Raw genomic sequence first — 141,750 nt, 5'->3', positions numbered from 1 at the left:
GAAACGCCTCAGTAAGTATAACTTACGTCTATATATACTGTGATAACTGATTTTATCTATTCAAAAATGCAAAAAGTTGCACAAAAACATCATGAACATAGCATGAATTAAAATTTGTTTTCGAAACAAAATTCGATTACAAATGCCTTTGATCCGTTAATCACTGTGTTGTATAGAGTGGGAACCAAATTTGTTTTCGAAACAAAATTCGTTTATAAATGCATTTAAACCGTTAATCACTGTGTTGTACATAGTGGGAAACAAAATTTGTTTTTGAAACAAAATTCGATTACAAATGCCGTTGATCCATTAATCACTGTGTTGTAATACCATTAGTCCGACACAAATATGTTGTTCATAGTGGAAACAGAATCTGTAATTTGTGTGTGAAGTTCAAAGTCACTTGATTTAAAAATGTCAAAAAATTTTTCGACCACCATCGCAGGCGGTCTCTCAAAATCAATTATTTCCGCCGAACCTTAGCCACCATAGTCTCAAACATGCGTTTTCGTTCAGCAACAAAATTCTAAAGGACATAGGCCAGTTTCATTTTCACTGCTCGACTTGCACTGGCATCTAGTATTTGTGTGCAAAATTTCAAGTCGCTGGATACAAAAATGTTCAAATTGCAGGCGGGCAACTGTCAATTTGAGTAAATTTCGACGAACCTTAGCCACCATGGTGTCAAACATGCGTTTTCGGTCGCGAATAAAAAACTAAAAGACATAGGCCAATTTGGTTTTCTTGCTCGTTTTGTACTGGCATCTAGTATTTGTGTACAAAATTTCAAGTCGCTTGATATAAAAATGTTCAAATTGCAGGCGGGCAACTGTCAATTTGAGTAAATTTCGCCGAACCTTAGTCACCATAGTGTCAAACATGCGTTTTCGGTCGCGAATATAAAACTAAAAGACATAGGCCAATTTGGTTTTTCTTGTTCGTTTTGTACTGGCATCTAGTATTTATGTGCAAAATTTCAAGTCGCTTGATATAAAAATGTTCAAATTGCAGGCGGGCAACTGTCAATTTGAGTTAATTTCGACGAACCTTAGCCACCATGGTGTCAAACATGCGTTTTCGGTCGCGAATAAAAAACTAAAAGACATAGGCCAATTTGGTTTTCTTGTTCGTTTTGTACTGGCATCTAGTATTTGTGTACAAAATTTCAAGTCGCTTGATATAAAAATGTTCAAATTGCAGGCGGTCAAGTGTCAATTTGAGTAAATTTCGCCGAACCTTAGCCACCATAGTGTCAAACATGCGTTTTCGGTCGCGAATATAAAACTAAAAGACATAGGCCAATTTGGTTTTTCTTGTTCGTTTTGCACTGGCATATAGTATTTATGTGCAAAATTTCAAGTCGCTTGATATAAAAATGTTCAAATTGCAGGCGGGCAACTCTTAATTTGAGTTAATTTCGCCGATCCTTGGCAACCATAGTGCCAAACATGCGTTTTCGGTCGCGAATAAAAAACTAAAGGATATAGGCCAATTTGGTTTGCTCTGCTCGTTTTGTACTGGCATCTAGTATATGTGTGCAAAATTTCAAGTCGCTTGATATAAAAATGTTCAAATTGCAAGCGGGCAACTGTCAATTTGAGTTAATTTCGACGAACCTTAGCCACCATAGAGTCAAACATGCGTTTTCGGTCGCGAATAAAAAACTAAAGGACATAGGCCAATTTGGTTTTCACTGCTCGTTTTGTACTGGCATCTAGTATATGTGTGCAAAATTTCAAGTCGCTTGATATAAAAATGTTCCAATTGCAAGCGGGCAACTGTCAATTTGAGTTAATTTCGACGAACCTTAGCCACCATAGAGTAAAACATGCGTTTTCGGTCGCGAATAAAAAACTAAAGGACATAGGCCAATTTGGTTTTCACTGCTCGTTTTGTACTGGCATCTAGTATTTGTGTGCAAAATTTCAAGTCGCTTGATATAAAAATGTTCAAATTGCAAGCGGGCAACTGTCAATTTGAGTTAATTTCGCCGATCCTTAGCCACCATAGAGTCAAACATGCGTTTTCGGTCGCGAATAAAAAACTAAAGGACATAGGCCAATTTGGTTTTCATTGCTCGTTTTGTACTGGCATCTATTATTTGTGTGCAAAATTTCAAGTGGCTTGATATAAAAATGTTCAAATTGCAAGCGGGCAACTGTCAATTTGAGTTAATTTCGCCGATCCTTAGCCACCATAGTGTCAAACATGCGTTTTCGGTCGCGAATAAAAAACTAAAAGACATAGGCCAATTTGGTTTTCACTGCTCGTTTTGTACTGGCATCTAGTATTTGTGTGCAAAATTTCAAGTCGCTTGATATAAAAATGTTCAAATTGCAAGCGGGCAACTGTCAATTTGAGTTAATTTCGACGAACCTTAGCCACCATAGAGTAAAACATGCGTTTTCGGTCGCGAATAAAAAACTAAAGGACATAGGCCAATTTGGTTTTCACTGCTCGTTTTGTACTGGCATCTAGTATTTGTGTGCAAAATTTCAAGTCGCTTGATATAAAAATGTTCAAATTGCAAGCGGGCAACTGTCAATTTGAGTTAATTTCGACGAACCTTAGCCACCATAGAGTCAAACATGCGTTTTCGGTCGCGAATAAAAAACTAAAGGACATAGGCCAATTTGGTTTTCACTGCTCGTTTTGTACTGGCATCTAGTATTTGTGTGCAAAATTTCAAGTCGCTTGATATAAAAATGTTCAAATTGCAAGCGGGCAACTGTCAATTTGAGTTAATTTCGCCGATCCTTAGCCACCATAGAGTCAAACATGCGTTTTCGGTCGCGAATAAAAAACTAAAGGACATAGGCCAATTTGGTTTTCACTGCTCGTTTTGTACTGGCATCTAGTATTTGTGTGCAAAATTTCAAGTCGCTGGATACAAAAATGTTCAAATTGCAGTCGGGCAACTGTCAATTTGAGTAAATTTCGACGAACCTTAGCCACCATGGTGTCAAACATGCGTTTTCGGTCGCGAATAAAAAACTAAAAGACATAGGCCAATTTGGTTTTTCTTGTTCGTTTTGCACTGGCATCTAGTATTTATGTGCAAAATTTCAAGTCGCTTGATATAAAAATGTTCAAATTGCAGGCGGGCAACTGTCAATTTGAGTAAATTTCGACGAACCTTAGCCACCATGGTGTCAAACATGCGTTTTCGGTCGCGAATAAAAAACTAAAAGACATAGGCCAATTTGGTTTTCTTGTTCGTTTTGTACTGGCATCTAGTATTTGTGTACAAAATTTCAAGTCGCTTGATATAAAAATGTTCAAATTGCAGGCGGGCAACTGTCAATTTGAGTAAATTTCGACGAACCTTAGCCACCATGGTGTCAAACATGCGTTTTCGGTCGCGAATAAAAAACTAAAAGACATAGGCCAATTTGGTTTTCTTGTTCGTTTTGTACTGGCATCTAGTATTTGTGTACAAAATTTCAAGTCGCTTGATATAAAAATGTTCAAATTGCAGGCGGTCAACTGTCAATTTGAGTAAATTTCGCCGAACCTTAGCCACCATAGTGTCAAACATGCGTTTTCGGTCGCGAATAAAAAACTAAAGGACATAGGCCAATTTGGTTTTCACTGCTCGTTTTGTACTGGCATCTAGTATTTGTGTGCAAAATTTCAAGTCGCTTGATATAAAAATGTTCAAATTGCAAGCGGGCAACTGTCAATTTGAGTTAATTTCGCCGATCCTTAGCCACCATAGTGTCAAACATGCGTTTTCGGTCGCGAATAAAAAACTAAAAGACATAGGCCAATTTGGTTTTCACTGCTCGTTTTGTACTGGCATCTAGTATATGTGTGCAAAATTTCAAGTCGCTTGATATAAAAATGTTCAAATTGCAAGCGGGCAACTGTCAATTTGAGTTAATTTCGACGAACCTTAGCCACCATAGTGTCAAACATGCGTTTTCGGTCGCGAATAAAAAACTAAAGGACATAGGCCAATTTGGTTTTCACTGCTCGTTTTGTACTGGCATCTAGTATTTGTGTGCAAAATTTCAAGTCGCTTGATATAAAAATGTTCAAATTGCAAGCGGGCAACTGTCAATTTGAGTTAATTTCGCCGATCCTTAGCCACCATAGAGTCAAACATGCGTTTTCGGTCGCGAACAAAAAACTAAAAGACGTAGGCCAATTTGGTTTTCACTGCTCGTTTTGTACTGGCATCTAGTATTTGAGTGCAAAATTTCAAGTCGCTTGATATAAAAATGTTCAAATTGCAGGCGGTCAAGTGTCAATTTGAGTAAATTTCGCCCATCCTTAGCCACCATAGTGTCAAACATGCGTTTTCGGTCGCGAATAAAAAACTAAAGGACATAGGCCAATTTGGTTTTCACTGCTCGTTTTGTACTGGCATCTAGTATATGTGTGCAAAATTTCAAGTCGCTTGATATAAAAATGTTCAAATTGCAAGCGGGCAACTGTCAATTTGAGTTAATTTCGACGAACCTTAGCCACCATAGAGTCAAACATGCGTTTTCGGTCGCGAATAAAAAACTAAAGGACATAGGCCAATTTGGTTTTCACTGCTCGTTTTGTACTGGCATCTAGTATATGTGTGCAAAATTTCAAGTCGCTTGATATAAAAATGTTCAAATTGCAAGCGGGCAACTGTCAATTTGAGTTAATTTCGCTGAAACTTAGCAACCATAGTGCCAAATATGCGTTTTCGGTCGCGAATAAAATACTAAAGGACATAGGCCAATTTGGTTTTCACTGCTTGTTTTGTACTGTTATTTAGTATTTGTGTGCAAAATTTCAAGTCGCTTGATATAAAAATGTTCAAATTGCAGGCGGTCAACTGTCAATTTGAGTTAATTTCGACGAACCTTAGCCACCATAGTGTGAAACATGCGTTTTCGGTCGCGAAAAAAAAACTAAAGGATATAGGCCAATTTGGTTTGCTCTGCTCGTTTTGTACTGGCATCTAGTATATGTGTGCAAAATTTCAAGTCGCTTGATATAAAAATGTTCAAATTGCAAGCGGGCAACTGTCAATTTGAGTTAATTTCGACGAACCTTAGCCACCATAGAGTCAAACATGCGTTTTCGGTCGCGAATAAAAAACTAAAGGACATAGGCCAATTTGGTTTTCACTGCTCGTTTTGTACTGGCATCTAGTATATGTGTGCAAAATTTCAAGTCGCTTGATATAAAAATGTTCAAATTGCAAGCGGGCAACTGTCAATTTGAGTTAATTTCGACGAACCTTAGCCACCATAGAGTAAAACATGCGTTTTCGGTCGCGAATAAAAAACTAAAGGACATAGGCCAATTTGGTTTTCACTGCTCGTTTTGTACTGGCATCTATTATTTGTGTGCAAAATTTCAAGTCGCTTGATATAAAAATGTTCAAATTGCAAGCGGGCAACTGTCAATTTGAGTTAATTTCGCCGATCCTTAGCCACCATAGTGTCAAACATGCGTTTTCGGTCGCGAATAAAAAACTAAAAGACATAGGCCAATTTGGTTTTCACTGCTCGTTTTGTACTGGCATCTAGTATTTGTGTGCAAAATTTCAAGTCGCTTGATATAAAAATGTTCAAATTGCAAGCGGGCAACTGTCAATTTGAGTTAATTTCGACGAACCTTAGCCACCATAGAGTCAAACATGCGTTTTCGGTCGCGAATAAAAAACCAAAGGACATAGGCCAATTTGGTTTTCACTGCTCGTTTTGTACTGGCATCTAGTATATGTGTGCAAAATTTCAAGTCGCTTGATATAAAAATGTTCAAATTGCAAGCGGGCAACTGTCAATTTGAGTTAATTTCGACGAACCTTAGCCACCATAGAGTCAAACATGCGTTTTCGGTCGCGAATAAAAAACTAAAGGACATAGGCCAATTTGGTTTTCACTGCTCGTTTTGTACTGGCATCTAGTATATGTGTGCAAAATTTCAAGTCGCTTGATATAAAAATGTTCAAATTGCAAGCGGGCAACTGTCAATTTGAGTTAATTTCGACGAACCTTAGCCACCATAGAGTAAAACATGCGTTTTCGGTCGCGAATAAAAAACTAAAGGACATAGGCCAATTTGGTTTTCACTGCTCGTTTTGTACTGGCATCTAGTATTTGTGTGCAAAATTTCAAGTCGCTTGATATAAAAATGTTCAAATTGCAAGCGGGCAACTGTCAATTTGAGTTAATTTCGCCGATCCTTAGCCACCATAGAGTCAAACATGCGTTTTCGGTCGCGAATAAAAAACTAAAGGACATAGGCCAATTTGGTTTTCACTGCTCGTTTTGTACTGGCATCTAGTATTTGTGTGCAAAATTTCAAGTCGCTTGATATAAAAATGTTCAAATTGCAAGCGGGCAACTGTCAATTTGAGTTAATTTCGCCGATCCTTAGCCACCATAGTGTCAAACATGCGTTTTCGGTCGCGAATAAAAAACTAAAAGACATAGGCCAATTTGGTTTTCACTGCTCGTTTTGTACTGGCATCTAGTATATGTGTGCAAAATTTCAAGTCGCTTGATATAAAAATGTTCAAATTGCAAGCGGGCAACTGTCAATTTGAGTTAATTTCGCCGATCCTTAGCCACCATAGAGTCAAACATGCGTTTTCGGTCGCGAATAAAAAACTAAAGGACATAGGCCAATTTGGTTTTCACTGCTCGTTTTGTACTGGCATCTAGTATTTGTGTGCAAAATTTCAAGTCGCTTGATATAAAAATGTTCAAATTGCAAGCGGGCAACTGTCAATTTGAGTTAATTTCGCCGATCCTTAGCCACCATAGTGTCAAACATGCGTTTTCGGTCGCGAATAAAAAACTAAAAGACATAGGCCAATTTGGTTTTCACTGCTCGTTTTGTACTGGCATCTAGTATTTGTGTGCAAAATTTCAAGTCGCTTGATATAAAAATGTTCAAATTGCAAGCGGGCAACTGTCAATTTGAGTTAATTTCGACGAACCTTAGCCACCATAGAGTCAAACATGCGTTTTCGGTCGCGAATAAAAAACTAAAGGACATAGGCCAATTTGGTTTTCACTGCTCGTTTTGTACTGGCATCTAGTATATGTGTGCAAAATTTCAAGTCGCTTGATATAAAAATGTTCAAATTGCAAGCGGGCAACTGTCAATTTGAGTTAATTTCGACGAACCTTAGCCACCATAGAGTCAAACATGCGTTTTCGGTCGCGAATAAAAAACTAAAGGACATAGGCCAATTTGGTTTTCATTGCTCGTTTTGTACTGGCATCTAGTATATGTGTGCAAAATTTCAAGTCGCTTGATATAAAAATGTTCAAATTGCAAGCGGGCAACTGTCAATTTGAGTTAATTTCGACGAACCTTAGCCACCATAGAGTAAAACATGCGTTTTCGGTCGCGAATAAAAAACTAAAGGACATAGGCCAATTTGGTTTTCACTGCTCGTTTTGTACTGGCATCTAGTATTTGTGTGCAAAATTTCAAGTCGCTTGATATAAAAATGTTCAAATTGCAAGCGGGCAACTGTCAATTTGAGTTAATTTCGCCGATCCTTAGCCACCATAGTGTCAAACATGCGTTTTCGGTCGCGAATAAAAAACTAAAAGACATAGGCCAATTTGGTTTTCACTGCTCGTTTTGTACTGGCATCTAGTATATGTGTGCAAAATTTCAAGTCGCTTGATATAAAAATGTTCAAATTGCAAGCGGGCAACTGTCAATTTGAGTTAATTTCGCCGATTCTTAGCCACCATAGAGTCAAACATGCGTTTTCGGTCGCGAACAAAAAACTAAAAGACATAGGCCAATTTGGTTTTCACTGCTCGTTTTGTACTGGCATCTAGTATTTGAGTGCAATATTTCAAGTCGCTTGATATAAAAATGTTCAAATTGCAAGCGGGCAACTGTCAATTTGAGTTAATTTCGCCGATCCTTAGCCACCATAGTGTCAAACGTGCGTTTTCGGTCGCGAATAAAAAACTAAAGGACATAGGCCAATTTGGTTTTCACTGCTCGTTTTGTACTGGCATCTAGTATATGTGTGCAAAATTTCAAGTCGCTTGATATAAAAATGTTCAAATTGCAAGCGGGCAACTGTCAATTTGAGTTAATTTCGACGAACCTTAGCCACCATAGAGTCAAACATGCGTTTTCGGTCGCGAATAAAAAACTAAAGGACATAGGCCAATTTGGTTTTCACTGCTCGTTTTGTACTGGCATCTAGTATATGTGTGCAAAATTTCAAGTCGCTTGATATAAAAATGTTCAAATTGCAAGCGGGCAACTGTCAATTTGAGTTAATTTCGCTGAAACTTAGCAACCATAGTGCCAAATATGCGTTTTCGGTCGCGAATAAAATACTAAAGGACATAGGCCAATTTGGTTTTCACTGCTTGTTTTGTACTGTCATCTAGTATATGTGTGCAAAATTTCAAGTCGCTTGATATAAAAATGTTCAAATTGCAAGCGGGCAACTGTCAATTTGAGTTAATTTCGCTGAAACTTAGCAACCATAGTGCCAAATATGCGTTTTCGGTCGCGAATAAAATACTAAAGGACATAGGCCAATTTGGTTTTCACTGCTTGTTTTGTACTGTTATTTAGTATTTGTGTGCAAAATTTCAAGTCGCTTGATATAAAAATGTTCACATTGCAGGCGGTCAACTGTCAATTTGAGTTAATTTCGACGAACCTTAGCCACCATAGTGTGAAACATGCGTTTTCGGTCGCGAAAAAAAAACTAAAGGACATAGGCCAATTTGGTTTTCACTGCTCGTTTTGTACTGGCATCTAGTATTTGTGTGCAAATTTTCAAGTCGCTTGACAAAAAAATGTTCAAATTGCAGGCAGGCAACTGTCAATTTGTGTTAATTTCGCCGATCCTTAGCCACCATAGTGTCAAACATGCGATTTCGGTCGCGAATAAAAAACTAAAGGACATAGGCCAATTTGGTTTTTCACTGCTCGTTTTGTACTGACATCTAGTATTTGTGTGCAAAATTTCAAGTCGCTTGATATAAAAATGTTCAAATTGCAAGCGGGCAACTGTCAATTTGAGTAAATTTCGCCGAACCTTAGCCACCATAGCGTCAAACATGCGTTTTCCTTCGCGAATAAAAAACCAAAAGATATAGGCCAATTTGGTTTTCACTGCTCGTTTTGTATACTGGCATCTAGTATTTGTGTGCAAAATTTCAAGTCGCTTGATATAAAAATGTTCAAATTGCAGGCGGGCAGCTGTCAATTTGAGTTATTTTCGCCGATCCTTAGCCACATAGTTTCGAACATACGTTTTCGTTCACCAATAAAATTCTAAAGGACACAAATACTAGATGCCATTACAAAGTGAGCGGTGGAAACCAAATTAGCCTATGTCCTTTGGAAATTTGTTGGTGAACAACAACGCATGCTCAAACTATGATGCTGGCTAAGGTTCGGCGGAATTAATTGATTTGGAGATCTTCCCGCCTTCGATTTGAACATTTTTATATCAAGCGACTTGAAATTTTGCACACAAATACTAGATGCCAGTACAAAACAAGCAGTGAAAACCAAATTGGCCTATGTCCTTTAGTTTTTTGTTCGTGAAGGAAAACGCATGTTTGACACTATGGTGGCTAAGGTTCGGCGGATCTAACTAATTTTGACAGTTGACCGCCTATGATTTCAACATTTTTCCATCAAGCGATTTGAAGTTTTGCACACAAATATTAGATGCCAGTACAAAACGAACAATCAAAACCAAATTGGCCTATGTCCTTTAGTTTTTTATTCGCGAACGAAAACGCATGTTTGGCACTACGGTGGCTAAGGTTCGGCGGAATTATGTAATTTTGAGAGTTGCCCGCCTGTGATTTGAACATTTTAATATCAGGGGACTTGAAGTTTTGCACTCAAATACTAGATGCCAGAACAAAACGAGCAGTGAAAACTGCTAAGGCATGATGGCTACTGTCAAATTCTGATGGTTGGCCGCCTACCTTTGCTATATTTTGAAGTCAATTGACGTGAAGTTTTAAACACAAATACAAATTTGGTTTCCCACTATGGTCACTATAGTGAGTAACGGATCAAAATCCTTTGAAAACGAATTTTGTTTCGAAAACAAATTATGTTTCCCACTATGTACAACATGGTGAGTAACGGATCAAAGTCATTTGAAAACGAATTTTGTTTCGAAAACAAATTATGTTTCCCACTATGTGCAACATGGTGAGTAACGAACCAAAGCATTTGTAAACGAAATTAATTTCGAAAACGAATTTTTGTTTCCCGGTATAGACATCATGGTGAGTAACGAACCAAAGGCATTTGTAAACGAATTTTGTTTCGAAAACAAATTATGTTTCCCACTATGTGCAACATGGTGAGTAACGAACCAAAGCATTTGTAAACGAAATTAATTTCGAAAACGAATTTTTGTTTCCCGGTATAGACATCATGGTGAGTAACGAACCAAAGGCATTTGTAAACGAATTTTGTTTCGAAAACAAATTATGTTTCCCACTATGTACAACATGGTGAGTAACGAACCAAAGGCATTTGTAAACGAATTTTGTTTCGAAAACAAATTATGTTTCCCACTATGTACAACATGGTGAGTAACGGATCAAAGTCATTTGAAAACGAATTTTGTTTCGAAAACAAATTATGTTTCCTGCTATGGGCAACATAGATAGTAACGATCCAAAGGCATTTGTAAACGAATTTTGTTTCGAAAACGAATTTTGTTTCCCGCTATGGGCAACATAGATAGCAACGATCCAAAGGCATTTGTAAACAAATTTTGTTTCGAAAACGAATTTTGTTTCCCGCTATGGGCAACATAGATAGTAACGATCCAAAGGCATTTGTAAACGAATTTTGTTTCCCGCTATGGGCAACATAGATAGTAACGAAACAAAGGCATTTGTAAACGAATTTTGTTTCGAAAACGAATTTTGTTTCCCGCTATGGGCAACATAGATAGTAACGATCCAAAGGCATTTGTAAACGAATTTTGTTTCGAAAACGAATTTTGTTTCCCGCTATGGGCAACATTGATAGTAACGATCCAAAGGCATTTGTAAACGAATTTTGTTTCGAAAACAAATTTTGTTTCCCGCTATGGGCAACATAGATAGTAACGATCCAAAAGCATTTGTAAACGAATTTTGTTTCGAAAACGAATTTTGTTTCCAGCTATGGGCAACATAGATAGTAACGATACAAAGGCATTTGTAAACAAATTTTGTTTCGAAAACAAATTTTGTTTCCCGCTATGGGCAACATAGATAGTAACGATCCAAAAGCATTAGTAAACGAATTTTGTTTCGAAAACGAATTTTGTTTCCAGCTATGGGCAACATAGATAGCAACGATCCAAAGGCATTTGTAAACGAATTTTGTTTCCCGCTATGGGCAACATAGATAGTAACGATCCAAAGGCATTTGTAAACGAATTTTGTTTCGAAAACGAATTTTGTTTCCCGCTATGGGCAACATAGATAGTAACGATACAAAGGCATTTGTAAACGAATTTTGTTTCGAAAACGAATTTTGTTTCCCGCTATGGGCAACATAGATAGCAACGATCCAAAGGCATTTGTAAACGAATTTTGTTTCGAAAACAAATTTTGTTTCCCGCTATGGGCAACATAGATACCAACGATCCAAAGGCATTTGTAGACGAATTTTGTTTCGAAAACGAATTTTGTTTCCCGCTATGGGCAACATAGATAGTAACGATACAAAGGCATTTGTAAACGAATTTTGTTTCGAAAACGAATTTCGTTTCCCGCTATGGGCAACATAGATAGTAACGATCCAAAGGCATTTGTAAACGAATTTTGTTTCGAAAACGAATTTCCCGCTATGGGCAACATAGATAGTAACGATCCAAAGGCGTTTGTAAACGAATTTTGTTTCGAAAACGAATTTTTGTTTCCCGGTATAGACATCATGGTGAGTAACGAACCAAAGGCATTTGTAAACGAATTTTGTTCCGAAAACGAATTTTGTTTCCCGCTATGGGCAATATAGATAGTAACTATCCAAAGGCATTTGTAAACGAATTTTGTTTCGAAAACAAATTTTGTTTCCTGCTATGGGCAACATAGATAGTAACGATCCAAAGGCATTTGTAAACCAATTTTGTTTCGAAAACAAATTTTGTTTCCGCTATGGGCAACATAGATAGTAACGATCCAAAGGCATTTGTAAACGAATTTTGTTTCGAAAACGAATTTTGTTTCCCGCTATGGGCAACATAGATAGAAACGATCCAAAGGCATTTGTAAACGAATTTTGTTTCGAAAACGAATTTTGTTTCCCGCTATAGGCAACATAGATAGTAACGATCCAAAGGCATTTGTAAACGAATTTTGTTTCGAAAACAAATTTTGTTTCCTGCTATGGGCAACATAGATAGCAACGATCCAAAGGCATTTGTAAACGAATTTTGTTTCGAAAACGAATTTTGTTTCCCGCTATGGGCAACATAGATAGCAACGATCCAAAGGCATTTGTAAACGAATTTTGTTTCGAAAACGAATTTTGTTTCCCGCTATGGGCAACATAGATAGTAACGATACAAAGGCATTTGTAAACGAATTTTGTTTCGAAAACAAATTTTGTTTCCCGCTATGGGCAACATAGATAGTAACGATCCAAAGGCATTTGTAAACGAATTTTGTTTCGAAAACGAATTTTGTTTCCCGCTATGGGCAACATAGATAGTAACGATCCAAAGGCGTTTGCAAACGAATTTTGTTTCGAAAACGAATTTTGTTTCCCTCTATGGGCAATATAGATAGTAACTATCCAAAGGCATTTGTAAACGAATTTTGTTTCGAAAACAAATTTTGTTTCCTGCTATGGGCAACATAGATAGTAACGATCCAAAGGCATTTGTAAACGAATTTTGTTTCGAAAACAAATTTTGTTTCCGCTATGGGCAACATAGATAGTAACGATCCAAAGGCATTTGTAAACGCATTTTGTTTCGGAAACGAATTTTGTTTTCCGCTATGGGCAACATAGATACTAACGATCCAGAGGCATTTGTAAACGAATTTTGTTTCGAAAACATAATTTGTTTCCCACTGTTTACAACATAGTGAGTAAAGTACTAAAGGCATTTGTAAACGAATTTTGTTTCGAAAACAAATTTTGTTTTCACAGTTACATTTTTGATACTTCAAAATTTGGGCATTTCAAAACGGACTTTGATTTGTTAACAAAATTTGTTTACAAAAATATGTTTTTGAATACTGACGTCATTATATTAAATATCAGCTCTTTGTTTCCATCAAGCGATATTCACTTTTAAAAAAAAGTTTTTCCAAAAAATTTGTTTCGAATTTCGTTTTTGACCATAACCACCTTTTCTGAAATTCGTTTTGAACTCTGTTTCGAATTTTGCTTTTGGAAACAAAATTGATTATTTCAAAACAAAATTTGTTTCGGGAAAACGAAATTCGAAACGAATTTTTTTTTCTTATGGAAAAATGTATAGGCCACCATATCCATGTTTGCCATCGGCACTACATATTTTCATATTCGCTCTAGTGCGGATGGTTCTACAGTGTGAAAAGCAGTGGCCCAGCGTGTTGACAGGGCGATCGCTTCGTTAATGCTTGATTTTACATCATGTGACGACAAACGGTAATTGTAGCCAGTTTTGCAACGCGAAAATTGCGCAGTACTTTATCTTAATCTAGTTGATAAACAACGGTATATTTGTTATAATTTCGGTTGTTTTTTGGTGCCAAAATTATTCAAGTGCAAATACAATAAGTAGTATATAGGTGACCACTAGGAGGCGATAGTGATACAAAGAGGTTTGTCTGTTCTTGGTCATTGTGTTGCTAAGCTACGATAAACACATTTCCCAAACTTTTTGTGCTTTCATGTTATTTAGAACTTCTGTACTATTGACATTTTATCAGGAATCACATTTTTTTTATAGTTCTTTTTGTAAAAAAGTCCTATATTGCCTATCCAGGAAAGAAAATTCGTTTTAAACAATGAAAATTTTAACAAAATACATTTTTTATTTACCTGGGCACCACACAAAGTTTGTGCAACATGCTCCAAAATTACATTGGTCTAACACGTCGAATATAAAACCATTTGCACAAAAACCACAAGTCGCAGTAAATCCGGGCGAGGGAGCCAGCACAGAATTATTTCGTGTGTATGTGAGAGAGAGAACGAAACGTGATTGAGCAAATTTTTTATCCAATAAATTCTGCGACAAATCCTTCCCTCCATAAGCGCCTGTACATTGTTTACTGCGTGCACTTTGTAGTTTATTCGGTGATAATGGTCAACAAATGCTTCCCTCCATCAAATTGTGCGTCATATCTTTCCCTCTTCCCTCTATTATTATTCTTTCTTATGTATGATTTTACGGGTTCAGCACTGTTTGCACATGTATTTATGTTTTATTGTGTCTTCTGATTGTTTCTCTCCCCAGGGAGTGCAATTTTCCTCCGTCCCTCTGTTTAGTGTACATCGTCCCTCCGTCCATCCTTCCCTCCTTTTAGTGTTGCCCTTTTGCAAAGCTTTGTTGTTATAAAGTTTATTATAGGAAGGTTTTTAGTTATCTGTGTTTGCATATGCCTGTTGGTGATAGCAAGTACTTTGACATTTTGATCGGATCTAAGTTTCAGTGTTTGCTTAGATTGCTTACAGCACTTGATTGTATTAAAAATTTACAAACGAAAATAACAAAAACGGTTTTCGCCGAAATGTTATTCTGTAAAATCTGGGTGTCGACACATTTCAACCTTTGTTAAACGTAGTTGTGATATTGTTGGTCAAACTTGTGTCGTAAAACGTAAGAATAACGGAACATATAATTAGAGTACAGGTATTCAACATACTATTGTAGAGGCGTATTCGAATAAAACGACGATGCGATTCCATTCCTTGTAAATGGACCTGGGAAAGCTGCTTCATTGCATCCGGAAATTGTAAAAACAATTGACTACTTAACGGCTGTTTTCAATCACCAAACGTGTTCGCTTAGGGTTTTCATCATATTAGTTATGTTGTATTTGTTAACAAAAACATTTTCTCTGCTCGCTTGTGTTTCGTGTTTTTTTGATTCAATTATTAACCTGCTGAGAGCAGGTCTGTCTATTTTTTGTCTGTTTAAGCAGTCTGAACAAATAACAGGCAATGTCGAAAAGATATGATATTCGCACATTTTTGATGACATCAGTCGTGTTACTTTTGGGCTCCCATATAGGAAAATATTGTTTGTCCAAACGATAGTAATTACGCCAAGCCGGGCTATTGTGCCAATACAACGAGCATTGGGTTGTAAACCTGAAGAAATATTTCATTTGAGGTTGTGTAAACGTTAAGCGCAGTCCTTTTGCCGTTTTGCATCGGTTTAGTTTCTACAATCTGTTTAATCACTCTGCATGGGATGCCAACAATCCTGCAATAAATATAAGCGCATGATTTCTGATGGTTTGTGGAAGGACAAGAAATTTGTAAATCCGCAAAACTTTTAAAGTTTACAAGATATTGTTTATACGTTTTAAGCACACACTCTTATCGACAAATTTGGCTTCGAAGTAACGTTCAGCGATAAATGACCTTGAAGAACGAGTAGGGGTCATCTGAGAGCGAAGTTTGTGCCTTTTTGAAACAAAATCACATACTTGCGGTTTCGCTGCCGCAAAACTAGGTGAAACTGAAAATTTCGACTCTCCAAACGTAGGCAAAATTTCTCAAACGTCGAAACTTCCTTCACGGTGAATGTGGAAACTCCAAGATTGAATCAATCTGTGCGTTCTGTGGTACAGTGACGTAATACAGTCTCTGGGAAAGTTTTTGTCCACGCACTAGCAAATATATTAAGGCAGAAGTGAGAAAAAAGCTCCATTTCCTTAATCGACCCCAATGTTTTCGATTGGCACGAGATTGCAAAAAATTTTTAGCAATCCATCACGCTCATGGCATGACTCATTGGCGCATGTCATGACTCATTGGTATTTAAAATAAACCTTCGTAACGTGATGAGTTTACAATTGGGTGAGAGTGCAGCAAAGGACCAACTTTACAAAGCCTCTACTGTAGTTTCTGGAAGGTCGTTATGCTCGCTTTGAAAGTTCTTTGCTTTTTTTTTTGCTTTTTGGCATTTATTAACAATGGAACCTCATGGTAAGATTGTTTTTTATTTGTTGAACAAGATATTTAATAATATTCTGAATATCTGCAAACTGAAAATTTTTTTAATTCGTATCAAAATCAAAATTTGCACCATAGTTAACCACGCCACTTGTTTATATCAAATTACTGCTACATTTTTCCAAAAATAAACAGTGGTGATTAGACAAGTCGAAGTTTGTTTTAGAAAGTATTTGATCACACGCAGAAACAAAGAAAAAAAACCTATCCATTGCATTCAATCTTGCAGGAGGCGTCGACGAAGACGAAGATGCGACTCCACGCCTTGCCAGTGGACCTGGGGAGGCTGTTCACTGACTTGTGGAAGAGGAACCCAATCTCCCCGAGTAACACGAAGACAAGGAAGTTGTGGCGCATGCAATTTACCCGGCGCGAGGCCGTGCAACACTCAATGTTGTCCAGGTTTGTGTGTATCTTTCTGTGTGTATGTTTTGATTTTCAAAGTAAAAAGAAACAAATTAGGAGCAAGACGAACATTTCCAACACTACGCCTTTTACATTTTACACAACAGTGGTTACAGTGGTTAGTTGTTTTCGAATATTTCCTACTGTCAATAAATTTTCTGCATGCTTTTGTACGGCCTTTAAATACACTTTTCACATGAATTTTTCACACAAAGATACTTCTGTACACAGTCACCTGCGTTTGGGGATCGTGGGGAAATTGGGGGAAATGCTCAACAACATGCGGAAACGGAACCAGAACACGAAGTCGCGGACACAGCAGGAGGGCTAGTTGTGGAGGCAGTGGTTGCTCTGGGCCTTCAACTTCGTCGCAAAAGTGCGATATAGGATGCTGCCCAGTAAATTGCACCTGGGGTGTTTGGGGAAACTACGGATCCTGCTCTGCTAACTGCGATGGTGGAACACAATCAAGGTCCCGTTCTAAAACCAGATCTCATTCTTGCGGAGGTTCTTGTTCTGGCTCTTCAGCCTCGTCTCGCCCGTGCAATACTCACCATTGCCCCATAAATTGTCTTTGGAGTTCGTGGGGTAAGTTTGGAAGCTGTTCCATAGGTTGTGGTGGAGGAAAACAGACGAGGTCAAGGAGCATTGCAACTAACGCTCAGCACGGTGGTGTTGCTTGTTCCGGATCGGTTTCTTCCTCAAGAGATTGCAACACACAACCTTGTCCGATTGATTGTCTCTGGAGCGACTGGGGTGGATTTGATTCGTGTTCCCTTCCATGTGGCGTAGGAACACAGCGACGATCAAGGAGTGTCACTGTTGAAGCTCAGCACGGAGGTGCGACTTGTTCCGGATCAGCCTCTTCCTCAAGAAATTGCAACACACAACCTTGTCCTATTGATTGTAGCTGGAGCGCCTGGAGCGGATATGAGTCATGTTCTCTTCCATGTGGCGGTGGAACGCAGCGAAGATCACGGAGTGTCACTGTTAAAGCTCAGCACGGAGGGGCAGAATGTTCAGGGTCTTCAACAAACTCACGAATTTGTAACTCTCAGCCATGTCCAATTAATTGTCGCTGGAATTCGTGGGGAGAATATGGTGGTTGCTCTCTCACATGTGGAAGTGGAACACAGGCAAGGACAAGGAGTGTTGCTGTACAATCCCAACACGGTGGCACTCCCTGCAGTGGTTCGACAACGTCATCGCGTACTTGCAACAGCCATCCGTGTCCTATAGACTGCGAGCTTGGAAACTGGAGCAAGTTTGGAGTTTGCTCTGCTGATTGTGGCATAGGTGGTCAGACACGCACACGCGAAGTTACCGTAATCGCGCAACACGGGGGAATAGCCTGCACTGGATCAAAGACCGATACAAGAAGTTGCAACACACATCCGTGCCCCATACATTGTACGTGGGGACCGTGGAGTGAATTTGGGGGCTGTACGGTGAGTTGTGGTGGAGGAAATGAGAGTAAAACAAGGTCGGTATTGGTAAATGCTCTGCATGGTGGCATTCCTTGCCCTGGCTCTTCGTCGTTTATCCAATCCTGTAATACTCAGCCTTGCCCTGTTGATTGTTTATGGGGAGAATGGAGTGATTACAGCCAATGTTCTGTGAGTTGTGGTGGGGGAACTCAAACGAAATCTCGGAATATCTTTCGAAATTTAATGCACGGCGGATCAAATTGTACAGGACCTAGTGATCAGACTCAAACTTGCAACACCCAATGTTGTCCAGTTGACTGCCAGTGGGGACAGTGGAGCAAATTTAATGATTGTCCAGTCAACTGTGGGAGTGGTACACAGTTTCGCAATCGTCAGTTTCTGGTCGCAGCTGATTGTGGTGGGCAAGCATGCATGGGCGAAGATACCTCGTCACAATTCTGTAACACTCATTGTTGTCCCGTCGATTGTCAATGGGGAAAGTGGAGCTACTTCGGCGAGTGTTCTGTCCAATGCGGTGGAGGCGAAAAACACCGTCAACGCCAAATTTCCATGGAGCTCGCGTGTGGGGGAAAATCCTGCAATGGTTCTGATATTGACTCAACACCGTGTAACACACACCCATGTCCTGTGGATTGTGTCTGGGGTAACTGGGGTGTGTGGGGTAACTGCAATGTTACCTGCGGTGGTGGATCTAGGTTAAGATCAAGAGAGGTTGACCTAAAACCTCAGTATGGGGGATTCGAATGTGAAGGCCATTCAGATGAGTCAGAGTAAGTATTTATTTAAACGAAATGCAAGAAGTTTTTGTCATATTTCTAAGTGGGAAGGTGGTGATTTGCCAACAACATAATATAATTTCGTGTTGACACCAGATATCACTAAACATGTTTCTTTCCCAGTCGCTAAATTCCCCGTTCCTAATTCGCTAAATCTAGTAAAGTTCATTGCTCATTGCTTCTTTCTACAACTATAAACAATTATTTGCAGAATCTGCAATCAAAATTGTTGCCCAGTCGACTGTGTCTGGACCAATTGGAGTGTTTGGACAATGCCCAAAACGTGCGAAAACGGTTGGTTGTGCTTCGGTGTGCTTCCTAGTATCTACTAAAAATATACCTAATAAAATATTTTGTTTAAAGGAACACAATCAAGGTTTAGAAATGTCAGCGTGACGCAAACTTGCGGTGGTTCTCCTTGCAATGGCAGCTTCACGGAAGAAAGAACGTGCAATGATGTTTGCTGTCCTGCAGATTGTGTGTGGGGCCAATGGTTAGCTTGGGGAGAGTAAGTAATGGTTTTGGTTGTTGTACCATCTAATTGATACCATAATGATTCGTTTTTCCCCGAAGCCGAAGTTTGACACAGCATTGTTACATAGGATGTATAAAATAACTGTAATGAAGTTGAAGTTATGCTAAAAACTGGATGATAATTTTTCCAGGTGCAGCAAAACTTGCGGCACTGGCTTGAAGGTACGGGAAAGAGATATTCACTTGAACATGACTTGCAACGGAGAGGATTGCATTGGTGATAACTTGGAGGAAAGAGAATGCAACTCTCAGTGTTGCCAAGGTATGCTGTCTCGGAATATTTAAATGGCAGTTCAGAATCTCGTTCTAAATGCTTAGCAATTAAACATGTTCACTCTTGTTTTGAAGATATGACCATTGACGTGATACGATTTTCTGTGTGATTGACTAGTCCGATTATTGTAACTTAATTAACCACCTCGCTTTAAAAAATCTGCTGGGCAAATTTTTGTTTAGTCGATTGCATTGTATCGGATTGGGAAAACTGGAGCGTTTGTCCACAAACATGCGGTGTGACGAACAACAAGGTGAGGAACAGATCAGTGATCACTAATAACACGTGTGGAGGGGAGGAGTGTCCGACCCTGCAGGAAGTCGAGGGTTGTGAAGTGATTTGTTACAATGGAGCCATTGCGAATGCTACAGGTTGTTTATGTCAACCAGGGTGGAGGGGTCTGTGTTGTAACAAAGGTAAATTATTTAATCTAGGCATTGAGCCAACTGGCAAAATACATCTTCGAGGGTTTGAATACAAAAATATTTCTGAAAATAGAATTTTGCAATGATTTGTAACTAATACCATATGGAACAAACAAACATGTTCGGTCATTGCAATGAAGAGTGCTGAAGAATAGGGCATACATTTGGCTAAACAAAGGCTAGTGGATCAATGCAATCGTGCAATTGACAGAATTGCTTTGGCAGACGTTGACGAATGCAGCCATCCAGGAAGTAGTTCATGCCCAACCAGCTCAATCTGCACCAACACAAATGGAAGTTACCGCTGCAATTGCGAGCCTGGATATACGAAAAACAACAACTTGGAATGTGAAAGTAGGATTTTGGCTTGTGTTCCAATACTTTAAAGGAAGGGTCTAAACCTATTGAACTTATATAAAACAACAAGTCTTTTTACAGTTTGTTGTTTGGTTTCTTAGAAATTTAGAGCGTTGTTTGTGCTATGCGCGATAAATAAAATGACATTTTTTTGTAAGCTACAAAGTGGTTTATTAAGGTTTTGCTAGTTGACATTAGTTAACATTTAGTCATCCGCTTCTGGTTTAAGATATTAAGAAAAAGAAAGAACCGTCATCGTCTGGCGGAACCAGAATTGAAATGTTGGCGCTTTACGTGCTTTCAGGAAGCGCGGCGGTCCTACTGCTCGTATTTGTTGCAGTGAAGGTAAAAAAGCATTTTTAATTCGGCAGAATGATTGTGCGGATTTCTTTAAGAGTTAATTGATTTACGCAAATTAAATATTGGGTAAATCACAAGGATTAAATCTTAATTTTAGAGTTACATATTTTAGCAAATTTCTATTGATGAAATCTTGCATATATATAGTTGCCAAATGTTGTAATTTTGTAGGCCAGAGTAATTTAGTGCTTTTAATCAATATATTGTATAAGGTGTACAAAAGATGGGCAAATTCAAAGACCGAAAGTTTGACAAATCCGTCTCACGATGAAGACAACGCGATAAAGCCGGACGAAATTAATGACAAAGATCTTTAACGTCAGACTGTGACACTTTTGACATTGAAATATGACCTAACATGTGCTGTTTACAAATAAAGCTTTGGTATATTGTCGTCTATTTCGTCGTCGGGAAATGTAACCCACAGAATTCTAGAAGTAACTCAGGCACAAAGCTTGAAAGTCAACATCCTGGAAATTTTTCTTTGTAAAAAAGGTGGCTCATCAGGCACCCAGCTAGACCAAGTGCTGTTCGAAAATTTTTTGGCAAGTCGGAGTAGAAGTATATGAGCAACAGTAATGCTAAATTTCAAAGCAGTTTACGTTTACATTTGCTTTCCGTCCATATTCAAGGTTTTTCATGGTATGTCTTTTATCGTTTGAAATCGATGGTTAAAAACTTTAATCAAAGTTTGACAAGTGTTTGAATTACTATTTAGACTTGCACTTCAAACGTTAAAAATGGCAAGATATTCAGAAAGCTACCATTCGTTTAAAACTATAAAGTAAAATTCGATGCAATAAACCTAGGACGCTATATAAAGGACTGTGGTTCCTTAATTTGGCCAGAATTTAGTTCTGTACTGAGCATTGTCTTCCCACCTGCAACACCAACCTATATCAGGATCATAAATTAAAATAATCTTAAACGTTTTGTTTTATATTATTTACGCAATATGTTGCTAACACAAATTTACTAAAGCACCAAACCATGAGCATTTCATCAAATATTATAGGTGGCGTTAAACGTCTGGGATATGAGACAAAACAAGGGGATTTGAAAAGTGGCAAACACTGTAGCCTACGATGTAAGCGATAGTCAATATATAATGTTTAATATTCTACACGTGGTGTGGACGTAATGACTATACTCAGCATTTGTTGAACTATTTTGTTAAGCAATGGCAATCCTATGTAGGTTTATCGTTGTCTAGAAGTCTGTTATACATTTGTGTTCCAGTCGACAGTGTTTGGAGCTCTTGGAATAGTTGAGGACAATGCTCCAAGACCTGTGGATGGGGAACACAGACATGGACCTGTATTAGAACCCGATCCTCTTCTTCCGTGTCAGATATTGCACTGAATCTTGAGATTCGTCGCAAAGCTGTAAAACGAGCTGCTTTCCAGTCGACTGTGTGGCGTTCTTTGTTCAGCGTTGGAGCATGCTCATTAAGTTGCGGCGGAGAACACAGCTATGACATCGAATGAAACTGACATAGGAATCCTGTAGGGGCTATTGTTTTAGCTTTCCATGTTCCTATTATTCGTGCAATACGCGTCCGATTCCTATAGAGTTTGGTAGTTGTCCAGCAACCTGTAGTGGGGGAAAGAAATGGAGAACAAGGAATGTGGATGTCAAAACTGCATCCAAAATTGCCAAAAATGCCAAAAAAATTGCAAATTTAATATGTGAGGTAGATGTGGTTTAGATCGAGTTGTTGATGCCACAATGACCCATCCAAACAAATTTCTTTGTGTGCTCATGGGTTTCTTTTGCGACTTGAGAATTAAATGGATGACTTTGAATTGCCGCTTTTTGTAAACAAAAATAATAAACAATTTAACCTCAGCTTGGACATCGGCCAAATATAAATGCAACGGATCTTGTACATAGAAATTCAAGAACCTGAGCAGTTGGAAAATACCTCAGCAGAGCAGTCCAACCGCAAGCGGTGGTCACAGAATGTGGTCACAGAAATCACCTAAACTTGTGGAAATCCAAGCGCTCGAGGTTGTGGGAGAAAATCTGTCAGACATATCATATTTTATGCTCTGATGCAAAATTGCCGACATATTGTCAAAAATAAACCGACCGCATGAAGGAGCTATAGCTCTATGGATATGTAAAAGAACATTAACATCGGTTAAGTGCACGACCCATATACGCTGAAGGAAACCTGATCGGGATTTGGGGCCAGGATATCCTGGGTCTCTGTACGATGAGAAAAATTTATATTAAATGCGCTTTTTCATACTCAACAAACTTTCCTAAACTGCGAAGCCTCAAAAACCAAAGCACACTTGGACGTTGGTTTGCGAACTTTAGGGCATTTTTTTTGCAAACTCGCACTAAACAGTTGTCATTGTTTTTCGAAAAAAAGTTTATAGTTCCAAAGCAGCGAACTATGTTTCAACGTTTCTCGGGCAACCAACATTTTCGTAGATAAAAAAAATTCTCCGTAAATTTTTTTACATTTCCAGCATATTCATCACCGAGTTTAACTTGATCACAATGAATCACGATTAAAATTGTGTCACGGCGATATATGAACTGTGAAATGAGAGAGCAAAAACACTAGTTCCCGCAGCTTCCGGTTGTCGCTTATCGCCAACCACCAAACCTGAAAACAATGCTAACCCACACGGAGACTACTACCAAGAAAAACTTTGGGACATACCCATGTGGAGGTGCGAGATGCGCATTGTGCCACCACATTAACCGATCTAATCAGCTCATGACTAAGCATGGGCAACATTTCTCACCACAGGGAACATTTTCCTGCAGGTCAACGAACGTCATTTACGCTTTGACGTGTGCGCGCTGTCCACGAGCTTTGTATATAGGACAAACAGGACAAACACTGAGACAGAGAATGAACGGTCACAAAAATGATATTCGGCACAACAACTACGAGAAACCGGTAGGTGCTCATTTCAACGAGCCTGACCACAGTGTTGAAGACTTGAGGGTCATGGTGCTACAGAAGGTTATAAGAAGAACGAGACTAGCGAGAGAGACGGCAGAACAACGCCACATCCAAAATTTTGACTCTATCAACCACGGTCTCAATAGAGACTGGGGCTTTATGAGCCATTATACGCACCAAGATGCCACGGGCACTCAGTGACCAACAATTATCACCTCTTCGTGCGTTTTTCCTTTTTTTCTTTCTTGTTTTTAGCGCTGTTACCGCATTTTATTTGACACGTCATTTGCTGCACCTGATGAAGCGAGATCAATCTCGCAAAAGCTCGTGCGAATAAAGTTGTTTAACAGTCAGTCTCTTATAAAAGCAGTGCACAAGCAAGCATATAGACTTAAATGAATGCAACCAAATTTTAGGAATTTTTACCGCTTTTGTTGCAAAATATCTTTAGGCTTTGTTGATATTTTATTTTGCTTTGAATTGTGAAGGTAGGAAGTGGTTTGGATCCACTTGTTGATGCCATCAATGATCCAGCCTAACATATTCATTTATGTGGTCAAAGGTTTCTTTTACGATTTGTGACCCTAATGGATGACTTTGGTTTGCCGCTTTATGTAAAAAAATAACGTTATTATTGCTATTGTAACCGACGTTTCGTCCACTATCCGGCGAGACTTCCTCAGTGGCCTGTAGAAATGATATACGCTTTTTTTCGTAACTTAAGTGCCAGAAGAACGATTCTTATTAAAAAAATAACGTTGTCAACAAATAATAAACAGAATAATGAAAGATTACACACTGGTTCCCTACAAGACATGTGAATTTGAGTTTGGGCATCACCCTAATATTAATGCAACGTATGTTGTGCCACAAAATTTCAAGAACTTCAGGAGTTGAAAAATATAAACAGTACGAAGTGCATAAACTTCAGCGGAGCACCCTTACAGCAAGTGCACCTTACTCACATTGTGTAAGGGCCAATAATTTATAAAACCAAAATGTAATTTATCAATGCAACCTAACAACGCAGTAATATTACATGCAATGAGATGATAGGCAGGATCGCCCCACTGCGCAGGTCCTTGCGGAGCGAGATTTGAAAAATCAAGCCCCGGGGAGGTTCGAACTCACGACCCTGGGCTAACTAAGCCCAACGCTCTACCAACTGAGCTGCAGGATCTCAGGGGTTTCACGGGATAACAACTCGATATTTTTGATCTAATGTTGTCACAGTAAGCACCTACACTTGTGGAAATCCAAGCGCTCAAATTTGTGAGAGAATAAATGTCATATTTTACGTTCCTTTGCAAATAATGGACATCTTATCAAAAATAAACCGACCGCAGGAGAAAGCTAGATATGTCAAAGATTGACTGTCGCAGACCATTGATGTTTATTGGCGGGCGGGCGTTGGCACCAACGTTCAAGCGCTCGACCCATAAAATAAGCAGAAAACCTAATCTAGATTCGTGCCAAGGATATCCAGGGTTCAAATCCCGGTGTGGTAAAAAAAATTAAAAAATTTAGGGATAATGACGGGCTGTAGCGATAAACACCTAGCTTCCTTATAATACTTCTACGTAAAAATTGTTTCTTTTTCAGCAAATTTATTACCGAGTTTAACTACATCACAATGAACCACGATTAAAATTGTGTCATGGCGATATATGATCTGTGAAATACGAGAGATAAAATTTTGTTACAATCAGTTGGATGCTCATAAAATATCAATCTTCTGAGAATTAGACAACAGCCTGTGCAGAGTTCGAGTTTGTCAATTCACATTATAGGTATACATGAACAAAAATCGATACATTGATAATGGCACGATACTGCAAAACTTCAATAAAATGTATTAATACATGATAAATCATATAAGATGAAATGATGAAAAAAAAATTAAGGTCTTTCCGGGTTGTCATTTAAAGGCCAGACTTCACATCGCCCGTTCTCTAAAGTAAGTCAGGCGGAAGTTCTGGAAAGAAAATCGTGAGTTTACCCACAAGGAAACACTGAGCTTGTTTTTAGTCGAATCAAAACAATGTTAAGTTCTGTTGTTTACGTTGCCATAGTGTGTTCCGCTGTTATTCGTTTCCGGAAGTTCCCACTTATAGTTTTTTACCTAACGAAATCATGTCCACTGCAAAGTCACCACAAAGTGAAATAGTCTGGCCAGTTAGCGAAAAGACTGATGTCAGTCATCAACTGCACTGATGTGAACTGATTCGTCGTGACATGGTTAACATGGTTTTGTAGTCGCATCGATTAGTTTCGAAAGTTTATAATAAACTCAATCTTATTTTCTACTCAACAACAAACAAGGAGAAACAAGCTCTTTATTTCATTACCTGGACAACTCTGGTTGTTGCATGATCTCGGGCTCGGCAAGTTGCAGGAACCGCACCGTCCCTTACTCCGAGTTATTGTTGGAGATTGCAATCCACCTCCACAAGGTCGTGAGCAGCTTCCCCACCTCCATAGGCAGGGAGTAGTATTACATTCCGTTTTTTTTCCTCCAACTAACCTGCAAATGAACATTTTGCTGAAATTTGACGACGAAATTCGATGCACAAAAACAATACTAACCTCACTCCGCACAACTACAAAATCAGATTATTAAGTTCGATGTACATGCCAGTAACAATCAAACTTTCATCATCCGGTTTATTTGCACTAATTATAAGCGGCTTTAGGAGAGTGCAACTAAAAAACTCAGGTGATTTTTATTTGCATCTATGCGTATAAAAACAATGTACAAATATTACCAATAAAATTTTGGAAGTACTTACCATGCCGATGTCCCGTGAATAATTACAAGCAAACATAGACAAAAGCAAAGAGTTCTCAACATAACTTTCGCTGCTTGTAATTTGTGAAAAGTCTTGCTCAAACACATGAACTAAACACCAACTTGCATGCGTTGGTTTTTTAAGTGTTTCAACAATGAGTCACAATTCCTTCGCATCTGCTTTGTCAAAGAAAGAAGACGGAATTGGAGTTATGAATTGCAACACAAATGAAGCCAAACAAATGACACATCTCAGGAAACCACGACGCTTTGAATTTTTCAGGCAACGTGTCACGAACCAAGTTCTACGCAAGTCATGAACCAAGTTCTGCACAAAATTCTAGACGGTATTTAATTGAATGCAACAACATTTTAGGGATTTTTACCGCTTTTGTTACATAATATGTTTAGACGTTGGTTGATATTTAATTTGCTTTCTATTGTGAAGGTAGGAAGACGTTTGGATCCACTTGTTGATGCCATCAATGATCCAGTCTAATGAATTCATTTCTGTGGTCAAAACCACCAACTTGCCCGCGTTAGTTTTTAAAGAGTTTCAACGATGAGTCACAATTTCTCTGAATGCTCTTTGTCAAAGAAAAAACACGGAATTTGAGTTATGAATTGCAACTCAAATGAAGCCAAACAAATGACACATCTCAGGAAACCACGACGCTTTGAATTTTTCAGGCAACGTGTCACGAACCAAGTTCTACGCAAGTCATGAACCAAGTTCTGCACAAAATTCTGTGAAGGTAATTATTCTTTCTTTGGTCACGTTGCAAAGTCCTTGCAGACTCCAAAATCGTGTAGATAATGGCTTACACACAGCGGTTAATCTAGCGCCCAATAGGATATGTTAAAACAGCCAAATGGGTGAACAAAAATGGGTAAATTTCTGCTATGTGTGTTTGTGTTATTTATCGCAAGGTGTCGCCCCGGTAGCAGAACAAAATATTAGTGCTGGTGATTCGTGCAATTTACATCACTCATGTTTGAGAGTTACAACAAGTTTTTGCTGTTAAAAGAAAAACATATGCATCTTTTATGGTGCTCTTGATCACGAATACCTGAGTTATGCAACGGAACACCCTATGTCCGCCAACCATAGGTCCGCCAACATACCACTATATTGGATATTGATCATTCTCAATCGACTTTAAACAACACAGCATAAAAAAGCGATAGAAAACTTCATGCAGATCGAATAGTTGAAGATTACATTGCAGAGTTGCGGTTGGTTGCACGGTATGACTGGCAAGACGTCGAAGATTCAAAGAAATCACCAAAGAACATCATCTTGCTTGGTATCAATCCAGAATGAAAGTTACTGTAATGTCATGTCTACGTAAATGTTCCTCGTCTGGCAAGAAGTTAAGCCAAAACGTGAGTAGAGACAATTTGAACTGATGTAACATGAACGGTCGAACAAATGTCACTGTCTTCTGTTCTAATTGCCATGCGAATTTAACACTGAATCAAAAATGTATGAATACATGATGAAACATCAAAGGACAATAATCTAAGACTCTGGTGACAATATATATTAAAACATCCAACTGAATCTTTCTGATAAATCTAAACGTTTTTCAGGTAATATATATATGTTTACTTCGCTTGAAAATATAGTCTTTAAGTAAGTATGGAATTGCCAAATAGTCTTATGGGCAACAAAGACCTTTTTTTCGATCATATTTTTACATAAACAATGATGAAAGCAAAGGCAGAATACACTTCGTATATCTAGCGTCATGAAACTTAGCAGGATGGAGGTTAAATCTGAAGTGTCGAAAGCAAGGCATGGAATTGGTCTATTTCGTCCCTTTATGTGCACGGGTCGACAAAAGAAATAGTAAATAAGTCTAAAGTAAATAAGTTTCAGGTATTAACCCCAAGAACAACGCAGTTAATGCCTTTTATACACTATTTGCGCCTTAATCAACATTTTTTATCGCAAAGTGACACATCGTTTATTTCTGATGTGCACAATAAGTTCAACTGCTTTTCATTCCCGCTGTCAGTCGAATATGACCCGCCAGTCGTACTCATGATCAGAGCACGTGGGAAGACATAAAATCTGTCGATGCGGGGACCTATTTAGGGATCACCCAAGTTGACAATGCTTTGCGGTTGTGGGCGGTTTGTAACGTAATAATAACGATTTTTTGGGGTGATATTTTAGCAAACGTAAAGTAAACTAAAGAGCAATTAATGTTCATTTTTATCATGCCATTTAAAGTCATATGCTTGAAATTATTAAGTCATCGAATAGTGGTAACATTTCTGAGGGACTGATCTCTCAAACTAATAACGCAAATATAGATATATTTCAAAAACAGATTTAAATTTGGTTTGCAATTGCTTCACTGACGTATAAACGCCTGTGGTTAAATGAAAAAGTAGACTGCATGGTTTAATGATTGCTTATAACTTGACAAAAGAACAGTTGTTGTATTTGCGTGAGCGAAAAAATCCCAAAACACTTTTACATATAGTGCAAGCGTTATTGTCTCATACTGTGTGACATAATGATGCTGCCAAAAGTTTAATAATGGTGTAACGTAATCACAAAGAATCACATGTGCTTATGAAATGTGAAACATTCAGTGAGATGAAGAAATTTTTATTACAATCGTTTACTTGAAAAAACTGCTGAGAAATGTAACTGATTTTTCATGTTTATTGCTTAGAGTTCAATTAGTAATCCTTTGTAAACATGGGTACATAATGGCACGATAATTTTAGCACAACATCAAAATGTCTAAATGCATGAATGATGAAGGGGTGTTGTATCAAGAACATTCCGGGGAGAACATTTGAACATCAGCATTGAGATGCTGCAAAGAAAATTGAGTGTGTTTAATGAAATGTTTTGGTCGACATGGTAGTGTCAATAATGTATTGTACGAAGTTATGTTTTTGGAAATTCCTCAGAAAAATAAAGTTCAAAATGTATTCCAATTCCGTTTCATGTTTACGTGTGCTAATCTATTGCAAGGCAAATGTTGTTCTATAGGTGAGAGGGTTTGGAAATCCGATACATAAGGGTTAGTTAAAGCATGGACTTTTGTGTTTCATGTTGTTTAGTAACCTTGTGTGTCCAATCGTTTCTACATGTAATCATAGTCACAGGAATGAACAAAAATGAAAGCTGGAAATCGATTACAACTAAAAGATACAAGATGTACCAAGCAGTATCTATGATAATCTATAATATTGTATTGTATGGTCGATCATACATCAAACCGCTGTAAAGTCGGTTATGTTCTATGAATCATGACCAGTAAAAAATGTTTTGTTAGGTTCATTTATAATCGATACTAGGAAACATACCAAAGCACTACCAACCGTTTTCACACGTTTTGAAGCAGATTGTCCAAAGACTCCGTTTGTTTCAGACGCAGTTGACTGGGCAACAATTTTGATTGCAGATTCTGCAAATAATTGGTTATTGTGACAGAAGAAGCAATGAGCAGTAATTATTAGAAAATTTGGAAATTTTTCGATGGGACAGCAGTGAATGTTACAGAATTGTGACGAGGTATCTTCGCCCATACATGCTTGACCACCACAATTAGCTGCAACCAAAACCTGTCCATTGCGAAACAGTGTACCGTTACCACATTCAACAAGACAATCGTTTAATTTGCTACACTGTCCCCACTGGCAGTTAACCGGACAACATTGGGTGTTGCATCTCTACGACTGCTCGGTTGGTCCTGTGCAATTTAAACCTCCATACCTTACGTATCGAGCGGTTTTCCTAAGTTTTGTTTGAGTTCCCCCACCACAACTTACGGAGCATTTGCCGTAATTGCTCCATTCTCCCCACAAACAACAAACAGGGCAAGGCCGAGTGTTGCCGGATTGGTTAAAGGATGTCTTGCCCACACATGCGGTGCCACCATGTTGTTCCTTTACTTGCACCGATCTTGTTTTCATCTCATTTCCGCCTCCACAATTCACAGAACATTTTCCAAATTCGCTCCACGCTCCCCAGATGCAGTGTATTGCACAGGGCGTGGTTGTTACAACTTCTTACGGATGTCGACGAACCGGAGCAAGTTACTCTTCTATGCCTGGAACTTATGGAGATATTTCTTGATCTAACCTGTGTTCCTCCTCCGCAAGAGACAGAACATGTCCCGTATTCACCCCACGAACTCCAACGACAATCGATCGGAGAAGGCTGAGAGTTACAAGATTGGAATAACGTTGACGACCCAGAACAAGATACACCTCTGCGGCTAGAACTTACGGCGACGGGCAAGAGTGTTCTTGGGAGGAGACCCTTGATCTCCTCTGCGTTCCACCATCACAAGTTGCTGAACAATTACCGAACTTACCCCATGAACTTCAACGGCAATTTACAGGGCGATAGTATATATTACACGAGCGATATGAAGACGAAGACCCAAAGCAGGAACCTCCGCAAGAGTGGGATCTAGTTTTAGAGGGAAATCTAGACTGTGTTCCTCCGTTTCAATTGGCGGAGCATGATCCGTAACGCCCCCATGGTCCCCACGTGCAATTTACTGAAACAATCGTGAGAATAATAATCGAAATGCGATATCTTGAAACAAAGACTTAAATAACAAGCACACTACGAAACAATTTAATGTACAGAAGTTGTCAAGCTGTGTAACTTACGTCCACTCAGAATGTGGAGTATATTCACTGAATACACTATTGGTTCCAATGTTCTACCATTAGTTCGCATCTAGTTTGGTATCGATCGAACGGATCGACGTCGACTCCAAAGTCACCACAAGTGGAATATTTTCTATCTGGTTATACTTAAAGACCGATTAGTTTGATTGGTTTCATAATTAAGTCACTCGGGAAGATTGCCTTCCACCTCCACAAGGTCGTGAACAGCTTGCCCAGCTCCATAGACAGGACGCGGTGCTACATACACTCGTTCGATTCTTCCAAATCAGCCTGCAATAATACAGGGAGTTTTTACCGGGATTTGTATTTCTGTTTGTCGGAAAAACTCGATTTACAGAAACATCACCAACCTCACTCCGTGCAACAACAAAAAATGTAAACAACTACAAAATCCTGTAATTCAGTTCGAAGCACATGTCAGTAACATCATGCACCCGTCAGTTTATTTATGCTAATTATAAACGACTATACGGAAGTACAAACACCACACAAAAGTGATCAGTTGTTACCCATGAACGTATACATCCGAAAAAAATGCACAAATATTATCATTAAAATTTTGGATTTAAACAAGTACGTACCATGTCGATGTGTCGTGAATAATTGGCAGTAAACATATGCAAACGCAAATAGTTTTCAGCATAACTATTGCTGATGTATATTTCTGCTACGTTTTCCTAAAATAAACGTTTGAACACTCAAATACATGTCAGACAACCACGTTGCCCTTGTTAATTTAAAGTTTAAATGATAAGTCATCACTCTTCTTCCTATTCGTAAAAGAAAAATGCGTGACTTGAGCAAGGAAGCGAATTTTAAATGAAGCCCAACTTGTGACACATCTCTGGAAACAACGTGGCATCTAATTTTTCTGGCATGGTTTTTCGGGTACTGAACAAGTTCTACACAAAATCTCCAGGAATTATTTTTTATGCAACTTTTGTTTACGGATTTTTGTCGCTTTTGTTACATAATACCTTTTCAGTCGTTTTAAACAATAATTGTTTTGCTCGGATATATGAGGAAGAAGCGGTTTTGATCCTGTTGTTGATGCCAACAATAATCCATCCAAACTAATTCTTTGAGTGCATGGGTTTCGTTTACAACTTGAGAATTAAATGGATGACTTTGGATTGCCACTTTACGAAAATAAATAACTTTGTCGCCAAATAATCCACAGATCATATATTTTTTTTTACACTGCAACCTGCAAAAGACGATATTTTACGATATAATACGTCAGGTTTTCTTCTTTTTATATGGGTCTGGCGCTTGACCAATGCTGCCAATGGGTCGGGGGCTTTTGTGCTGCTACCGGGGCGACATCTTGCGACAAATAACACAAACACACATAGCAGAATCTTATCTATTTTCAGTTCATCTGTTTGGTTGTTTTTTGATTTTCTGTCGGGTGCTTAATTAATCGTTGTGTGTAAGCCATGGAACAAACGTTGTTTTGTTTGCGCTTTTATCTTTTTATCCTTTTATATGTGTAAGTTGTGGCGACCGAATTGTAGTGTTCGTCTGTGCATTGAAGCGTGATATTGCCGTTTTCTCGTGTCGCGATTGCCGCCTTATATACTCGTGTTTATTGTGTTGCTCGCTCTTCTAATTCTCGCAATAAAGCATCAACCGCTTTATTGGTGACCCCGATGCTCCAAAATCGTTATATGGAGGTCATGGAGACCGAACACGCTGTCGCGTTCAAGCTCCCCACGTTCTGGCCCACCCAACCACGTGTTTGGTTGCAACAAGCCGAGGCGCAGTTTGCGCTAAAGAAGATCACAGCAGACGAAACGAAGTACAGCGCCTTTGACCGCGAGTTTCTTGCGCTGCATCTGGCTTAGTAGAATAACGACCGAAACGTCGAGGGGTTTCACGGGGTATATAGTGGCCAAGGCACACTGGAAGCGCAAGCGCACAACTTGCCAGGCAACCTTCACACGTACGTTAGCTGTGATCGCCAACCAAGGACCTGCGCAGTGGGGCGATCCTGCCAATCATGTCATTGCATGAAATATTACTCATAACTATTAAAAAATTTGGGGGATAAAAAGCTCGTTGCGGGCACGCACAGGTTTTTGAGATACAGCCGATCACAGTTACGTTTTAACCGTTGCGAACGCAAAGAATATAGTTACGTGACGTCATAGAAGGCACTTTAGTCGTTTCAGATCTGCCAACGAAGCTTATTGCAACAAACGGATTTTGATTGTTTATTTGGGCTTCAGACAGATATGACCAATGTCCCTTAACTATTACTGCGACAAGGTGTTTTTGTGGTCAAAGCATTTATGATTTTATATTTTTCCACTCTTTTAAAGTCAAGACATGATTGCTAACGTCATGTATAAACTTTTCAAAAACACGACTAAGACAAACCATTATTGGTTTATTTTGTCGTTTTGTCTACTCCCGGCAAAAGACAAGTAATTAAATTTTGACGCTCATATCTACAGTAAAAGGCGCTTTACTTGTATGACGTCCAAATCGCAACAGCGAAAAAGGTTTACGATTATTTGTCGACTTTTAATGCTGTTTTCTCCTTTCTTTAACGTAGAACCGATGTTTGATGTAAATGTACCTATCATTTTATGCATGCACTTGCCTCAAACTGCTTGCCTTTTCGCCGAAAACGAGAGGGTCTGTCTTAAAACCGTTATGTAAACGGGGTTAAATTGATTCACCGACTTCAGCTAATATAGCTTTCAGATTGTGCAGTAAATCCCTCTTGTATCTTCTCAATTCGCCGCTTTAACAACTATATTTTTAGTAGTGTTTGTATTATATTGAAATTACTAATTTCCTGAAAACTAGAAATGAATTCGAAACAAGAATTAGACTTAAACCACAGAAGTTTAATTGATAAGTGGGATATTTTTTTGAATATACGCCAAGATTGCCACGTTTGAAACTATGCTATTTGCCTTCGCAACTAAAAACGTTCAAACAGACCCGATGTGGTTGTCATATGAGGGAAACTATGCTAGTTTTGACACTATCCTATTAACCAGGGGAAATTTTGGGGGAATCGGCACACCAGACTTTAAAGTTTTAAATTACGCTATAGGTGCAACAACCGTTACATACTTTATTTAGACATCTATTTTTCTCCTCTCGTGTTCGTGGTTGAATGTGTGGCAGTAACGCTGCTGGTAAGGAAAGTTAAAAAGTTAACTTCATATGTTATGCTTTTTGTCATATTTTAGCAATTACCATCAAGTTTACCTAATAGTTTACAAAAACTTCTAGACTAAAACCTCAATACATAACGCCTGCCCTGCACACTCCTTTGATATAATTGATAGAAGAGGCTTAGATACAAATCGTGCCTGATTCAAGCCCGAATGTAGAGGTGGGATTTAGCCGGTTCGCGAACCTGTTTTTAAAAATTTATGACCTAAGCGAACCCGTTGTTAACAACCGTATGTGTAGGCATGTGTTTCACTTCCTGCACCGTATTCCCGCGTGTAATGACATGCTGCTATTGAGAGAACCGGATGCTGAAATGTTTTGATCCCGCCACTGCCTGTATACGCCCACGAATGTGCATGTAGTGACGTCAGACAGTTTATTCCTTACATTATAACTGCTTAAAACAATTAGTCACTTTTAGGCGTAATTCGGACGACGAAAATGAACGGGTTCGTGCCAGTTACCAGTTTGTTCCCAGAAAAAACGGCAAGACTACGTTAGCATTATGTATCGAAATGTTTTGTTGTATTTAATGCACGACACGAAACGTACTTACAAAGATTGTGAATTTGTGGTCACCGCAACAATTATTGTAACGTGGTTGATACACATTAGCCTGTTCTCGAAGTGGATTGAAAGCGAAGCTAATTTAGTCTGATGGAGCGCGAGAGCGATTAGGCGCTCTGGCACTCCTCCTGCGCAAAATAGTTCCAAACAATGACAGGAAAGAAGTGTGATGCTGAAAAGAGCTGCGCCAACGCTTCAGAGACAGTGCACTGCAGGACGACGAGCTAGATTTGTTATTATTTTATTCAATTGATAGCGGCATATCTATCACCGTTCTTAGTTTAACGCTTCAATTGACTACTGTTTAGTGATGGTCAGAGCAGTCAAAAGTGTTTTAATAAAGCCAAGAAAAAAATTTTTGTATTGTGATTCAGTGTACTTTTGAACGTGTATATTTTGCAAGCTGTAATTGTTTATGTTTAATCATTTCCTTCGAACTGACTTTCGCTTGACGCTAGTTCTGCATCACATTACATATTATTATTATGTTTATAGACCGATGAAGTTTAATGAAGCATTCCAATGTACATATATATATCTCTGTCGCTATACTATGTCGCAGCAGGAAAATGTCCCTATTCCGTGTTGCTATTTTGAAGTGATCAGTCTTTAAACCCACATTTACTATAAAATTGGAAAGTTAAAAGGAACACAATAAAAATGGAAGGAGACGATTTAGGTAAGACGAATCGAAAATGATATACGTCACCTATTTGTGAGAATACGAACTAAATGAATTATTGTGTTCCTTTCAAAAATTAGTAGAATAACGACCGAAACGTCGACCGAACAAGTTTTTCTTTTTGCTAGAAGAGCCTTACATTACCAAGTGATATGCCTGGCAGCATCAGCAACAAACTAATGAATTATATTTGGCCAGGTGGTAATTTTTGCACTTGTACATGTATTGTAGATTCCCATGAACTCAAACTTGCACTTAAGTTGAAAGCTTCCTGTGGCGACGATGGAAGAGAAATCGGAATTGATCAATCAGCTTTCACTATACAAAAACTGGGAGACATTTATTTTGAGAAGTTCCAGAAAGCCTTTCGTAACCAACAAGTTCTACAATCGAGGTTTGATGCGTTGAAAAGTGCTGCGTTATACCAAGCTGCCATGGAAAGGTTTAACACACTGAAAAAATATTATTGCATTACACAAGCACAAGCAAAGTTACAAAGTCTTTACAAAGCTTTATTTGAAAATTTCAAAATAATTGAAAATCCTTTAATATTGTTTTCCATGATTGAAAAAACTAAACAACTTGTGCAAAACCTAAGGAATGAAACTCAGACAGATTTTAATTTAATCAAAAATCCGTTTATTGCGGAAGGAAAAAATACTACAAAAAATGTTCAAGCAACATTTTACAACCTGATGGAAAAGTATCAAATTTCAGTGACAACTAAGTTCACAGATTTAGTGAGAAATATCTTTACTGAATGTTCCGCAAAAGTTTTAGGCTGCGAACCACCTTGTTCATTTGCACTGGTGGGTTTGGGATCTTTGGCTCGATTTGAAGTGACGCCCTACTCTGATTTTGAAAGTATTATTGTGCTAGAAAACCAAAGCGATTTAAACGAGTCAGATATAGAGTATTTTCGGAATTACGCAATGCTAGCCCAGCTTGTTGTAATCGGATTGGGGGAAACTATTCTTCCGTCAATGGCGATCAAGTCATTGAACGATTTTGAAAAAGGAGGTGATTGGTTTGTGGATGTAATCACAAAACGCGGTATTTCATTTGACGGCCTTATTCCACATGCTTGTAAAAATCCTCTTGGCAGAATGCCAACTGAAAAAAAACCGTGGAGCACAGAACTCATTCAAACAGTTGATAATATGTTGCGTTTTGTCGATGAGGATCTCGAGCTAAAGGAAGGATATCACTTGGCTGAAATAATTGTTCAGTCGATTTTTGTCGCGGGTGGAAATAGGGAAGGACAACCAGATGGTAAAAGTGTGGGAACAAAATTTCAAGATATTGTGTGGGAGAAGATTCGTAACAAAATGAGGTTGCAAAGCTACAAACAAAAAGCAGTTGAAGGCCTATTGGAAGACATTAGGACATACAGCTATCTTTCGTTAGAGCACGGTAAAGCTGTTCACGTGAAAAAGAATTTATATCGTGGCATCACAATTTTGCTTCCTTCGTTGGCGATGCTGATGTCAGACCGGCCTCTTAGATCCTCCTACGACATTGTTCGCCAGTTTGCGGATTTCCGTGCAATCGACCAAAGTTTTTATCATGATCTCATGACTGCCGTCGCGATTGCAAATTACGCTAGATCTAAAACCTACTTCGAAAAAGGTGCACAATGGGACACAGTAGCTGGAGGAATTTCTCTTACACGTTCGGATAATCAAACCTCCATCCTGGACACTTTGTCCATGCCTGCAATTCAACATTTGTATCGTGTAGGATTTGAGTTTCACGAATCGATACGTAATAGCAATTTAATGAATGAAAAAGAACATTTTATTCTGGAACGAAGTGGCAAAGAGTTTTCACTGGGAAATTTGCTGTTTCGTTTTGAGCAGTATGATGAAGCGATTAGACATTTTCTAGAAGAACTGAAAAATACAGTAGAAGAGGATGATAATAATCTGAAGAAAAAATCTCATACACACCTAATGCTTGGCAGATGCTACTATAGCTTGGGAACATTTGATAAAGCTTGCTTTCATATTGCAGAAGCTCAGCACTTTTGTCAAAGTGGAGGTTTTTCTCGAGGAAGAATATTGTTTTTTCGAGCTTTAGCTGAGAGAAAGTTGAAAGGAGTGGACACTGAACATTTATTAAAAGAAGCCCAACAATGTTTTAAAGTATCTGATAGTGACCCAGAAAATAAAGATGAATACTACATACAATCATTTGCTGGAATGCTGCAACAAGTTTGCCAGGAAGATTCAGGTTTGGTGCCGGAATTGATTGAAGTTATGGTTATCACCGGGGATCGTTTGTTAAAAGAAGCCAAGCTTCCGTTTGTTGCTCTTCAGCAATACCGAAACGCACTCTACCAGATGGACAAATATTACAAAGACGAAAGACACGTAATACTTTATTTCTATGTCATGGAATCTGTCGCCATTTGCGAAGGAAAAATGGGTCATTTTGATACGGCTGTTGATTTGTGGTTCGAGTTATTGCAAAGATTGAAAACGATGTCAATCGATGAAACAATAAATATTTCGGTTCAAAGGGAATATAGTCCGCTATCATCAGTGAGAAAAAATATATGTGAAATTAAGGCGGCTGTATATGGGGTAAAGAACCTTGACACTAGGATTAGTATTTGTGAGAAACTGGTTTGCTTTTTTGAATCATGGAATTTAAACGAAAAAAATCGTGTTCTGCGGGACAGAATTTTGGCAAATTTTTGTTCAATTTTGGGTAAGGTGTATGAAGAAGCCAACTTGTACAGCAAAGCATACGTTAGCTTTTTGAAAGAAAGGTTTATTTATGGTAAAATTTATCACACCTTTTCAATGCTAAACAAAGACTGTAAACGTTGTTGTCCAAAATTATTTTGTGATACAAATGGGATCGAAACTAATGACATTGACAAAGCTGTCGATGTAGTTTCCATTTTAAGACAATCAACGAAGTTTTGTGGGTTATTAACATCTGAAGATCTATTGGAACTCTTCATGAAAGTGTTGGAATTTTCAAACAAACTCTACGACAGAAGTGAGTTTCATGACTTGCTCTTTAGTCTTTTGATTGAAACTCTGATGAAAAATGACAAGAACATGTTTTCCATGTATGTTTTACAAATTATGTTGATGTCATTATGCAGGATCACATGTGTTGAAAATTACGACAAACTGCTCGAAGCAAGTTTCTGTTTTGCTGTAAACCTCAGTGATCTTGATTTATCAGACAGAAAACTCAATTTAGCTGGTTTGATGGAAACATGCGGAAGATTTTGGAGAGAACAAAACGTAACGATTTACGCAAAACTTGCGTATCAACATGGTCTGGGCTACCTTAAAACCTTGCATGAAATTTCAGTAACAACCACGTTTAGCAAATATAGCTCAGTACTTTTGGGAATTGCATTGGGATTGGAATATTTTGAAATTTCATATGATCTACGGATTCAAAAGAACATTTTGGTAAACCATCCCAGTTTCGTTGTTCCGCTTGATATCCGTTACACATATGTTCTTCTCCGACTTATTAGTCCACCTTGCGATGATATAGCAGAATGCCTATCTAGGATTTTATTTCAAATAAGTTTGTCACCTGCACTTGAAAGTTGGATAAAAGACGAAAGTGACACCGCAATCACCAGAGACGTTATTACCTTACTGATCAAAATAATATTTATGTTTCCTCAAGAAAATGTGCAAGAAATGGATTTTGTACCTTTAGGGGCAGCCCTGCAGAAAATATGCCAACATCCTCTAATTTCATTGGCAATTGTTCCGAAAGTTGAAATTGCACTGGTAAGTCACATTTGCAAACAAATTGTTTGTCACTCAAAATTACCTAAATAAATCAATGGCGCATTGTAATGTGTTGTGGGAGTCAACTGAAATGCTAAATTTTATCCACTCTTTCTAAACAACCTTTTTACAATTAAACATCCATTAAGCTGTCTGGTTGGTCTATACTTTCAGCATTACGCAGAAACCATTTTGAATTTTTTCCTTATCACTGTTTGCAATGTAAATGCCTTTACTGATCAATTTTTCAGGCGTTTGTATCATTTATGAAACACCGTGTAATCGTGCTGGACATTCTTTTGGCTATAGCGACGATGTACGAGAGTATGAAATTTTATGCCGATGCTGAGAGTTGCCTGAATTTTGCTTTGTGGCGATTAATAGACGAAGAAGAATCTGTGGTGTCAAACGTCAACTGGCAAGTATTATTGGAACTGAGCAAATTTGTAAAATTGGCTGCGATTTTAGGCAACATGATGCAAATGCTGTATTTACCAGTTAAAAGTGAATTACAAAAATCCAAACAGTCGTGGAAGCTCTAACATTGGGTATAAAGACGGAAAAATGTTTTTTTTAGGAATAAAGCGTGGTGCTTAAAGAACCTTAGTCAGTGCTGCATGATGGAAATGAAACCAGAGAAAGCCTGGCTTTATCTTGAACAGGCGATGGATTTTTGCCCTTACTTCGAACGATATCGAAAACTCATGCAAGAATGCCAATCTCAACCTTGCAAAGAAGAAGCATGTCGTGACTTCTTGATAATTTTGACAGAATGCCTTGAACAAATGCTGAGTGCAATTACATGGAAAGAAAATCTTACTGATCACATTTACGATACACCTGAACGCATTTGCGATATCCACCGCGAGGATAATCCTTATAATGAACCTGATAGTGGAATACCACATTCATTTTATGAACTAGACAATGAGTAATCTACATAGTTTGATGTTTTTTATGTGAATTTGTTTAACGTTTTACTTTGTATGCTCGAGTTTTCGTGCCTGTGTGACAGAGGTGTGATGCTCTGATCGGTTGTTTTCAACAACTAACATCCGTCCGTGAGATTCAATGGGAACCCCAGGGAGTGCTTCCCAGAACACTACGTTTTCGCGGAACCCTGGTTGATAAGCTCTGATCTACACTCCTATTCTAAAATCAACAAAATAACTGTGTGTGTATTTAAATGATATTTTTTACCATTCGTCCTATATATATTATTTTAACACGAATTCTCTTGATGCGGTGTGCAATTTTGAGTTTTTTTGTTTAAATGTTCCCTTTGGTGCATTTTAACATTGATTTAATAAACCTCCGGGGCCGCAAAAGCAATTTTTAAAACATTAACGATGGAAAAAGTAAGTGCAAAAAGTTTGAGAACCACAGGAATAAGACATGTCCATTGAACCAGATACCTCATATTTTGTGTTCTTCACACAAACCTTTAAATATGGCGACAAAATCATAACTGCGTTTTTCAATGATACTCATGCTGTATTCAAACGTTTTGAACAGTTTTTTTATTGTGTTTTAATGAATGGAATTTTACATGAAAGAATTTAAAAAATGGGCTACTGTAAATACATTTTTAGAGCAAAGTTGTTGATAAAAGAGTGAAAGGCTTCAAGGCACTCCATTTGTTTGCTGATTCCGATAATAAGACTTTGTAAAAATTTTCATATGCTATAATTCTTCCAGATTAGTGTATACTGCAGTATGACAATTATTGTAGTTAATTAACTCCCTATTTTTTGATGGAGTTCTAGTAGCACACCGGTATGGACGATTACTAAACGCTTTACCCCACTGCACCAATAATCTTATTTATTTTGCTTGCTACTATGTAACACCATTAAGTAGCGTAAGTGGAAATAACCATCATTGATGATTGGTGCCTTGTAGTGACAAGGATTATATAACCCACCGATCAACTCTACGACCATATGTTACCTGTCAATCAATGAAATATTTGAAAAAACGTGTTTATAGCTCATCGTTTGCCTCTCTGTAAAGGATCATGTAAGTGCTTTTCATTCTGTCTTTTTTGTCGTAGTATGACCTCAGCCATGTATTAATGTGCTTAAACAAAAAAGATTCAGTTTCGGCCGAATCCGAATACCTGCACCCAACATTCGGCCGAATCAGAATATTCAATGACGTCATAAGTTTACATCCTGGTCGTAAAAAATCACATGCGTCGTTTATGTTTCCGCTTAATTTTATATCAAAATTATTTATGCGTTAAATTTGCCAGTCTTTGCTACACATAATCCCATTATTGTGTTTAAATCCCAATGACAAAGCGCGATTCTAAGTATTCTTGTTTAAATTTGAATAAACACAATAATGTAGAATTCGACGTTGGATATCAAAAAAAACGAATACTATTCGGCCTAATCCGAATATTCGGAATCGGTCCGGTATATCCTACCCTCGACACAGACAGCCGATTAATGTCACTGTTTTTGTGCTAAGTTCTGAGGGAGTTATGTTATTTCAATGTTACGTCAAGGTATATAGAATACCCTACAGCAGTGATTCTCAACCGTGGTTCTCTCTACAGTAGAGCTGAACCATATGAAACCCCGAACATCCATAAAAAGGATATTTTTATATAGAATGGGCACCCTCCGTTTCCCCCTTAAAGATGATCCGTGGCTCCACAAATTGGCCGTAGACCACCGTTGAGATACCTTATGGCCTACAGACAAACGTTGCACAGAATATAACTAATTGTCTTTTAACGTAGAATATACCGTGAAGTAGGGCAATGAAATAACATTCGAAAATGATTGAAAAAATTCATGGACAGTATTGCAGATAAAAAACATAGTTGTAAATGGCACAAACGAATATTTAGGAGCACACTCTATATACTCCTGTGTTAATTGACACCTAATATAGTTCAAAATAAGGGGCCCATCAGAAGCTCCCGTAAATATTATTAGCTCTATAATTGGTTTTAATTATAAAATCTGTTGCGTTCCCCAATATACTGAACGTTTTATTTTGCACTGCCAAAGACCCTGTGAAAAGCATTAAAAACATTCGATCGTTGTTGTAACGTTATTAGTGCGCTATGTGTCAAGCTCACTCCAGTAAGTAGCGAAAAAACGAACCATCATCCATTCGACTCAATATAAGACGGAAATATAGTTCAATTTTTTTAACGACTAGCACAAATGCACTAAAACTTCAGAAGCAAACATAGCTGTAATGTTTGAAACTATTTGAAAACATCCTACAAAAATCAGGAAACAATCACGGCATAAACAACGTATATACATACTGCAACGCATGCATCGACCGATTAGTGTACTACACTACTTTGGTGTGCCTTTCCCTTGTGTACACCTACACCCTCCCTTCGGACGGCTTTAAAATTAATGACTATAGTTCCATGTACGTGAAACCACCGAAAGTGTGCTCTGAGTTGTTACAGTGGGTTTGTCACTATGACCATATAAGGACATTTTGCGCTATGGCCTGATGCATACAATGCTGCCGCACCTAGTGTATCAGGAAGAGATTTACTGCGCGGTATCCTGGAAAACAGAAATAGAATGTTTGTCATTGCAATAAAACCCAACATACAAGGTTCTGTTGTTGCGCAGTGTGATTAAAAGCAGTTTGATACTGATTGTACCATGCGCTGCCCAATTTACGATATCTCGAAAAATGAATTCAAATGCTTGATTGTAGGCAATAATTTGTCGTTACGCCTTAATGTATATTTGGTCAAGTAATGTTTAATGGGTGACTGTCGCAAATAAACTTGCACGTATCAAACGTACCTCAGTCCAAATACGCTGCTCATGTTTGGAACTTTAATAGATGACTTTGGTTTTCCGCTTTATGTGAACAAAAATAACGTTATTATTGCTATAGCAACAGACGTTTCGTCCACCATCCGGCAAGACGTCTTGTAGCAACGATATGCATATATTTATGTTCGTAACGTAAATTCCCAAGTCGTAAAAGAAACCTTTGACCACACAAATAAACTTTTAGGGATGGGTCAACAAGTCGATCCAAACCACTTCCTACCTTCACAAATCAAAGCAAATTAAATCTTTTTTCTTTGACAATAAAGATTCAAAGGAATTGTGACTCATTGTTTAAACTCGGAATGTGATATCACTTCCTGCCTGTGGAGCTGAACAAGCGGAGTGGTTGGCAATCACCAAGAATAACCCGGAGTAGGGAAGCGTGCGGTTACTGCGTATTGCCGAGGCCGAGATCGTGCAACAACCAGTGTTGCCCTGGTAATGAAATAAAGAGCTGGTTTCTCCTTATTTGTTGTTGAGTAGAAAATAAAGTTAAGTTTGCTTTTAATTGATGAAACTGATCGATGTGATTACCAAACCATGTTGGTACTTTCGCCAATAAGCTACAGCGATACAAATATTAGCTGTATTTCATTGAACGCACTGTCACGACAAATCAGTTCACATCTGTGCATCTAGTGACTGACAATTGTCTTGTCGCTAACTGGCCAGACTATTTCACTTTGTGGTGACTTTTCAGTGGACATGGTTAGGTACCAAACTACGTGGAAACTTCCGGAGACGAATAACAACAGAACACACCATGGTAACGCAAACAACAGAACTTAACATTGTTTCGATTCGACTGAAAACAAACACAGTGTTTACTTGTGGGTAAACTCACGATTTTCTTTTCAGAACTTCGTGACCTACTGCTAGAGAAGGGTGATGTGAAGTCTGGCCTATAAATGGCAACCCGGAAAGACCTTAATTTGGTTTTCATCATTGCTTCTTTATGATTTATCATCCATTAATACATTTTAATGAAGCGTGTCATTTTCAATCTATCGATTTTAGTTTATAAAATCCTATCAAGTCAATTGACAAACTCGAACTCTGCGCAGGCAGTGGTCTAATTCTCAGAAGATTGAAATTTTGCGAGCATCCAACTTATTGTAACAAAATTTCAGCTCTCTCATTTCATTCATATATCGCGGAGACACAGTTTTAAGTCTGTATAAATATGCTGGAAATGTAATAATTTTCCCTAAAATTCGCAAACCAAAAAAATGCCCTAAAGTTCGCAAACCAACGTCCAAGTGTGCAGTGGTAGTGGAGACTTCGCAGTTTGGGAAAGTTTGTTGAGTATTTGTTAATTTTTGGCCATTGTCATGAGGGGGTGAGGTGCGTTTGAGATTGGGCAGCTCCGCTGAGGTATTTTCCAACTGCTCAGAATCTTGAATTTGTATGAACAACATCCGTTGCATTAATATTGGGACGATATCCAAGCTGAGGTTAATTGTTTATTATTTTTGTTTACATAATGCGACAATTCAAAGTCATCCACTTACTTCTCAAGTCGCAAAAGAAACCTTTGAACACACAAAGAAATGGGTTATTGTGGCATCAACAACTGGATCAAAACCACACCTACCTCACATATTAAATTTGCAATATTTTGGCAATTTTGTGTTACATTTGCAATGTTTTGCCATTTTTGGCTGCAGTTTGATATCCACATTCTTTGTTCTCCATTTCTTTCCTCCACACAGGTTGCTGAACAACTACCTAGCTCACTCCATAAACCAAATGTGCAATCTATAGGAAACGGACGTGTATTGCACGAATAATAGGAACATGGTAAGTCAAACAATAGTCCCTACAGGATTCCTATGCCAATTTCATTCGATGTCTTAGCTGTGTTCTCCGCCGTGACTTAAGTCTATCAAAATGTATTAATAGATGATAAATCGTGTGAGATGCAATAAGTAGCGAGGGCAACCCGATACCCACAGTGAACATAGGCCGAGGAGTGCCCATTTCGTCGGCATTTTGCATTGCCCGCGCGCGGCTGTGGTTTAAAATTACATTGCATATGACTTGTCAATGTTTAGATTAAACCACACTACCACGCATATTGACAATTCTAAAAAGCTCTTCTGACAATACAAAACACCTTAGTTGTTTTTTTCGGCGTTTCGGTTGCCATACAGCAACCTTCATCAGGATGTATTGAAAAATGTGAACCAACATCGTGGGAAGGTAGAACTGCGAAATACGCAAGAGTCAAAAGAACGAACGAGAAGCCACCACAAAACTATACAACTGCAATAATCTATAAGAGTTGCGACGAAAAGCGTGTAACCGATTGACATTTGACGCATGCGAATTTACATAGTTTTTTATCTTTTACATTTTTTTTATTTACATTGTTTTCTGTCCTGAAACAACGACGCATGCGAATTTACGTTAATTAACTCCAAAAACATTCTTTTTGAAACTTTGAGTCTACCTGTTCAAAAATATTGTTTTCATAACATTCCCAAAATAATTTGCTATATCAGCAAAACAAAAAATAGAAAAAAGTGCAATCGCATTTTAATGTCAGTAACTATGATGGCTTTCAAAATTAAAGTTAACTAAAATTGAGAATACAGTAGTTCTCATGTTGTAATATAACTTACTTAAAGCATATAAATTTTGTGTTGCTCTGCATTTTTGGACTTGAAATCGTGAATCATGTCACGTGTTATGTTTGAGATGATTTTCTTATCTTCCTTATCTTATTTCAGAGATACTGTTACGCTTCTTAAATAAACGCTTTCCAAGGTCCCCAGGACGCTGCATTAACGGCCAACCACAAGCCTGTTCCAGCACAACGGTTAAACAATTCAATTCAATCTTGTTCATAAAAACTCTAAAAATACCACAGACCAATCACAATCTGCCAAAAACGGTCTGTGTCGCGATTTTCTCTTAGAGGCTCGTGTTAGCCCGGTTTATCTTTTGTCTCCCCCGTCATTGGCCCAACCGTGTCACGTGAGAGGAAGGGAGCTAGCGCTGCGATATAAAATCAACGTGCGGTGACTGGTGCGTTCGAGACACTTCGTAAATAAAAATATAAATCAACACAAAACATTTAAATGAACAGGTGGAAGGTGAAATAACAAAAGGTGAAAAAGAACGTGGCGTAAAAGAATACGTGATATAACAAAGCGTGCTACTTGAAAATGAAAGTGGGCAATATCTTTTGCGCTACAATACCACGAGTTGATATTTTTTTGTACATCAAGTCTATGTATTTGCTTATTTAATATGTCAAATTGGTTTTAATCAGAGATCGGCCTAACAAAAATAACAATTTTCAAATACACATTTTATGTGAAACTTTATTCTAGACCTAGAACAAGCTAAAATTTTGCAGCTGCTCTCAAACGCTTTTTGGTCGTTTCGTGTAAGAGCTGCTGAAATGGGTTAATAGTGATAAATTTGGCAAACGTTACGTTAAATAATTGTTATCCAGCAATGTCTTCTAATTAACTTCACATGAGATATTTTAAGCAAACAGTTTGCGTAGCGAAGTCAAAGAAGGAAGCTGCATATGGTATTTTATGTCATTCGATGCTTTTCAAAACTATCGGTAAGATGTTTACGAAAGCTCATATTAAAAGTTCTAATCAACAAACAGTATGCTGTCTCGTTGGTTGGCATTATTTCAGATATTTTTGTTTTTGTTTTTTATTAATAAACAGATGTTAACGAGTGCCAGCAAGGAAATACGGGTGCGCTGTCAACGCAACTTGCGAAAACATATTCGGTTCGTAGAAATGTTTCTGCAATAAAGGAATCCTTGAGTTTAATTTGCGTTTCATTCATCAAAAATACCACGTTTCATTGGGGATTTCTGTAACCCTTTGATAGTAATGGAGCAAACACAGTCCAGATATGTTCCTGTCAAGCCTATATGCTTCCATCCATTTTTGCAATGTTTTATTAAGGTTTTGCTAATTGACATTAGTTAACATTTAATCAACCGCTTCTGGTTTAAGATATACAGAAAGCGCGGCGTACCTTCACAGCGTCTGGCCGAACCAGAATTAAAAATGGCGCTTTACGTGCTTTCAGAAAGCGTGGCGATCCTACTGCTCGTATTTGTTGCATTGCAGGTAAAGAAACATTTTAAATGGCTTAAATAGTACTGGGATTTCTATGCAGAATGATTGTGCGGATTTCTTTAAGAGTTGATTGATTATGCAAATTAAATATTGGGTAAATCACAAGTATTAAATTTTAATTTTATAGTTGCATATTTTATTTTTAGCAACCATCTATTGATGAAATGTTGCATATTAGGCTCAATCCCTCTGTTATGTTAATATGTATTCCAGTACCTTTTTTGCCAACTGTATTACCTTGTAATTTTGTAGGCCATGCTGGTCATGTAGTGCTTTTAACCAATATATTGTATAAGGTGTTCAAAAAATGGGCAAATTCAAAGACCGAAAGTATGGCAAATCCATCTCACGGTGAAGACAACACGATGAAACCGGACGTAATTAATGACAACGATCTTTAACGTCTGACTGAGACACCTTTGAGATTGAAATATGACCCCACATGTATTGTTTGCCAAAAAAAAGCTAAAAATTTTCATCTATTCCTTGGTTTTGTCAATTTCGTCGTTGGGAAATGCAACACAGATATTTCTAGAAGAAACTCAGGCACAAAACTTGAAGGTTAACTTCCTGGAAATTTTTCTTTGTAAAAAAGGTGGCTGATCAGGCACCCAGCTAGACCAAGTAGTGTTCGAAAAATATTTTGGCAAGTAGGTGCAGAAATATATGATCTGTAATGTTAACCTTCAAAGCAGTTTACGTTTATATTTGCTTTGCGTCCATATTCAAGGTTTCTCATGGTATGTCTTCCATCGTTTGAAATCGATGATTAAATTTTTCAATTACTATTAGACTTGCACTTCAAACTTAAAAAATGGCAAGACATTTAGAAAGCTATCACTCGTTTAAACCTATAAACTAATATTCGACGTAATAAACCTACGCAATACGAAGGACTGGTTCCTTAATTTGGTCAGAATTTAAAGGATTAAAAGTTAATAATTTGAAACGTTCTGCTTTATATCATTAACGCAATATGAAGTGTTCCTAACACACATTTACTAAAGCACCAAACCATGAGCATTTTATCAACTATTACAGTTGACGTCAAACTTCTAGGATATGTGATACCTCATCTTGTAAGTGGACCTGGGAAAGCTGCTCACGAACATATAATGGAATCCAATATTCTCGTATGACAGGATGGAGTGGAGTGTGGAGTTTGTAATTGGGCCCAAGTCACAATCATTGTTGTTGCACAATCAAGTAAAGTCGTTAGCTACATGTTGGTGTGTAACAAGAAAGGGTATTGACAGACAAAACAAGGGGATTTGATTAGTGGCAAACATTGTAGCCTACGATGCAAGCGATAGTTGTCAATATATAATGTTTAATATTCTACACGTGGTGTGGACGTAATGACTATACTCAGCATTTGTTGAACTATTTTGTTAAGCAATGGCAATCCTCTGCAGGTTTATCGTTGTGTAGAAGTCTGCTATACATTTGTGTTCCAGTCGACAGTGTTTGGAGCTCTTGGAATAGTTGGGGACAATGCTCCAAGACCTGTGGATGGGGAACACAGACATGGACCCGTATTAGAACCCAATCCTTTTCTTGCGGAGGCAGATATTGCACTGAATCTTGAGATTCGTTGCAAAGCTGTAAAATGAGCTGCTGTCCAGTCGTATGTGTGGCGTGCTTCGTTCAGCGTTGGAACATGCTCAACAAGATGCGGCGGAGAACAAAGCTATGACATCGCATGAAATTGGCACAGGAATCCTGTAAGGGTTATTGTTTTGGCTTTCCATGTTCCTATTATTCGTGCAATACTCGTCCGTGTCCCATAGATTGTAGATTTGGTTTATGGGGTGAGATTGGTAGTAAACCTCAACAATGCTGCCCAACCGTAAACGCACATCACCCTCATGACATTGGCCAAAAATTAACAAAGCAAAACGTAGTTCTTACATTGCTATCTAATAACACGGAACATTCGTTCTAATGTGGTCACAGAAAGCACCTAAATTTGTGGAATCCAAGCGCTGGAGGTTGTGGGAGAAAACCTGTCAGATATATCATATTTTACGCTCTGTTGCAAAATTGCCGACATATTGTCAAAAATAAACCGATCGCATGATGGAGCTATAGCTCTATGGATATGTAAATGATCAACAATTGCAGACCATTAACATCGGGTTAGCGCCCGACCCATATACGCAAAAGGAAACCTGATCGGGATTCGTGGCCAGGATATCCTGTGTCCCTGTACGATGAGAAAAATATATATCAAGGCCGCTTTTTCATACATCACAAACTTTCCTAAACTGCGATGTCTCAAAAACCACTGCACACATGGACGTTATGGTTTGCAAACTTTAGGGCATTTTTTTGAGAACTCGCACTAAACAGTTGTCATTGTTTTTCGGAAAAAAGTTCATAGTTACAAAGCAGCGTACTATGTTTCAACTTTTCGTGGGCAACCAACCTTTGAGTAGATAAAAACATTTTCCTTAAAATTGTTACATTTCCAGCATATTTATTATCGAGTTTAACTTCATCACAATGCATTAAGATTAAAACTGTTTCACGGCGATATATGAACTGTAAAATGAGAGAGCTGAAATTTCGTTACAATCAGTTGGATGCTCATAAAATACCCATATTTTGAGAATTAGACCACATCCTGCGCAGATTTCGAATTTGTCAATTTACTTAATAGATTTTTGTAAACTAAAATCGATGGACTGATAATGGCACGCTTAATTAGATGATAAATCATATAAGATGCAATGATGAAAAAAAATGAGGGTCTTTCCAGGTTGTGATTGAAAGGTCAGACTTCACATCAGTCTCTCTTTGGCTGTAGGTGGACTCTCCCACCTCCACCACCTCCACCACCTCCACCACCTCTACCACCTCCACCACCTGCAAAGTCACCACAAAGTGAAATGGTCTGGCCAGTTTGCGACATGACTGTAGTCAGCCACCAGCTGCACTGATGTGAACTGATTCGTCGTGACAGTGCGCTCAACGGAATGCAGCTAATATCTGTATCGCTGTAACTTATTGGCGAAAATATCAACAAACCAACATGGTTTGGTAATCACATTGATCAGTTTCATCAATTCTACTCAACAACAAATAAGGAGAAATCGGTTCTTTATGTCATTACCTGAACAACCGTGGGTGTTACATGATCTCGGGCTCGGCAAGCTGCAGGAACCGCACCGTCCCTTTCTCCGAGTAATTGTTGGAGATTGCAATCCACCTCCACAAGGTCGTGAGCAGCTTGCCCACCTCCATTGACAAGGAGTGGTACTACATTCCCGTCTTCTTCGTCTATTCCAAAACAACCTGCAAATGAACATTTTGCTGAAGTTCGTATTTTTATTTGACGGCAGATTTACAGAAACATCATTAACCTCACTCCGCACAACTACAAAATCAGGTAATTAAGTTCGATGTATATTCCAGTAACAAGCAAACTTTCTTCATCCGGTTTATTTACGCTGATTGCAAGCGCCTTTAGGAGAGTACAACTTAGAAACCCTAATGTGGTTTTTATTTGCATCTATACATATTAAAACAATGTGCAAATAAAATCAATACAATTTTGGATGTACTTACCATGACGATGTCCCGTGAATAATTACAAGCAAACATAGGCAAACGCAAAGAGTTCTCAACATAACTTTTGCTGCTTGTAATTTGTGATAAGTCTTGCTCAAACACATGAACTAAACACCAACTTGCCCGCGTTAGTTTTTAAAAGAGTTTAAACAATGAGTCATAATTTCTTCGAATCTTCTTTGCCAAAGAAAAGACGGAATTTGAGTTATGAATTACAATTCAAATGAAGCCAAACATATGACACACGTCTGGAAACAACGACGCCTTGAACATGTCACGAACCAAGTCCTGCACAAGTCACGAGCCAAGTTGTACGCAAAATTCTGGATGTTATTAAATTGAATGCAACCACATTTTTTTAAGGAATTTTACCGCTTTTGTTACATAATATCTTTAGGCGTTGTCGATATTTAATTTGGTTGGATTTGTGAAGGTAGGAAGTGGTTTGGATCCATTTGTTGATGCCATGACCCATTCTTAAAAATTTATTTGTGTGATCAAATGTTTCGTTTACTACTTTACGAAAATAAAGTGTATGCGAAAAATAAAGTGTATATAGTTGTACAAGACACTCAGGAAGTCTCGTCGGATGGTGGACGAAACGTCGGTTACAATAGTAATAATAACGTTATTTTTGTTCACGTAAAGCGGCAAACCAAAGTCACCCATTAAAACACAAGAAATTTATTTTCATAGGTTTTAGTCCCCACACTTGTCTGCACACTCGGATTAAAATTACTTGAGATATCATTGCTTTAACTGTTTGACCGGAGGCATTTGTCCACTAGTTTGAAACTTTTCCGACTTAAAAAGGCAGCAAAAAATATAGTTTGGTTTGCACAATAAGTTTGCAATTCGGTGTCGGCCTCAAGCATTTTCTACGCCACGGTAACGAAAGAAATCCAGCAGATTTTATTTAATAAGAAATCAAAGCTACGTAAAATCGAGCAGAAGGAAAATCGCAAGATTAGAAACTTGGCCCGTAATATGTTCTTCTCCATAAAAACTAAATTCAACAAGATGGTAAGATGCCAAAACTCCTTTGCATATATACTTGTTTGTGGTGGATAAATCATATTTCAACAAAAATTTAAATGTATTATGTAGCTTGTTGGGAAATTAAAAACTCGTTTAGTGACTTTTTTGCATCTTAACTTCTTCTGACTGTAGTCTTTTAGTGTCCGTTGGCAACGAGGGCTTGCTGGCACCAAAACGCAGTCTTGTGAACTGGAACGCGAACTTAATTAAATTTTACTTCCTTGAACATATCACTCGCGAAATCTCGTGCAAATAGAGTTGCTTAACATTCAGTCTCTCACCAGAACAGTTCACCAGCAAGTACCATATATATATACAAATTTACCACAAGATCCAACTTCAAGTATTTCAACTTTATCACAAGTGACACTTAACGTTGAACGATATCCCCAATGCCTAAATTTGTTTTTGGTTTTAATGAACTGTGCTGTATCGGATTAAGAAAACTGGGGCACTTGTCCACAAACATGTGGTGTGACGAACTACAAAGTCAGGAACAGATCAGTGATGACTAATAACACGTGTGGAGGGGAGGATTGTCCTATCCTGCAGGAATACAGAGTTGTAAAGTGATTTGTTACAATGGAGCCACTGCGGCTGCTACAGGTTGTTTATGCCAACCAGGGTGGAGCGGTCTGTGTTGTGATCAAGGTACATATTTTCTGTAGCAAAATCGTATCTCCTTAGCCATTTCTTGGTGGTTATCAACAGTGAAATACAAAAACGTCACTGTTTGCTTTTCCAGACGTTGACGAGTGCACCCAACAAGGAAGTAGTTCATGCCCCTTGAATTCAGTCTGTTCCAACACACGTTATAGATGTGATTGCGACCCAGGCTTCAATAAAAACAGCAACATGGAATGAGGAAGTAGGTTTTTGGCTCGTGTTGCATTTCATTGTGAAAAACACCGAAACTTTTTGAAAAAATATGTTTACTTCCAAATTAGTTATTTAGTGTTTAAGCATTCACTATGAGGCTTGTTCGTAGCGTCCATGCAATAAAACTTTAGTTTAACAAACACATTTGTCTCGAACAACCACAAATTCAAAAAAGTATGATACAGATGTAGATAAATGCACAAACCATATTTCAAATTGCCACCAAAACGGTCGATGTGTTGACACTGAAGGAGGTTTTCTTTGCTTATGCGAGCCTGTATTTTTAAAATTGGAACAGTCTGCTCAGGTGTGCCACTGGTTCTTCCTTCAATGAATACAAAACCCTTACAAAATGTTTACAGCAATTTTGAGTTAGACGACAAAAAAGAGCAAGAATTCACAATATAAGTTCCTTATTTTTAATTGTAGGTCACCACAGATAATGATACTAGTTCAAAATTATATATTTTATTCGTGCAGATATTAACGAGTGTGAAGTAAACACTGCTACCTGCCCAGACAACACCATATGTGTCAACACTAAAGGAAATTATTCATGTCCATATCTAACTGGCTTCGTGTCTCAATTGGGGCTTTTTTCTGGTTCGTACTGACAAAATAGTGATCGTTGGTCGGTATGAAAATACAGTTCAACTTTTTCAATGATGTAAATAATTTAACAATTTTGGAGTCTGTTTTGACAGCCCCAAAGTAATAGCTAAAATCGCTATGTTAAGCATTTGTAAAGAAATTGTATACATTATTTCAGAAATATTTGCTCGCTCCATTTTGTTGAACAGGTGTTAACGAGTGCCAGCAAGGAAATGCCAGGTGCGCTGTCAACGCAACTTGCGAAAATACCGTAGGTTCGCAAAAATGCTTTTCGTCGTTTTGTCTATTTCGTCGTCGTAAAATGTAACCCAGAGAACTCTAGAAGAACCTCAGGCAAGCTCTGGAAATGTTTCTTTGGAAAAAGGGTGGCTCATCAATCACCCAGCTAGACCAAGTAGTGTTCCAAAAATATTTTGGCAAGTCGGAGCAGAAATATATGAACAGTAATGCTAAATTTCAAAGCAGTTTACGTTTACATTTGCTTTCCTTCCTTTATTCAAGGTTTTTCATGGTAAGTCTTCTATCGTTTGAAGTCGATGATTAAAAACTTACGTGGAAGTTTGACAAATTTTTCAATGATTATTTACACTTCAAACGTTAAAAATGGCAAAACATTTAGAACGCTATGCTATTACACGTTTAAACCTATCAACTAAAAATCGATACAATAAACCTAAGAAGGACTTGTTCCTTAATTTTGCCAGAATGTAGCCCTGTACTGAGCATTGTCTTTCCACCTGCAATACCAACCTACATCAGGATCATAAGTTAATAATCTAGAAAGGTTCTACTTTATACTATAAACGCAATATGAAGTGATGCTTACAGAAATTTACTAAAGCACCAAACCATGAGCATTTCATCAATTATTACAGGTGGCTTCAAACTACTGGGATATGTGATACCTCATCATGTGAATGGAAATGGAAAGCTGCTCACGAACATGTAATGGAATCCAATATTCTGGTATGACAAGGAGGAGTGGAGAGTGGAGTTTGTAAATTGCAGGCCCCGAGCCACAATCATTGTTGCTGCACTATAAATTAAAGTCGTTGTCAACATGTTGGTGTCTAACAAGAAAGGCAAAACAAAACTTATTAACAGACAAAACAAGGGGATTTGATGAGTAGCAAACACTGTAGTCTAAGATGCAGCGATAGTTGTCAATACATAATGATTAATATTCTACACGTGGTGTGGACGTAATGACTATATAATGTTTCTGTTGCTGCCAGGCATATTGTAATTTAATATTCTGTTCTTCTAGCACAATAAAAAACGTAACTTTATTCACCGATTAATTCACCATTTACCCTGAGGAAGCCTTGTTGGATAACAGGCGAAACGTCGGTGAATAAAGTTACGTTGTTTATTGTGACAGAAGAACAGATTATTAAATTGCAATGACTATACTCAGCATTTGTTGAACTATTTTGTTAAGAAATGATAATCCTCTGTAGGTTTATCGTTGTCTAGAAATCTGTCATACATTTGTGTTCCAGTGCTTGGAGCTCTTGGAATAGTTGGGGACAATGCTCCAAGACTTGTGGATAGGAACACAGACATGAACCCGTATTAGATCCCGATCCTCTTCTTGCGGAGGCAGATATTTTTTGCGGAGATTCGTCGCAAAGCTGTAAAATGAGCTGCTGCCAGTCGTATGTGTGGCGTTCTTTGTTCAGCGTTGGAACATGCTCAACAAGATGCGGCGGAGAACAAAGCTATGACATCGCATGAAATTGGCACAGGAATCCTGTAAGGGTTATTGTTTTAGCTTTCCATGTTCCTATTATTCGTGCAATACTCGTCCGTGTCCCATAGATTGTAGATTTGGTTTATGGGGTGAGATTGGTAGTAAACCTCAACAGTGCTGCCCAACCTTAAACGCACATCACCCTCATGACATTGGCCAAAAATTAACAAAGCAAAACGTAGTTCTTACATTGCCATCTAATAACACGGAAAATTCGTTCTAATGTGGTCACAGAAAGCACCTAAATTTGTGGAATCCAAACGCTGGAGGTTGTGGGAGAAAACCTGTCAGATATATCATATTTTACGCTCTGTTGCAAAATTGCCGACATATTGTCAAAAATAAACCGATCGCATGATGGAGCTATAGCTCTATGGATATGTAAATGATCAACAATTGCAGACCATTAACATCGGGTTAGCGCCCGACCCATATACGCTGAAGGAAACCTGATCGGGATTCGTGGCCAGGATATCCTGTGTCCCTGTACGATGAGAAAAATATATATCAAGGCCGCTTTTTCATACACCACAAACTTTCCTAAACTGCGATGTCTCAAAAACCACTGCACACATGGACGTATGGTTTGCAAACTTTAGGGCATTTTTTTGAGAACTCGCTCTAAACAGTTGTCACTGTTTTTCGGAAAAAAGTTCATAGTTTTACAGCAGCGTAGCCTACTATGTTTCAACTTTTCGTGGGCAACCAACCTTTGAGTAGATAAAAACATTTTCCTTAAAACTTTTACATTTCCAGCATATTTATTATCGAGTTTAACTTCATCACAATGCATTAAGATTAAAACTGTTTCATGGCGATATATGAACTGTAAAATGAGAGAGCTGAAATTTCGTTACAATCAGTTGGATGCTCATAAAATACCCATATTTTGAGAATTAGACCACATCCTGCGCAGATTTCGAATTTGTCAATTTACTTAATAGATTTTTGTAAACTAAAATCGATGGACTGATAATGGCACGCTTAATTAGATGATAAATCATATAAGATGCAATGATGAAAAAAAATGAGGGTCTTTCCAGGTTGTGATTTAAAGGTCAGACTTCACATCAGTCTCTCTTTGGCTGTAGGTGGACTCTCCCACCTCCACCACCTCCACCACCTCTACCACCTCCACCACCTGCAAAGTCACCACAAAGTGAAATGGTCTGGCCAGTTTGCGACATGACTGTAGTCAGCCACCAGCTGCACTGATGTGAACTGATTCGTCGTGACAGTGCGCTCAACGGAATGCAGCTAATATCTGTATCGCTGTAACTTATTGGCGAAAATATCAACAAACCAACATGGTTTGGTAATCACATTGATCAGTTTCATCAATTCTACTCAACAACAAATAAGGAGAAACCGGTTCTTTATGTCATTACCTGAACAACCGTGGGTGTTACATGATCTCGGGCTCGGCAAGCTGCAGGAACCGCACCGTCCCTTTCTCCGAGTAATTGTTGGAGATTGCAATCCACCTCCACAAGGTCGTGAGCAGCTTGCCCACCTCCATTGACAAGGAGTGGTACTACATTCCCGTCTTCTTCGTCTATTCCAAAACAACCTGCAAATGAACATTTTGCTGAAGTTCGTATTTTTATTTGACGGCAGATTTACAGAAACATCATTAACCTCACTCCGCACAACTACAAAATCAGGTAATTAAGTTCGATGTATATGCCAGTAACAAGCAAACTTTCTTCATCCGGTTTATTTACGCTGATTGCAAGCGCCTTTAGGAGAGTACAACTTAGAAACCCTAATGTGGTTTTTATTTGCATCTATACATATTAAAACAATGTACAAATAAAATCAATACAATTTTGGATGTACTTACCATGACGATGTCCCGTGAATAATTACAAGCAAACATAGGCAAACGCAAAGAGTTCTCAACATAACTTTTGCTGCTTGTAATTTGTGATAAGTCTTGCTCAAACACATGAACTAAACACCAACTTGCCCGCGTTAGTTTTTAAAAGAGTTTAAACAATGAGTCATAATTTCTTCGAATCTTCTTTGCCAAAGAAAAGACGGAATTTGAGTTATGAATTACAATTCAAATGAAGCCAAACATATGACACACGTCTGGAAACAACGACGCCTTGAACATGTCACGAACCAAGTCCTGCACAAGTCACGAGCCAAGTTGTACGCAAAATTCTGGATGTTATTAAATTGAATGCAACCACATTTTTTTAAGGAATTTTACCGCTTTTGTTACATAATATCTTTAGGCGTTGTCGATATTTAATTTGGTTGGATTTGTGAAGGTAGGAAGTGGTTTGGATCCATTTGTTGATGCCATGACCCATTCTTAAAAATTTATTTGTGTGATCAAATGTTTCGTTTAGTACTTTACGAAAATAAAGTGTATGCGAAAAATAAAGTGTATATAGTTGTACAAGACACTCAGGAAGTCTCGTCGGATGGTGGACGAAACGTCGGTTACAATAGTAATAATAACGTTATTTTTGTTCACGTAAAGCGGCAAACCAAAGTCATCCATTAAAACACAAGAAATTTATTTTCATAGGTTTTAGTCCCCACACTTGTCTGCACACTCGGATTAAAATTACTTGAGATATCATTGCTTTAACTGTTTGACCGGAGGCATTTGTCCACTAGTTTGAAACTTTTCCGACTTAAAAAGGCAGCAAAAAATATAGTTTGGTTTGCACAATAAGTTTGCAATTCGGTGTCGGCCCCAAGCATTTTCTACGCCACGGTAACGAAAGAAATCCAGCAGATTTTATTTAATAAGAAATCAAAGCTACGTAAAATCGAGCAGAAGGAAAATCGCAAGATTAGAAACTTGGCCCGTAATATGTTCTTCTCCATAAAAACTAAATTCAACAAGATGGTAAGATGCCAAAACTCCTTTGCATATATACTTGTTTGTGGTGGATAAATCATATTTCAACAAAAATTTAAATGTATTATGTAGCTTGTTGGGAAATTAAAAACTCGTTTAGTGACTTTTTTGCATCTTAACTTCTTCTGACTTTAGTCTTTTAGTGTCCGTTGGCAACGAGGGCTTGCTGGCACCAAAACGCAGTCTTGTGAACTGGAACGCGAACTTAATTAAATTTTACTTCCTTGAACATATCACTCGCGAAATCTCGTGCAAATAGAGTTGCTTAACATTCAGTCTCTCACCAGAACAGTTCACCAGCAAGTACCATATATATATACAAATTTACCACAAGATCCAACTTCAAGTATTTCAACTTTATCACAAGTGACACTTAACGTTGAACGATATCCCCAATGCCTAAATTTGTTTTTGGTTTTAATGAACTGTGCTGTATCGGATTAAGAAAACTGGGGCACTTGTCCACAAACATGTGGTGTGACGAACTACAAAGTCAGGAACAGATCAGTGATGACTAATAACACGTGTGGAGGGGAGGATTGTCCTATCCTGCAGGAATACAGAGTTGTAAAGTGATTTGTTACAATGGAGCCACTGCGGCTGCTACAGGTTGTTTATGCCAACCAGGGTGGAGCGGTCTGTGTTGTGATCAAGGTACATATTTTCTGTAGCAAAATCGTATCTCCTTAGCCATTTCTTGGTGGTTATCAACAGTGAAATACAAAAACGTCACTGTTTGCTTTTCCAGACGTTGACGAGTGCACCCAACAAGGAAGTAGTTCATGCCCCTTGAATTCAGTCTGTTCCAACACACGTTATAGATGTGATTGCGATCCAGGCTTCAATAAAAACAGCAACATGGAATGAGGAAGTAGGTTTTTGGCTCGTGTTGCATTTCATTGTGAAAAACACCGAAACTTTTTGAAAAAACATGTTTACTTCCAAATTAGTTATTTAGTGTTTAAGCATTCACTATGTGGCTTGTTCATAGCGTCCATGCAATAAAACTTTAGTTTAACAAACACATTTGTCTCGAACAACCACAAATTCAAAAAAGTATGATACAGATGTAGATAAATGCACAAACCATATTTCAAATTGCCACCAAAACGGTCGATGTGTTGACACTGAAGGAGGTTTTCTTTGCTTATGCGAGCCTGTATTTTTAAAAATTGGAACAGTCTGCTCAGGTGTGCCACTGGTCCTTCCTTCAGTGAATACAAAACCCTTACAAAATGTTTACAGCAATTTTAAGTTAGACGACAAAAAAGAGCAAGAATTCATGATATAAGTTTCTTATTTTTAATTGTAGGTCACCACAGATAATGATACTAGTTCAAAATTATATATTTTATTCGTGCAGATATTAACGAGTGTGAAGTAAACACTGCTACCTGCCCAGACAACACCATATGTGTCAACACTAAAGGAAATTATTCATGTCCATGTCTAACTGGCTTCGTGTCTCAATTGGGGCTTTTTTCTCGTTCGTACTGACAAAATAGTGATCGTTCATGGTCGGTATGAAAAATACAGTTCAACTTTTTCAATGATGTAAATAATTTAACAATCTTGGACGCTGTTTTGACAGCCCCAAAGTAATAGCTAAAATCGCTAAGTTAAGCATTTGTAAAGAAATTGCATACATTATTTCAGAAATATTTGCTCGCTCCATTTTGTGGAACAGATGTTAACGAGTGCCAGCAAGAAAATGCCAGGTGCGCTGTCAACGCAACTTGCGAAAATAACGTAGGTTCGCAAAAATGCTTTTCGTCGTTTTGTCTATTTCGTCGTCGGAAAATGTAACCCAGAGAACTCCAGAAGAACCTCAGGCAAGCTCTGGAAATGTTTCTTTGGAAAAAGGGTGGCTCATCAATCACCCAGCTAGATCAAGTAGTGTTCCAAAAATATTTTGGCAAGTCGGAGCAGAAATATATGAACAGTAATGCTAAATTTCAAAGCAGTTTACGTTTACATTTGCTTTCCTTCCTTTATTCAAGGTTTTTCATGGTAAGTCTTCTATCGTTTGAAGTCGATGATTAAAAACTTACGTGGAAGTTTGACAAATTTTTCAATGATTATTTACACTTCAAACGTTAAAAATGGCAAAACATTTAGAACGCTATGCTATTACACGTTTAAACCTATCAACTAAAAATCGATACAATAAACCTAAGAAGGACTTGTTCCTTAATTTTGCCAGAATGTAGCCCTGTACTGAGCATTGTCTTTCCACCTGCAATACCAACCTACATCAGGATCATAAGTTAATAATCTAGAAAGGTTCTACTTTATACTATAAACGCAATATGAAGTGATGCTTACAGAAATTTACTAAAGCACCAAACCATGAGCATTTCATCAATTATTACAGGTGGCTTCAAACTTCTGGGATATGTGATACCTCATCATGTGAATGGAAATGGAAAGCTGCTCACGAACATGTAATGGAATCCAATATTCTGGTATGACAAGGAGGAGTGGAGAGTGGAGTTTGTAAATTGCAGGCCCCGAGCCACAATCATTGTTGCTGCACTATAAATTAAAGTCGTTGTCAACATGTTGGTGTCTAACAAGAAAGGCAAAACAAAACTTATTAACAGACAAAACAAGGGGATTTGATGAGTAGCAAACACTGTAGTCTAAGATGCAGCGATAGTTGTCAATACATAATGATTAATATTCTACACGTGGTGTGGACGTAATGACTATATAATGTTTCTGTTGCTGCCAGGCATATTGTAATTTAATATTCTGTTCTTCTAACACAATAAAAAACGTAACTTTATTCACCGATTAATTCACCATTTACCCTGAGGAAGCCTTGTTGGATAACAGGCGAAACGTCGGTGAATAAAGTTACGTTGTTTGTTGTGACAGAAAAACAGATTATTAAATTGCAATGACTATACTCAGCATTTGTTGAACTATTTTGTCAAGAAATGATAATCCTCTGTAGGTTTATCGTTGTCTAGAAATCTGTCATACATTTGTGTTCCAGTGCTTGGAGCTCTTGGAATAGTTGGGGACAATGCTCCAAGACTTGTGGATAGGAACACAGACATGAACCCGTATTAGATCCCGATCCTCTTCTTGCGGAGGCAGATATTTTTTGCGGAGATTCGTCGCAAAGCTGTAAAATGAGCTGCTGCCAGTCGTATGTGTGGCGTTCTTTGTTCAGCGTTGGAACATGCTCAACAAGATGCGGCGGAGAACAAACCTATGACATCGCATGAAATTGGCACAGGAATCCTGTAAGGGTTATTGTTTTAGCTTTCCATGTTCGTATTATTCGTGCAATACTCGTCCGTGTCCCATAGATTGTAGATTTGGTTTATGGGGTGAGATTGGTAGTAAACCTCAACAGTGCTGCCCAACCGTAAACGCACATAACCCTCATGACATTGGCCAAAAATTAACAAAGCAAAACGTAGTTCTTACATTGCCATCTAATAACACGGAAAATTCGTTCTAATGTGGTCACAGAAAGCACCTAAATTTGTGGAATCCAAGCGCTGGAGGTTGTTGGAGAAAACCTGTCAGACATATCATATTTTACGCTCTGTTGCAAAATTGCCGACATATTGTCAAAAATAAACCGATCGCATGATGGAGCTATAGCTCTATGGATATGTAAATGATCAACAATTGCAGACCATTAACATCGGGTTAGCGCCCGACCCATATACGCAGAAGGAAACCTGATCGGGATTCGGGGCCAGGATATCCTGTGTCCCTGTACGATGAGAAAAATATATATTATATCTGCTTTTTCATACACCACAAACTTTCCTAAACTGCGATGTCTCAAAAACCACTGCACACATGGACGTATGGTTTAGGGCATTTTTTTGAGAACTCGCATTAAACAGTTGTCATTGTTTTTCGGAAAAAAGTTCTTTTACAGCAGTGTAGCGTACTATGTTTCAACTTTTCGTGGGCAACCAACCTTTGAGTAGATAAAAACATTTTCCTTAAAATTGTTACATTTCCAGCATATTTATTATCGAGTTTAACTTCATCACAATGCATTAAGATTAAAACTGTTTCACGGCGATATATGAACTGTAAAATGAGAGAGCTGAAATTTCGTTACAATCAGTTGGATGCTCATAAAATATCCATTTTTTGAGAATTAGACCACATCCTGCGCAGAGTTCGAGTTTGTCAATTTACTTAATAGATTTTTATAAACTAAAATCGATGGACTGATAATGGCAAGCTTAATTAGATGATAAATCATATAAGATGCAATGATGAAAAAAAATGAGGGTCTTTCCAGGTTGTGATTTAAAGGTCAGACTTCACATCACTCTTTCTTTGTCTGTAGGTGGACTCTCCCACCTCCACCACCTCCACCACCTGCAAAGTCACCACAAAGTGAAATGGTCTGGCCAGTTTGCGACATGACTGTAGTCAGCCACCTGCTGCACTGATGTGAACTGATTTGTCGTGACAGTGCGTTCAACGGAATGCAGCTAATATCTGTATCGCTGTAACTTATTGGCGAAAATATCAACAAACCAACATGGTTCGGTAATCACATTGATCAGTTTCATCAATTCTACTCAACAACAAATAAGGAGAAATCGGTTCTTTATGTCATTACCTGAACAACCGTGGGTGTTACATGATCTCGGGCTCGGCAAGCTGCAGGAACCGCACCGTCCCTTTCTCCGAGTGATTGTTGGAGATTGCAATCCACCTCCACAAGGTCGTGAGCAGCTTGCCCACCTCCATTGACAAGGAGTGGTACTACATTCCCGTCTTCTTCGTCTATTCCAAAACAACCTGCAAATGAACATTTTGCTGAAGTTCGTATTTCTATTTGACGGCAGATTTACAGAAACATCATTAACCTCACTCCGCACAACTACAAAATCAGGTAATTAAGTTCGATGTATATGCCAGTAACAAGCAAACTTTCTTCATCCGGTTTATTTACGCTGATTGCAAGCGCCTTTAGGAGAGTACAACTTAGAATCCCTAATGTGGTTTTTATTTGCATCTATACATATTAAAACAATGTACAAATAAAATCAATACAATTTTGGATGTACTTACCATGACGATGTCCCGTGAATAATTACAAGCAAACACAGGCAAACGCAAAGAATTCTCAACATAACTTTTGCTGCTTGTAATTTGTGATAAGTCTTGCTCAAACACATGAACTAACCACCAACTTGCCCGCGTTAGTTTTTAAAAGAGTTTAAACAATGAGTCATAATTCCTTCGAATCTTCTTTGCCAAAGAAAAGACGGAATTTGAGTTATGAATTACAATTCAAATGAAGCCAAACCATATGACACACGTCTGGAAACAACGACGCCTTGAATTTGTCTGGCAACATGTCACGAACCAAGTCCTGCACAAGTCACGAGCCTAGTTCTACGCAAAATTCTGGATGTTATTAAATTGTATGCAACCACATTTTAGGGAATTTTACCGCTTTCGTTACATAATATCTTTAGGCGTTGTCGATATTTAATTTGGTTGGATTTGTGAAGGTAGGAAGTGGTTTGGATCCATTTGTTGATGCCATGACCCATTCTTAAAAATTTATTTGTGTGATCAAATGTTTCGTTTACTACTTAGAAACTTTACGAAAATAAAGTGTATGCGAAAAATAAAGTGTATATAGTTGTACAAGACACTCAGGAAGTCTCGCCGGATGGTGGACGAAACGTCGGTTACAATAGTAATAATAACGTTATTTTTGTTCACGTAAAGCGGCAAACCAAAGTCATCCATTAAAACACAAGAAATTTCTTTTTATAGGTTTTAGTCCCCACACTTGTCTGCACACTCGGATTAAAATTACTTGAGATATCATTGCTTTAACTGTTTGACCGGAGGCATTTGTCCACTAGTTTGAAACTTTTCCAACTTAAAAAGGCAGCAAAAAATATAGTTTGGTTTGCACAATAAGTTTGCAATTCGGTGTCGGCCTCAAGCATTTTCTACGCCACGGTAACGAAAGAAATCCAGCAGATTTTATTTAATAAGAAATCAAAGCTACGTAAAATCGAGCAGAATGATAATCGCAAGATTAGAAACTTGGCCCGTAATATGTTCTTCTCCATAAAAACTAAATTCAACAAGATGGTAAGATGTCAAAACTCCTTTGCATATATACTTGTTTGCGATGGATAAATCATATTTCGACAAAAATTTAAATGTATTATGTAGCTTGTTGGGAAATTAAAAACTCGTTTAGTGACTTTTTGGCATCTTCTTCTGACTGTAGTCTTTTAGTGTCCGTTCGCAACGAGGGCTTGCTGGCAACAAAACGCAGTCTTGTGAACTGGAACGCGAACTTAATTAAATTTTACTTCCTTGAACATATCACTCGCGAAATCTCGTGCAAATAGAGTTGCTTAACATTCAGTCTCTCACCAGAGCAGTTCATCAGTAAGTACTATTTTTATATACAAATTTACCACAAGATCCAACTTCAAGTATTTCAACTTTATCACAAGTCACACTTAACGTTGAACGATATCTCCAATGCCTAAATTTGTTTTTGGTTTTAGTGAACTGCACTGTATCGGATTGGGAAAACTGGAGCGTTTGTCCACAAACATGTGGTGTGACGAACAACAAAGTCAGGAACAGATCAGTGATCACTGATAACACGTGTGGAGGGAAGGAATGTCCGACTCTACAGGAAATTGAGAGTTGTGAAGTGGTTTGTTACAATGGCGCCACTGCGAATGCTACAGGTTGTTTAGGTCAACCAAGGTGGAGCGGTCTATGTTGTGATCAAGGTACATATTTTCTGTAGTAATATCGTATCTCCTTAGCCATTTCTTGGTGGTTATCAACAGTAAAATACAAAAAAGTCCCTGTTTGTTTTTCCAGACGTTGACGAGTGCATCAAACAAGGAAGTAGTTCATGCCCCTTGAATTCAGTCAAGCATTCATGATACAGATTCCTTGCTTTTAATTGTAGGAAACCATAGTTAATAAAAAAGTTTTTTTTTTGGGGGGGGTAGCTATAAACTTGCCCAGACAACACCATATGTGTCAACACTAAAGAAAATTATTCATGTACTTGTGTAACTGGCTTCGTGTCTCAATTGGGGATATGTTCTGTTTCGTAGTAACAAAATAGTGATCGTTATTTGTTAGTTAATGTTAGTTTTTAAAAAAAAAACAGTTTACAATTTTTCAATATGTAAAGCATTGAACAATTTTGGAGACTTTTGTCAGCACATGCAAAGTAATAGCTGTAATAGCCAAGTTAAGCGTTTGTAATGCGGGCGACTTTAGCATGGAAAAATTATGCATTATTTCAGAAATATTAGCTTGTTATATTTTGTTGAACAGATGTTAACGAGTGCCAGAAAGGAAATACCGGGTGCGCTGTCAACGCAACTTGCGAAAACATCGTCGGTTCGTACAAATGCTTCTGCAATGAAGGAATGGACGGGGATGGAAGGACTTGCGTTGGTAAGAATTAAACTTGCTTATGTTTGCTTGTTCGGCTACTGGTGATTTGAAACGAAATATTCAACTGAATATGTAAAGAATGATATCAAGAACCACCAATATCATATTTTTTGATAAAATATTTCAGGCCTCACCAACATGAAACAACAAAAAAAATTAAACATCTGATGGACAACACACGTTATCCTTAAGTTTAGTTCGCCTTTCATTCATCACAAATATCACGGAGTATTGGGGATTTCCGTAACCCTTTAATAGTAATGATGTAAATACAGTCCAGTATGTGCATGTCACACCTATACCACCATCCATTGTTTAAAGTGGTTTATCAGGGTTTTGCTGGTTGGCTTCAGTTAAGATTTATTCAAACGCTTTTGCCTTTCAGACATTGACGAATGTAGCGACCCACAGAAGAAACCTTGCACCGGTGATTACATGGAATGTCAAAACACAGTCGGTAGTTTTCAATGTACTTGTCCAGCATACATGGACCTGCAAGATGGAAACTGCGTTGGTAAAAACTACTTTGCAAATTTTTATTTTAGTGTAAAAAGCGTGGATTTAGCGTAGACATTTACAACCAAAGCTATCATAAACCTTTTGTGTAATAATGGATATTGATTTACAAATACAAATCATGCGACATTGTTGAATAATCTAATTATTTTTATCTAATAATCTAATCTAATTACCCCAACTGGCATGTGACAAACTTTCGGTTTAGAACTTCCGCCAAACTTTGTTTCGAGGATGAGGGAGAAAAAGAAAGAACCGTCAGCGTCTGGCAGAACCAGAATTGAAATGTTGTTGCTTTACGTGCTTTCAGGAATCGTGGTGGTCCTACTGCTCGTATTTGGGGCATTGCAGGTAAAGTAACAATTTAAGGGCATAAATAGTACATGAATTTGTATGGAGAATGATTGTATGGATTTCTTTAAGAGTCAATAGATTAACGCAAATGGAATATTGGGTAAATCACAAGGATTGAACGCCTTAATTGTATAGTTGCACATTTTATATTTTAACAAATTACGATTTCTATTTTATGAAATCTTACATATGTAACGGCTAATAAAGTCTCGCCGACTGTAACAGCTTGTAATTTTGTAGGCCATGTTATGTAGGGCGTTTGACCAATATATTGTATAAGGTGTACAAACGATTGGCAAATTCAGAGACTGAATTGTTGATAAATCCGACTCACGATGAAGACAACCCGATAAAACTGGAACTCGAAAACGCCGGTTTCGTTGGTGACGAAATTATTGACCAAGATCTTTAACTGACAGTGACACTGTAGACATTGAAATATTGCTTTACATGTGTTGTTTACAAATAAAGCTTGGGAATATTTTTCGCCCATTTTGTTATTTTTTGTCCCCATACTTTTCAAATCAACCAGTTTCTTATCGACCTATAGTGTGGGAAAACAAGGCGTTCATTACAGAGCAGTATTCACCCTCCTTCAAATCAGAGAGTTTTCTGATGTTTCGCAACATGTTTAATATACACAATTACAAATAACTTTAACACGACAATAATCGTATGATTTCCATGAAAGTTTATTTTATTAGCGCAATTCCCGACATCGTCTCTAAAATTTTCAACACATCGACAATGCTTATTAAGTGACTCTGGGAATCATTCTGTTGCAATTTGCCTTGACGATACATAAGGCGTCAAAAATCGACCATTATAAATAAAATAACTTTCAAAGAAATCTAAGCCGTGATTTTGCGCCTTTTTATAGTTTGCATAAAACCTGTTGTTGTTGAATTCTTTTTAATCAATTGACAGCTAAACCATTAGGAAACATTCACTGAACGAACACTCTTTATCTTTTTTGTACAATTTTACAAAAGGAATTCCCCTGAGTTCGCTAACTATAGTTTTATTGCCTTATGTGATGTGCAAACAGACGGCTACTGTTTCGACCTGAGTCACACTAAGCTTCACTGATTAGACCAACTATGCAAAAACATTGACCATCTGTCAGCAGCTCACATAATTCATGTTATTGTCTCCATCTTGCTTAGTTTGATGGCGTACCAAGCGTGGAATTGTGGTTATTTTAGACCTATATATTCTGTTAGTGAGGAGTTGACCACAACAAATTACCAAGCCGAAAGCACGTTGGTGTCCTGATTAGAACGGTTTATCCAAACATATTTAGAGCCACGACAAGTACGAGTGTTCTTTACTTTTCGTTTTGCCAACCTACGTAGTGAACAGTGTTAAAGAAATTATGAAATATAACCTACAGAATCCTAGAAGAATGCCATAGAAATTTATTTTTGTGAACAAGATATGCATCGTGACCAAAAACTCGCAACGTAATATAAAAATGAATAAATCGCCCACATGGCGGTACGTCATTTCAGATACTTCCTTGAAGGTCGTACGGTTTTCACTAATCACAAACGGCTCACATTTGCTTTCACAAAATGTTCCAATCCTTGGTCGAGTCGTCAACAACGACATCTTTCTTACATATCGTAATTTAGCACAGATCTGCGGGATGTCGCTTTTCCGATCTTAAGTAGCGGAGATCCAACCTTCTGCAATACACTTTGATCCCAAATCTCTTTCTGCAGCACAACGAGCAAATGAACAAGAAATGGCAGATTATCGGCCGTCGATAACCGCGACCTGTAGTGCCGACAGCATGGCGCAACCACGTCTTTCACACACTGCATGACATTTCTCATCCATCGGTGAGGAGGTCTAAAAAGCTCATTACACAACGCTACGTGTGGCATGGAATGCAGAATGATGTAGGAAATTGGGCGCGGCAGTGTCTTTCTTGCCAACGCTCCAAAGTACAACGCCATGTACGAGCTCCGATTAAAGACTACCCTTTTGTTTATGTACGATTCGCTTATTTGAACGTTAAGATAGTGGGCCCCTTGTCACAGTACCAAGGTTTCACATACCTTTTTACTGTCGTGGACCGTGTCACCCGGTGGCCAGAAGCCATACCCATGCCGTATGCAACAGCTTTGACCTGCGCCAAAGTTTTCAACAGCGCTTGGATTGTCGGTTTGACATACCTTCCGATTCAACGTCGGATCGAGGACCTCAGTTTACCTCCGAACTCTGGTCAGCTGTTAACAAGCTCCTCGGTATTAAACTGCACCTAACAAAGTCTTTTCATCCCCAGGCCAATGGCCTTGTGGAGCGATTCCACGGGCATTTAAAAAGCGCTCTTGTGGCGCGCGCAACGTCAACGGCTAACTGGGTTGACAATTTACCGTGGGTGCTTTTGGGCATTAGAACAACTCCCGAAGAAGATTGACAAACTTCGTTGGCCGAACTGGTTGATGGTGCACCGCTTGCAGTGCCGAGAGACATCACACCCAACATTGCTACAACACAAAATGTTACAAATTTGCTTTCACAACTCCGACAGTCAGTGAGAAGCCAGATTCCGATATTAATGTCTCGCCACGGTGCTAAAAGAAGAGCACTTCCGAGGAAGCTGTTAACTGCAAAGTACGTATTCGTACGGAAGGATACTTATCGACCACCATTAACAGCACCTTACGAGGGTCCCTACAAAATTGTTAACACCTTTAAAAAAAACGTTTTTTTTGGATTTTGGCGGCCGAAATGCAACAAATTCTGTTGATCGGCTTAAACCCACAGAAGAAGAAACAACGACTTGAAGAAACATCTGTACATATTTCGGTAAAAGGTTTTAAAATCCTTATGTTTTATGTCGCAACTAAAACGTCTTTGAATTATCGGTTGAACCGATTGGAAGCAATGTTTACCGTCCCTGTGAAAAACATAGCAGACTTTTGCCGAAGAGTTATAAGGATCTTTTCACCCGCATACTCCAAACAATTGAACGCTGGATCCCAATATAAGAAAATTATGAAACAACACAAAAAGTATGGATTTAGTTGATTTATTATTTTAAATTCCAAAATTTGCATTTATGCGACAGAAATTCGTCAAAGATAGGGCATCACACCAAAGGAAACTTATTGTGAAAAAGTATCATGATGACATGCGTTGGGTAACTAAAACCAGTATCTTTGCACATCATAGCACGCATTTGGAGAAGAGTAACTTTTGTGTCAGATGCTAACTGGAAAGAAAGTTTCAAAGATTGCGAGAACAGGATTCAGGCATTCACAATGGACTTGCCTCCAGAAATTGCTAAGGAGGAAAGCAATTCGCTTGAAAGGGAATTGGAAGCTGCTGCAGCTTTGTGGAGAGTCATCAACAATTTTCACAAATCTATTTATGTTCGTAGGCTTTTGGAATATCGAGGTTTTTTTTTCAGGGTATTGGTTCTTGGCTAAAATCTAAGTTTGTTGAAGCGAATGTACAAAAAATTGCGCCTCGCCACAAAACCGAAGGATTGGTCTCTTGATGTAATGATGGGTGATTACAAACCCAAATACACCAATTTAAAAAGTGTAGCATAACATTCTTCTAACTTGTCTATAATTCAATGCAAAATAGGGTTGTAAAATAAGCAATTATATTCCTTGCTAGTACATTTATTGATTTGTAAATATCTGCTGAATATCGTATCTCCCCGTGGCTATCGCAATTTGATTTTGTGAGAATGTGTGAAAACTCGAATTTATATAAACTATGTAACTATATTGTCATTTTGTGCAGTTTTAAACGTAGAGAATTTCACACGATTTTGTTGACGGTGCGTGAAACGTTCTTATAATTACCAAGCTTAAATATTCAACGTTATCACCATATACGTAACCACTGCGTTGCGCAATATGTTCCATCATGTATGTGTAAGCTAATCCTGTTTCCTATGTGAACTATTAAGTGCTGGTTCATGCGATAGCGTAAATGATTTCCTCTGCTTGGGACTGCCTGCGTTGCAGTCTTGCGTTTGTTAATTATTATTCTGATTCTAGTTCTATCGGTTGCCACGTAAACTGCTTACGTAAAAGGATTGAAGTTAACATTACCTGCTTTGTGTCTTCATATTGGCAAGAATAAAATTGTAAATAGTTTCGTTGTATTATTTTAATTGTTATCACATTAATTAAACATGCGTGCGACGCACGGTTTTTTGTTCGCTTTTGATTACGAATATCGGTGTTGGAGGAAGCATTAAGCGAAAAATAACGCTGACGATTGTTTTTTATTTGCAAACCGTGCGCTCTTATAGAATACAGCGCAGTGTAGCCCGCATTTGTCATGATAAAGTGTTTTTGATTAAACAAAGCCTTTTGACTGGCAACATTGACAGACTCAGCCATGCGGGAAACAATTCGAAGATGTTCCTTGAAACTCGTGAGACTCGCGCTAAATTTGCTGAATTCTGCTGTGGATTTCTGTGAGAATGGAAAATTTCCATACGCGTTTCGGCAAGTCAGTTTTATGGGGTTAATTAAAGTTTATTTTTACCGAAACATGCATCGTAGCGCTCGTTCTGTACAAATGCAAAATGTCTCATAACTTAACGATTGCTCAGGGTCATGCGGGAGGCAATTGCCAAATTTCTTTGAAACGATACAGAAAATTGTCTTGTAATTGCTTGCGTTCTATTAAATCACTGGAGGTCATCATTGAAACCAGTTAGTTCAATCAGATGTATTTCGTACGGGCCATCAAACCCGATAAATCATAGTATCATGGTAGAGGCCAAGAACGCAAAGTAAACGAAGCTAAACAACTTGCAAAGTGATCGATTCTCAGCTTGATACAACCAATGGCGACTCAGAGATACCACAGTGTGGAAGTCTTTTCTCATGACTATTTTCATGACAAGACAGCTACCAGTCGGTAAACGTACTTATTCTTTATTAACATGACCTTCGCGCTCCCCTGTGTATTTAATTTTTTTTTTTTTTTTTTTTTTGACCGCACCGGGATTTGAACTCAGGATATCCTGGGCACGAATCCCGATCAGGTTTTTTTCTTGGTATATGGGTCGGGCGCTTGACCAATGCTGCCAATCACCCGCCCCCTGTGTATTTAATTGGAGAAGGTATAAACTTAAGACAGCTTAACAGCGCCCACGTCCGGTAAATATACTTCGAATTTATATCTGCTAAACTCATATGGCGCATCTAATCAAGTTAAACGTGCATGGAAATTTTAGTAAATTTGTACGAGAAACAAACATACAAGTTTCGCGGGTCGTTTTTCCTCATGTACCTATTCGCTGTTAATTACGTAGTATGAATGCTTCGTATGAAATGCCGTAATAACATTTAAAACTTATGTTGTATTTGTAAAAGATCAAAATAACGACTTCAAGCTAGCCGATAACTAAACCGTGACTACCTGTTGCCTGAACAATTATAACAGAAAACAAACAAGTAACGTACTAAGACAGGCTTAAAGTCACTTAGTGACTTTGAATCATTCACCAAATTGAATTACGTTGAACTCAACGCCCTTGCGGTCCATATAAATACTTTAGTTTCAGTTACGTGTTAAGTTTCAGATTTTCAAAGTAGCCATTGAAGGAGTTATATGTACCTGCATCTATGGTGGTAAAACATTTGCTTGTATTTATATATAAGCTTGATAAAAACCAAAATTTCGCAATTCAGCAGAACTTAATACAACAAAGTGCAGCAGGAGCTTCCGTATGCTTAATTTTCCACAACGCAAGGATTTGCTGTCACGCATTATTTGCCATTGCTGTAAATGTATGCATAGGTATTGCAACAGATCGGCAAGTAGGCACAAATTACAAAGGAAGCGAAAAATTTCACTGTAGCAAACAATGGACGACTGACGTAACGTTATTGCCCGAGAAACTTCTTGTACCGAAATCCAGGTATTGTCGTATGCAGTAACTTGATTTGTGAAATCACGTGCCGGAGGCGCAGCAGTTATAATAAGTTGTTGTATACTGTCAGAAAATGTACACATTAGCACATATTAATGTTTGTGTTTTGGTGGTCAGTAAAGTTGTTGTCCTATTTGCATTTAAAACAATTTTCAGTAATAAGCGTAGAAGCTGGTACGACATCAAAAGAGTACAGTGAAAATATAGACAAACTGCTGAAGACATACATACTTTTATGTACAGCATACTACCAATAAATTTGCGAGGAATTGCATTCAAGAAAATTCACCAAAGTTGCATTGTGATGGATTAAATATGTTGTATGTATTTCTCGAATAGTTTCCTTGCATCTCGCTGTTTTGCCGATTAAATGTTGAAAAAGCTGTTTGTACAACCTCAGAGTCAGGTGGTTCCTCTGGTGTTCTTTGGTCTAACTGACATTGGATAATTATTTCTTTAGTAGATCTATCAAAAGACACATTTTGATGAATTGTGCCATTATTGGATGTTGCCGTATGATTTTGGGTTGCATTTGAGTAATTGGTCTCGAAAGGAACAGTTTCATCTTCACTGGCAATTAAATCACCAGTTGGTGGCCCAGCATCTTTCTCAATCGCTTCCTGAGAAACATCTGTGAAAACGGGGTTACTGGCAACCTATGGGGTGTGTGAGATGTTTAGTCGTTTCGAACATCCAAAAATATGTAAGTTATTGGTAATAATCACACTACTTCTTAAAATTGAAACCCAGACCTTTATATCGAAGCAATGTTAGACATCCACGTCATTTATTTCATATATTTACTTATTTGTCTGACATCAAACCCTTACATACGACAAATAATACTGTTCTTATTGAAAATGTATGCCATCAAATCACACAGTTTGGTGTTTTTTTTTAACTTACTGTCATTGGTTTGCGACGCAGACCCTGCAGTTTCTACTGACGAAGATGTACAAGGTTGATTTTCGATGTTGTCTGACGACAAATTTTCGGTTTGTTCCAAATGTTTATCAGCTTCTATTTTTCTCAGGCTTGGATCGTCTTCATCTCCTACTTCAGTCAATTTCATTTGTACCTATTTTTATAATTTACCGGGAAAACAAGCAATTTTATAATACTCTTTGGGTCTATGAAAAATTCCCATATTTGGAACAAACATTGACCTCAACTAGTTCGGAAACAGTTGTGAGAACCATCAGTGTTGTTTGTTTTTTTGACACTTCACAAGTCAATTCGTTCTTCAATTGCGCTGTAAAATATCGTCACGAATATATTTCACAATGAAATGAGAACAAACACATTTTCCACATAGGTTTAGAAAAATAAACAGTGGACCCTTTATGTATACTTTAGCCTGAAATCCTTGTTAGTGCTAAATTTTAATAAACACAAGAAAAAATATCAGAATCAACTAGCCTTCGAGTTCCGAAACAACTGAACTGTTTGAAGTAACTTGAAGAGAAAAACATGCAATTGACCTTCCAGAAATGGCAAGAATATGCGTTTTTTCAAAGCAAACTAAATATATATAATATTATTGTATTAAGTTCGTTTAAATCATGAAACAACAGCAGAATCAGTTTCAAAGCCTACTTTTTAGACGGTTTAATATTTCTTGTACTTTGTGCACCACCTCTACACATTCACTAATGTCGTTTACTACCATCTTTTTAATAGCTTCATGAAAGTGTGCAACAACTGGATTTGCTGCAAAAGAAGACTAAACGGCCTTTGAATTGATTCGTTCATTGATGCTTTTAGTAGCATACCTCGTGCGAATCATCACATGCGATCACATATCGTGATTCAACGGTGTAGAACTTTTCTTTCAATTGAAGTACGGCTAAATCCTTGTCGTCATCAAATGCCACCAGTTTAAAACGGGACGCAATGATCTAAAATAAAACAGGGAAATATTTTGAGAAATCTGGAGTCTGGGCACTAAAACTATGATTTACATGTTTCGACACAGGTATACTTCTTCCGTGAAGCATATACCACATCACCACATTTGGCTCTACATGCAACATCACCTCATCTCCCACCTACGACAAATCAAAAATATGCAAACACGTGCAGTAATATACATGTTGTACAAAGCTTTACTTTCAAAGCGTCTTGCTTTTTATTTTCCGAATCGAATTGCTTGCGTGATGCGGATGTTTCCGGTATATTTTTCATTGGCATCAGGTCGAACGGACTTACCTGAATTCTGAGTATTTGCACAGTGTACTGAAATAGTTTGCAAGCATATTGGAAGACATATTAATTATTAAACTCACTTCTCTCCGTTTAATGATATTATCGCTTCGGTTTGGGAAACATAGCCTAAGAAAATACCCACTCCTCGACAAACCTAAAAGTGTTTAAATAAGTTTACTGGCATCAGTAGCGATTGGATTAGCATTTGAAAAAAGTTATAAAACAACAAAATACAAAACCATTATACATCAGCAAAATTCTGTGGAATTCTTAAACCGTCCAAATAGGTAGCAAATGAAGGTTTATAGGCAAATCCTAATAAAACCAAGTCATCAACCTGATAATGACAAATTTCCAGTTTAGTGTGTTCGTAGTTTCGTTATTTTAATACAACATAACTCACTGCATATGGGAACATTTCGTTGATATAGGGAGCATTGTAACTTTCCTTTTTTTCTTTTCGATCCTTTTTGTCTTTTTTGTCTCGTTTTTCCAACATTGTGTGGGGCAAAATATACCTGAAATAAAAGCTTAGGTAACAGCGCAAAAACGAAAAGAAGAAAAAAGCATTTAGATTGCTTAATTACGTTTTGTTCTTTATGTTAACTCCGATCTCACCATTTACTCCATGATACGTCACTTTACCTTTTGCACCCAATATCTGAAACACAGGTAAAAATAACTCCTGTAAATAATAAAAATAAAAAATAAAGTCGCTGGTTTGAAAATTTTTGTTACTAAGTCTTTGTTGGCCAAAAAGGATAACAGTAGATTCCAAGAATACAAACATTCTTCCAAAATATTCTTCTCAAAAAAACATCCATTTTACCCGCGTCAGTGAATATTTCCACGAGGGATTTCTAACTTGTTGCATAAGGTCGCTGGTGATGGTCACGTCACTGTACACTGGGAACGTTTTTTGAAACTAAATTATTACTGAAAGTTACTTTTTGTACAAAACTAAGCACCATGTTGCAAGTACAAACCGCGTTTGGGATGATTTTTAGTTTGGGCTCCATTTCCTTTTTTTGTTTGTAGCCCTTAGCAGCATGGGGTTAATGAGAAAGCTGAAAGACGACACCGCAACACACAAAATTGCTATTACATAAGACTGCATAAGGGTATAATTCAGGACAAAATATTGCTAAACATGTTTAAACACTTAGTTTCTAAAGTGTTTATTGGAAACCAACGTTTCGTCTGCCATCCGGCGTGACTTCTTCAGGGTTATGTCAACAGTGAAGCATCACGCACATAAAACACTGAAAACGCAGGTAAAACGCAAGAAAAACACAAGGAAAAAGGAATAGATAACACTGGCACCGCTTGCATCGTCACGTGAACCAGTGTTATCTATTGCCAGTGTTATCTATTCCTTTTTCCTTGTGTTTTTCTTGCGTTTTTCCTGCGTTTTTAGTGTTTTATGTGCGTGATGCTTCACTGTTGACATAACCCTGAAGAAGTCTCGCCGGATGGCAGACGAAACGTTGGTTTCCAATTAACACTTTAGAAACTAAGTGTCAGAAGAGCAATTCCGATTAATTAGTATGCCTGGCAACAAACATAGCAGTATATATTTAAACACATCTCGCTTTTATTACCTCCATTTGTCTCCTACGCTCACATAAGCGTAACCACTAACATCAAATGAAATAACTTTTCCCAAAAATTCTTGAAACTGAAAATAACTTAATCTCAGCATTCTGTACATAAAGATGACAGACAATTACTTACAGCTACTATTTGTTGCCATTGACATATTTGAGGATTTTGCAGATTCTGTACAATTTCTGGTTCAAATGCCATGCTAACATGGTCCCCTACCTGCAATAATAATAAATGCTATACGTGGCTTAAATAAAAATAATGCAGTATGTGTTTTGCACTTAAACGGTGTCGGGTACTGATATTTGCAAAATATTCCAACAGACTAGTTGGCAAAAAATTTATGTTCTTACCTTTACAACAAGTACGTGGAAAAAACGGGCTTCTCTAAAACACGCAATCTACGCAATCTACGCAATCTACGCAATCTACACAATCTACGCAATCTATACGTTTGCCGTTTGCTTGCCTGAATTATATCTTTTCATAGACCCATTGGAAGTAAACTAAATATCTATAAACCGTGGATCTAGCGCCATCATTCGACCAACACACGCAATCTATGTTACTCAGAAACAACGCAATCTGTTCGAAAATGGCGGGGGCATTAATTCAATTCAAATGAGCTGTGGCATCGTATTAAGAGGATGGTGAAGATTAAACTGATACACGGCCACGCCAAGCTCTTCAATTGTTTTTTTGATAAATTGTGCTATTATGTGGAAGTGCCTTAAACAAACTATCATCATTGTTACGTATTTTTACGTTACATAGCAACGATTGCATTCATGGAAATATGAACTGTATGGTCACATAACAGCCAGTTTCTTCATCAACGTCCGGAATCTCTTTCCATGGGTTTTTTGTGTTTAGGCATTCCATAGGTAGCGTCTTGTCCAGCATCTCATTTCAAAATGTATAGCAACGGTTGCTTTCTCACGTGATTTGATGATTTCATTGGCCAGCTTAAATGTGTCGCCTTAGAGAAGTCCTTCATTGTTTTGTGTGAGAGTGCGTCTTTTGTTAACTGTTCGCTGACCGTTAGTCCTTGGATCGCCCTTCTTTTAATGCGACACTTTGTTTGCTTTGTTTCCCTCCGGTTTAAATAATGAAACTTTTCGTGTGCGTTCAGCTGAGGCGGAGCGGGGCAGCGCAGCTGTACTGTGCTCTCCTCAGTTCGTAAATTCACTTAGTTTGGCGTTGGTATAATTGCGTATGTTAATCTCATATCCAAAATTGTTCGTGGTAAATAAATATTGGTGTAGTGTTTGCATCGAGAGTTAATTAAGTCAGGTTAGGAAAACACAACAGTTAGAACTCACGTGCGATCTAATGTCAAATGCGCTAATCAAATAGGATTTCCATCCATCATAAATAATATTGTTAAGAACTTTTCGAGACTCATATTTGACATAATAGGTCGCAACAATCTTATAAACGTTTGAAAATTGATTTTAGGCACAGAAGGGTACGTCTATATATCCAAACTCTGACAAGCAATGTGCCAAGTGGTCATAAAGACTAAACACAAAATAAAAGTTTCATACGATGCAACACCTCATTTGAATTGAATTAATGCCCCCGCCATTTTCGAACAGATTGCGTTGGTTCTGAGCAACGTACATTGCGTGTGTTGGCCGAAAGATGGCGCTAGATCCATGGTTTATAGATATTTAGTTTACTTCCTATGGGCCTATGAAAAAATATAGTTCAGGTAAAAAGTCAGTATGGGCATAGATTGCGTACATTGTTCAGATTGCGTAGTTTACCTAGTTTGCTTAGATTGCGTAGATTGCGTGTTTTAGAGAAGCCCGGAAAAAACAGACAATTAGACCACACGTAAATTATGTTTTTGGTATTTTACGATGGATTGTCATCTCAAATATCGTTTATCGCTCAATCGTGCTACTTGCTCAACTACTAACGATTTTGTCTGTGGTACATTTAGCACTTTGAAAATCAGTTGCCAATTTCACGAAATGCAAGTTATATACATGGATATAAACATGGACCATTTGTGAATTAGATTACGTCATTTCGGAAATTGTTTTAAAACCTCCCCGCCAGTAGTTTGCTTACCGAAATATCAGAGAATTAAATATACCTCATGCGTTCAGCTAAATGAGGACATGTTTACCACAAAATGACTTTATGGCCGATAAAATCATATTTTCGTTGTATTGATGGCAAGACAAAGCCAAGAAGACAAATGAAACCTCGTTATCCAAAGTGCCATAAAGTAAAAGACAAACAACCTTTAAGCCACTGCAAGAGTACTTATTTGAGCCATCGGAATCACTTTCATCTGATACATTGCACAATACTTCTGGGTTCAAGACCCACCTACAATAAAGTAAACTTTTATGGTTTTCGGTATTTTTTTTTCACGTGCAATAACTTACCTTCTCCCCTGAGAGGGAAAGTATACAATTGGTTCCAAGGCACCGTCGTGTAAAAATCTGGTAATTGTTCCCAATTCTCCTATGTCCTATGATTGAGTACGACAATATTTACATTACATTTAAGTAAGACTGTTTACTAACTCTGGCAAGCAATTCATCCCACGGAAGTTCACTTTGTTCTTGTTTCTGTTTAAGTTGTTTTTTCTTCAGTTTTATTACCACACGGTCACCAAGCTGCAATGTATATGATTATTCAATGAAAGGATGAAGCTTATTTATCCAAAACTTTATTCTCATGTGAACGAATATGTTCTAATTTAAGTTCGTGCTTAAAAGTTCCATAGAATGCTCCACCTTAAGGCTTCCCTTGAAAGATTTTTGTGTTTTCCAATATTCTTCGTTGTCTTTAAGTGATCTATAGAAAAAGAGGTTTGGTCATTAGATAACATTACAGCTAACTATGCGTTGTTTAAAACGCCAAGGATGAATTTATTCTCATTACAACTGTATGCAGTGATTGTAACTGCTTCCAAGTTTTCGCACCAACCTGATTTCCTTTTCATCAATTTCTCGAATGCTTTCTGATATCTATAAAATGAAAAAAAAATAACATAGTTGAAATAAGCCTGCTAAATTTAATAAGTTGGCAGTAAATACATAAATCTTAACTGAACCAGCCTTCTGGCATAAAAGTTTTGTAGATTTTAAAAGTTTTGTAGATTTTCTTCTTCTATCCGACGAGAACAGTAGCACAATACATAAATTTTTGGCAAATTTTTTGCAAAGTATAACTTTAAAAACATGTATGAAGCAAATTACATTCTGGTTTTACCTCAATTACTCTTGCTTTGCATTTTAGGAATATCGCCTGAATTACGGACTCGTTTGATAGTTGTGCAGGTGGCACATTAGAAAATGTAACAGATACCATTGCTTATAGACTATGTATAATATATAGCCTACATAAGAAAATTAGAAAAACATAATCGTTTTATATTAATAAACTTATTATATGCGCAAAAGAGCCATAACAATTACTGTGCCTGCTAGTCTATCAGCTAGCCCTGTGCCACAGTCACCAACTGCACTGATGAGATCTTACAGGTCGAAGCAGTGCGTAAACCCTGTCTGCTGCTCTCATAATAATCTTAGACTTTCAAAGTGCAGAAAGAGCAAAGCTGCGTGGCATGAAGGCGTAGTATAGCACATCATATACCCGACACTTTTGTTTGTCCCAGGCAAAAAGGGCACGATATAAGGCCTTGACATTATTTGCAAAAAGCTAGGAAACGGTTTGCTCAACAAATGCTGCGATAACTTAATGCATTCCCTTGCATCCCTTAGCAGTTTTACAACTGAAGGCTGTTTGTACTGAAATATACATAAAAATGTTCATACTCCACACAGCTACTTTCGGTCCAATGCTTTCACTGCTGGCAACCATTGCGTGCTACTGATGTAGAAACTGAAGTTTTTATTAACGCTGTGTAAACAAGGCTACGTGTGGAAATATGAATAAGCCCGTTTACATGAACAATGGAAGTGAATTCGAATTCTCTTCACTCAATCGCTCCTTCCATTTTTTGCGAAAGAGGAGCGACGGAGCACTTAATTGCTCTCGCTCTTGGAGAAATCCAATCCACTTGGAGAACAGAAGAATGCTGGTTTTAGGTGCGCGTTTTTTTTAGTTTGTCACATTGCAATAGATAAATGATATACATTAAACGATAACTGCTTAACAGGTTTTAAAGTTGTTTTAGATGTAGACCATCCACACTGCATGCAATGTAATGGATTCCAGCACACTTAATCTTTTTAGTTTATTTCTTGTTTTTTTTCTCCGATTCCATCGCAAACGGTGTTCAGTTCAAGAGAATCTCGGTTATTTTTATATTTTTGTTTATTTTACCACGTTTTTTAGTCAATAAAAACGACCAAACCTCACATGTGAACACAGGCGATTTATGGATTAGAACGAGATGTTTTAATTCGTCTCATTTCCGGCTAACCCGATTTCTTCTGATAATATAGAACCAAACTGAACACGCAATAGACTGATTGGGTGAATTGAACTCAGACTGAACTGGTTTGAATATGTAAATGCACTCAAATGGAAAACACGTGATGTAGCTAAAACAACACAATTGGCGGTGCATGTCTTTTCCACTGCACTATAAATTTCCATGTCTCGATGTTTGTCCATGTTCGCCATGTGACCAAACATGGAAGTGGCGCAAATGACGCAGGCCGAATACTTGGCCAAAAACTACTACAACTTTATCTGCAACGCACTGTAAAAAGTAGCAAATCGACATCCGACAACAAACATAACAAATTTGCAGTACATTTCGCAACCCTTCAGATAAGTACTGAAATACCGGAATGAAAAACAAGTTGGTATTTCTAATTCTGTCCATACACGTACTTCCTTTTAGTGCAAACCAGTCCTGTCGAAATTAATGGTGCGCTTGACTGCATGGAAACTGATCAGGCCACATTCAAGACCAACGTCCAAACGTCTTGTTTCCCTATGTCATGTGACCATCGCGCCACCGATTGGAAAGCATTTAACAATACGCAATATAGCCAGTACTGTTTTTATACCGAGTTGCAGACTGTTTCGACGTAACAAGTCTTATCACTGCAAGCAAGGCATTTACTTTGCAGTGACTATGCAGTCGCCATCAAAAATTGGGTACAAAATTAAGTGCAATCCGCAGAAAACAAACCAGGATGGAAATACTAAAAAAAACTTGTACAGGCAACAGGGGTCTAAAATAATTAAAAGAAATTTCAAGCACATCTTGTCTTTTAGTGTTTATCATTTGTCTGATGTAATGTGACAAACTTAACAAAACGTCACTCCCTAAAAACGGATTGTATTTGTCTGTTCACCAAGTGATTTGAAAACGAAGCGCATTCAATACCGTCCTTTCAAGTGCGAGAGCAATTGAGTCGGCAGCGCTCCTCTTGCGCATAAAACGGAAGGAGCGATTGAGCGAAGCGAGTTTGAACACGCTGTATTTGTTTGTCTATACCTGGGCTTCGTTTCGAATTCTTTCTCGTATGAACCTTTATTGTGCGTGTCAAGAAACGAATGCCGGCAAAACGCCACGTACGCTATAATCGAGAGAGACAAGGAAAAGGGCACTAAATCCGCTTCGGCGCAGCCTACCGGCAAAATACAAGCGCTACATTCGTACAATAACGTGAGTAAGAGTGAATTACAGCTACAAATTTACATGTGCAAAATATCTTGCTTCATAACGAGCTTGGCGAACGAAAATACAAAATCAATCACCCGGACATCTGGGCACGGTCGCCACAACCTCCTTCAGACCGATTTGCTGGCGAAACCGTTTGAGCGCCTCTAGTGGGCTCCGTTCCCTTTTTTAGGCCTGGAAGCATATCTTGCTCGGCGAGTGAAATGTTAAAGTTAGCGCCTGCTATATTAATTTTATTGAAGCACTTGTGGTTTAGGATCTGTATTTATTGCTTACTTTATACATGCACATGTTATGACAGCTACAATGCAAACACATCAAATGTAAAGCGAATTAAAACCGCAAATTGGTCGCAAATCATAAACGGCAAAATTATGTACATACAAAACGCTGCAATACAATTCACTTCCAATTAGCAAATCAATTAGTCAAAATACCGATGTTGAAAATAATGTATATCAATGCACAGTTAAACCTTTAGGCAATAGTTTGTAAATTGGTAAATCTAGGTTTGCATGAACCCATTACTCGCTGGAGCGACCATTCTTTCGGTTTTGTGGCGAAGCGCATTTTCTGCACATCCGCTTCGACAACCCAAGATTTCAACCATAATATAACATTCCTGAAGAAAACGTGGGCGTCTTGAAGGGTTTGGACATAGATTTTTTTGTGAAACAAATTCACGTTTTCCCATTTTGCTAAATTAGATTTCAATTCCCAATTTAGTTCTTCATGTTGTTCCTCCATAATATCAGCTGGCAATTTTTCTGTGAAAGCCTTGCCCATGTTTTCGACTTTGTCACGAAATTCTCCCATCTGGGAACCGGTCATTTTTGTTCCAGAAAGCATCTAATAAAATTAGGAGTTTTAAATAATATTTATTTTAAACAAGTTTGGACAACAAAAGATATTATTGTGGAATTTAAGGAGTGGAAAAGCAAATACGAAAATGTTTCCCACCCATTGCATTTCTTCATTCCATTTTTTAAAAAGGAGTTGTGACAAAGCTGATGATCTTTTTCGTTCAAAATTCTGGCATAAGTGGATAAGCATATGATTATTAAATTACAGATAATTTACACAGTACTCCAATTCTCACCAAGTACGATTCATTGTATTTTTGCTGTGTTTCTATCCACTTTTTAACTGTTTCCTTTGGACAAAGAGATAGTATTTCCTCGGTATTTGCCGAACTTATCCATTTGTTTAAACTTTTCTCGGAAATGGAAAACAAGGCTTCAACTCGAAACATCTTAAATATTATACTGCAATAATCTGTTTGGCAAATGAACAGAAATGATTTATTTTATGTTTACTTACCGATGTTGTACAAGTAATGTTTTGCTTGCAAAAAGAATGAATGCTTTGCATTGCCTTTTCCAATTCAACACGATTCTTTGTCTAAAAAAATGCAAGTGCTTATGTTTCTGCAAAAACGAACATAGTAATGTAATGCCCCACGTGTTCTTTCAGATTAGATTCAACGTCATTTTGATCACGGAAGTTGTCAAAGTAGTGTTTAACGATGTTGTCCATCGAAGAATCAAGTTTTCCTTTGAAATGATCTTGCCACGTTGCTGGAAGATTCCCCAAATGATCAACAAAGTCGTTCATCATTTTATTTTTTACACTTAGAACGTTTTTCTTAATCATGCCGTAACTTTTAACCTGAGTAAGCAAAAAGGAAAAAAATACAGCAGACATTTTGCCTTTCATGTACAAAGTTTCTTTACCATTTTTTGAAAATTTTTAAGCACATTTTCCGATTCTTCCAAGACAGCGATAGCAGTATTTACCTGCAATATACACAGTTAAATGCATTAGACGTGTGTGTGTGTGTGTGTGTGTGTGTGTGTGTGTGTGTGTGTGTGTGTGTGTGTGTGTGTGTGTGTGTGTGTGTGTGTGTGTGTGTGTGTGTGTGTGTGTATGTGTGTTTTTCTCAGTTAGAAAATTTGTTTGGTTTTACCTGTTGTAACTCATTATCCTCCAAAAATACCCTTAATAATAGGTCAAGTTTCTTTTCCAGTTCAATGTGTAGTTCTGTTTCAAAAATTTTGTCAACCACTTTGTCGCCTGCAGTGTACTTGAACAGTTTTAGTGCTTTGTTTTTTATTTCACCAAATTCTTCCTTTATTTTATCAGCAGACAAGAAGCGACATTCATTCACGTGTCTTCCGTATATTCTCTAAAGTCATTCGTTTGCGTTAAGCTATATGTAACGTACTGTTCTGTCCGCACACAAACCTTAAACTCATCAAGACATGCATCGAAGCAGTCTTCCATCAACAAGCGGTATAGCTCCCACACACCTGCCTATGCATAAAAGGAGAAAAAAAAACTATTTTATTTATTCTATTTGAATAAGAAACTAATGAAGGGCGAAATATATTTTTCTGATTAAAATAAAAACATCTTTCAAAGATTTGTCTAACAGATTGATTTAAATAGGCTTTACTCAGCTACTAAAAAGAACATTTTGTTTTGTTTGAACAAAAATTTAATATTATCTTGTGATCTCCATGTTTTTAAATCGCAAAGATAAAGTAACGTCCCGACCAATATAATAAGCGTGTAAAATATAAAAGCAGCACAATACTGCATTGTCAACAACCTTAAGAATTATACAGCCAATATACCCTTGAAACATTGTTTAGATTTTCTGCAATAAAGATTCTTTCTTCAAGACTCGTTTGCAAAGCAAGTCGACTTTGTGAAACAAAGTCTTGTAATCCAGGCTTCAGCCGGATGTCAAACGATTTCATCACTTCATTGACAATTTTTGAATAAGTATCCTTGAAAACGTTATCGGACATGTAGCTGTTTTCAGTTGAGGCAACCTGAAAAATATACATACTTGAAAGTTCATAGCAGTTATGATTAAGCGCATGCCTAGGACAGACCTGTATTTCTGTGTAGAAATAATCTTCGCTGCTCTTCATAAAATTTGCAAAAATTGTGGTTGATAATGCCTAAATATAGTCATCAAATTTAAATGAATAGTTTCAAAAACGTCAGAAAAAAAACCTGTAGGATTCCATTCGGACCAAATACGTTTTTTTCAACTGTTTCGGAAATTGCTATTGCCATATTGATAATATCCTCTCCTTTGAACGTCGTGTCGTTAAGTTTTTTTACTTCGATTTTCTCAAATAATTTTTTTAGAATATTATCAGTTGCATCCAAAAACATAGAGTCAATATCTGTGTTTAATAAATTATCAAAATATGTAACAAACCAAAACAAACCCACAAAACTGTAATTGATGTAAGGTAACTGTCATTTACAAATAACTGTGACAGAAAGACAGAAACAAGTTGTAACATTGGGATACAGCTAATAAAATATGGTACTTCGTTTTTCAGCTTGTGTATTTGGTGAACCATTTGGAATAAAAAATTTTAAGAATAAAAAAATAAAAAAAAAGTCAGAAATTTGTCTGCAGGAATCAGCCTTTGCAAGGACGGTAACCGACGGATCTGTCTTTGCGAATCAATATAACATTCCTAGAGCTCCAAAAGGAGTAAAATACGATCACACCAGTATAAGATCTTTATTTAAGAAATATTAATTTCGCCTCTTGGCATAATACCTTTAGTGCAGTCACTCGTCGCTTCTCTTGCTACCACAGCGGCGTGTCGCAGAAAACAGCTTTTATAGTTTTTATCGTTTTAATCGCTTGGTTTTTTTTGTCGTGGCAGTCCCGATAGTGGACTTTGTGTTCAGTTATTTTGTTTTGTTGTGTTTTTTTTATTAAATTAATTGAATGTTTTATCGCTATTTTGTTTTCAGACAGAAACTGAAGATGCCAATAGGCGAAATTAATATTTTTTTAAATAAAGATATACTGGTGTGATCGTCTTTTACTCCTTTTGGAGCTCTAGGACAGAATAAAAATATACATACCTTTTATACTAGCTTTAGTGTTGGTTTTGTTTCTGTATCCTATTTTATTTCCAGGGTGCGGAAGCAAAGCGCAATTCACTTTTTTGAAAGATCTTTTGATATTTCTGCATAAAGATTGGTGCTCTGCAGACATTTTTTCATGTTGTTGCATTGCTTTCTGTAGATGGAGTTTACCACCTTCAAAACCGAGTTCATAATCTGCGGTTTGCCAATCCCTTACAAGAACGACCAACGTCTACCGATTTTAACAATACATTGTTAAAGCTTATGGTGCGTTGAAGATTCGTAGCACAATATAACTTTAAAAGCAGCCATCCTACCTGGTAACTTTCAAAAAGGTTTGTACCAAACACATGACTTCCACAATCTGAAAACGTCTGAATACAAATATTAGATTAAAAAGTGAAAGTTAGTTAAGGATATTATCTATATATGTAAAAACCGACCTTCAGTTTATTCAAATATGATGAATCTATCATGCCCGTTACATTGTAAATCTGGCATGAACTTAAAAAAGTACTTAAACAGAACACAACAGAATCAGAAAAGTTTGAATTTTTTGCGTCAAAAACACCTTGTGTATCCATAAGAAACACAGCTATCTGTAGATGCAAAAACATACATAATACCGCAGTATATTAATTCACGCGATTAGGTAATGCTGTTGTTGTTTATGTTAACTACAACACTAAAAAGGCAAACCTAGCCAATCAGACCCACAAGGTTAAGCAACAAATTATAGATTGAAAATCGTTTATATTTATTACCCTGAGGAAGCTTGGCTGAAATGCAAGTGAAACGTCGATGAAAAAAAGTTACGTTTAATTGTGCCAGATGAACACATTTTAATAAAATAAATTCTATTCAGCTGCAAACCTTTGGGTGTTCGTTACTTTTTAGCCAAAACGGTTCACTCCAAACCAATATTCCTTCAGTGTGAGACTCAGTTCCCGGGCGCCATTCAAAATTCTTGTTTAGTTCGGCATTTGGGTCGTTTTTCCACTCGTCTTCCTGTATCAGAGGTTCAGGTTTGAAGGAAACTGATGGTAAATTTAGCATAAAAAGGTATGAAACATTTTCGGAAGTATAATGCACAAACTTTCTTTGAAAGCATTTGACAATGATGTCCTGTTTGACAATTTTTGTCATATGAGCTAACCTGATTTTTCTCAAGAAATCCCAAGTATCTTGAAACCAAGTTCATAAAAAAGGACTTTCCCTTTCTTAAGCATCCTGCAATTGAGTAGATTGCAACAGGGGAGTTTCGAACGTCTTTTTTTCCGAAAACTTTTTCGATTTGTTTTTGGTCAATCACGTCCACATATTCCTTGTTTACTTCTTTCTTCTTTGTTATTGTAACCGCTTAAATACGATCAAATTAGTTTTAATATATTTATTTAGAAGGAAGTCATTATACATCAACATATGTTGCGCCCAAATATTTGTTAAGTAGGGTAGATAATGTTGCATAAAGTTACTTACCACAACCTTTGTTCATTGGCGCACTTGGAAGCGCTGGCAGATAGCTTCGCAACATGAGATTACTTTACAAAATAAAGCTTCTGTAACTAATAAAACATGAGATGTTTAAAAGAAGTTTTGGCCATGTTAAATAAAGATGAAAAAACATAAAGTGTCCCAAAATAAAGTTTTTACTAACATGCTATTTGCCATGACGTAAAATTTTCAACCTTAATTGACAGAGCACAGTTACCCCACGTGTCTAGGATAGTAATAAACTCTATCTGATGATATTTTTTGGGGAAAAATCACTTCCATTCAGATTGGCTGCAATGCGCCGGGTGCGATGCCAGTGAAACCTGAATATCCTAAGCTCTATTTACAAATATAAGTTCGCGTACTGGTCACTCTTCTTGCAGGGTGATAAATCTCGTAAATGTCTGTGGGTGCTCACTCGAGTCTGGTTTACTTTCGACCAGCTGGGCTAAAGATGCTTGCAGGTACTCTTTCAAAGCAGTCCGGATACCAAGCAAAGCCCAAGGTAATTCGGCAACCCAGTTAGGTCCCGTTAGTTAGGCCACGAGGGCACTTTTATTGTGTCGATAAAAGTGCCCGATAAAAAAAATATAAGACTGGTCCACAGATCGGACGGAAAAAGGCCACATTACCCTATCCATAGATTGCTGTAAAACAGAGCCAACAACAGTTTGCGAGGCGTCAGAAACAAAGGCTGTAGGAGCATTTGGGAAAGGGTGGTGCAGCATGGTGGCGCTTCCTCGAAAGCAAAACTCCCATCTTCCTTCCATAAAAGCTGCGTCGGTTTAACAGCAAACTGTTCGTAAATACGCGACATTATTCGGGGGCGTTTGGTATATCCTATATGGTAGAAGTTAATCTTCCCAGAAAAATGTAAACATTTAAGAGTTGTGGGTTTGGGGAAATCACTAATGGCCTTTAACTTGTCTGGAAGTTCGGTGCGTAAGCAATGTATAACAGAAAACAAACCTGCATTGAGAAAATATGTTTGAGTTTTGGGCCAGGTATTAAAAACATGTTAATCTATTTTGATTTATATTCCAAGCTTACATTTTATCGGTATTCGCTTGGTTGTACGAAAAAACTACACCTTGTTCAATGTTATAACCTGACAAAACTCACAAACGGATTTTGCTACAAATATTTTGCATTTTTTTGAAAAAATTCTATAGGGCGCATTACAAAACAAAACTACATTCATGTTGCACCACTTAAGTTGCTCGAATTAAGCCGAAAACACAAATATTGCAACCAGTAAAATGACCAAGTTGACATACTTCAAACTTAACTCGCTTCCATGTACAAGGCTGTTGTATTCTTCTCTTTACAAGGAAGTGTATATTCATGTTCTTACCAAAGAGGAATCACTTTTCCATGCATACGTCACGGAAGTGTAGCATAACATTATGAAAGGGAATGATTTTCCCATGCATACGTCAGTTCATGAACGTGAAATTAACGGAAAACAACAATACATGCCAATTGAGTTCAAAACATATTGGAAAACAAACGAAAAATAACCCCAGCAATCCAATCGCAATCACGCTTCTTTGAATGATGCTGTACTTTCATTTCAACTGCATTACATAAATAATCGTATATTGCTTAGCCGCTGTATGTAGCAGTAACTACCTTGACATTTTCATCAACAAAGCTTTTGTCTCGCATCGACAGTTTTGTTGTATAATCGGTCATAGTTAAAAGGTCTGTGAAAACATCAGCAATTAAGTAGTCGAACTCCCCTTTTGCGACAAGATATTTTTTAGTCAAACGGCGTCGAGCGCGCGCATGGACTGGTGGTCCGAAGGTCACGATGTGGTGTTGCACACAATGTTTGGGGAAAGAGTGGGAGGGGTAGATTTGCTTGCGGCGACTACATTTAGACGGGAAGGCAATTGCTTCGTTATGCTGATGGGAACGCTTGCAAAAAACTATTTAATTTACTAAGACGTTATGAAAAACCATGCAAAATTGACACCAACCGCAAAAAAATGGTTGTTTGACGAAAGCAACAGACTCTGTTGTTTTGGACATTTCAATATACTAAATTTTCTCAATCGCTTTAAACTTTAGCAGATTGAATCTTATGGACTTGTGTTTGCGAAGGATTAATGTTGCTCATTTGAAAAAAATACTGTTTTGCTGTTAACTATACGTATATTTGGTTATTTTTGTCCTAGTTTTCAAACAAACAATTGCAAAATATGCTGCCATAATGCGGCTTTTCTACAAAAATGAGTGGTCTGAGATCCTCGTTACTTAGCGAGATTTTGTACCTGAATACAAATCTCATTTCTAAATATTCGACTTCATAACTGCAGTATCTGAACTTATTGAACCAATGAGAAACAAATTTATTCAAAAGCTAAATCTAAGTTAATATCGTTTTTTAAGAGCACAGTGGCCCTACGTGTCCAGGATAATATAATAAATTTATGATTTTTTCGATGTCGTTGACCCGTCAAGAAAAAAACGCTTCCACTTAGTTTGGGTACAATGCCAGTGAAACCCGAAAAATCTAAAGCTGTATCTTATGAAATCAAACAAATCAACATGGAACTCGTCTATGCTTGACTTTCAGCAAAGTCCTTCAATATTTAAATCCCATCGCTGCTATAAACTGTATATAAGTTGTAACAATAAACACAAAACGCGAATTGTACCGCTAATTGAGTCTTATGTCAATCAAAATTACAGCTGTAACCAGTGTTGGTGGCAAAAAGTAACACAACGACATCATACAATAATCACAACAAATTTGCAGTATCTTTTGCAACCCTGTCAGCTAACTACTGCAATGCCGCAATGAAAAACTAGTTGGTATTTATTTTTCCATCTCCAAACCTACCTCCCTTCCGCGCAAACCAGCTCTGTCGAAATTAGGGATTCACTTGACTGCATAACTTTTGGCCGATTAAACAGGCCACATTCAAGACCAACTTCCGCGTCGTACCTTGTACCTGGATTTCCTTGGTCACGATCATACGACCACCACGTAACCGATTGGAAAGCATTAATAATCAATAGAGTCAACAATGTTTCCAATGGTGAGTCGTGGAAAGGGCCGCTGTTTCTACATAATAGGTCCTACAATGATCTTGTATGTGAGCAGTCAGGCAAGACATCCAATTTGTGGTGACTACAACACAGTCGTCGTCAACAATTTGGTACAAAACTAAGTGCAACCCGCGGAAAACAAACCAACATGGAAGTGCTAAGAAAAACTTTTCCAAGCTATAGGGCCTAAAAAACAACTACAAAAGCAATTTCAAGCACTTCTTGTCTTTCAATGTTTATCATTTATCTGATCCAATGTGACAAAGTTAACAACCTAAAAACCGATTGCAATTGTTTAAAAGCGAAGTGGTTTGAAAGCGATTCGAATTAAATACACCTCATTCGAACAGGTTAAACGCGAGAACAATTGAGTGCGCCAATGCTCCTCTTGCACATGAAAAGGGAGAAGCGATTGGGCAAAGCGAATTCGAATTCGTTCTACACGTACAAATTTACGAGTGCAGAACATCTTAGATGCTCCATAACACGTTCAGCGAATGAAAACACAAAATCAATCACTCGGACGTGGGCGCTGTTGAGCTGTTCTAGTTATGAGTTAATGGTCGATGAGCAATTGGCAGCATTGGCCATGTGTCTGTCCCATATACCAAGAAGAAAACCTGATCGGGATTCGTGGCCAGGATATCCTGGGCTCAAACATCGGTGTGGTATAAAAAAGATGAGCAATTGGCAATAGCATTTAAAAAGCCCCGAGCCATCTGGATTCGAATCTCGGTGTGATCAAAAATTCAAAAAATAAAAAAAAATTTAACCTGTTTTGACTCACGTTAAAATCGCATCGCATAACTTGACGTTGTTTCTCTTCACCGTACACGATATTCATTTTGCAGTTATATAATGTAATAGGTATTGAAAAAAGGGATAGCATAGAAAGAATAACCCAACTGGAATTACCTTCCATAGAGGTTACCGATTCTTGTCTGTTTACGTTAAGGGCAGCCATCCTGCAAATACCTTAAAACACTGCAATATTTTATTTGGTATCTATTTTTGTTCAGTTAATAATATGGCATCACTTACGATAAACAGTACACCAGTTAAAGTGAAACAAACGTTTTGTTGGCAAGATTTTTACAGCATAAAACTTCAAACTGCATTATGTCTGAAAATATTTTCCACATGTTAATGGCATGGACAGTTTGTTGTATAATCGGTCATAGTTAAAAGGTCTGTGAAAACATCAGCAATTAAGTAGTTGAACTCCCTTTTGCGACAAGATACTTTTTAGTCAAACGGCGTCGAGCGCGCGCATGGACTGGTGGTCCAAAGGTCACGATGTGGTGTTGCACACAATGTTTGGGGAAAGAGTGGGAGGGGTAGATTTGCTTGCGGCGACTACATTTAGACGGGAAGGCAATTGCTTCGTTATGCTGATGGGAACGCTTGCAAAAAACTATTTAATTTACTAAGACGTTATGAAAAACCATGCAAAACTGACACCAACCGCAAAAAAATGGTTGTTTGACGAAAGCAACAGACTCTGTTGTTTTGGACATTTCAATATACTAAATTTTCTCAATCGCTTTAAACTTTAGCAGATTAAATCTTATCGACTTGTGTTTGCAAAGGATTAATGTTGCTGATTTGAAAAAAATACTGTTTTGCTGTTAACTATACGTATATTTGGTTATTTTTGTCCTAGTTTTCAAACAAACAATTGCAAAATATGCTGCCATAATGCGGCTTTTCTACAAAAATGAGTGGTCTGAGATCCTCGTTACTTAGCGAGATTTTGTACCTGAATACAAATCTCATTTCTAAATATTCGACTTCATAACTGCAGTATCTGAACTTATTGAACCAATGAGAAACAAATTTATTCAAAAGCTAAATCTAAGTTAATATCTTTTTTTAAGAGCACAGTGGCCCTACGTGTCCAGGATAATATAATAAATTTATGATTTTTTCGATGTCGTTAACCCGTCAAGAAACAAACGCTTCCACTTAGCTTGGGTACAATGCCAGTGAAACCCGAAAAATCTAAAGCTGTATCTTATGAAATCAAACAAATCAACATGGAACTCGTCTATGCTTGACTTTCAGCAAAGTCCTTCAATATTTAAATCCCATCACTGCTATAAACTGTATATAAGTTGTAACAATAAACACAAAACGCGAATTGTACCGCTAATTGAGTCTTATGTCAATCAAAATTACAGCTGTAACCAGTGTTGGTGGCAAAAAGTAACACAACGACATCATACAATAATCACAACAAATTTGCAGCATCTTTTGCAACCCTGTCAGCTAACTACTGAAATGCCGCAATGAAAAACTAGTAGTTATTTATTTTTCCATCTCCAAACCTACTTCCCTTTTGCGCAAACCAGCTCTGTCGAAATTAAGGATACGCTTGACTGCATGACATGGGCGACTAAACAAAACCACTTTCAAGATCACATTCCGCGTTGTACCTTGCACCTGGATTTCCTTGGTCACGATCATACGACCACCACGTAACCGATTGGAAAGCATTAATAATCAATAGAGTCAACAATGTTTCCAATGGTGAGTCGTGGAAAGGGCCGCTGTTTCTACATAATAGGTCCTACAATGATCTTGTATGTGAGCAGTCAAGCAAGACATCCAATTTGTGGTGACTACAACACAGTCGTCGTCAACAATTTGGTACAAAACTAAGTGCAACCCGCGGAAAACAAACCAACATGGAAGTGCTAAGAAAAACTTTTGCAAGCTATAGGGCCTAAAAAACAACTATAAAAGAATTTCAAGCACTTCTTGTCTTTCAATGTTTATCATTTATCTGATCCAATGTGACAAAGTTAACAACCTAAAAACCGGTTGCAATTGTTTAAAAGCGAAGTGGTTTGAAAGCGATTCGAATTAAATACACCTCATTCGAACAGGTTAAACGCGAGAACAATTGAGTGCGCCAGTGCTCCTCTTGCACATGAAAAGGGAGAAGCGATTGGGCAAAGCGAATTCGAATTCGTTCTACACGTACAAATTTACGAGTGCAGAACATCTTAGATGCTCCATAACACGTTCAGCGAATGAAAACACAAAATCAATCACTCGGACGTGGGCGCTGTTGAGCTGTTCTAGTTATGAGTTAATGGTCGATGAGCAATTGGCAGCATTGGCCATGTGTCTGTCCCATATACCAAGAAGAAAACCTGATCGGGATTCGTGGCCAGAATATCCTGGGCTCAAACATCGGTGTGGTATAAAAAAGATGAGCAATTGGCAATAGCATTTAAAAAGCCCCGAGCCATCTGGATTCGAATCTCGGTGTGATCAAAAATTCAAAAAATAAAAAAAAATTTAACCTGTTTTGACTCACGTTAAAATCGCATCGCATAACTTGACGTTGTTTCTCTTCACCGTACACGATATTCATTTTGCAGTTATATAATGTAATAGGTATTGAAAAAAGGGATAGCATAGAAAGAATAACCCAACTGGAATTACCTTCCATAGAGGTTACCGATTCTTGTCTGTTTACGTTAAGGGCAGCCATCCTGCAAATACCTTAAAACACTGCAATATTTTATTTGGTATCTATTTTTGTTCAGTTAATAATATGGCATCACTTACGATAAACAGTACACCAGTTAAAGTGAAACAAACGTTTTGTTGGCAAGATTTTTACAGCATAAAACTGCAAACTGCATTATGTCTGAAAATATTTTCCACATGTTAATGGCATGGACAGTTTGTTGTATAATCGGTCATAGTTAAAAGGTCTGTGAAAACATCAGCAATTAAGTAGTTGAACTCCCTTATGCGACAAGATACTTTTTAGTCAAACGGCGTCGAGCGCGCGCATGGACTGGTGGTCCAAAGGTCACGATGTGGTGTTGCACACAATGTTTGGGGAAAGAGTGGGAGGGGTAGATTTGCTTGCGGCGACTACATTTAGACGGGAAGGCAATTGCTTCGTTATGCTGATGGGAACGCTTGCAAAAAACTATTTAATTTACTAAGACGTTATGAAAAACCATGCAAAACTGACACCAACCGCAAAAAAATGGTTGTTTGACGAAAGCAACAGACTCTGTTGTTTTGGACATTTCAATATACTAAATTTTCTCAATCGCTTTAAACTTTAGCAGATTAAATCTTATCGACTTGTGTTTGCAAAGGATTAATGTTGCTGATTTGAAAAAAATACTGTTTTGCTGTTAACTATACGTATATTTGGTTATTTTTGTCCTAGTTTTCAAACAAACAATTGCAAAATATGCTGCCATAATGCGGCTTTTCTACAAAAATGGGTGGTCTGAGATCCTCGTTACTTAGCGAGATTTTGTACCTGAATACAAATCTCATTTCTAAATATTCGACTTCATAACTGCAGTATCTGAACTTATTGAACCAATGAGAAACAAATTTATTCAAAAGCTAAATCTAAGTTAATATCTTTTTTTAAGAGCACAGTGGCCCTACGTGTCCAGGATAATATAATAAATTTATGATTTTTTCGATGTCGTTAACCCGTCAAGAAACAAACGCTTCCACTTAGCTTGGGTACAATGCCAGTGAAACCCGAAAAATCTAAAGCTGTATCTTATGAAATCAAACAAATCAACATGGAACTCGTCTATGCTTGACTTTCAGCAAAGTCCTTCAATATTTAAATCCCATCACTGCTATAAACTGTATATAAGTTGTAACAATAAACACAAAACGCGAATTGTACCGCTAATTGAGTCTTATGTCAATCAAAATTACAGCTGTAACCAGTGTTGGTGGCAAAAAGTAACACAACGACATCATACAATAATCACAACAAATTTGCAGCATCTTTTGCAACCCTGTCAGCTAACTACTGAAATGCCGCAATGAAAAACTAGTAGTTATTTATTTTTCCATCTCCAAACCTACTTCCCTTTTGCGCAAACCAGCTCTGTCGAAATTAAGGATACGCTTGACTGCATGACATGGGCGACTAAACAAAACCACTTTCAAGATCACATTCCGCGTTGTACCTTGCACCTGGATTTCCTTGGTCACGATCATACGACCACCACGTAACCGATTGGAAAGCATTAATAATCAATAGAGTCAACAATGTTTCCAATGGTGAGTCGTGGAAAGGGCCGCTGTTTCTACATAATAGGTCCTACAATGATCTTGTATGTGAGCAGTCAAGCAAGACATCCAATTTGTGGTGACTACAACACAGTCGTCGTCAACAATTTGGTACAAAACTAAGTGCAACCCGCGGAAAACAAACCAACATGGAAGTGCTAAGAAAAACTTTTGCAAGCTATAGGGCCTAAAAAAACAACTATAAAAGCATTTCAAGCACTTCTTGTCTTTCAATGTTTATCATTTATCTGATCCAATGTGACAAAGTTAACAACCTAAAAACCGGTTGCAATTGTTTAAAAGCGAAGTGGTTTGAAAGCGATTCGAATTAAATACACCTCATTCGAACAGGTTAAACGCGAGAACAATTGAGTGCGCCAGTGCTCCTCTTGCACATGAAAAGGGAGAAGCGATTGGGCAAAGCGAATTCGAATTCGTTCTACACGTACAAATTTACGAGTGCAGAACATCTTAGATGCTCCATAACACGTTCAGCGAATGAAAACACAAAATCAATCACTCGGACGTGGGCGCTGTTGAGCTGTTCTAGTTATGAGTTAATGGTCGATGAGCAATTGGCAGCATTGGCCATGTGTCTGTCCCATATACCAAGAAGAAAACCTGATCGGGATTCGTGGCCAGAATATCCTGGGCTCAAACATCGGTGTGGTATAAAAAAGATGAGCAATTGGCAATAGCATTTAAAAAGCCCCGAGCCATCTGGATTCGAATCTCGGTGTGATCAAAAATTCAAAAAATAAAAAAAAATTTAACCTGTTTTGACTCACGTTAAAACCGCATCGCATAACTTGACGTTGTTTCTCTTCACCGTACACGATATTCATTTTGCAGTTATATAATGTAATAGGTATTGAAAAAAGGGATAGCATAGAAAGAATAACCCAACTGGAATTACCTTCCATAGAGGTTACCGATTCTTGTCTGTTTACGTTAAGGGCAGCCATCCTGCAAATACCTTAAAACACTGCAATATTTTATTTGGTATCTATTTTTGTTCAGTTAATAATATGGCATCACTTACGATAAACAGTACACCAGTTAAAGTGAAACAAACGTTTTGTTGGCAAGATTTTTACAGCATAAAACTTCAAACTGCATTATGTCTGAAAATATTTTCCACATGTTAATGGCATGGACAGTTTGTTGTATAATCAGTCATAGTTAAAAGGTCTGTGAAAACATCAGCAATTAAGTAGTTGAACTCCCTTTTGCGACAAGATACTTTTTAGTCAAACGGCGTCGAGCGCGCGCATGGACTGGTGGTCCAAAGGTCACGATGTGGTGTTGCACACAATGTTTGGGGAAAGAGTGGGAGGGGTAGATTTGCTTGCGGCGACTACATTTAGACGGGAAGGCAATTGCTTCGTTATGCTGATGGGAACGCTTGCAAAAAACTATTTAATTTACTAAGACGTTATGAAAAACCATGCAAAACTGACACCAACCGCAAAAAAATGGTTGTTTGACGAAAGCAACAGACTCTGTTGTTTTGGACATTTCAATATACTAAATTTTCTCAATCGCTTTAAACTTTAGCAGATTAAATCTTATCGACTTGTGTTTGCAAAGGATTAATGTTGCTGATTTGAAAAAAATACTGTTTTGCTGTTAACTATACGTATATTTGGTTATTTTTGTCCTAGTTTTCAAACAAACAATTGCAAAATATGCTGCCATAATGCGGCTTTTCTACAAAAATGAGTGGTCTGAGATCCTCGTTACTTAGCGAGATTTTGTACCTGAATACAAATCTCATTTCTAAATATTCGACTTCATAACTGCAGTATCTGAACTTATTGAACCAATGAGAAACAAATTTATTCAAAAGCTAAATCTAAGTTAATATCTTTTTTTAAGAGCACAGTGGCCCTACGTGTCCAGGATAATATAATAAATTTATGATTTTTTCGATGTCGTTAACCCGTCAAGAAACAAACGCTTCCACTTAGCTTGGGTACAATGCCAGTGAAACCCGAAAAATCTAAAGCTGTATCTTATGAAATCAAACAAATCAACATGGAACTCGTCTATGCTTGACTTTCAGCAAAGTCCTTCAATATTTAAATCCCATCACTGCTATAAACTGTATATAAGTTGTAACAATAAACACAAAACGCGAATTGTACCGCTAATTGAGTCTTATGTCAATCAAAATTACAGCTGTAACCAGTGTTGGTGGCAAAAAGTAACACAACGACATCATACAATAATCACAACAAATTTGCAGCATCTTTTGCAACCCTGTCAGCTAACTACTGAAATGCCGCAATGAAAAACTAGTAGTTATTTATTTTTCCATCTCCAAACCTACTTCCCTTTTGCGCAAACCAGCTCTGTCGAAATTAAGGATACGCTTGACTGCATGACATGGGCGACTAAACAAAACCACTTTCAAGATCACATTCCGCGTTGTACCTTGCACCTGGATTTCCTTGGTCACGATCATACGACCACCACGTAACCGATTGGAAAGCATTAATAATCAATAGAGTCAACAATGTTTCCAATGGTGAGTCGTGGAAAGGGCCGCTGTTTCTACATAATAGGTCCTACAATGATCTTGTATGTGAGCAGTCAAGCAAGACATCCAATTTGTGGTGACTACAACACAGTCGTCGTCAACAATTTGGTACAAAACTAAGTGCAACCCGCGGAAAACAAACCAACATGGAAGTGCTAAGAAAAACTTTTGCAAGCTATAGGGCCTAAAAAACAACTATAAAAGCATTTCAAGCACTTCTTGTCTTTCAATGTTTATCATTTATCTGATCCAATGTGACAAAGTTAACAACCTAAAAACCGGTTGCAATTGTTTAAAAGCGAAGTGGTTTGAAAGCGATTCGAATTAAATACACCTCATTCGAACAGGTTAAACGCGAGAACAATTGAGTGCGCCAGTGCTCCTCTTGCACATGAAAAGGGAGAAGCGATTGGGCAAAGCGAATTCGAATTCGTTCTACACGTACAAATTTACGAGTGCAGAACATCTTAGATGCTCCATAACACGTTCAGCGAATGAAAACACAAAATCAATCACTCGGACGTGGGCGCTGTTGAGCTGTTCTAGTTATGAGTTAATGGTCGATGAGCAATTGGCAGCATTGGCCATGTGTCTGTCCCATATACCAAGAAGAAAACCTGATCGGGATTCGTGGCCAGAGTATCCTGGGCTCAAACATCGGTGTGGTATAAAAAAGATGAGCAATTGGCAATAGCATTTAAAAAGCCCCGAGCCATCTGGATTCGAATCTCGGTGTGATCAAAAATTCAAAAAATAAAAAAAAATTTAACCTGTTTTGACTCACGTTAAAATCGCATCGCATAACTTGACGTTGCTTCTCTTCACCGTACACGATATTCATTTTGCAGTTATATAATGTAATAGGTATTGAAAAAAGGGATAGCATAGAAAGAATAACCCAACTGGAATTACCTTCCATAGAGGTTACCGATTCTTGTCTGTTTACGTTAAGGGCAGCCATCCTGCAAATACCTTAAAACACTGCAATATTTTATTTGGTATCTATTTTTGTTCAGTTAATAATATGGCATCACTTACGATAAACAGTACACCAGTTAAAGTGAAACAAACGTTTTGTTGGCAAGATTTTTACAGCATAAAACTTCAAACTGCATTATGTCTGAAAATATTTTCCACATGTTAATGGCATCGACAGTTTGTTGTATAATCGGTCATAGTTAAAAGGTCTGTGAAAACATCAGCAATTAAGTAGTTGAACTCCCTTTTGCGACAAGATACTTTTTAGTCAAACGGCGTCGAGCGCGCGCATGGACTGGTGGTCCAAAGGTCACGATGTGGTGTTGCACACAATGTTTGGGGAAAGAGTGGGAGGGGTAGATTTGCTTGCGGCGACTACATTTAGACGGGAAGGCAATTGCTTCGTTATGCTGATGGGAACGCTTGCAAAAAACTATTTAATTTACTAAGACGTTATGAAAAACCATGCAAAATTGACACCAACCGCAAAAAAATGGTTGTTTGACGAAAGCAACAGACTCTGTTGTTTTGGACATTTCAATATACTAAATTTTCTCAATCGCTTTAAACTTTAGCAGATTAAATCTTATCGACTTGTGTTTGCGAAGGATTAATGTTGCTCATTTGAAAAAAATACTGTTTTGCTGTTAACTATACGTATATTTGGTTATTTTTGTCCTAGTTTTCAAACAAACAATTGCAAAATATGCTGCCATAATGCGGCTTTTCTACAAAAATGGGTGGTCTGAGATCCTCGTTACTTAGCGAGATTTTGTACCTGAATACAAATCTCATTTCTAAATATTCGACTTCATAACTGCAGTATCTGAACTTATTGAACCAATGAGAAACAAATTTATTCAAAAGCTAAATCTAAGTTAATATCTTTTTTTAAGAGCACAGTGGCCCTACGTGTCCAGGATAATATAATAAATTTATGATTTTTTCGATGTCGTTAACCCCTCAAGAAACAAACGCTTCCACTTAGCTTGGGTACAATGCCAGTGAAACCCGAAAAATCTAAAGCTGTATCTTATGAAATCAAACAAATCAACATGGAACTCGTCTATGCTTGACTTTCAGCAAAGTCCTTCAATATTTAAATCCCTTCACTGCTATAAACTGTATATAAGTTGTAACAATAAACACAAAACGCGAATTGTACCGCTAATTGAGTCTTATGTCAATCAAAATTACAGCTGTAACCAGTGTTGGTGTCAAAAAGTAGCACAACGACATCATACAATAATCACAACAAATTTGCAGCATCTTTTGCAACCCTGTCAGCTAACTACTGAAATGCCGCAATGAAAAACTAGTAGGTATTTCTTTTTCCGTCCCCAAACCTACTTCCCTTTCGCGCAAACCAGCTCTGTCGAAATTAAGGATACGCTTGACTGCATGACATGGGCGACTAAACAAAACCACTTTCAAGATCACATTCCGCGTTGTACCTTGCACCTGGATTTCCTTGGTCACGATCATACGACCACCACGTCACCGATTGGAAAGCATTAATAATCAATAGAGTCAACAATGTTTCCAATGGTGAGTCGTGGAAAGGGCCGCTGTTTCTACATAATAGGTCCTACAATGATCTTGTATGTGAGCAGTCAAGCAAGACATCCAATTTGTGGTGACTACAACACAGTCGTCGTTAACAATTTGGTACAAAACTAAGTGCAACCCGCGGAAAACAAACCAACATGGAAGTGCTAAGAAAAACTTTTGCAAGCTATAGGGCCTACAAAACAACTATAAAAGCAATTTCAAGCACTTCTTGTCTTTCAATGTTTATCATTTATCTGATCCAATGTGACAAAGTTAACAACCTAAAAACCGGTTGCAAGATATTCTGGATTCGAATCTCGGTGTGGTCGAAAATTTAAAAAAATTAAGAATTTTTACCTGTATTGACTCACGTTAAAATCGCATCGCATAACTTGACGTTTTTTTCTCTTTACCGTTCACGATAATCATTCTGTAGTTGTTTGCGATAGGTATTGTGAAAAGGGACAGCACAGAAAAAGTAACCGATCTAGAATTACCTTCCATAGAGGTTACCGATTCTTGTCTGTTCACGTGAAGGGCAGCTATCGCGCAAACAACTCAAAACACTGCAATATTTTATTTGGTATCTATTATCGTTCAATCAATATTATGGCATCACTGACGATAAACAGTACACCAGTTAATGTGAAACAATCGTTTTGTTGGCAAGATTTTTTACAGCAAAAAAGTTCTTCAGTCCGTCGCATTTTTGTTAAAAATCCTTTACATAAAATGCGCTTGAATTTCTTCTGACGTTTTTCCCTTGGTGTCGGGCACGTAAAAGATTTGGAAAAACAAGAAACAAGCATGAAACACTCTCGCTTTGTAAAAAGTACTACCTCGCGATATTAATAAATTCATAGTGTATTTGTATGTTGATGTTTGTGTGAAACACATGCACTGGTAAGCAACCAGTCAACTGCAGGTACGCGTTTGAATCAATTTTCTCAGTCGTACAAATACTACACATTTGTTCAAAATTTATTTCTTGAAATCTCAACGCAATCTATTTTGTTCGTTCGCGTGGCATTCTCTTGCGATTGTTGGCGTTTGCGTTATCGCGCGAAACACCTTTTGTTGTTGCTCAACCATTTTGTCAAGTTATATCCTCCACATCGCGACAATGCGCAGATCTTCTTTAATAACTTGTTTCCTACCGAGATTCTGGAAACTTACGTTAAGCAGTCGTTTGTATTCAAAAAAACAGTTTCTGCCTCTTTGCTGTGCTCCCTTTTTACCCTTTACCAAATATGCAAACTCCTGTACCGTTTTGTTCTTGTGCGTTTCGGCGCTTTGTAGGGATCATAAAAGTACAGTCAGTCAGTTTATTTCCGCGAATAGAAATAAAATAAAGTAATGTGCATATTTTGTGTACAGCGGGTGATGCTGACTATAGGACACAAAAATCCTTTATCAACCGCCAGCACCACTGATTTCTAGGAAGCAGATATTACGCTAGTTTCAAAAGAAAACAAACACAATAATTCCAAAATGAGGCACAGAAAAAAAGTACAAGAAATAATTGCAAAAAAATAAAGAAAGCATCATAAATACTGAATAAAGCACAGTAATTTAGAAAAAAAAGCACAAATAATTGCATTGGCGAATCGTTGTGAAAACTCATTTTGCGAAAAAGAAATCATCAGTTTAAAATACAGCCTGAAGCGAAAGTAATTTTCTTATCCAGTATAATCAAATAATTAGCTTTATTTTATTTCAATTCGCGGAAATAAACTGACTGACTGACTGACTGATCATAAAAGTACGATTTGATTCTCCATGTTGTCAACAAAAAGTGCAGAAATGACAATTCTTATCTTCCTGACAAAGTTAAATGAATGAAAAAGTCAAAAAAAACAGCGAGAGACCTTCATAAATCTGTTTATGTCGATAATCCAGCACGAAATGCATTTCACACATCTCATAGAAAGCAGCAACACAAAACCAATTTCATAAGCAACGCACAAAAAAAACAACCCAAATCTTAACCAAGTTAAGATCATCTTTCCCTATAAACTGCATCTTGCCGATCACATAATATATATTTTTACCTACGACATCTGGGCACGGTCGCCATAACCTCCTTCTGACCGATTTGCTGGCGAAGGCGTTTGAGCGCCTCTAGTGGGCTCAGTTCTCTTTTTAAGGCCTGAAAGCATATCTTGCTCGGCGAGTGAAATGTTAAAGTTAGCGCCAGCTATATTAATTTTATTGAAGCACGTGTGGTTTAGGATCTGTATTTATTGCTTACTTTATACATGCACATGTTATGACAGCTACAATTCAAACACATCAAATGTAAAGCAAAATGGTCGCAAATTATAAACGGAATAATTATGTACAATATATTATACAAAACGCTGCAACACAATTCAAAGCCAATTAGCAAATCAATTAGTCAAACTACCAATGTTAAAACTAATGTATATCAAGATGTACAGTTAAATCTTTACGCAATAGTTTTTAAATTGGTAAATTTAGGTTTATATGAACCTATTACTCGCTTGAGCGACCATTCTTTCGGTTTTGTGGCGAAGCGCATTTTCTGCACATCCGCTTGGATAAACCAAGATTCAAACCATAATTTAACATTCCTGAAGAAAACGTGGACGTCTTTAAGGGTTTGGATATAGATTGTTTGGTGAAACAAATTCACTTTTTCCCATTTTGCTAAATTAGATTTTAATTCCGAATTTAGTGCTTCATGTTGTTCCTCCCTAATATCAGTTGGTAAGTTTTCTGTGAAAGCCTTGCCTATGTTTTCCACTTCGTCATAACATATTCCCATCTGGGTACCGGTCATTTTTGTTCCAGAAAGCATCTAACAAAGAATAGGAGTTTTAAATAATATTTCATTTACACAAGTTTGGCCAACAAGAGGTATTGTTGTGGAATTTATAAGGAGTGGAAAAGTAAATACGAAAATATTTCCCACCCATTGCATTTTTTCATTCCATTTTTTCAAAAGGAGTTGTAATAGAACTGATGATCTTTTTCGTTGAGAATTCTGGCATAAATAGACAAGCATATAATTATTAAATTACAAATAATTTACCCAGTACCCAATTCTCACCAAGTACAATTCATTGTATTTTTGTTGTGTTGCTATCCACTTTTTAACTGTTGCGGTTGGACAAAGAGATAGTATTTTCTCGGTATTTGGCGAACTTCTCCATTCATTTAAATTTTTCTCGGAAATGGAAAACAAGGCTTCAACTCGAAACATCTTAAAAATTATACTGCAATAATCTGTTTGGCAAATGAACAGAAATGATTTATTTTGTGTTTACTTACCGATGTTGTATCACCAATATTTTGCTTGCCCAAAGAATGAATGCTTTGCATTGCCTTTTCCAATTCAACACGATTCTTTGTCTAGGAAAAATGCATGTAAGTGCTTATATTTCTGCAGAAATGAACACAGGAATGTAATGCCCCACGTATTCTTTTAGTTAAAATTCAACGTCATTTTGATCACTGGAGGTTAAATCAACAAAATTGTTCATCGTTTTAGTTTTTGTACTCAGGACGTTTCTCTCAAGCATGCCTTTACTTTTTACCTATGTAAGCGAAAAGGAAAAAATGCAGCAGGCCTTTGGCTTTTCATGTACAAAGTTTTTGTTACCTTTTCTTGAAAATTTTGAAGCACATTTTCAGATTCCTTCAAAAGAGCGATAGCAGTATTTACCTACAATATACACAGTTACTTGCATTGGACGTGGCATAAAAAATTCGTAGTTGCTGCCTCACATTCTCTCGCACAGTGTGTGTGTGTAAAAAGTTTGTTTGGTTTTACCTGTTGTAGTTCATTATCCTCCAAAAATACCCTTAATAATAGGTCAAGTTTCTTTTCCAGTTCAATCAGCAGTTCTGTTTCAAAAGTTTTGTCAACCACTTTGTCGCCTGCAGTGTCCTTGAACAGTTTTATTGCGTTGTTTTTTATTTTACCAAACTCTTCCTTTATTGTATCAGCAGACAAGAAGCGACATTGTTTCACGTGCCTTCCGTATATTCTCTAAAGTCATTCGTTTGCGTTAAGCTATTTGTTATAAATAGTACTGTTCTGTCTGCACACACAAACCTTAAACTCATCAAGGCATGCATCGAAGCAGTCTTCCATCAACAAGCGGTATAGCTCCCACACACCTTCCTGTGCATAAAAGGAGAACAAAAAATGTTTCGTTTTGTTTGAACAAAAAGCGAATGAACCAGATGTTATCTAATCATCCTAAAGTGTTTAGTTGACAAAACAATTATTTTTATAAATATAAATGCAGCACAATACTGCATTGCCAACAACCTTAAAATTTGTACAGCCAATATACCCTTGAAATATTGTTTAGATTTTCTGCAATAAATATTCTCTCTTCAAGACTCTTTTCCAAATCAAGTCGACTTTGTGAAACAAAGTGCTGCAATTCAGGCTTTAGTGTGGTGTTAAACAATCTCATCACTTGATTAACAACAATTTTTGAATGAGTACTTTCCAAAACTTCTTTGGACATGTATTTGTTTTTAGTTAAGGCACCCTGAAAAACAGACATTCTTAAAAGGTCATAGCAGTTATGATTAAGCGCATGCCTAGGACGGACCTGTATTTCTGTGCAGAAATAATCTTCGCTGCTCTTCACAAGATTTGCAATAATTGTTGTTAATAATGCCTAAACATAGTCTTAAAAGTAAAAGAAATAGTTTCAATAATGACAGACAAAAAAACCTGAAAGATTCCCTTCGGATCCAATAGGTTTTTTTCAATTTTTTCAGAAATTGCTATTGCCATATTGATAATATCCTCTCCTTTGAGCGTCGTATCATTAAGTTTCTTTACCTCGATTTCCTTAAACATTTTTTTTAGTACATCATCAGTTGCTTCCAAAAACATTGAGTCAATATCTGTGTTTAAAAATATTTTAAAATAGTTTTCAAACCAAAACTGTAATTGATGTGAGGTAACTGCCATTTCTAGATAAGTGTTACAGAAAGACAGAAATAGATAAGTTGTAACAAATATACAGCAAATAAAATACAGTGCTTTGTTTTTCAGCTTGTGCATTTGGTTGTAATAAAAATTCATAAGAACAACAAAACATACCCTTTAAACAAGCTTTAGTGTTGGGTTTTTTTCTCCATGTTATTTTATTTCCAGGGTGCGGAAGCAAAGCGCAATTTACTTCTTTGAAAGATGTTTTGATATTTCTGCATAACGATTGGTACTCTGCAGACTTTTCTTCATGTTGTTGCATTGCTTCCTTTAGATGGAGTTTACCACCTTCAAAACCGAGTTCATAATCTGCGGTTGACCAATCCCTCACAAGAAAGAGCAACGTCTACCAATTTTAACAATGCAATGTTAATGTTTTTGGTGCGTTAGAGGCAAATTCTTCTCACAATATTACTCAAAGCAACCATCTTACTTGGTAACTTTCACAAAGGTTTGCACCAAACACATGACTTCCACAATCTGAAAATGTCTGAATACAAATATTAGACTAAAAAGTAAAGGTTAGTTAAGAATATTATCTATATAAGTAAAACCGACCTTCAGTTTATTCAAATATGATGAATCTATCATGTCCATTACATTGTAAATCTGGCATGAGCTTAAAAACGTACTTAAACAGAACACAACAGAATCGGAAAACTCCGAATTTTTCCCGTCAAAAACACCTTGTGTATCCATAAGAAACACAGCTATCTGTAGATCCAAAAACATACATAATACCGCAGTATATTATTTCACGTGATTGTGTAATGCTGTTGTTTTATATACTCTTGTTAACTACCACGAAAAAGGAACTTTAGTCTATCAGGCCGACCAAGCGAAGGTACACATTACCGATTAAAATATATACATATTACCCTGAGGAAGCATAGCTAAATAGCAGTTGAAACGTCGGTCGATAAAATTTACGTTTAATTGAGTCACAATGATAGTTTATTAAAACAAATACTTTTCAGCTACAAACCTTTTGGTGTTTGTTACTTTTTAACCAAAAAGGTTCACTCCAAACCAATATTCCTTCAGTGTGAGACTCAGTTCCCGGGCGCCATTCAAAATTCTTGTTTAACTCGGCATTTTGGTCGTTCTTCCACTCGTCTTCCTGTATCAGAGATTCAAGTTTAACGGAGACTGATTTAAATTTAACAAAAAAGGTATCAAAAACATTCGGAATTATAATGCACAAACTTTCTTCGAATGCATTCGACGGTGATTTCCTATTTGATAAAATATATTGTCATGTGAGCTAACCTGGTTTTTCACAAGAAAGTCCAAGTATCTTGATACCAAGTTCATAAAAAAGGACTTTCCCTTTCTTAAGCATCCTGCAATTGAGTAGATTGCAACAGGGGAGTTTCGAACTTCGTTTCTTCCAAAAACTTTTTCGATTTCATGTTGATCAATCACGTGCACATATTCCTTGTTTACTTCTTTCTTCTTTGTTATTGTAACCGCTTAAATACGACCAGACTAGTTTAAAAATTTTATTAAGTGTAGTTATTAAGAAGAAAGTCATTATACATCAACATATGCTAGGGTAGATAATGTTTAATACTACATTTGCATACAGTTACTTACCACAAGGCGCACTTGGAAGCGCTTGCAGTACGCTTCGGAACATGAGATCACTTCACAAACTAAAGCTTCTGTAACCAATAACATGAGGTGCTTAAATAAAAGTTTTGGACATATCACATAAAGATGGATGTCCTTTACTAATAAGCGAATTGCCGTCATGTAATATTTTCAACTTTAATCGACAGAGCACAGTAGCCCCACGTGTCCAGGATAATATGATTTTTTGGATTTCGCTTTAACCCGTCAAGAAAAAAACACTTCCATTTAGCTTGGGTGCAATGTCGGTGAAATCTGAAATATCTAAAGCTATATCTGCAAATACCAGTTCGCGTACTGGTTTAGTCACTCTCCTTGTAGGGTGCAAAGGTAAATATATATAAACGCATGTGACGTCATATCAATCCAACATGCAACACGACTGTGCTTGTTACCGTTAATGGGTCTGAGTCTGAACTAAAGTACTGAAGCGAGCTACTTTTTATTCTACAAGCGTGTTTTGTAAAACTATCGCAAACCAGGAACACGTAACACAAAGCAAGGGAACGTAAGAAAGAAGGCAACATATCCGCTATGTCACACTCCGCCACACAACCCACCTCCAAAAGCGACTTTTGGACTCAAAAAGAAAAACGCTCAGGAGGAGGAAGAACAATACGACCAAACCCTTAGATACACAATAGGGAAAATACGTTCGAGCGGTACGAGGTGGAGAATGATGGTTGAGCGTTTCGCGCATGTCATTCTTCTGCAACTGGTACGCTTGCGAGGGTTTACCCTATGTAACGGTTCGGAACTGGATTTTTTTATTGTAACATGATTTTCGTTAGCATAGGTAACGGTTCCTAACGACCATTTGGTGTTACAATTTTTGTTCGGAACATAATTTTTTAAGTCGAGTCTCAACATTGGAAAACCGTTAGAGGGAGGTAGAGGTCCATATATTTTGGCGTTGAAAATCCCGCACTTGAATTGATTTGATATGTTAATTAGTTTGGAATTCTCAAGTCTGTATTTAAGCAATAAATTTACATATAGTGAAGAGATTTATTGAATATGAAGTTACATAGAAAAGAAATAAACTACAGTGATGAACAACGTTGTTGCAACAAGGCACAGCTGTTAGAGCATACAGTGATGAAAATAAATGAATATTATTTACAAAAATAATGGAAGTGAACACTGAACAATGAAAACATTGCGTGTAGCTTCTATGAGTCTCTTATAAACCTCTTAAGTATCAAGGTTGCGTAAGTTCTTCCGGGGTCTAGTGTAAGTCCGACCATCAGTAACAACAAATTGTCTATTAAACTTATAGCTTTTTGTTTTAACGTCTCTATGTTTGAACACTGAATGCATAGCTGGTGGTACTGCAGGTCGTGTGATGTAAACCGCCTTTGAAGTTTTGGTAACTGTTTTGAGGGAGTGACAATGTGCCCGCAATTGCTTTACAAAGCCGCATGTGTAAAGACGTTTTGATAAGACTTTTTCCCGTGTTCCATCATAGGGGGGAGTTTTTGTTTGACAGCGACACTCTATCCCTCCCTATAGACTTATACGCTTATCAAATATCCACATGGTATTTACGAAAACACTGCCTTTTTCTCACTACAACGCACGTCACGTGGCTTCCAGTTTGTACGATAACGCTTTCGTCTTTCTGTGACCATTCTATTCTATTTGATTCAATTCTATTCCATGCTATGCTATTTTGAACAAGACTCATTCTGATTTCGATTCGATCAATAAACCATATTTGGAATTATTCTGCCTGTCTGCATCTCGGCCGAGAGCACAGGTGAATCGACAATTTAGTGGCAACTAGCCAACAGGTCAGCCGACCTTCATATTGCGGTAGCATCACCGACACAAATTGTCAGGGAAGCCGAGTACTTTGCGGTAGTAAATTTTTCAATATCAGATTGTTTGTCAACTTGCTTCTTCATACAATAAAGATAAACAGGTCAAAAGGCCACAAAGTAATACACGCAACGAAAGAAAGTATGAATTTAATCAATCAAACTCCGCGGCAAATGGGAGATTACAAAAACTGTATAACTTCCAATGTTTGTGGTAAAATGAGCTTATACTTTTCAACTATGCTTCATATGATACGTAACTTTTCGCTACAAATGTGAACTACAGCTACATTAATTTTGAACATCACAGCTTAGTCGGTTCGAAAAATGCATACTATCAACCTTACAACAACAAGAATATTACAAAAATCTATCGCACATAAAGAAATTGTCGCGTAAAATTGTATTCCAATATGAGATGTAGGCTTACTATACACGTGACTATAAAGGAACTACCCGTATGTCAAGAAACTACATGCAACTACAAGGAATAATAGAGCGCAAAGAAATCGTCACAAAAAAACGCATGAAGCTGAAATTTAAAAGTAAAATTGCACGACCAAATATGACAAAATTTTGTTCCAACTAACACTTTCCGTAACAAAGTTTTGTTCCAACTAACACTTTTCGTGACAAAATTTTGTTCTTATGTAATAGTGGGAAACAAAGTTGAAATTTCTGACCAAATTTCTCAGCCAAATATTCGACACCAGGTAGGGGTTAAGAGTTATACGTAAAGTTACACACCACGATACTCCGCTGCGCTACGAAAGTATCATTACAAGTCATTGAGATTTTAAAAACATCAACATGGAATGACTTTCTCAAAAAAGTAACAATGTGGATCGAAGCAAAGTGTTAAGGGTGAAAGGACGAGACAAAACTGCAACGGATTTGGAATTCGTTTACAGCGACTGCACCATACGGAATCCAGTTTTTAAATTTATACTAATCAATCACCAACCATTAATCTATTTGTTTCCTTACTATCAATGCAGTAATATTTCATGCAATGGCATGATTGGCAGAATCACCTCACTATCACTGCATTAGTAGCCTATGTTTAAATATACAGATATGAGTGACGATTGGTTGATGCTTTGGCGGCCGTATAAGATGCGGCGGAATTACCAAAGAGTTGCCTACCTTCAATATAAACAGTTTTGAATCAATCGACTTATCATTTTACAAACAAATATAAGATGCCAGTACAAAACGAGCAATGAAAACCAAATTGGCATATGTCCTATAGAATTTGATTGTTTGCCGAAAACGCATGTTTGAAACCATGGTGGCTAAGGTTTGGCGAAATGGACTAAATTTGACAGTTGTCCGCCTGTGATTTCGACAATTTTATATCAAGCGACTTGAAATTTTTCACACAAATATTATATGCCAGTACAAAACGAGCAGTGAAAACCAAATTGGCGTATGACATTCAGAATTTTATTCGTTAACGAAAACGTATGTTTGAAAATGGTGGCTAAGGTTCGGCGAAATGAACTAAATTTGACAGTTGTCCGCCTGTGATTTCGTCAATTTGATATCAAGCGACATGAAATTTTCCACACAAATATTAGATGCCAGTACAAAACGAGCAGTAAAAACCAAATTGGCGTATGACATTTAGAATTTTATTCGTTAACGAAAACGCATGTTTGAAACTATGGTGGCTAAGGTTCGGCGAAATGAATTAAATTTGACAGTTGTCCGCCTGTGATTTCGACAATTTGATATCAAGCGACTCGAAATTTTGCACACAAATATTAGATGCCAGTACAAAACGAGCAATGAAAACCAAATTGGCGTATGTCCTACAGAATTTGATTGTTTGCCGAAAACGCATGTTTAAAACCATGGTGGCTAAGGTACGGCGAAATGAACTAAATTTGACAGTTGTCCGCCTGTGATTTCGACATTTTTATATCAAGCGACTCGAAATTATGCACAGAAATATTAAATGCCAGTACAAAACGAGCAATGAAAACCAAATTGGCGTATGTCTTATAGAATTTGATTGTTTGCCGAAAACGCATGTTTGAAACCATGGTGGCCAAGGTACGGCGAAATGAACTAAATTTGACAGTTGTCCGCCTGTGATTTCGACATTTTTATATCAAGCGACTTGAAATTTTGCACACAAATATAAGATGTCAGTACAAAACGAGCAATGAAAACCAAATTGGCGTATGTCTTATAGAATTTGATTGTTTGCCGAAAACGCAAGTTTGAAACCATGGTGGCTAAGGTACGGCGAAATGAACTAAATTTGACAGTTGTCTGCCTGTGATTTCAACATTTTTATATCAAGCGACTTGAAATTTTGCACACAAATATTAGATGCCAGTACAAAACAAGCAATGAAAACCAAATTGGCGTATATCCTTTAGTTTTTTTTTCGTAAACGAAAAGTATGTTTGAAACTATGGTGGCTAAGGTTCGGCGAAATGAACTAAATTTGACAGTTGTCCGCCTGTGATTTCAACATTTTTATATCAAGCAACTTGAAATTTTGCACACAAATATTAGATGCCAGTACAAAACGAGCAATAAAAACCAAATTGGCGTATGTCCTACAGAATTTGATTGTTTGCCGAAAACGCATGTTTAAAACCATGGTGGCTAAGGTAGGGCGAAATGAACTAAATTTGACAGTTGTCCGCCTGTGATTTCGACATTTTTATATCAAGCGACTTGAAATTTTGCACACAAATATTAGATGCCAGTGCAAAACGAGCAGTGAAAACCAAATTGGCGTATGTCCTTTAGTTTTTTTTTCGTAAACGAAAATGTATGTTTGAAACCATGGTGGCTAAGGTTCGGCGAAATGAACTAAATTTGACAGTTGTCCGCCCGTGATTTCAACATTTTTATATCAAGCGACTCGAAATTTTGCACACAAGTATTAGATGCCAGTACAAAACGAGCAATGAAAACCAAATTGGCGTATGTCCTACAGAATTTGATTGTTTGCCGAAAACGCATGTTTAAACCCATGGTGGCTAAAGTTCGGCGAAATGGACTAAATTTGACAGTTGTCCGCCTGTAATTTCAACATTTTTATATCAAGCGACTCGAAATTTTGCACACAAATATTAGATGCCAGTACAAAACGAGCAATGAAAACCAAATTGGCGTATGTCCTACAGAATTTGATTGTTTGCCGAAAACGCATGTTTAAAACCATGGTGGCTAAGGTACGGCGAAATGAACTAAATTTGACAGTTGTCCGCCTGTGATTTCGACATTTTTATATCAAGCGACTTGAAATTTTGCACACAAATATTAGATGCCAGTGCAAAACGAGCAGTGAAAACCAAATTGGCGTATGTCCTTTAGTTTTTTTTTCGTAAACGAAAATGTATGTTTGAAACCATGGTGGCTAAGGTTCGGCGAAATGAACTAAATTTGACAGTTGTCCGCCCGTGATTTCAACATTTTTATATCAAGCGACTCGAAATTTTGCACACAAGTATTAGATGCCAGTACAAAACGAGCAATGAAAACCAAATTGGCGTATGTCCTACAGAATTTGATTGTTTGCCGAAAACGCATGTTTAAACCCATGGTGGCTAAAGTTCGGCGAAATGGACTAAATTTGACAGTTGTCCGCCTGTGATTTCAACATTTTTATATCAAGCGACTCGAAATTTTGCACACAAATATAAGATGTCAGTACAAAACGAGCAATGAAAACCAAATTGGCGTATGTCTTATAGAATTTGATTGTTTGCCGAAAACGCATGTTTGAAACCATGGTGGCTAAGGTACGGCGAAATGAACTAAATTTGACAGTTGTCCGCCTGTGATTTCGACATTTTTATATTAAACGACTTGAAATTTTGCACACAAATATTAGAGGCCAGTACAAAACCAGCAATGAAAACCAAATTGGCGTATGTCTTATAGAATTTGATTGTTTGCCGAAAACGCATGTTTGAAACCATGGTGGCTAAGGTACGGCGAAATGAACTAAATTTGACAGTTGTCCGCCTGTGATTTCAACATTTTTATATCAAGCGACTTGAAATTTTGCACACAAATATTAGATGCCAGTACAAAACGAGCAATGAAAACCAAATTGGCGTATGTCCTACAGAATTTGATTGTTTGCCGAAAACGCATGTTTAAAACCATGGTGGCTAAAGTTCGGCGAAATGAACTAAATTTGACAGTTGTCCGCCTGTGATTTCAACATTTTTATATCAAGCGACTCGAAATTTTGCACACAAACATAAGATGTCTGCACAAAACGAGCAGTGAAAACCAAATTGGCGTATGTCCTACAGAATTTGATTGTTTGCCGAAAACGCATGTTTAAACCCATGGTGGCTAAAGTTCGGCGAAATGGACTAAATTTGACAGTTGTCCGCCTGTGATTTCAACATTTTTATATCTAGCGACTCGAAATTTTGCACACAAATATAAGATGTCAGTACAAAACGAGCAATGAAAACCAAATTGGCGTATGTCTTATAGAATTTGATTGTTTGCCGAAAACGCATGTTTAAAACCATGGTGGCTAAAGTTCGGCGAAATGAACTAAATTTGACAGTTGTCCGCCTGTGATTTCAACATTTTTATATCAAGCGACTCGAAATTTTGCACACAAATATAAGATGTCTGCACAAAACGAGCAGTGAAAACCAAATTGGCGTATGTCCTACAGAATTTGATTGTTTGCCGAAAACGCATGTTTAAACCCATGGTGGCTAAAGTTCGGCGAAATGGACTAAATTTGACAGTTGTCCGCCTGTGATTTCAACATTTTTATATCAAGCGACTCGAAATTTTGCACACAAATATAAGATGTCAGTACAAAACGAGCAATGAAAACCAAATTGGCGTATGTCTTATAGAATTTGATTGTTTGCCGAAAACGCATGTTTGAAACCATGGTGGCTAAGGTTTGGCGAAATGAACTAAATTTGACAGTTGTCCGCCCGTGATTTCAACATTTTTATATTAAGCGACTCGAAATTTTGCACACAAATATAAGATGTCAGTACAAAACGAGCAATGAAAACCAAATTGGCGTATGTCTTATAGAATTTGATTGTTTGCCGAAAACGCATGTTTGAACCATGGTGGCTAAGGTTCGGCGAAATGAACTAAATTTGACAGTTGTCCGCCCGTGATTTCAACATTTTTATATCAAGCGACTTGAAATTTTGCACACAAATATTAGATGCCAGTACAAAACGAGCAATGAAAACCAAATTGGCGTATGTCCTACAGAATTTGATTGTTTGCCGAAAACGCATGTTTAAAACCATGGTGGCTAAAGTTCGGCGAAATGAACTAAATTTGACAGTTGTCCGCCTGTGATTTCAACATTTTTATATCAAGCGACTCGAAATTTTGCACACAAATATAAGATGTCTGCACAAAACGAGCAGTGAAAACCAAATTGGCGTATGTCCTACAGAATTTGATTGTTTGCCGAAAACGCATGTTTAAACCCATGGTGGCTAAAGTTCGGCGAAATGGACTAAATTTGACAGTTGACCGCCTGTGATTTCAACATTTTTATATCAAGCGACTCGAAATTTTGCACACAAATATAAGATGTCAGTACAAAACGAGCAATGAAAACCAAATTGGCGTATGTCTTATAGAATTTGATTGTTTGCCGAAAACGCATGTTTAAAACCATGGTGGCTAAAGTTCGGCGAAATGAACTAAATTTGACAGTTGTCCGCCTGTGATTTCAACATTTTTATATCAAGCGACTCGAAATTTTGCACACAAATATAAGATGTCTGCACAAAACGAGCAGTGAAAACCAAATTGGCGTATGTCCTACAGAATTTGATTGTTTGCCGAAAACGCATGTTTAAACCCATGGTGGCTAAAGTTCGGCGAAATGGACTAAATTTGACAGTTGTCCGCCTGTGATTTCAACATTTTTATATCAAGCGACTCGAAATTTTGCACACAAATATAAGATGTCTGCACAAAACGAGCAATGAAAACCAAATTGGCGTATGTCTTATAGAATTTGATTGTTTGCCGAAAACGCATGTTTGAAACCATGGTGGCTAAGGTTTGGCGAAATGAACTAAATTTGACAGTTGTCCGCCCGTGATTTCAACATTTTTATATTAAGCGACTCGAAATTTTGCACACAAATATAAGATGTCAGTACAAAACGTGCAATGAAAACCAAATTGGCGTATGTCTTATAGAATTTGATTGTTTGCCGAAAACGCATGTTTGAACCATGGTGGCTAAGGTTCGGCGAAATGAACTAAATTTGACAGTTGTCCGCCCGTGATTTCAACATTTTTATATCAAGCGACTCGAAATTTTGCACACAAATATAAGATGTCAGTACAAAACGAGCAATGAAAACCAAATTGGCGTATGTCTTATAGAATTTGATTGTTTGCCGAAAACGCATGTTTGAAACCATGGTGGCTAAGGTACGGCGAAATGAACTAAATTTGACAGTTGTCCGCCTGTGATTTCGACATTTTTATATCAAGCGACTTGAAATTTTGCACACAAATATTAGAGGCCAGTACAAAACCAGCAATGAAAACCAAATTGGCGTATGTCTTATAGAATTTGATTGTTTGCCGAAAACGCATGTTTGAAACCATGGTGGCTAAGGTACGGCGAAATGAACTAAATTTGACAGTTGTCCGCCTGTGATTTCAACATTTTTATATCAAGCGACTTGAAATTTTGCACACAAATATTAGATGCCAGTACAAAACGAGCAATGAAAACCAAATTGGCGTATGTCCTACAGAATTTGATTGTTTGCCGAAAACGCATGTTAAAAACCATGGTGGCTAAAGTTCGGCGAAATGAACTAAATTTGACAGTTGTCCGCCCGTGATTTCAACATTTTTTTATCAAGCGACTTGAAATTTTGCACACAAATATAAGATGTCAGTACAAAACGAGCAATGAAAACCAAATTAGCGCATGTCTTATAGAATTTGATTGTTTGCCGAAAACGCATGTTTGAAACCATGGTGGCTAAGGTACGGCGAAATGAACTAAATTTGACAGTTGTCCGCCCGTGATTTCAACATTTTTATATCAAGCGACTTGAAATTTTGCACACAAATATTAGATGCCAGTACAAAACGAGCAATGAAAACCAAATTGGCGTATGTCCTACAGAATTTGATTGTTTGCCGAAAACGCATGTTAAAAACCATGGTGGCTAAAGTTCGGCGAAATGAACTAAATTTGACAGTTGTCCGCCCGTGATTTCAACATTTTTATATCAAGCGACTTGAAATTTTGCACACAAATATAAGATGTCAGTACAAAACGAGCAATGAAAACCAAATTAGCGTATGTCTTATAGAATTTGATTGTTTGCCGAAAACGCATGTTTGAAACCATGGTGGCTAAGGTACGGCGAAATGAACTAAATTTGACAGTTGTCCGCCCGTGATTTCAACATTTTTATGTCAAGCGACTTGAAATTTTGCACACAAATATTAGATGCCAGTACAAAACGAGCAATTAAAACCAAATTGGCGTATGTCCTTTAGTTTTTTTTTGTAAACGAAAAGTATGTTTGAAACTATGGTGGCTAAGTTTCGGCGAAATGAACTAAATTTGACAGTTGTCCGCCTGTGATTTCAACATTTTTATATCAAGCAACTTGAAATTTTGCACACAAATATTAGATGCCAGAACAAAACGAGCAAAGAAAACCTAATTGGCGTATGTCCTATAGAATTTGATTGTTTGCCGAAAACGCATGTTTAAAACCATGGTGGCTAAGGTTCGGCGAAATGAACTAAATTTGACAGTTGTCCGCCTGTGATTTCAACATTTTTCATCAAGCGACTTGAAATTTTGCACACAAATATAAGATGCTCTTATGCTCTTAGCCAACATTTCGCTTAACAAAATTTTGTACCAAGTAACGCTTTTCGTAACAAAATTTTGTTCCAACTAACGCTTTTCGTGACGAAATTTTGTTCCAGCCAACGCTTTTCGTAACGAAATTTTGTTCCAGCTAACGCTTTTCGTAACAAAATTTTGTTTATTTAACACTTTTCCGTAACAAAATTTTCTTACAGCTATCGCTTTATGTGAGCTAAATTGATTTAAATCCGATTATTTTGGCAACTTTAAGTATCTTCCTAGTTAACACTTCGTGTAACAAAATTTTGCTCCTGCTAACATTTTTCGTAACAAAATTTTGTTCCAACTAACGGTTTTCGTAACGAAATTTTGTTCCAGCTAACACTTTTTGTAACAAAATTTTGTTCCAGCTAACACTTTTCGTAACGAAATTTTGTTCCAGCTAACATTTTTCCGTAACAAAATTTTATTGCAGCTGTCGCTTTATGTGAGCTAAATTTTTTTAAAACCGATCATTTTGGCAACTTAAAGTATGCTCTTAGCCAACATTTCGCTTAACAAAATTTTGTACCAACCAACGCTTTTCGTAACAAAATTTTGTTCCAACTAACGCTTTTCGTAACGAAATTTTGTTCCAGCCAACGCTTTTCGTAACGAAATTTTGTTCCAGCTTATGCTTTTCGTAACGAAATTTTGTTCCAGCTAACGCTTTTCGTAACAAAATTTTGTTTATTTAACACTTTTCCGTAACAAAATTTTGTTACAAATATCGCTTTATGTGAGCTAAATTTATTTAAAACCGATCATTTTGGCAACATAAAGTATCTTCCTAGCTAACACTTCGTGCAACAAAATTTTGTTCCTGCTAACATTTTTCGTAACAAAATTTTGTTCCAACTAACGCTTTTCGTAACGAAATTTTGTTCCAGCTAACACTATTTGTGACAAAATTTTGTTCCAGCTAACATTTTTCCGTAACAAAATTTTATTGCAGTTATTGCTCTATGTGAGCTAAATTTATTTAAAACCGATCATTTTGGCAACTTAAAGTATGCTCTTTGCCAACATTTCGCTTAACAAAATTTTGTACCAACTAACGCTTTTCGTAACAAAATTTTGTTCCAACTAACGCTTTTCGTAACGAAATTTTGTTCCAGCTAACGCTTTTCGTAACGAAATTTTGTACCAGCTAACGCTTTTCGTAACGAAATTTTGTTCCAACTAACAGTTTTCGTAACGAAATTTTGTTCTAGCTAACACTTTTCGTAAAAAAATTTTGTACCAACTAACGCTTTTCGTAACAAAATTTTGTACCAACTGACGCTTTTCGTAACGAAATTTTGTACCAACTAACGCTTTTCGTAACGAAATTTTGTTCCAGCTAACGCTTTTCGTAACGAAATTTTGTTCCAGCTAACGCTTTTCGTAACGAAATTTTGTTCCAGCTAACGCTTTTCGTAACGAAATTTTGTTCCAGCTAACACTTTTTGTAACAAAATTTTGTTCCAACTAACGCTTTTCGTAACGAAATTTTGTTCCAGCTAACGCTTTTCGTAACGAAATTTTGTTCCAGCTAACACTTTTTGTAACAAAATTTTGTTCCAATTAACGCTTTTCGTAACGAAATTTTGTTCCAACTAACAGTTTTCGTAACGAAATTTTGTTCTAGCTAACACTTTTCGTAACGAAATTTTGTTCCAACTAACGCTTTTCGTAACGAAGCTTTGTTCCAATTAACACTTTTTGTAACAAAATTTTGTTCCAGCTAACAGTTTTCCGTAACAAAATTTTCTTACTGCTGTCGCTTTTTGTGAGCTAAATTTATTTAAAACCGATCATTTTGGCAACTTAAAGTATGCTCTTAGCCAACATTTCGCGTAACAAAATTTTGTACCAACTAACGCTTTTCGTAACAAAATTTTGTTCCAACTAACGCTTTTCGTAACGTAATTTTGTTCCAGCTAACGCTTTTCGTAACGAAATTTTGTTCCAGCTAACACTTTTTGTAACGAAATTTTGTTCCAACTAACGCTTTTCGTAACGAAATTTTGTTCTAGCTAACATTTTTGTAACGAAATTTTGTTCCAGCTAACACTTTTTGTAACGAAATTTTGTTCCAGCTAACGCTTTTCGTAACGAAATTTTGTTCTAGCTAACATTTTTGTAACGAAATTTTGTTCCAACTAACGCTTTTCGTAACGTAATTTTGTTCCAGCTAACGCTTTTCGTAACGAAATTTTGTTCCAGCCAACACTTTTCGTAACGAAATTTTGTTCCAACTAACGCATTTCGTAACGAAATTTTGTTGCAGCTAACACTTTTTGTAACAAATTTTGTTCCAATTAACACTTTTCGTAACGAAATTTTGTTCCAGCTAACACTTGTAACAAAATTTTGTTCCAGCTAACAGTTTTCCGTAACCAAATTTTCTTACAACCGCCGGTTTTTGTGAGCTAAATTTATTTGAAACCGATCATTTTGGCAACTTAAAGGATGCTCCTGGCCAACATTTCGAGTAACAAAATTTTGTACCAACTGACGCTTTTCGTAACGAAATTTTGTACCAACTAACGCTTTTCGTAACGAAATTTTGTTCCAGCTAACACTTATTGTAACAAAATTTTGTTCCAGCTATTCCGTAACAAAATTTTCTTACAGTTGTCCCTTTCTGTGAGCTAAATTTATTTAAAAGCGATGATTTTGGCAACTTAAAGTATGCTCCTAGCTAACACTTCGTGTAACAAAATTTTGTTCCAGCTAACACTTTTCGTAACAAAGTTTTCTGACAACTATCGCTTTTTGTGAGCTAATATTGAAAACCGTTGATTGTTGCAACTTAAAGTAGCCTATGCTCCTAGCCAACATTTCGATTAACAAAATTTTGTTCCAGCTAACACTTTTCGTAACAAAATCTTGTTCCCAATAACATTTTTGTGACGTATTTTCTTCCAATTAACAGTTTTGTATCAAAATTGTGTTACAGCTAACACTTTTGGTAACGAGATCTAATTGGTATGTTTTCAGCATCTATGTACGAATTTAACATAAAAAATCTTGAAATTATATTAAAAAAATTCTCTCTGTCGCCATATAATGAAAAAAAAATATGGTAACAAAATTAAGAATTCAAAGAAACTAGCAGAAGTTTCGAATTGAGTCAGCTGATTTATTAGTAAAAAATCGATTTCGCCTGAACTGGCATCCTCAGTTTCTGCAAATTCGAATTTGCAAATAAAACACAGAAAGCTATACGGTAAATAAACCCAAGAATAAAATAAATTAAAATGAAATATAATAAAACATAATAAAACTGCTAAAGTTAAAAAGCAAGAAACCCTGTACTGCTGCCTTCCCTATGCACTACACTGTAATGGAAGGCGTTCAGACTTCAGAGGCGCAAAGATAAGCCGATGGTAACAAAATTTTTTGTTACAGCCAATTTAACGACATTTTTCTGTTCAAAAAATTTTGTTACGACATACCAGAAATTTTTGTAACTTGTAACATAATTCGGAACAAAATTTTTGTTCCGAAACGAAATTGTTCGATTTGGAACGAAATTTTGTTACTCGGAACGGTTTTGCTAACGGTATTTCAGAGTTAATGGAAAATTGCATTAGGAACCATTACCTGTTTAGGCGGTTGTGCCACTGCAACCGGTGAGGTCCACGTTAGCTGGTTTGATTGTTTCCCGGAAACTTTGTGGTGGCGTCCCGCCAAATCAAGCGTGAAGGTTTTTCTGTCCCGTTTAACAACGCGAGAAGGTCCTTCGTAAGGCAATGTTAAAGGTGGGCAAAGTTTGTCAGTTGGAAGAAACTCATAACGACACGTTTGTGGGTTCTGTATGTGATTGCACTTTGGCCACTTTTATTTCAGTCAGTAGCGTAACGTGCTGTATTTGAAAAGGTTAGCGCAAATTTATTGTACCTTTTATGTTTACAGTTGACACAAATAGGTGTGTCGTAAATCATTTAAAAAGGTAAATTGACTTTTGCCGTCTGGATCCCGAAAAGATAGTACGGTGCGTAAATTACCCTGTCTAATCAAAGCTACAATCTTAGAGTAATTTCGATATGGTATAATTTCTCCTTTAAATGGACTTGCGTCATTTAGCAGCAATGTTAGAACAGCACTGAATTTCTACCATTGTCCTATTTCATATAAGTTTATTATCAATATCATGTAGAAAATGTGTTTTGGATATGATACAGTTTGAAGTTTTCCTTTTGTTGACCACATTTAGTAAATTTGCATCTAATCGAATAGTTCAGGTTTGATTGCTGGTAAATGCTGCTCACATTGAAAATCTATGTGCAGGAGTATGTGAAACTATGCATAGACATGTGTGATTTCAACATTCAACATCCTAACCTTTACTTTCCGTTATTGGTTTTCGCATTATCGTCGGGCATAAGACCATTTTATAACAGTCGAACACGAAGCGTGATTTGTCTGACAAAATCATTAGAAATCTGTTACTGCACTCGCAAAAATTTACCGATGTTTCAATGCACGAGACCAGATTCGCCATGTGAGTTTAGCGGATAAAAATTTCAAAATATATTCTCAGTAAAATGGACGAAACGACACGTACACTAGAATCGAGACAGAGACAAGGAAAAAAAGCACTAAATCCGCTTTGGCGCAGGCTGCCGGCAAAACACAAGCGCTACACAGTCCCCTACAGAAGGGTATGTGGGGCAGATGGTCATCTCAAAAACATACACATAAAAACAATTATTGCCTCTACGGAGGTTGCCCTCTGCGGAGTGGTTGGTCCAAATCTGACACAACGTGGTGGTACTTCGGCCGATGTTTTTAAGTGCAAATTGTGCCTCTGCTATAGGCTAAACCAAATACTAAGTGGTCCAAAAATTCATTTAGAAGGAAGTCATTATACATCATCATATGTTGCTACCGAACATTTTTATAGTAAGGTAGATTTTGTTGCATACTGCATTTGCATACAGTTACATATCATAAGACTCACTTGGAGGAGCTGGCAGAGTGATTGTGATTATGAGATCACTTCACAGCAAAATAGAGCTTCTGTAACTAATTACATAAGGTGTTTAAATAAAAGTTTTGGACATATCACATAAAGATAGGTGTCCCAAGCTAGAGTTTTTTTTACTAGTTAACTATTACCGTTATGTAAAATTTTCAACTTTAATCTACAGAGCACAGTGGCCCTACGTGTCCAGGATAATATAATAAACTCATTAAACTTTTTTTTTGATTTTTTGCATATCGCTGTAACCCGTCAAGAAATAAAAACGCTTCCACTTAGCATGGGTGCAATGCCAGTCAAACCTGAAAATGTCGTAAATAATAAACATGCAACTCGTCTATGCTTCCCAGCAAAGTTCTTCAATATTTAAATACCAGCACCACTTCTTAAAATGTATATAACGTTGCAACAATAAACACGAAACGCGAAATATACAGCTACAGCTGTAACCGGTATTGGTAGTAAAAAGTACCAAAACGACAACATACAACAACCACAACAAATTTGCGGTATATTTTGAAACCCTTTCAGGTAACTACTGAAATGCCGAAATGAAAAACTAGTTGGAATTTCTTTTTCCGTCCCCAAACCTACTTCCCTTTCGTGCAAACCAGCTCTGTCGAAATTAAGGATACGTTTGACTGCATGACGTGGGCGACTGTACAAAACCACGTTCAAAATTAAATTAAAAGTCTTACCTTTTGCAGACTTTCTCGGTCACGATCATATACCACCAACACGTCAACGATTGGCATTAAAGCTATGTAACCAATATGTTTTCAATAGTGAGCCGTAGACAAGGCCACTGTTTCTACATAATAGGTCGTACAATGATCTTGTATGTGAGCAGTCAATCAAGACATCCAATTTGTGGTGACTACAGCACAGTCGCCGTCAACCATTGGGTACAAAACTAAGCGCAACCCGCGGAAAACAAACCAACATGGAAGTGCAAAGAAAAACTTGTACAAGCCATAGGGCCTAAAAAACAACCATAAAAGCAATTTCAAGCACTTCTTGTCTTTCAATGTTTATCATTTATCTGATGCAATGTGACAAAGTTAACAACCTAAAAAACGGTTGCATTTGTTTAAAAGCGAAGTGGTTTGGAAGTGATTCGAATTCAATACACCTCATTTGAACAGGTTAAACGCGAGAACAATTGAGTGCGCCAGTGCTCCTCTTGCAAATGAAAAGGGAGGAGCGATTGTGCGAAGCGAATTCGAATTCGTTCTTCACGTATAAATTTCGTTACTTTTTAGCCAAAACGGTTCACTCCAAACCAATATTCCTTCAGTGTGAGACTCAGTACCCGGACGCCATTCAAAATACTTGTTTAACTCGGCATTTGGGTCGTTTTTCCATTCGTCTTTCTGTATCAGAGATTCAAGTTTAAAAGAGACTGAGGTAAATTAAACTAAAAACGTATCAAAAATTTTCGGAATTATAATGCACAAACTTTCTTTAAATGCATTTGACGGTGATGTCCTGTTTGATAAAATATATTGTCATATGAGCTAACCTGATTTTTCACAAGAAAGTCCAAGTATCTTGATACCAAGTTCAGAAAAAAGGACTTTCCCTTTCTTAAGCATCCTGCAATTGAGTAGATTGCAACAGGGGAGTTTCGAACATCGTTTCTTCCAAACACTTTTTCGATTTCATGTTGATCAACCACGTGCACATATTCCTCGTTTACTTCTTTCTTCTTTGTTATTGTAACCGCTTAAATACGACCAGATTAGTTTAAAAAATTTATTTAGTGTAGTTATTAAGAAGAAAGTCATTATACATCAACATATGCTAGGGTACATAATGTTTAATACTACATTTGCATACAGTTACTTACCACAAGGCGCACTTGGAAGCGCTTCCAGTACGCTTCGGAACATGAGATCACTTCACAAAATAAAGCTCCTGTAACTACTAACATGAAGTGTTTAAATAGAAGTTTTGGACATATCACAAAAACATGGGTGTCCCAAGCTAGAGTTTTTTTTGCTAAAATTTTCAACTTTAGTCGACAGATAACAGTGGCCCTACGTGTCCATGATAATATAATAAATTGATGATTTTTTCGATGTCGATTTAAACCCGTCAAAAAAAAGCTCTTCCACTTAGCTTGGGTGCAATGCCAGTGAAACCCGAAAAATCTAAAGCTGTATCTGATGAAATCAAACAAATCAACATGCAAATCATCTATGCTTGACCTCCAGCAAAGTTCTTCAATATTTAAATCCCACCACTGCTATAAACTGTATATAAGTTGTAACAATAAACACAAAATGCGAATTGTACCGCTAATGGATTCTTTTGTCAATCAAAATTACAGCTGTAACCAGTGTTGGTGGCAAAAAGTAACACAACGACATCATACAATAATCACAACAAATTTGCAGCATACTTTGCAACCCTGTCAGCTCACTACTGAAATGCCGCAATGAAAAACTAGTAGGTATTTCTTTTTCCATCTCCAAACCTACCTCCCTTTCACGTAAACCAGCTCTGTCGAAATTAAGGATACGCTTGACTGCATGACATGGGCGACTAAACAAAACCACTTTCAAGATCACATTCCGCGTCGTACCTTGCACCTGGATTTCCTTGGTCACGATCATACGACCACCACGTCACCGATTGGAAAGCTTTAATAATCAATAGAGTCAACAATGTTTCCAATGGTGAGTCGTGGAAAGGGCCGCTGTTTCTACATAATAGGTCCTACAATGATCTTGTATGTGAGCAGTCAAGCAAGACATCCAATTTGTGTTGACTACAACACAGTCATCGTCAACAATTTGGTACAAAACTAAGTGCAACCCGCGGAAAACAAACCAACATGGAAGTGCTAAGAAAAACTTTTGCAAGCTATAGGGCCTAAAAAACAACTATAAAAGCAATTTCAAGCACTTCTTGTCTTTCAATGTTTATCATTTATCTGATCCAATGTGACAAAGTTAACAACCTAAAAACCGGTTGCAATTGTTAAAAAGCGAAGTGGTTTGGAAGCGATTCGAATTCAATACACCTCATTCGAACAGGTTAAACGGGAGAACAATTGAGTGCGCCAGCGCTCCTCTTGCACATGAAAAGGGAGGAGCGATTGGGCGAAGCGAATTCGAATTCGTTCTACACGTACAAATTTACGAGTGCAGAACATCTTAGATGCTCCATAACACGTTCAGCGAATGAAAACACAAAATCAATCACTCGGACGTGGGCGCTGTTGAGCTGTTCTAGTTATGAGTTAATGGTCGATGAGCAATTGGCAGCATTGGCCATGTGTCTGTCCCATATACCAAGAAGAAAACCTGATCGGGATTCGTGGCCAGGATATCCTGGGCTCAAACATCGGTGTGGTATAAAAAAGATGAGCAATTGGCAATAGCATTTAAAAAGCCCCGAGCCATCTGGATTCGAATCTCGGTGTGATCAAAAATTCAAAAAATAAAAAAAAATTTAACCTGTTTTGACTCACGTTAAAATCGCAGACGGGAAGGCAATTGCTTCGTTATGCTGATGGGAACGCTTGCAAAAAACTATTTAATTTACTAAGACGTTATGAAAAACCATGCAAAATTGACACCAACCGCAAAAATAATGGTTGTTTGACGAAAGCAACAGACTCTGTTGTTTTGGACATTTCAATATACTAAATTTTCCCAATCGCTTTAAACTTTAGCAGATTGAATCTTATCGACTTGTGTTTGCGAAGGATTAATGTTGCTCATTTGAAAAAAATACTGTTTTGCTGTTAACTATACGTATATTTGGTTATTTTTGTCCTAGTTTTCAAACAAACAATTGCAAAATATGCTGCCATAATGCGGCTTTTCTACAAAAATGAGTGGTCTGAGATCCTCGTTACTTAGCGAGATTTTGTACCTAAATACAAATCTCCTTACTAAATATTCGACTTCATAAGTGCAGTATCTGAACTTATTGAACCAATGAGAAACAAATTTATTCAAAAGTTAAATCTAAGTTAATATCTTTTTTTAAGAGCACAGTGGCCCTACGTGTCCAGGATAATATAATAAATTTATGATTTTTTCGAAGTCGTTAACGCGTCAAGAAAAAAACGCTTCCACTTAGCTTGGGTACAATGCCAGTGAAACCCGAATTTTTCAAGAATTGTGCATTTTCCTTTATTTTTAACGATTAGAGTTCGCAAAAATTACTATTCAATTCCATCTACCAGTTCTGCAGCCTCCAAATGTTTGAAACTAAGTCTGTTGTGTGTGTTCTTTACCTACGACTACTGGTTTTGAATCCGCGAGCAGAGTTATTCATCAGTTGAAGAACACGTTTCAGTATCAATTAGCGTTTGTTAAATTGTCAAAGCGCGTAAATGACTTCGAGTTAATGTTTAAGAATGAAAACACGTGACTGAATTGTAGCAAGTTAGTTACCATAAAACGTGCTTTTGTGAGATAATGATAAATACTAGACTGACTGAGCGAGTAACTGCTGTGCTATAGGCAGTAAGTTAAGTGGCAGAGACTAGTTGGGTGGCAGATTGAATGTGAACAGGTCACACGTGTTTAACAAGTTGCAATGAAAAGGGTCAGTCGTTGAACCGGATGCCAGAAGGCTGTGGGACTACTACAGGAAAGCCTCTGTCTGCATCCTTCGTTCCGTCCGACGTTCCAGAAGTATTCGATATTTCCTCTGAGTAATATTGGCGATTATTTACACAATTCTTCTAGCGCCAGAGGCTGAAAATCATACAATCGTATTAACGAATACGGAAATCGGCGGTCATTACAAGTCGAGTCTTGTGACGTGTTTTTTGCTGATCTGAAACTGATTTTGATGAAACAACACGACACAAATCATATTCGAGCTTGGTTTATTTGAACCCATTGCATTTCAGTGCAAAGTTGAAAATTAAATAACAGTTTATCACTCATTTTGCTATAAATCTTATCAACTTTTTCCTCAAATTTTTATCGTTTAATTGTGACTGTCATTTTGCTGTGGATTTATTGTTTTAACAATTCAGTGCAGGACTTTTCAATTGGCTAAATTTATAAACCACATTATACATTATACAGTGCGCTGCAACGTGTCATGAAACACATACATACCGCTCCACTATTGCCAACACCTTGGGCGTTTGCTTAATAGACGGATGAAATGCCAAAAAGCTACAGTTAAATGGCCCCTAACTAATTTGCAAAGGTTTTGAAAACCAGTATCACGCTGGTTAGAAACCCTTGATGAATTGTTTGAAAGAAAACCATACCCATTATTTCTACATAAAGTAGTGTAATGTTCGTAGGCACATACAAAGTGAGTTTAATATTAGAGATAATTTTTCAGCATTCTGAATGAATTTACTAACAACAAGTTCAAATTAGTCGTACTAGTTGATACGTGCTTAATAGGAAAATTTGAATGAAGATTAAGGCTATCTTACCTCTGATATTAAAGTTGTAAAACATGTAGCATACAACGATCGAGCTATATTTTTGGTCATATAGTCTGATCTTATTCGATTATGAATGATTCTTCCAAATAATACGTACAATTTTATTCTTACTAAGTTCCGTTTGACGGGGCACAAGACAGGCACGATAACTTATCTCTTGTTACATAGTAGTTCACGTGGCAACCATACAGAATACCAGGAACAGTACTTGGAAAAAAAACATTTGAAAGGAAGAAAGGAAATGACAAAGTTCCGCGAAAAATTTCAACAGCATTTGAAGACACATACACTGTGTTTACGCTCGCGTTGGCACAGTTGTTCCCGATGACGAAATGTCATGACTATTTGGCATAGATTAAAATCTAACTATCAATCCATATAGCATCACCAACGATTCTTAAAAACATATTGCATGAGACATATATTATCAGTATACGATATTTTGTGTTGTTTAAGTTCCTTGAAATCTTTATCTGACATGTTGCAATCCGCTGGGTTTTTTCTTTTGTCAAGAGCAAGTTAGACGGTGCAAATCCCGAGGCTGTGTTGAAAAGGTTTAACTACATCTTCACGATGTTTCTCCAGTGTGGATCCGACGGTAAATGTTCACGATACATTCCTTGCAGAAAAAGTCTATTACATATGTTGCAAGCTTTTTAATGATTTCTCCCTATGAGTATGAGTTTGAAGGTGAACATTTCTCTGGTTTTTCTGTCGAAATGTTTTTTCACAAATATCACATTTGAACGGTTTTTCTCCAGTATGAATTCGAAAGTGCGTTCTGAAATTGTGTTTTTCAGAAAAAGATTTATTACATATTTCACATTTAAACGGCTTTTCTCCAGTATGAGTTCGAAAATGAGTTCTTAAACTGGAATTTGTTTCGCCTATTTCGTCATTTTTGACACTATTTTCAAATCAATCAGTTCCTTATCGATATATACTGAAAGCTATAATGTGGGAAAACAAGGCGTTCATTACAAAACATGAATCATCCTCCTTCAAATCAGGGAGTTTCCTGATATTTTGCAGCATGTTTAATATACACCATAACAAATCACTTTAGCACGACAAAAATCATATGATTTCCACAAAAGTTTTTTGTCAGCGCAATTCCTGAAATCGTCACTAAAATCTTCAATATATGGACAATGCTTGTTAAGTGACTTTGGAAATCGATCCCCATTCTTTTGCAATTTGCCTGGACGATACTTAAAGTGTCGAAAATCGACAATTATACGAAAAACATACCTTTCAAAGAAATCAAATCGGTGATTTTGTGCCTTTTGATAGTTTGCACAAAACCTGTTGTTGTTGAATTCTTTTTAATCAGTCGACAGCTAAACCATTAGGAAACCATTCACTAAACAAACACCGTTTAAATTTTTTAGGCATGTGCAATTTAACACAAGAAATTCCCCAGAGTTCGCTAACTAGTTTCGTTGCCTTATGTGATGTGCACACAGATGGCTACTGTTTCGTCCTGAGTCACACTAAGCTTTACTGTTGAGACCTAATATGCAAAAACAGTGGCCATCTGTCTTAATTTCACATAATTCATGTCATTGGCTCCATCTTGCTTAGTTTGGTGGCGTTCGAAGCGTGCAAATGTGGTTATTTTAGACCTATATATTCTGTTAGTGATGAGTTGTCCACAACAAACTACCCATCCGAAAGATCGTTGTGTCCTGCTTAGAACGGTGTAGCGAAAGATATTCAGAGCCTAAACAAAGCAGAGTGTTCTTTACTTTTTGTTTTGTTAACCAGTGTAATGACGGTGTTAAAGATATCATGGAATATAACCTACAGAATCCTAGAGGAAGCCCATTGAAATTTATACACGAGATCAAGAAATGCATTGTGACCAAAAACTTGCTACGTGTCGAAAAAATTAATACATCGCACCCCATTTCCTCGTGCGTGTTACGATCAAGTCTCCATTTTAACTTCCCTTGCTTGTGTAAATAGTTCTCTTGCAACTTTCTTTGGAAAATATTCTGACTCGCCGCTTAAAAGACCAGGCACCAATCCAGATTAAACAGTGTTCGAAAACCTTGTGCTCAAAGAATTTTTTGCGACTTGGGAACTGAATGGATGACTTTGGATTGTGTCAACAAAAATAATGAACAGAAAAATGAATGAGCAGAAAGCACCAAAACTTGTGGAAATCCAAACGGAGAAATCCCAGCAAACAAGTCATATTTTATTATTTTTAGCTCTGATGCGAAATAATCGACATATTGTCAAAAATAAACCGACTGCACGAGGATATGTAAACGTAGCCTTCTAACTGAGTGTTTAATTACCGTTTAAGCGAAAATCCAATATCACCCTTACACAGCCGGAACTATAATGCTCTGCAGCGACACCTTCCGACAATTTTAATTTCTTCTTTTGTAGGTTAAATATTTTAAATCACGATGCATTTCTTGATCTTGCATATAAGTTTATATGGATTTCTTCTGGGATTCTGTAGGGTATATTCCATACTATCTTAAACACCTTTCATTACACCACTCTTTAACAAAACAAAAAGTGAAGAAAACTTCGTCGTGGCTCATGATGTTTTTCGCTAAACCGTTCTAAACAGGACACAACAGTTCTTTCGACTTGGTAATTTGTTGTGGTCAATCCTTCACTGTCAGAGTGTATAGACCTGAAATTGCACGCTTGTAACACCACGAAACTAAGCAAGATGGTGACCACTGAGACTCAAGTCGAAACAGTGGTCATCTGTTTGCATCACAAGTCAACAAGGCTATAGTTAGCGAACTCTGGGTAATTCGTCTGTAAATTTGCACTTGCACAAAAAGTATTATATTTTTTCTTAGGTAAACGGTTTCCTAGTGTGGTTTAGTTGCAGAACCATGATGAAAAAGAATTCAACAACAACGGGTTTTGTGCAAACTATCAAAACGTTATTAGTTGCTTTATAAAAATTCTGTACTGAAATCGTACGATTGTCGATATGACGAACGATTTTCGATATGTTGCTTTATCGATGTTGAAGATTTGAGAGATGATGTCAGGAATTGCGCTGGCAATAAATCTTTCGTGGAAAATACACGCTTACTGTCGTAAAATTCTCTGTCAGTTTGTTTGTTAAACATGTTGCGAAATATCAGAAAACGTCCTGATTTAAAGGAAGGTGATGTTTTGTAATGAACGACTTGTTTTCTTTTAATTTCAAAAGAATAGTGTCATAAAATGATCAAATATGCGAAAAATATTCCAAAGCTTTATTTGTAAACAACACATGTGAGGACATATTTCAATGTCAAAAGTGTCACATTCAGATGTTAAAGATCTTCGTCATTAATTTCGTCCAGTTTTATTGCGTTGTGTTCACAGTGAGACGGATTTGTCAATATTTCGGTCTCTGAATTTGCCACTCCTTTGTAGACCTTATACAATAAATTGGTTAAAAAGCACAACATGAGCATGAATTACACAGTTACAACAGTTGGCATAAAAAACGTACTGGAATACATTATAAAGATTTAATTTACCTGCACTGCAACAAATACGAGCAGTAGGATCACCACGATTCCCGAAAGCACGTAAAGCGTCAACTTTATAATTATGGTTCCGCCTGACGCTGACGGTTCTTTCTTTTTCCTCGAAACAAAGTTTGGCGGAAGTTCTAAACCGAAAGTTTGTCACATGCCAGTTGGGGTAATTAGATTAGATTATTAGATTAGATCAATTATTCATCAATGCTGCTTGATTTGTATTTGTAAATCAATCTACACTATTGCACAAAAGGTTGTTGATAGCTTTGGTTGTACGCTCAATACACCCTCTTTTACATTTAAATAAAAATTTGCAAAGTAGTTTTTACCAACGCAGTTTCCATCTTGGAGGCCCATGTAGGAAGGACATGTACATTGAAAACTACCCACTGTGTTTTGACATTCCATGTAGTCACCGGTGCAAGGTTTCTTCTGTGGGTCGCTACATTCGTCGATGTCTTCAAGGCAAAAGTGTTTTATTAAATCATAACTGAAATCAAAGAATAAAACCTTAATAAACCATTTTGAAAATGGATGGTGGCATAGGTGTGACAAGCCCTAACTGTACTGTATTTACATCATTACTATTAAATTGTTACGGAAATCCCCAATAAAACGTGATATTTTTGATGAATGAAACGCAAACTAAACTCAAGGATAACGTGTGTTTTAAAGCAGATGTTTAATTTTTTGTGTTGGTTGATATTGGTGAGGACTTATAGTAGTTATTTTTTATGTTGAATGTTTCGTTTCAAATCACCAGTTGCCGAACAAGCAAACATAAGCAAGTTTAATTCTTACCAACACAAGTCCTTCCGTCCCCGGACATTCCTTCATTGCAGAAGCATTTGTACGAACCGAACGTGTTTTCGCAATTTGCGTTGACAGCGCACCCGGCATTCCCTTGCTGGCACTCGTTAACATCTGTTCAACAAAATATGACAAGCAACTATTTCTGAAATAATGCATACTTTTTCCATGCTAAAGTCGCCCGCTTTACAACCGCTTAACTTAGCAATTTCAGCTATTACATTGCGTGGGCTCACAAAACAGTGTCCAAAATTGTTGAATGCTTAATTGAAAAATGTGAACTGTGTTTTCAAACCTAACATTAACTATCGAATAACCATCACTATTTTGTCAGTACGAACCAGAACATAGCCCAAATTGAGACACGAAGCCAGTCAGACATGGACATGAATAATTTCCTTTAGTGTTGACACATATGGTGTTGTCTGGGCAGAGAGCAGTGTTTGCTTCACACTCATTAATATCTGGACGAATAAAATACATAATTCCAAAGTTGTATCATTAACTATGTTGACCTAAAATTAAAATTAGGAATCTAATATCATGAATGCTTGCTCTTGTTTTGTCGTCTAATTAAAATTACTGTTAATAGTGTAAGGATTCTGCAGGCGATTTTATTTAAATGATTAAAAAAGGACCAGTGGCATACCTAAGCAGACTGTTCCATTTCCTGAAAATCCATGCTCGCACATGCAAAAAAAACTTCCATCAGTGTCAACGCATCGACCGTTTTGGTGGCAATTTGAAATCTCGTTTATGCATTCATCAACATCTGTAACAGAAAGTTTAGAATTTATTGTTACTCGAGCCAAAACTTGTATTGCATGGAAGAACAAACCGCGTATTGAATGCTTAAACACTAAGTAACCAATATAGAAGTAAACAATTTTTTTCAAAAAGTTTCTGTGTTTTTCACAATGAATTGCAACACGAGCCAAAAACCTACTTTCACATTCCATGTTGCTGTTTTTCTGGTAGCCTGGGTCGCAATCACATTGGTAACTTCCTTCTGTGTTGATGCACACTGATTTCAAGGGGCATGAACTATTTCCTTGTTGCGTGCACTCGTCAACGTCTGGAAATGCAGACAGCCACGTAATTGCTACCATTGCTGCAAATTACTCATTTACTGTGCTGATCTTTCAAAATTCCAAGAGTTTTGTAACACTTTTAAAAGCTTTTGAAGCTGCAGATTACTTATTACATCACAAAAAAATTCATTGCCACTTTTCTATTGCAGATATAACAAACCACATAATTAAACAAAATACCTTGACCGCAACACAGACCGCTCCACCCTGGTTGACATAAACATCCTGAAGCAGTCGCAGTTGCTCCATTGTAACAAATCACTTCACAACTCTCAACTTCCTGCAGGGTCGGGCACACCTTCCCTCCACACGTGTTATTAGTGATCACTGATCTGTTCCTGACTTTGTTGTTCGTCACACCGCATGTTTGTGGACAAACGCTCCAGTTTTCCCAATCCGATACAGTGCAGTTCACTAAACAAAAATTTGTCCTCCTGATTCTTTGCAGACAGAGTGTTATTTGGGTTTCGATTTCAAGATTTTGACACGAATTTCTGAACTGTTATTCAGCTATTCCGAGACAACATACCAGAACAACACTGAGAGTTGCATTTTTGTTCATCCCTGTGATCACCAACGCATTCCGTCCCGTTGCAGGTCTTGTTCATGTGAATATTTCTTTCCCGTACCTTAGAGCCTGTGCCGCAAGTTTTGCTGCATCTGGACAAATTATCAACTAATTTTTAGCATCATATAAACTTGATTATCGCTAATTTATACATCCTATGAAGCAATGCAGTGTCAAACTTTGATAGTAATTGTTTTCCAGAAAATTGCCTTCAGAGAAAACGAATCATTACGGTAACATTTAGATAGGTACAAGAGCCAAAATAAATACTAACTCTCCCCAAGCTGACCACTGGCCCCACACACAATCTTCAGGACAACAAACATCATTGCACGTTCTCTCTTCCATGAAGCTGCCATTGCAAGGGGAACCACCGCATGTTTGCGTCACACTGACACTTCTCAACCTTGATTGCGTTCCTTCAAATAAACAATTTTGTTACGTTTTTTTTTTCAATCTATGCCAGAAAGCATACCAAATAACTACCAACCATTCTGGCACGTTTTGGAGCAGAGCGTCCAAACACTCCAATTGTTCCAGACACATTTGACTGGGCAACAATTTTGATCACAGATTCTGCAAATAATTGTTTATTGTTATAGAAAGTAGTGATGAGCAGTAAATTTTTAGCAAATTAGGAACAGGGAATCTAACAAATGGGAAGCTGAGTGATATCTGGTGCCAACACAAAATCGCCACATTCCCACTCATGACAAGTACCAAACACCATGCATTTCTATTCAATAAACACTTACTCTGACTCTTCTGATTGGCCTTCGCATTCGAATCCCCCATGCTGAGCTTCCACGTCAATTTTTCTTGATCTGAACCTGGATCCACCACCGCAGGTAACATTGCAGTTGCTCCACACACCCCAGTTACCCCAAACACAATCCACAGGACATGGGTGTGTGTTACACGGTGTTGAATCAACACCTAAACCATTGCAGGATCGTCCGCCACACGCGAGCTCCATGGAAACTTGGCGTTGACGGTGTTTTTGGCCTCCACCGCATGGGACAGAACACTCGCCGAAATCACTCCACTCTACCCACTGGCAGTCGATGGGACAGCAGTGAGTGTTACAGAATTGTGACGAGGTATCTTCGCCCAAACATCCTTGACCACCGCAGTCAGCTGCAACCACAACCTGTCGATTGCGATATTGTGTGCCGTTACCACATTCAATGGAACAATCCTTAAATTTACTCCACTGTCCCCACTGGCAGTTAACCGGACAACATTGGGTGTTGCATCTCTGCGACTGCTCGGTTGGTCCTGTGCAATTTAAACCTCCATGCCTTACGTAACGAGCGATTTTCCTAAGTTTTGTTTGAGTTCCCCCACCACAACTTACAGAGCATTTATCGTAATTGCTCCATTCTCCCCATAAACAATCAACAGGGCAAGGCCGAGTGTTGCAGGATTGGTTAAAGAATGTTTTGCCCGCACATTTTGTGCCACCAAGTCGTTCCTTTACTTGCACCGATCTTGTTTTCATCTTATTTCCGCCACCACAACTCACAAAACATTTTCCAAATTCGCTCCACGCTCCCCAGATGCAATGCATTGGACATGGGTGGGTGTTGCAAATTCTTACGGACATCGAAAAGCCGGAACAAGCTAAACCTCCATGCCTGGAACTTACAGAGATATTTCTTGATCTAATCTGTGTTCCCCCTCCGCTGGAGACAGAACATGTCCCGTATTCACCCCACAAACTCCAACGACAATTGATAGGGCAAGCCTGAGAGTTACATCCACTTGAAGACGTTGATAGCCCGAAACAAGCTAAACCTCCATGCCTGGAACTTACAGCGATATTTCTTGATCTAACGTGTGTTCCCCCTCCGCAAGAGACAGAACATGTCCCGTATTCACCCCACAAACTCCAACGACAATTGATAGGGCAAAGCTGAGAGTTACATCTACTTGAAGACTTCGATGGCCCCGAACAAGCTAAACCCCCATGCCTGGAACTTACATCGATATTTCTTGATCTAACGTGTGTCCCCCCTCCGCAAGAGACAGAACATGTCCCGTATTCACCCCACAAACTCCAACGACAATTGATAGGGCAAAGCTGAGAGTTACATCTACTTGAAGACGTTGATGGCCCCGAACAAGCTAAACCTCCATGCCTGGAACTTACAGAGATGTTTCTTGACCTCACCTGTGTTCCACCTCCGCAAGAGACAGAACATGTCCCGTATTCACCCCATGAACTCCAACGACAATCTATAGGGCAAGGCTGAGAGTTACATCCACGTGAAGACGTTGATGGCCCGAAACAAGCTAAATCCCCATGCCTGGAACTTACAGCGATATTTCTTGATCTAACGTGTGTCCCCCCTCCGCAAGAGACAGAACATGTCCCGTATTCACCCCACAAACTCCAACGACAATTGATAGGGCAAAGCTGAGAGTTGCATCTACTTGAAGACGTTGATGGCCCCGAACAAGCTAAACCCCCATGCCTGGAACTTACATCGATATTTCTTGATCTAACGTGTGTCCCCCCTCCGCAAGAGACAGAACATGTCCCGTATTCACCCCACAAACTCCAACGACAATTGATAGGGCAAGGCTGAGAATTGCATCTACTTGAAGATTTCGATGGCCCCGAACAAGCTAAACCCCCATGCCTGGAACTTACATCGATATTTCTTGATCTAACGTGTGTCCCCCCTCCGCAAGAGACAGAACATGTCCCGTATTCACCCCACAAACTCCAACGACAATTGATAGGGCAAGGCTGAGAATTGCATCTACTTGAAGATTTCGATGGCCCCGAACAAGCTAAACCCCCATGCCTGGAACTTACATCGATATTTCTTGATCTAACGTGTGTCCCCCCTCCGCAAGAGACAGAACATGTCCCGTATTCACCCCACAAACTCCAACGACAATTGATAGGGCAAGGCTGAGAATTGCATCTACTTGAAGATTTCGATGGCCCCGAACAAGCTAAACCCCCATGCCTGGAACTTACATCGATATTTCTTGATCTAACGTGTGTCCCCCCTCCGCAAGAGACAGAACATGTCCCGTATTCACCCCACAAACTCCAACGACAATTGATAGGGCAAGGCTGAGAATTGCATCTACTTGAAGATTTCGATGGCCCCGAACAAGCTAAACCCCCATGCCTGGAACTTACATCGATATTTCTTGATCTAACGTGTGTCCCCCTCCGCAAGAGACAGAACATGTCCCGTATTCACCCCACAAACTCCAACGACAATTGATAGGGCAAAGCTGAGAGTTGCATCTACTTGAAGACTTCGATGGCCCCGAACAAGCTAAACCCCCATGTCTGGAACTTACAGAGATATTTCTTGATCTAACCTGCGTTCCACCTCCGCAAGAGACAGAACATGTCCCGTATTCACCCCACAAACTCCAACGACAATTGATAGGGCAAGGCTGAGAATTGCATCTACTTGAAGACTTCGATGGCCCCGAACAAGCTAAACCCCCATGTCTGGAACTTACATCGATATTTCTTGATCTAACGTGTGTCCCCCCTCCGCAAGAGACAGAACATGTCCCGTATTCACCCCACAAACTCCAACGACAATTGATAGGGAAAAGCTGAGAGTTGCATCTACTTGAAGACGTTGATGGCCCCGAACAAGCTAAACCTCCATGCCTGGAACTTACAGAGATATTTCTTGATCTAACCTGTGTTCCACCTCCGCAAGAGACAGAACATGTCCCGTATTCACCCCACAAACTCCAACGACAATTGATAGGGCAAAGCTGAGAGTTGCATCTACTTGAAGACGTTGATGGCCCCGAACAAGCTAAACCCCCATGCCTGGAACTTACATCGATATTTCTTGATCTAACGTGTGTCCCCCCTCCGCAAGAGACAGAACATGTCCCGTATTCACCCCACAAACTCCAACGACAATTGATAGGGCAAAGCTGAGAGTTGCATCTACTTGAAGACGTTGATGGCCCCGAACAAGCTAAACCTCCATGCCTGGAACTTACAGAGATATTTCTTGATCTAACGTGTGTTCCCCCTCCGCAAGAGACAGAACATGTCCCGTATTCACCCCATGAACTCCAACGACAATCTATAGGGCAAGGCTGAGAGTTGCATCTACTTGAAGACGTTGATGGCCCCGAACAAGCTAAACCCCCATGCCTGGAACTTACATCGATATTTCTTGATCTAACGTGTGTCCCCCCTCCGCAAGAGACAGAACATGTCCCGTATTCACCCCACAAACTCCAACGACAATTGATAGGGCAAAGCTGAGAGTTGCATCTACTTGAAGACGTTGATGGCCCCGAACAAGCTAAACCTCCATGCCTGGAACTTACAGAGATATTTCTTGATCTAACCTGTGTTCCACCTCCGCAAGAGACAGAACATGTCCCGTATTCACCCCACAAACTCCAACGACAATTGATAGGGCAAAGCTGAGAGTTGCATCTACTTGAAGACGTTGATGGCCCCGAACAAGCTAAACCTCCATGCCAGGAACTTACAGAGATATTTCTTGATCTAACCTGTGTTCCACCTCCGCAAGAGGCAGAACATGTCCCTTATTCACCCCCACAAACTCCAACGACAATTGATAGGGCAAAGCTGAGAGTTGCATCTACTTGAAGACGTTGATGGCCCCGAACAAGCTAAACCTCCATGCCTGGAACTTACAGAGATATTTCTTGATCTAACGTGTTCCCCCTCCGCAAGAGACAGAACATGTCCCGTATTCACCCCACAAACTCCAACGACAATTGATAGGGCAAAGCTGAGAGTTGCATCTACTTGAAGACGTTGATGGCCCCGAACAAGCTAAACCTCCATGCCGGGAACTTACAGAGATATTTCTTGATCTAACCTGTGTTCCACCTCCGCAAGAGACAGAACATGTCCCGTATTCACCCCACAAACTCCAACGACAATCAATAGGACAAGGCTGAGAATTGCATCTACTTGAAGAAGTTGATGGCCCCGAACAAGCTAAACCTCCATGCCTGGAACTTACAGAGATATTTCTTGATCTAACGTGTGTTCCACCTCCGCAAGAGACAGAACATGTCCCGTATTCACCCCACAAACTCCAACGACATTTGATAGGGCAAAGCTGAGAGTTGCATCTACTTGAAGACGTTGATGGCCCCGAACAAGCTAAACCTCCATGCCTGGAACTTACATCGATATTTCTTGATCTAACCTGTGTTCCACCTCCGCAAGAGACAGAACATGTCCCGTATTCACCCCACAAACTCCAACGACAATTGATAGGGCAAAGCTGAGAGTTACATCTACTTGAAGACTTCGATGGCCCCGAACAAGCTAAACCTCCATGCCGGGAACTTACAGAGATATTTCTTGATCTAACGTGTGTTCCCCCTCCGCAAGAGACAGAACATGTCCCGTATTCACCCCACAAACTCCAACGACATTTGATAGGGCAAAGCTGAGAGTTACATCTACTTGAAGACTTCGATGGCCCCGAACAAGCTAAACCTCCATGCCGGGAACTTACAGAGATATTTCTTGATCTAACGTGTGTTCCCCCTCCGCAAGAGACAGAACATGTCCCGTATTCACCCCACAAACTCCAACGACAATTGATAGGGCAAAGCTGAGAGTTACATCTACTTGAAGACTTCGATGGCCCCGAACAAGCTAAACCTCCATGCCGGGAACTTACAGAGATATTTCTTGATCTAACGTGTGTCCCCCCTCCGCAAGAGACAGAACATGTCCCGTATTCACCCCACAAACTCCAACGACAATTGATAGGGCAAAGCTGAGAGTTGCATCTACTTGAAGACGTTGATGGCCCCGAACAAGCTAAACCTCCATGCCTGGAACTTACAGAGATATTTCTTGATCTAACCTGTGTTCCACCTCCGCAAGAGACAGAACATGTCCCGTATTCACCCCATGAACTCCAACGACAATTCACAGGGCAAGAGTGAGTATTGCACGAGCGAGAAGAATACGAAAACCCAGAGCAAGACCCTCCGCAAGAATGGGGTCTGTTTTAGAGCGAGATCTAGACTGCGTTCCTCCGCCACAATTGGCGGAGCATGAACCGTAACGCCCCCATGATCCCCAGGCGCAGTTCACCGGACAGCATCTTGTGTTACAAGTCTGTGACGAAGTTGAGCCTCCGTAACAACGACTGCCTCCGCAACTTGCACTCCGGCCGTATCCCCGGGTCCGTGTCCTGATTCCACTTCCACAGCTCGCAGAGCATCCACCCCAACTCCTCCATGATGCCCAATAGCAGTTCACTGAAACAATCATGATGATAATAGTCGAAATGCGATATCTTAAAACACAGAGATTGAATTTTTTTATTACAAAATTTCATTACAGTTAAATTCAAAGTACATTTGTTCATAAAGAGTACTACTAACTTCCACTCGGAGTGTAGATTATAATTGTTATATTGCCAACTTCTGTATATTATGTACACGGAATGAGCCAATAATGTTCGTGTTACCAAGCCGGCCACACTATTAGATCCCAAGCAGTTGCTTGGCGATGGTATTATCCAATACAGTTTGTCTCTAACCGCTCGTACCTCGTTTGGGACCTAACGCAGCGACATCCAGCGCAAAGAAACTGCAAAGTGAGATCCTCTCTTTATAGCTGATAAGACTGTTGTCAGTCACCAACTGCACTGATGTGTATTGGCAGGTCGAAGCAATGCGCACAACGCTTTGTAGCTAATATCTGTATCGCTATTACGTTCCAACACAACAGCACGTTTTTTTGTAGTCGCATTGATATGTTTCATAAATTTAAAACAAATTTAACCTCATTTTCCACTGAACAGCAAATAAGGAGAAACCTATTCTCTGTTTCATTACCTCGACAACATTGGGTGTTGCACGATCTCGAGTAAGGCAAGTTGCAGGAACCGCACTCTCCCTTACTCCGAGTTATTGTTGGATACATTCTTCCACCTCCACAAGGTCGTGAGCAGTTTCCCCACCTCGATTGACAGGGCGTGGTGCTACAATCGTCCCAAAACAACCTGCAGAAGTCCAAATTCTGGGGTAAATCGAACATTTTGCTGCAATTTGTATTTCTTTTTGACGGCAAAATTCGATTTACAAACACATCACAAACCTCACTCCGCACAACAACAAACATACTTACCATGCCGATGCGCCATGAATAATTGCCAGCAAACATAAACAAACGAAAAGAGTTTTCAGCATAACTACCGCTGCTTAAAATTTCTGCAGTTTTGCTAAAATAAACGTTTCAACACTATTTGGTCTCAAATGAATGTACGAACCACAAGCGTGCTTGCGCTAATTTGAAGAGTTTTCAGGATGAGTCAAGCATTTAGAGCAATTAAGGAAGCGAGATTGAAGAGCAAGGAAGTGAAATTCAAATGAAGCCAAACTCATGGCCTGAGACGCACTCACATCGATAACTTCCTTCTGTGTTGACGCAGACTGAATTCAAGGGGCATGAACTACTTCCTTGTTGCGTGCACTCGTCAACGTCTGGAAATGCAGACAGCCACGTAATTACTAACATTGCTGCAGATTACTCATTTACTGTGCTGTTCTTTCAAAATTCCAAATAAGTTTTGTAACACTTTTAAAAGCTTTCGAAGCTGCAGATTACTCATTACATCACAAAAAAATTCATTGCCACTTTTCTATTGCAGATATAACAAACCACATAATTAAACAAAATACCTTGATCGCAACACAGACCGCTCCACCCTGGTTGACATAAACAACCTGAAGCAGTCGCAGTTGCTCCATTGTAACAAACTACTTCACAACTCTCAACTTCCTGCAGGGTCGGGCACTCCTCCCCTCCGCACGTGTTATTAGTGATCACTGATCTGTTCCTGACTTTATTGTTCGTCACACCGCATGTTTGTGGACAAACGCCCCAGTTTTCCCAATCCGATACAGTGCAGCTTACTAAACAAAAATTTGTCCTGCTGATTCTTTGTAGACAGAGTGTAATTTGGGTTTCGATTTCAAGATTTTGACACGAATTTCTGAACTGCTATTCAGCTATTCTGGGACAACATACCAGAACAACACTGAGAGTTGCATTTTTGTTCATCCCTGTGATCACCAACGCATTCCGCCCCGTTGCAGGTCTTATTCAAGTGAATATTTCTTTCCCGTACCTTAGAGCCTGTGCCGCAAGTTTTGTTGCATCTGGACAAATTATCAACCAATTTTTAGCATCATATAAACTTGATTATCGCTAATTTATACATCCTATGAAGCAATGCAGTGTCAAACTTTGATAGTAATTGTTTTCCAGAAAATTGCCTTCAGAGAAAACGAATCATTACGGTAACATTTAGATAGGTACAAGAGCCAAAATAAATACTAACTCTCCCCAAGCTGACCACTGGCCCCACACACAATCTTCAGGACAACAAACATCATTGCACGTTCTCTCTTCCATGAAGCTGCCATTGCAAGGGGAACCACCGCATGTTTGCGTCACACTGACACTTCTCAACCTTGATTGCGTTCCTTCAAATAAACAATTTTGTTACGTTTTTTTTTCAATCTATGCCAGAAAGCATACCAAATAACTACCAACCATTCTGACACGTTTTGGAGCAGAGCGTCCAAACACTCCAATTGTTCCAGACACATTTGACTGGGCAACAATTTTGATCACAGATTCTGCAAATAATTGTTTATTGTTATAGAAAGAAGTAATGAGCAGTAAATTTTTAGCAAATTAGGAACAGGGAATCTAACAAATGGGAAGCTGAGTGATATCTGGTGCCAACACAAAATCG

General features: G+C 37.9%; 9 protein-coding genes and 1 long non-coding RNA gene across 13 annotated transcripts; 1 reads left to right on the top strand and 9 right to left on the bottom strand.

Annotated features, from left to right (window-relative positions):
* Window positions 1-15,989: 15,989 nt before the first annotated feature.
* Window positions 15,990-21,105, top strand: LOC145907970 (SCO-spondin-like). The gene is made up of 10 exons (XM_082995118.1): window positions 15,990-16,110; window positions 16,367-16,539; window positions 16,774-18,760; window positions 18,978-19,060; window positions 19,130-19,274; window positions 19,432-19,562; window positions 19,757-19,990; window positions 20,225-20,353; window positions 20,586-20,701; window positions 20,929-21,105. The coding sequence occupies exons 1-10, from the start codon at window positions 16,043-16,045 to the stop codon at window positions 21,031-21,033; spliced, it is 3,171 nt and encodes a 1,056-aa protein (XP_082851244.1). The 5' UTR covers window positions 15,990-16,042; the 3' UTR covers window positions 21,034-21,105.
* A 4,130-nt stretch (window positions 21,106-25,235) lies between these two features.
* On the bottom strand, window positions 25,236-26,572 carry LOC145908020 (uncharacterized). The gene is made up of 3 exons (XR_014402917.1): window positions 26,432-26,572; window positions 25,991-26,166; window positions 25,236-25,617 (listed from the first exon to the last, which is right to left on the bottom strand). It is a non-coding gene; the product is annotated as an uncharacterized LOC145908020 (long non-coding RNA).
* A 29,411-nt stretch (window positions 26,573-55,983) lies between these two features.
* On the bottom strand, window positions 55,984-57,055 carry LOC145908007 (uncharacterized). The gene is made up of 3 exons (XM_082995179.1): window positions 56,956-57,055; window positions 56,501-56,682; window positions 55,984-56,253 (listed from the first exon to the last, which is right to left on the bottom strand). The coding sequence occupies exons 1-3, from the start codon at window positions 57,015-57,017 to the stop codon at window positions 56,183-56,185; spliced, it is 315 nt and encodes a 104-aa protein (XP_082851305.1). The 5' UTR covers window positions 57,018-57,055; the 3' UTR covers window positions 55,984-56,182.
* Window positions 57,056-72,146: 15,091 nt separating this feature from the next.
* Window positions 72,147-73,463, bottom strand: LOC145907998 (uncharacterized). Its single transcript, XM_082995169.1, has 3 exons — window positions 73,402-73,463; window positions 73,142-73,313; window positions 72,147-72,866 (listed from the first exon to the last, which is right to left on the bottom strand). The coding sequence occupies exons 1-3, from the start codon at window positions 73,432-73,434 to the stop codon at window positions 72,511-72,513; spliced, it is 561 nt and encodes a 186-aa protein (XP_082851295.1). The 5' UTR covers window positions 73,435-73,463; the 3' UTR covers window positions 72,147-72,510.
* A 432-nt stretch (window positions 73,464-73,895) lies between these two features.
* Window positions 73,896-79,406, bottom strand: LOC145907992 (uncharacterized). 2 transcript variants are annotated; one of them, XM_082995157.1, is made up of 11 exons: window positions 79,280-79,406; window positions 78,995-79,035; window positions 78,802-78,862; window positions 78,589-78,681; window positions 78,448-78,533; window positions 78,301-78,388; window positions 76,175-76,264; window positions 76,042-76,118; window positions 75,427-75,507; window positions 75,270-75,365; window positions 75,064-75,101 (listed from the first exon to the last, which is right to left on the bottom strand). In XM_082995157.1, the coding sequence occupies exons 1-9, from the start codon at window positions 79,376-79,378 to the stop codon at window positions 75,444-75,446; spliced, it is 699 nt and encodes a 232-aa protein (XP_082851283.1). In that variant the 5' UTR covers window positions 79,379-79,406; the 3' UTR covers window positions 75,064-75,101; window positions 75,270-75,365; window positions 75,427-75,443. The 2 variants fall into 2 exon arrangements, with proteins under 2 accessions (XP_082851281.1, XP_082851283.1); XM_082995155.1 differs by lacking the exons at window positions 76,175-76,264; window positions 78,301-78,388; window positions 78,448-78,533; ... (2 more) ...; window positions 78,995-79,035; window positions 79,280-79,406 and adding exons at window positions 73,896-74,133; window positions 74,197-74,283; window positions 74,345-74,450; ... (1 more) ...; window positions 74,688-74,777; window positions 74,844-74,958 and having other exon boundaries at window positions 75,028-75,101; window positions 76,042-76,077.
* Window positions 79,407-81,580: 2,174 nt separating this feature from the next.
* Window positions 81,581-91,215, bottom strand: LOC145907975 (uncharacterized). Of its 3 annotated transcripts, none has more exons than XM_082995127.1 (18): window positions 90,916-91,215; window positions 87,057-87,142; window positions 86,734-86,936; window positions 86,451-86,585; window positions 86,021-86,176; window positions 85,895-85,951; window positions 85,575-85,809; window positions 84,696-84,871; window positions 84,572-84,640; window positions 84,308-84,508; window positions 83,916-83,984; window positions 83,638-83,856; window positions 83,405-83,467; window positions 83,133-83,339; window positions 82,992-83,072; window positions 82,771-82,923; window positions 82,632-82,703; window positions 81,581-82,520 (listed from the first exon to the last, which is right to left on the bottom strand). In XM_082995127.1, the coding sequence occupies exons 2-18, from the start codon at window positions 87,109-87,111 to the stop codon at window positions 82,149-82,151; spliced, it is 2,523 nt and encodes an 840-aa protein (XP_082851253.1). In that variant the 5' UTR covers window positions 87,112-87,142; window positions 90,916-91,215; the 3' UTR covers window positions 81,581-82,148. The 3 variants fall into 3 exon arrangements, with proteins under 3 accessions (XP_082851253.1, XP_082851252.1, XP_082851251.1); XM_082995126.1 differs by lacking the exon at window positions 90,916-91,215 and adding an exon at window positions 87,437-88,625; XM_082995125.1 differs by lacking the exon at window positions 90,916-91,215 and having other exon boundaries at window positions 87,057-87,360.
* An 11,003-nt stretch (window positions 91,216-102,218) lies between these two features.
* LOC145907987 (uncharacterized) lies at window positions 102,219-105,915 on the bottom strand. The gene is made up of 13 exons (XM_082995144.1): window positions 105,815-105,915; window positions 105,690-105,746; window positions 105,368-105,602; window positions 104,993-105,168; window positions 104,868-104,936; window positions 104,601-104,804; window positions 104,357-104,425; window positions 104,072-104,290; window positions 103,901-103,963; window positions 103,570-103,650; window positions 103,349-103,501; window positions 103,211-103,282; window positions 102,219-103,096 (listed from the first exon to the last, which is right to left on the bottom strand). The coding sequence occupies exons 1-13, from the start codon at window positions 105,851-105,853 to the stop codon at window positions 102,725-102,727; spliced, it is 1,809 nt and encodes a 602-aa protein (XP_082851270.1). The 5' UTR covers window positions 105,854-105,915; the 3' UTR covers window positions 102,219-102,724.
* Window positions 105,853-106,918, bottom strand: LOC145909507 (atlastin-1-like). Its single transcript, XM_082996896.1, has 5 exons — window positions 106,853-106,918; window positions 106,526-106,728; window positions 106,242-106,376; window positions 105,918-105,970; window positions 105,853-105,865 (listed from the first exon to the last, which is right to left on the bottom strand). The coding sequence occupies exons 1-5, from the start codon at window positions 106,893-106,895 to the stop codon at window positions 105,853-105,855; spliced, it is 447 nt and encodes a 148-aa protein (XP_082853022.1). The 5' UTR covers window positions 106,896-106,918.
* Window positions 106,919-121,197: 14,279 nt separating this feature from the next.
* Window positions 121,198-123,932, bottom strand: LOC145908004 (atlastin-3-like). The gene is made up of 3 exons (XM_082995176.1): window positions 123,408-123,932; window positions 123,081-123,283; window positions 121,198-122,931 (listed from the first exon to the last, which is right to left on the bottom strand). The coding sequence occupies exons 1-3, from the start codon at window positions 123,448-123,450 to the stop codon at window positions 122,794-122,796; spliced, it is 384 nt and encodes a 127-aa protein (XP_082851302.1). The 5' UTR covers window positions 123,451-123,932; the 3' UTR covers window positions 121,198-122,793.
* Window positions 123,933-130,291: 6,359 nt separating this feature from the next.
* On the bottom strand, window positions 130,292-140,729 carry LOC145909506 (uncharacterized). The gene is made up of 15 exons (XM_082996894.1): window positions 140,669-140,729; window positions 140,115-140,470; window positions 139,823-139,989; window positions 138,910-139,240; window positions 133,856-134,568; window positions 133,248-133,392; window positions 132,935-133,065; window positions 132,586-132,819; window positions 132,261-132,389; window positions 131,964-132,086; window positions 131,656-131,778; window positions 131,306-131,428; window positions 130,834-130,962; window positions 130,502-130,635; window positions 130,292-130,396 (listed from the first exon to the last, which is right to left on the bottom strand). The coding sequence occupies exons 2-15, from the start codon at window positions 140,174-140,176 to the stop codon at window positions 130,292-130,294; spliced, it is 2,649 nt and encodes an 882-aa protein (XP_082853020.1). The 5' UTR covers window positions 140,177-140,470; window positions 140,669-140,729.
* Between the last annotated feature and the right edge of the window lie 1,021 nt (window positions 140,730-141,750).

The sequence above is a fragment of the Ascidia mentula genome, chromosome 7 (assembly GCF_947561715.1).
Source record: "Ascidia mentula chromosome 7, kaAscMent1.1, whole genome shotgun sequence".
Classification (NCBI taxonomy): domain Eukaryota; kingdom Metazoa; phylum Chordata; class Ascidiacea; order Phlebobranchia; family Ascidiidae; genus Ascidia; species Ascidia mentula.
Note: the sequence above shows the minus strand (reverse complement) of the source record. Positions and strands in the feature narration are given on the sequence as shown.

Coding starts and splice junctions, on each gene's coding strand:
- LOC145907970 (XM_082995118.1), top strand. CDS start 16,043: ATGCTCGCTTTGAAAGTTCTTTGCTTTTTTTTTTGCTTTTTGGCATTT. Junction 16,111..16,366: donor ATTAACAATGGAACCTCATG/GTAAGATTGTTT, acceptor TCAATCTTGCAG/GAGGCGTCGACGAAGACGAA. Junction 19,061..19,129: donor GCCCAAAACGTGCGAAAACG/GTTGGTTGTGCT, acceptor TTTTGTTTAAAG/GAACACAATCAAGGTTTAGA.
- LOC145908007 (XM_082995179.1), bottom strand. CDS start 57,017: ATGTTGAGAACTCTTTGCGTTTGCCTATGTTTGCTTGTAATTATTCAC. Junction 56,683..56,955: donor ATTCACGGGACATCGTCATG/GTAAGTACATCC, acceptor GTTCATTTGCAG/GTTGTTTTGGAATAGACGAA. Junction 56,254..56,500: donor TAACACCCACGGTTGTTCAG/GTAATGACATAA, acceptor GTGACTTTGCAG/GTGGTGGAGGTGGTAGAGGT.
- LOC145907998 (XM_082995169.1), bottom strand. CDS start 73,434: ATGGTTCTCACAACTGTTTCCGAACTAGTTGAG. Junction 73,314..73,401: donor CTGTTTCCGAACTAGTTGAG/GTCAATGTTTGT, acceptor TTATAAAAATAG/GTACAAATGAAATTGACTGA. Junction 72,867..73,141: donor TGCGTCGCAAACCAATGACA/GTAAGTTAAAAA, acceptor CCGTTTTCACAG/ATGTTTCTCAGGAAGCGATT.
- LOC145907992 (XM_082995155.1), bottom strand. CDS start 75,459: ATGGAGCCCAAACTAAAAATCATCCCAAACGCG. Junction 74,959..75,027: donor GTTAACATAAAGAACAAAAC/GTAATTAAGCAA, acceptor CTTTTATTTCAG/GTATATTTTGCCCCACACAA. Junction 74,778..74,843: donor ACGAAATGTTCCCATATGCA/GTGAGTTATGTT, acceptor TGTCATTATCAG/GTTGATGACTTGGTTTTATT.
- LOC145907975 (XM_082995127.1), bottom strand. CDS start 87,111: ATGTTGCGAAGCTATCTGCCAGCGCTTCCAAGTGCGCCAATGAACAAA. Junction 83,985..84,307: donor ATCTAAACAATGTTTCAAGG/GTATATTGGCTG, acceptor TTTTATGCATAG/GCAGGTGTGTGGGAGCTATA. Junction 82,521..82,631: donor GGAATGAAGAAATGCAATGG/GTGGGAAACATT, acceptor TAATTTTATTAG/ATGCTTTCTGGAACAAAAAT.
- LOC145907987 (XM_082995144.1), bottom strand. CDS start 105,853: ATGGACATGATAGATTCATCATATTTGAATAAACTGAAG. Junction 105,603..105,689: donor ACCTTTGTGAAAGTTACCAA/GTAAGATGGTTG, acceptor TAAAATTGGTAG/ACGTTGCTCTTTCTTGTGAG. Junction 104,805..104,867: donor ATTTCTGCACAGAAATACAG/GTCCGTCCTAGG, acceptor TCTGTTTTTCAG/GGTGCCTTAACTAAAAACAA.
- LOC145909507 (XM_082996896.1), bottom strand. CDS start 106,895: ATGTTCCGAAGCGTACTGCAAGCGCTTCCAAGTGCGCCTTGTG. Junction 106,377..106,525: donor ACTTTCTTGTGAAAAACCAG/GTTAGCTCACAT, acceptor TCTCTGATACAG/GAAGACGAGTGGAAGAACGA. Junction 105,971..106,241: donor AAAGTAACAAACACCAAAAG/GTTTGTAGCTGA, acceptor TTGGATCTACAG/ATAGCTGTGTTTCTTATGGA.
- LOC145908004 (XM_082995176.1), bottom strand. CDS start 123,450: ATGTTCCGAAGCGTACTGGAAGCGCTTCCAAGTGCGCCTTGTG. Junction 123,284..123,407: donor GCTTCCAAGTGCGCCTTGTG/GTAAGTAACTGT, acceptor GTCGTATTTAAG/CGGTTACAATAACAAAGAAG. Junction 122,932..123,080: donor ACTTTCTTGTGAAAAATCAG/GTTAGCTCATAT, acceptor TCTCTGATACAG/AAAGACGAATGGAAAAACGA.
- LOC145909506 (XM_082996894.1), bottom strand. CDS start 140,176: ATGCTGAAAACTCTTTTCGTTTGTTTATGTTTGCTGGCAATTATTCAT. Junction 139,241..139,822: donor CAACACCCAATGTTGTCGAG/GTAATGAAACAG, acceptor TGATTGTTTCAG/TGAACTGCTATTGGGCATCA. Junction 130,397..130,501: donor TCGTATTTGTTGCAGTGCAG/GTAAATTAAATC, acceptor TTATTGTATAAG/GTCTACAAAGGAGTGGCAAA.